We start from the raw sequence: 144,179 nt of genomic DNA, 5'->3' as shown, positions 1-144,179 counted from the left end.
AAGAGACGCCTTAAGAAACCAACCCAGATGGCACCTTGATTGTAGGCTTGCCTCCATCACTGAAAGAAAATAAACTTGTATTGTTTAAGACACTCCATCTGTGGTATTGTGTTAGGGTGGCCTGTGAAAACTCACATATCTTCCCAATATTTTTTCATTCCCCATTCTTTCTTTCATGTCCTTTATGGAATCTAATTACATGCATCTTAGACCTCCTAATATAATCTCACAGATCACTGAGAATGTACTGCCTTATTTTCAAATTATTTTCTCTCTGTTCTTTATTAAAACTGTATGTTTTCTATTTATCTACCCTCAAGCTTAATAACCACTTATTTTGCCACATATGAAAATTTTTTTTAATATTACATATAATCCTGGGGCACCTGGGAGGCTCAGTCAGTTAAGTGCCTGACTCTTGGGTTTCAGCTCAGGTCATGATCTCAGAGTCCTGGGATTGAGTTCCACATCGGGCTCCTGAAGCAGTAGGAAGTCTGCTTGAGATTCTCTCTCTCCTCCTTCTCCCTCTGCCCCTCCCTGTCTCTCTCTCTCACATAAATAAATAAAACTTAAAAATATATATATATCACATATAGTCTTGCTCAGTTAAAGAATTTCCACTGACTGGTTTCTGGAGGTTCCATTTCTCTGCTGAGCTCCCCTGTCTATTCATTCTAACCATTTTTCACTTGAAGTTCCCCAAGTTATCTATATATCTATATCTATATATTTTATTTAAAATCCTTATATTCTAATTTCAACATTCAGAGCATTTTATGGTTGGTTTCTGTTGTTCACCTTTCTCTTGACTGTGGTTCACAATTTCATTGCATGGCTCTACCAGTTTCTTTTTATTGCATGGTGGATAGTGTGGATGATACATTGTGGAGTTTGGATTCTGTTCTCTTTTTCTGAAGATTACTGATTTTTTTCTAGTAAGCAGTTATATCACCTTAACTCAAACTCAGAATTATGGCTTCCCTCAAGTGGGCGTCAGCTGAAAATTCTCATTTATCTCATTCTTCATTTTGCTTTTCATGGAGAACTCTGAAATCTCCACTGCACATATACAGTTCAGTAATCAGAAAGGGATTTAGGTGCAGTTTATATAAGATTTGGGGTTCTTCTCTCGGTCATTCCTCCTTCCTGTGTTCTCCCTCCTTACTCTTCTCCACCAGTGAAATTCCAGTTTGTGTATTACCTTGGGAGTGCCGTCATGTGAAAAAGTAGTGTAGTTTCCCTCTTCATGGGTCAGCTCCACCCTATTTCTGTCTACTTTGGCCGCTTTCTAGTTCTTCAAATATTTTATTGGGCATCTATAATATTTATGTGCATGCAAGTTAGTCATATATAAGCCACTCTGCTGTTACAGGAATAAATGTTTGTGAGAAAGTTTTAAGAATGGCTACATAACTAGATATTGAGCATATTTGATTTTCATTTTCATTTGTATTCATCTTTTATAAATTACATTTTGTAAGTACTTGTTTATTTCATACACTTTGTGAAATCTATTGGCAGACATCCCGAACTTTTTATTATATTACTGAGCCATCTACCACAAAGAGTCTGGTGCCTGCTCTGACTTTGGATTCTGAGTTGTAAATTATGTAATATTACTTTATGGTATCATCAATTTAACTCAGATATCTTTCTTTTATCTGAAAGCATCTGAACTAAAGAGTATACATTAAATAAATGTGGAGTATACATTAAATAAATGTGGATATGAATTAAGTTGCTAAGATCCAGAATTTTTACATTAAATATTTACTTTGTTTATATGTTGCCATCAAATAAAATCTTTCAGGTGAAAATGGCAATTTCCCTATTTCAAGTATTTCCATAACTGTCACCAGACTATCATGGTGAAGGAGAGATATGGAAAATGTGACTATTTCATTAAAAATCTTAAAATAATTTTTTTTTAATCAGTGCCTTGTAGATGCAAGTAAAACAATGTTTTCAAGTTAACACCAAATAATGGGGTGCCTATTGTGAGGATACAGTAGACATAAGGAAGTATGACACTCAGGTATGCAACCAGATCTGGGCAATAATGAGAACCATAGCAGTTCCCAGCATTGCAAAGGCTGGAACTGGATTCTCAGTAGCTCTAAATGATTCGGTAGTAACTAGATTTTAATGCATTTTTATAAACTTCCAAACATCTGCTTTTCATTCTTTTCCCCAAACCAATCTATTTCCTCATAGCTTTTGCTTCTTCATTATTTGGATTTCCTTATGATTTCTCCTGCTTCTCTCTGACTTACAGATGGTGCTTATCTCTGTTTCTTTTAAGCTTCAGAATTCTTTGCCTATGCATAAAGTTCCTCTGTGTTAACAGATATTTTTAATTACAATTAATCACAATTCAAAGCAAATTGCCATTAACATAAAATGTAATTTATTGGTATACAGAACTGATAAATAAAGGTTTCACATTGGATTCAGCAATGATTAATGCAGGGGTTCAAATAATATTGCTATGTCCCTTTTTCTGTCTTTTTTCATCTTTATGTCTCTGTCTCAGACCATATCGACACCACTAGTCCTAGAATTATATCATCTTAGGAATATGGTTGGAAATGAATGTATATTCTAATGGCTCTAAAATAATATCCACGAGGAGTACTCTGATTGACTCTGATTAACACAACTGATATTATGTACTCATCTCTGAACCAATCTTTGTCTCATACCTGTGGCAGTGGAGACAAGAACTGTATCACCACCCACGAAACATACCCAATAGGTTTCTAATAGGTAAGGAAATTCTATTCCTAGAAGAAATAGGGAAGAATTATCGGGCATGAACACAAAAAAAGCCAGGCCACCGAATAGTTGTTATTTCAGATTTCTGACAACAACTGTGGTGCTATTCAGGGCAATTTCCTCTGGGCACTCTCATAGTCTGGCATGGATACAGTTCTCTGGGATGCAGCTTTGGGTCCTAGTCCAATCATAGGTGCTTGTAGAGTGGTATCACACTGTACAACATTAGGTTTACAGAACAATCCTATAATCAAAGCTTTGACTGGTTTTCCCTGAGAGGTATTTGTGAGTTTGGCAGATAGAAAGTGCCATATTTAATAATAGTTTAATAACTATTATTTCAAATGAAGAAACTAAGTTGGCTATATTACTTTTATAAACACCCAAAAGCATTATTCTCTTATTTTCTGTCTAATGTATAACAAATCTATCCCTTCGCTCTTATTACAATGACAAATATTATAAAACTTGGCATATTTGTAAGGATACTGGAATTTGCTGTATTTGATTTTCTTATTTAGGTGAGCTAAAGAGACAAGAAGAGCATTCTAACTAAAATTATCTCTTACGAAACTATTTGAAACCCTGGATTGACCTTGATTAATTTCATAAAATTAAGGAATCCCAGAGGTTATAGATCTTTATTGAAATCAAAGGTAATGTTTATGCAAAATGACCATTTGGACATAGGGGTAGAATAAATTTCATTCAGAATAATGTCTGTAGTATTATTTGTACTAAATCCCAGTATGTGTTTTAATTCTGAATGTCCTTATAACTTAGTATTTTAACATTCAAAGTAAAATGTATCTAGAAATACTGTATATAAAAATTGATAAGGAGAAAAATGCCAGATAATATAATTATCTGGTTTTAATAGAAAATAAGATATTAACTGGGCACAATTATACTTCATGTCTTTTAGTGCTTTCAGTAAAGCAATGGAGGCATACATGATTTGAATACCAAACCATATAAAATATACTATTCATTCAAAAAACTAAACACAAAACAGAATGAATGTCCCTTTCCTTTCTATCTGTCACGCTAGGAAAAGGCTTAACTTTGAAATGTAAATTCTACATTCAGCATTCAATATTTCTAACGTTTTCATAATAAAATGAAAAGGAAATTCTCTTTCCTCAACTAAAAATTCCTCTGCATTCCTCACAATAAGAGATACGGTTGGACTCATCTACTTAGTTATCATAAACACTTGTGTAAACACAATTTTTCCAGAAAGTTCAAAAAAAGTTCTGTCTACCTTCCAAGCCAACATCACATGTTTGAAATACCTCACAGCCTTTACCTCCATTGAGAAACAGCAGTGGAAGAATCAAACTGTCCCTACAAACTTTTGCCATGGTGTTTTTCACTTTGCCGTATTCAGTAGGAGTCTTTTAAAACAAATTCATCATTTGGTTTCTTAGGTTTAATATTTGCAGAGTACTCATCGAGGCTTCCACAAATGAGGCATTAAAAGTGATTCCAGGATAGACCGCGGTCTTTGGACTCTACAGGTAGGCCAGTGGCCATGGCGGGCTTGGAGTTCTCCAATGTAACCTTTGTAGTAAATTGGTTTTCAGCTAAACCATGATCTGCTTCATGCCATTTTACGAGCTTTTCCTCTAATTTTACAAGTTCAGCAATAGGAGAACTTGCAAGCCATTGCAATATGAGAACATTTGAGTCACGAATGCCAACGCATACATTCGTATTTATATTCATGTTCATATTCGCGAATATATGTATGCAAATATACATATTTGAGAATTTGGAATATAAATCGTAATTCAAAATTTTGTCAACTTAATTAAAATTAATAAAAATAAACCATCGCATGTCTATGTAATTGCGTAGTGTACCCTGCATTCAGCTTTTCTTTATATCATGCAGTTTGTCCTCACATTCTTTTTCCACTTTTTGATCGTCCTTTATCTCCAGCTACTCACATTTGCCTTCTGATCTCCTGTGTCACTGAAACTGTTTTTTTTTTGGGGGGGGGGGTTGTTTCATTTTGGTTTTGCCATTGTCACCAGGGACATCCTTGTTACTAAATTCAGCCATTAACCTAATCCCCATGGCAGTGTCCATTCCCTGTCAAATATCCATCCTTTCCTTCTGTGTTAATAGAACAGCAATTGTCTTTGGTGTAGCAATCTCCACCCCCCTCTCTTAGACACACACACACACACGTGCACACACACATATATGCTTTTTCCAGGTTTGCTTACAGCAGTGGCTTACCCATTTGACAAGTCTGCCTCATGAGCTGCCTACAATAAAGACTAGGAGATTTGGAGCATGTTCAGATTTCCTGATCTAAGCACCGTAGGCAGTGTTTGGTTGCTTCCATCTTCCTCTTTACGCTTGTATTCATGGACAAAAAGTTCAAGGTGGACAGCCATTTTGTGACTGGAGCTTGAAGGGAAGGAAATGTCTTACATTGAGTATAACATAATCCTTAATTAATACAAACTCATTGCCACATTTTTCATTCACAAACCCTTTTTATGGCATCAATAACTGTGGTGGCTTTGTGACACATTAATACTCACATTTTTCTTATTACTCTTGGTCCCTTCTTGTTATGTAGTTTCTACTTTGTTCTGCTTTGTGTTGGCTTTCACTGTCTTCACATAGATACTAAGTTTATTTTATTTTTATATATTTTCTGAGCTCTGCCCAATTGTCTCAGCTTTTCTGTTGTCTTGTTATTCTTTTTCTTTGAGCGTTTGTAACTCTGCTTAGCTGGGTGAATTAGGGTGAGCTACTTAAACTTTCTATGTTTCAGTATTTTTTCATTTTTATTTTATTTAAGATTTTATTTATTTATTTGACAGAGATCACAAGTAGGCAGAGAGGCAGAGAGAGAGGGGGAAGCAGGCTCCCTGTGGAGCAGAGAACCAGACGCAGGTTCTATCCCAGGACCCTGAGATCATGACCTGAGCCAAAGGCAGAGGCTTTAACTCACTGAGCCACCCAAGGCGCCCTGAGTACTTTTTTTTTCATTTTTAAAATAGGAATAAGAAAAGTACACTTTGTAAGGTTGCCATGAGAATTGAATGAGATAATAATGTAGGCCAAACACTTAAAACTATTGTTGGCACAAAATCAACATTCAGTGAACATTGGTTATTAGTATTTTATTAAGCTGATTATGTCATTGTTTTTAAAACATATTTTATTTTATTCTATTTTATTTTATTTTTAGAAAGAGAACACATGCATGAGACTGCGCAGGGCAGAGGGAGAGGGAGAATCTTAAGCTGACTCCTTGCCCAGCGCAGAACCCGACATGGAGCTCAATCTTAGGACTCTGAAATCATGACCTCAGCTGAAACCAAGAGTTTGTCACTTTAACAGTTGAGTCACCCAGCTGACCCTAAAACATTTTAATAGACATATAACCATATACAGAAAAGTATTCAACCCAATGACAAAAGATATGAACAAAATACATTGACAGAAGTTTTCTCAAAATATCCTCATCTAGTTTTTTTCAATGTCTATGGGATTGTAATTTTTTTCTTTTTCACTTTTTATATTACACCTTTTTTCCCTTAGATTAGATTCATGACAGATTTATCAACTTTATGAGCTTTTTCAAATACCAAATTTTGGCTTTCTCAGTCATTTCTATTATTTTTGTTTTCTAGTTTATTAGGTTAAATTCACTTTTTCATTATCTTCTTCCGTCTTTCCTTTAAGTTTCTTATTATCTAAATTCTTTAAATGAATATTTAAATCATTGAAATTTTATCATTCCTTCAGGCTTCATATTGTCCATTTTAGGCTAAAAAAATTTCCTTCTATGACAAACTATAGTTGCATCCCACAGGTTGTGATGTGTGGGATTCTTGTTGTCATTGAGTTCAAAATATTTCTTAATTTTCACTGTGATTTCTTTTTTTGATCTGTAGGATTACTTAGAGATGTATTTCTTAATGTGCAATTGCTTTAGTGATTGTTTTGTTATTAATTTGTAGCTTCTTCCTTTGGTCAGAGATTTATCCCGCTAACTTTAGTCCTTGGATATATGTTGAGTCATGCCTCCTAGGTCAGCATAGCATCAATTTTGTAAACATCCTGTAAGAAACGAAAAGTAGACTGTGTCCTGTTGTTCCAGGGAGCCAAGATGCACCTTTGCTAAGTTGTGTTTGTTGCACACTCTGCAATTAGCCTCAATTCTTTGCCTTCCCTCTCATCCATGCTTTTGCCACTCACAGGAGTCTGAAACAGAGCTGCCTCGTGCAAACGGAGATCCAGGAACATAAATAACTGATATTTTAAGCTGCCAAATTCTGGAATGATTTGATTTTGTGGGTTTCTTAACTGAAAACCATAAACCTTTTTCAAAGAAATGTAATCCAAATGACAAATTTTACTAAAGAAATGAATTTGTTTTTAATAATAGTAGTAATAATAATAATAATAATAATAATAATAATAAACCTTCTCAAAGAGCAAAGACTCTTTGCAGATAATTTATACTGAATGATTGATTTCATTACCAGTGTGCAAAGGACATAAATTTTATTTTAATTAAGACTGAAAGATCAATGTAGATATTGATGGTGAGTGGGGGAATGTTTTATACCCCAAACTCCTGTATTCCATCTCTGTATGCCATTCTACTATTATTTGTGAAAATCTTAACTGCACAGTTGTGTTAATTTTTGTAACTTCAGTGATGTGTTAGAGGACCGTGAGTCTGAGTTTGAAGTATTCGTTGTAACTAAAAGCCAGAATAGTACTTGACCATGACGATTAAATACATAAAATGATGGGTGATTCTCCAACATGTCCAATATCTTATTTTTTAATTCTGAAGTGGCATCTGAGCCTTTAGACTCCCCTGCAATATGGACGGCACCTGAACAGATCACTGCAAAGGCCAGAAGTGTCTAAAGAGCTACATCTTTTGGCTATGATTGATCTCTTTTAAATCATTTCTTGATTTTTATAATGCACAGCATGTTTATTTGCATGCACAACAACACAGATTCTGGTATCATGTATAAAGGAAAGCAAGCTTCAGGCAATTGAAGAAGATCAAGACTTTGAAGTATCTGATTCTGGAACCTTCCACAGTGGGAAGACTCACCATGCTGTCTTCAGAAGTTAAGTCTCTTAACCTGATGCCTCCCAGGATTTTCAGTAGGACTTCCTGCTGGACGAGCTCTTCTGTTTCCTCTCTGGTGGGCAATTCAGTATTCCAGATAGTCTGTGTTCAGCATCTGTTTATGCAGGAGGTCCCAGGAAATCTAAGAGACCAGTTGCACTGTTCTCAGAAGCCAAGACCTTGGGCCCCACAGAACAGCACTTAAGATTTTCCAGCTGCAGAATGGATTACAAGGCTCGAGCTCCAGTTCCTTCCTTCTCTGCTCAGCCTCTCACTAACAGTCAGTACACACGAGAATATCTCTTTGCATGTTCCCTTTTCACCTCAGGCTGCCCTGTAAATAGTGTTTGCCCTGTGTATAGTATCTATGGAATATTTATCATAACTAAATACTTCTCACCATCCACCATCCATTTAGTATTTGACACTTCTCAGAATAAATTGTAGCTGTCATTATACTTCTTCCTAGATACTTCATTATCTAGAGTTCAGTGTTTGTTTTGTTATTTTATTTTTATATAAAATTTACATGCAATAATATATATAAAAATCCTTGAAGAGAGTGCAGGTAGGGGTGCCTGTGTGGCTCAGTCCATTAAGCATCTGCCTTCAGCTCAGGCCATGATCTCAGGGTCACGGATCGAGACCCGTGTCAGGCTTCCTGCTTAGTGGGGAGTCCATTCTCCCCTGTCTCTCTTTCTCCCTCTCTCAATTCAAAAATAAATAAATATTTTTAAAAAGAGAAAGAGAAACCACAGGTAAGAAGCTCTCTAACATAGCTGTAGCAATATTTTTCTAGATATGTCTCCCGAGGAAAGGAAATAAAAGCAAAAATAAACTATTGGGACTACAGCAAAATAAAGCTTCTGCATAGCAAAGGAAACAATCAACAAAACTAAAAGACAATCTACTGAATATATATATGTAGAGATAGATAGATAGATACACACATACAGATCTACTGAATAATATGTACACATATGTATTATATATATGCACATTCCATTGTGTGTGTATATATATACATAATGGAATATCATTCAGCCACAAAAAGAATGAAATCTTACCATTTACGATGACATGGATAGAACTAGAGTGTATAATGCTGGGCAAAATAAGTCAGTCAGAGAAAGACAAATATCATATGATCTCGCTCCTCTGTGGCATTTAAGAAACAAAACAAATGAGCGAAGGAAATAAAAAGAGAGAGAGAGAGAGAAACAAATCAAGAAGCAGACTCTTAGCTATAGAGAACAAACTGATGGTTATGGGGGAGGGGGCAGATAGAGTCATAGGAGAAATGGGGATGGAATTTAAAGAGTACACTTATAATGAAAGAAAATAAAATAAAATGACAAATCAAATATGTAAATGTTTAGTATACATTTGCTGGGTTTTAACAAAAAGAGCTATATCAAATTCTTACCAGGATATAGAACATCGGTATCAGACCAGAAAGTCAACTCTTGACCTCCCCTCCTGCAAATATCAACAGTTCTAATTTTTTCTTTAATAGGTTCACCTGCTCTCCTAGATCTTGATACAAAAGGAATCAGTATGTAACCTTGTATAAAGCTCCTTTCACTCAGAACATTTTTGAAATCCATCCCCATTGTGGGTCTATCAGTAGACCATTACTTATAATTACTGTATATTATTCTTTTCCTTTTGTATCTATTTTGGTAACTTTTGCCTTTTTTGTTGTTGTTGTTTAGTTTACTAACATTTAATGAAATTATTGATATTCACAGTTTAAGGTCTATCATTTTACTATTTGTTTTCTGTTTAAACTCCCCCTCTCTCTAAAAAAAAAAAAAATCTTGGGACGCCTGGGTGGCTCAGTCAGGATCCCTGCTCAGTGGAGACTCTACTTCTCTCTCTCCCTCTGCCTGCCACTCTGCCTACTTGTGCACTCTCTCTCTGTCAAATAAATAAATAAAGTGTTTAAAAAGTTAAAAAATGAAAATAAATTTTAAAAATCTTTAAAACCTCGATTTTGACCTCCATGAAACTAATTTTTCCTGAAAGCGTGATGCACTTCCAAGTGGTTGTATGAGATACAGATTATTACATAGTTTTAAAATTTATTTTTAATGTAATACACATGACAACAACAAAAAATTCATGATTTTTATGAAATTTCTGTGACATTCTGGAATTCCACAGAAATCATGAGATAATATGGGTCTAAATGTTTAAAGGAATTAAGTTGTATTTATTTAATAACAATATTAAGTAATTAAGTGAGTTTATAAGAATATGACAAAGCTCATTAAAGTGGCCCAGTAATAATGGAAGTTTGGAGAATCCTGTATTGATTCATATATCTAAACAAGACAATAATTACCAGGCCATGCTGTTATACCCAAGTTTTTATGCTGAAAGACCACCAAGAAGCCAACACCAATGCAATCACATGAGGGTTTATTTAACAAGCTTAAGTTTGGGCCCAAGTATACCAGACACAGCAGAGTAGGGACTTGGACCCCGAGCTTAGTTAAGGCAGGGGTATTTATGGGTTCCTGTTACTAAAGCAGGGTGGGGGTCTTTCGAACTAAAGTAAAGTAGGGGAAAGTTCAGCCCTTGGGCACAGGGGTCTGAGATGGCTGCCGGAGCTAAGATGGCTGTACTTACACTAAGACTAAACCTGAGGTGGAATGGCCTCAATTTTTCTCAGCCTCCACACATGCCATCCTGGGACTAAAAATCAGTTGAGTTTTTTCTTAATCATTCAAATTGCAATGACTTCAATCTCCTTCCCATTCAGGCAGCTTTCTCCCATGGCTTCTCTCTCCAAAGATCCCTGATGAGTCCCTCTCTGGCTATTGTTTACCCACTGCCCTCAGCCAGGAGAATGGGAACACACAGGGCCTCCTGAGGCAGCTCCACACTGTTGACGTAAAAATGATATGCAGGGAAAAGCTGGCAGGTGTTATGCTTGCCTTAATTGGGTTTTGTTTCTTTTTCTAGGAGTGGTAGGTTTAAAAAAGGTAGGTATAGCTGTGTTGGATTGTGAATATGTGCTTCATTTTTTTGTGTGTGCTTTCCCTTCTGGCATGGATTCTGTCTCCTGATGAGACCTGCTCTTACAGACCTCTGCTCAGGACATGCATCTGACACTTCTCACAGACTTTATTTCACACCTTCTTCCTTTCCCTACGGGGAATATATTATTTATCTAAATAGTCCGTCACATTTCAGGGTAATGACTGGGATTACCTAAAAGGCTTAGCAAAGAATTCTGCCTTAAGGTGATCAGGAAGAAGACTGGTTAGAAATAAAATTATACTTAGTTTTTAATTTTTTTACTTCTTGATTGTATGTTGTACAATTTTTTATTGTATGTTGAGCTCCCTTAGGAAATCTATGAGGAAGAGGAATTGTGATCAAGGCAGAATGTCAGCATTTCTTGGATAACGAGCTAAATAATCTGGAGAGCAGCATTAATTCTAATAAAACTCACAGTGAATTATGAAATAATTATAGTAGCTACCAATGTAAACAAAAATTACCATTTACTGAATGCTTCCTGTACATTGGAAATTGTGCTATATACTTTTATAGCCAATACATTATTTAAATATACAATCCTTATGTCAACCCTATAATGGTATTGTTTTTTTTGTTTGTTTGTTTTACAGAACAATAATCTGAGGCAAAGAAAGATTAAATGAGTTTTTCAAGGGTACATAACCAGTAAATGTTGAATTTAGGGGCCATCCAAACCCAAAACCAAGATTCTTCTTGCTATGTTAGGAATGGAATGTTTTGAGACCTTTAAATATATATCAGTTCTTATAAGGAGTGTGATAGGTAATTTTATATGTCAAGCTGATTAGCCTATGGTACCCAGTTGTTTGGTCAAACACTAATCTAGATGCTGCTGTAAAGGTATTTTGTAGATGTGATTAACATTGACAGTCAGTTGACTTTAAGTAAAAAAGATTACCCTTGATGATAGGAATAGAGCTCTTTAGAGGGAAAATTTTCCAAGTGAAGAAGTAATTTAGACTTGAGACTGTAAAACAGAAATTTCCTATGAGTTTAATTTACCATCCTGCCTTGTGCATTTCAGACTCACGCTTACAACATTAACTACTGCCTGCATTTTCAGCTTGATGTCTGGCCCTAAGAAGAAGTTTGGACTTACCAGCACCCACAATTGTGTGAGCTAATTCCTTAAAATCAATCAATCAGTCAATCTATCTATCTATCTATCTGTCTATATATATTTGGTTCTGTTTCTCTGGAGAACACTAACTAATACTGAGAGTACTGACACCCACCCCATTTTACATCATGTGCATAGCTAACACTTCAGGTAAAGTGTTGATCAAAAATTTGCTCAAAATAGACTGCTAGAAGAGAACCTATACATGACATCTTCTTATGTTACATGCTGACTCACACTGAGCATGGTAAACCATGCATACTTTCAGAAATCTTAGCTCTGCTGTGAAACTCACACGCCTTTAAGATTTCAGGAAACTTCAAGGATATCACCTTAGATTTCAAAGGATAAATAAACCTCCCCTGGCCCATTCCCACCGCCCCAAGGCTCCACACACATGCTCCCAAATTCTTTTTGAGTGAGGCAGATTTGGTTGCCCTCAATGAAACCTCAGCTGAATATACCATGAAAGATATTTAAGTATTGTGTTGCAAGAATTTTATTTTCCTGCATTCCTGTAAGTTTCCTACCATTCTAGAGATTCTGAGGTTCTATGAGGAATCTTTGCAAGGTCTTGTTGGAGTTGAAGAGAATCGTTCTTTTTTTTCCTGCTCAAATTCTAAACTAATTAGTGTTGACAATAAAATATAAGACATCCAGTTAATTCAAATTTTAGGCAAACAATGAGTAATTTTTTAGTATAAATGCATCCCAAATATTACATGAGACATACTTATACTTAAAAAAATATGTCATTCATATGAAATTGAAATTTCACTGTGTTGTTATATTTTTTAAAGATTTTGTTTATTTATTTGAGAGAGAGAGAGCACAAGTGGGAGTGGAGAGGGACAGGGGTAGATGGAGAAGCAGACTCCTGCTGAGCAGGGAGCTAGACTTGGGCTCCATTCCATCATGACTTGAGCTGAAAGCAGATGCTTAACCAACTGAGTCACCCAGGTACCCCGTGTGGCTATATTTTTATTTCTTATATCTGAAAACACTTATTAGTGTTTTCACTATTTACTAATTCACTATTTACTAATTTTCTAATTACTTATAAGTAATTGGGAGACATAATTACAGAGTAAATCAAGCAAAAGAGTAAATCAAACAAAAAATATCACATTTGCTATTGATATAGTAATCAACAATATTGATAGAATAATTCATAATTGCTAGAGTTTTTAGTGTAATTTTGATAAGAATACTATAATTAAAGCTAATTTAAAGAACTATGGGGTTTCCAGGTAGCACATTCAGAAGATATTTTACCCAGAGATGGTGGAGGTTGATGAGAGATAACACTTTTTAACTTAAGAAATAATAATTCTGAAAAATGAAGGTTGTATTAAAAATAAGGAAAAAGGTACAAACTTCAAATTATAAAATAAATAATTCACAGGAATGCAATGTACAGCATAGGGAATATAGCTAGTAATTTTGACCTTCATAGGGTGACAGATGATAGCTAGGTTTATAAAGGGTAATCACTTTGTAATGTATGTAATTGTAGAATCACTATCCTGTATACCTGAAACTAATATAATATTGTATGTCAACTACACTTCAACAAAAAAAACCCCCACAAACTTAGAAACCTTGCATATCTGAAAAAAAAAGAAAGAAAATATTGCATGATCTGTAATTTGAACACTCGTAGTTAAACATTGTTAATATCTGGGTATATTTCCCTCCAGTTTTGTCTGCGTGTGTGTGTTTGTGTGTGTGTGTAGATATTCACAAGCAGGGTGAAGAATGGGTGTCATATTCTCTCTGCTGCCTTCTATCTATTGATGTGTATTCCCTTGTGCCTATTGAGTGCCTGGCATCTCAGGACTGAATAAAGACTTCCTGAATGAAGGAAGAACAGGTTCTTATGCAATGTTGAATAAGAGAAAAGTCAGGGAAACTCACCAGCAGTTACCCACTGAGCAGCTAGAAGAGTGTGAGCTGCGTGGGCAGTAGGGGGTACCTGCTTCAGAGCTGACACAGATATACTGAAAAAGCACCAGTACCAACTACTGCTTCCACCATTGGACACTTTGGTCACATGACGAAACAATCACCCACGTGCTCTTCCTGTGCTTTCCTTGGACTTAACGTATTTTAGACAAATTGGACCCAATGACACTGAATGGCCACACAATATAAATTCTGAAACTGTATTTTCTTTACTCATGCATTGATTGGAGTCCACCTTTGTTCCAGAGATGGAGCTTCCCAGTGGACATCCAAAGATGGGAAAATAAAACGTGATTTTTGCCCTTCTGGAATTTAGCTTTGTGGAAATTAAATTTGATAACAAATAAACATGAAGTATTCTTAGAAAAAATGTGGGAAAATAAAGCAAGAAGCTCTTGGGCTGAGGAGTGGGAGTGGCCAATAGTAAGAATTCTAATTTGGAGGAATCAAGAAGGACTCTCTGAGACATAGATTATTCGTGCTGGTGTTTTGAGAGGGGGAGGAATGAATATATGAGACAAAAGGAAACAACAGAGGAAAAGGACTTGAAATGGAAAGAACTTGGTACAGTAAAGGCAGTGAGAGACTAATGTGGCTGAATCTTTGGTGAGCAAGGAGCATGGCAAGATAAGGGGAGGTTGGAAAGGCACTAAGCCACAACAGAAAACAGATTTCAGCTACATTTATGACTTTTTATTTAATTCAAGCATAAGAAAGGATCATTGCTTTGTTGTAGCTATCAATGATGTTCTCAGAAGGAGCCCCCCACCATTGGCCATGTTTTATTTGTCCTTCTCTTTGAACAGGATAAGCAAAGATACAGACAGTATTCAATAAAATAAAATAGAAGAAACAAATTCTAAGAGACTGCAAAGCCACATGCTACATTTAACCTAATTTTATTCATGCTTGCCTTGGGATGGGGAACAGATCATTCATTCAGTAAAAATATTACAGTAAAAACAAAATATGTCTTATCATGTACAACTTTTATTTTCATGCAATTATGTAAATTTTCATGCACTGTGTAAATTTCAAGGCAAGATTTTTGTTTTCTGTAAAACAGATCATTGTTCTATGAGAAAATTTTTTTACTTGTCTTAGTGCATTTCTTTTGTCGCCACCTGCAAAACATAAAATGATGCGTTTAGATAATTTTGAAGAAATTCAGACCCTTTCCTTAACAGAAGGATTAATTCTATAGCCCTTTTTAAAAAAAATTTTATTTATTTTTTTAAATTTCTTTTCAGTGTTCCAGAATTCATTGTTTATGCACCACACCCAGTGCTGATGCAATACATGCCCTCCATAATACCCAGCACAAGGCTCACCCAACCTCCCACCTCTGGCCCCTCCAAAAACCTCAGATTGTTTTTCAGAGTCGAGCCTCTCATGGTTCATCTTCCCCTCCAATTTCCCCCAACTCCTTTCTCCTCTCCATCTCCCCACATCCTCCGTGTTATTTCCACAAATAAGCGAAACCATATAATAATTGACTCTCTCTGCTTGACTTATTTCACTCAGCATAATCTCTTCCAGTCCCATCCATGTTGCTACAAAAGTTGGGTATTCATCCTTTCTGATGGAGTCATAATACTCCATAGTGTATATGGACCACATCTTCCTTATCCATTCGTCCCTTGAAGGGCATCTTGGTTCTTTCCACAGTTTGGCAACTGTGGCCATTGCTGCTATGAACATTGGGGTACAGAAAGACTTTCTTTTCATGACATCTGTATCTTTGGGATCTACAGCCCTTTAAATGGAAAAGTTCCATTGTTGTCATTAAGAGGTTGTTTATATTTTTCTAGCAAGAGAAGCATTTCTCATACCTTGAGGCATTTCCTTAGTATTTTAAATAATAATAAAAAGACTAGGAAGTGCAAATCAAAACTACTATGTCGTATCACACCTGTTGAATGACTAAAATCAACAACACAAGAAACAGCTGATGTTGGGAGGATGTGGAGAAAAAGAAACTGTTGCACTGTTTGTGGGAAGGCAACTGGTGCAGTCACTGTGGAAAAGTGTGGAGCTTCCTCCAAAAGTTAAAAGTAGAACTACCCTATGATCTAGCAATCTCACTACTGGGTATTTATCCCCAATATACAAAACCACTAATTCAAAGGGATACGTGCACCCCCCGTGTTTATAGCAGCATTATCTACAATAGCCAAATTATGGAAACAGCCATAGTGTCCATCAACGATGAACGGATAAAGAAGATGTGTAATACACACACACACACACACAATGGAATATTATACAGCCATAAAAGGAATGAAATCTTGCCATTTGCAATGACATGGATGGAGCTTGAGAAGATAATGCTAAGTGAAAAAGTCTGTCAGAGAAAGACAAATACCATATAATCTCACTCCTATGTAGAATTTAAGAAAAAAAAAATGAGAGAGGGCAAATCAAGAAACAGGTTCTTAACTCTAGAGAACAAACTGATGGTTACCAGAAGGAAGAGAGGTGGGGGATGGGTGAAATAGGTGCTTGGGATTAAGGAGGGACTTGTGATGAGCACAGGGTGTTGTATGGAAGTGTTGAATCACTATATTATACTCCTGAAACAGATATTACACTGTATGTTAACTACCTGGAATTAAATAAAGACTTTAAAAAATAGTATTAATAAAGTTTAAGTAGAATTAAATTTTTAGGTTTGGGATCCATATTACCCAATATGCCATATAGTTATTTTTTTATAAAAGTTTCACCAATTATTAATAAACTTATTAAAATTCCATTTTAACTCTTTCTTAGGTATATAGTTTTCCTTTTATCATCTATCATTTTATTAATGGCTCTGGCAATGATATATTAAAAATCTGAAGTCTAAAATGTGATTATAACTGGGGGAACTGATGAGGAGAAAAAAACAGTAGCAATTTATAAAAGCTGTATTGAATGTTATCTCAAACTGCAAAGATCAGAGTCAAATGAATGTTTGAGGCATGGAAAGAGTGAAAATTGGATGATGTTCTGGGATGAGGATCAAGTTTGGAGCAAAAAGGCAATTCACCCACACCAGCTGTAAAGGCCAAGATGAAAAATGCATCCTCTTGTAAACAAGCACATGAATTAACTTATTCAACTGGGGACGAGTGCTTTAACCAAATTAGACAACATCAAGTAACCTCAGCCAAGAGAAGACTAGATGTGAACTGTAACAGAGCCAACAAACATCAGAGTTGGAAAACGAGGGAGCAAAGTGTTAAGACTGCTGGCATCTATATCCATGTGTAGACACAGTTAGAAGTGAGGCAATATTCTGTAGTAAGAACACCATAAATGTACTGTGTGTTACACTTCTCAGCTCTGATAAAAGCCTCTTTGATTTCAAATGTTTTTCTTTAGAAGAAAATATTTGCTGAAGGAGACAAAATTTCTCAAATATATAGAATATATATATATATATAGTATATACATACATAAAATATATAAACACATACTTCTATGCATACACACACACACACACATATAAATAATATAATGTACATAGTGTGTGGGTTATCCCTACAGATTGATGCAAGGACCCATCCATAACTAAAGGTAGTAGCAGTACGAGCAGTTGAGGTCAAAGTTTTAAGATTTACCTCATTTTAAAATATGGTCCATCCTTAATCCAGTATGATACCATATTTTTCATTTAGGTTCTCACTACATTAGGAGAATTCCATTAAAGTGCATGCCTCAAGTACAGTGCCTGAGATAGACAGGCACACTTCGTTTTATCGCTCTTTGCTTTGTTGAGCTTCACTGCCTTTTTTTCCCCCCTCAAATTAAACGTCTGTGGCTACCCTGCCCTGAATGACTCTATTGGCATCATTATTTCCAGCCACATATTTTCTCACTTACTGTCTCTGCATCACACTTTTGGTAATTCTCATAATATCTCAAACTTCTTCCTTGTTGTATTTGCTGTGGTGATCTGTGATCAGCAATGACTAGTCACTGAAACCTCAGATAATGGCTAACAGTTTTTAGTAATAAAGTATTTTTTTGATTAAGGCATGCCATTGTTTTTTAAACATAATGCTATTGCACACTTGGTAGACTGTAGTATAGTGGAAAACATAACTTTCACATGCACTGGGGAACATAGTTCTTTTCCTTGCTTTATTGCAGAGGTCTGAAACCAACCTTGCAATATTATGAGGTATGTCTGCAGTAGGTACTCCAAAAATAAGTGAAATTAGTGAGAAAATTAATATATTAATTTTTTTGTGTATGTGAAATGAAAAGGCTGCATTTTTTTAAAGACTGAATTTTTGAAGAATACTTTTAGACTAGACATAGGAAAATTGAGCAGATAGAGCAGAGATTGTCAGATTATCAACCTTGTACTCCTTTATTATAATACCTTGCATTAATATGGGACCTTTATTATAATTAATGAACCAGTATCTATACACTTGTTATTAACTAAAGTCCATAGCTGACAGTAAGGTTTGCTATTGGTGCTGTACAGTTCTATGGAATTGACAGATGTGTAATGTTACTTATCAATCATTACAGCATACAGAATAGTTTCCCTGCCCCCAAAATCTCCTGTGTTTCACTTACTAACCCCTGCACATACCCTCTAAGCATGCGACCCACCACTGATCTTTTTACTGTTTTTGTAGTTTTGCTACAAAACTACTCTATTTTTGTAGAATGTCATATGGTTGGAGTCATACCATATGTCAATTTTAAAGATTGGCTTTTTTAATTTAGCATGTTCAATTTTAATCTAAGTTTTTTTTAATGACTTGATAATTCATTTTTTTAAAAATACATATTTGATTAATATTCCCTGCATGGGTGTACCACAGTTTACCCACTCATCTTCGAAGGATATTTTGAATGCTTCCAGTTTGGGGAGAGTATGAATATATAAATATATGAATATGAATATGCAATAAACATAGTGCTCCCAGCTCCTTCCTCCCATCCCTTCCAGCATGCTGTCATTCATTTTCCTTTTCCTTTTTTTTTTTTTTTTAAGATTTTTATTTATTTATTTGACAGACAGAGATCACAAGTAGGCAGAGAGGCAGGCAGAGAGAGAGGAAGGGAAGCAGGTTCCCTGCCAAGCAGAGAGCCCAATCTGGGGCTCGATCCCAGGATCCTGAGATCATGACCTGAGCTGAAGGCAGAGGCTTAACCCACTGAACCACCCAGGCGCCTCTCATTTTACTTTTCTATACACTACGTTACCCATTGTCCATGCACATTGTCTGCTTTTTCCAATAGAGTCCTTAACATACTAACTATATTTATTTTAGATTCTCCATCTAATCATTTCAAAATCTGTGTCATATCTGGTTCATGTTCTGATACTTGCTTTGTCTCTTCAGACTATATTTTTCTTGATTTTTAGCATACCTTGTAATTTTTCATTGAAAGCTGGGCATGATGTAAGGGGTAATAGGCACTGAGGTTTAGGCTTGTAATGTGAGGTTTTCTGTTAATCTGGTCAAGAGTTGGGTTGTACTCAATGTTGGCCATAGCAATAGGTGCTGGAAGCTATAATTTTCTCTAGTTTCCTTGTTGAATGTTTCCCCCAGCCCCTATAGCCCTTGGGTTTTCCCTAAGAACTCGTTCTTATGTAGAATCAGTCTCTTGAATCTTTCTCAGTTTTAACCTGTTTTTATGTTGAAGCTCTGTTGATGTGCAGATAAGTTATTGGGGAGGGTAAACATTGTGTGTTTATTTTTGTAGTTAAATCTCAGATTTTTAGTAGACCTTAATCCCTGGGAAATATGCCTTTAGTGCTTTTTGTCTCTCTCTATGTGGGACAAAAAGGCTAGCAGGAGCTGGAGTTGGCTGATTGCCCTTCTGTCAGGTCAGAGAGGCCTCTGGAAAAGTAGCTTCCCATGGAGAACAGGGCTTTGTTAATATTCCTTTGGGCATATTTCAAAATACTTACTAAAAACAATAGAAGAGTGGTCAGTTTAAGGACATACACAGGAAAGGGAAAAATAAGAGCATTGACTAGAGTGAAAAGAGCTGGTGATAGAAAAAAACAAAATGAGGTTCAGTATGATATAATTGTTATTTTAGAAAAATGAGTACAATGAATTAAATAGAAATCAAAATGCAAGGGTAGGCTAGAAGAGATTGGTGCTGAAATTAAGAATAGTAACTAATCTGCTCGTGAAAATGCATTCTTCTCTTGGAAGACTGATACAGAACCATAAATGCCAAGCCATAATTGGTGATGTTACCGAGACTCAAGGTGAGGAAAACATCTTATAAGCCTCCAGAGGAGAAAAGAAAATGACCTAAACAGTGGAAAATAATTAGGCTGGCTTCAGACTTTTCCACTGGAACCTTAGAGCCAGAAGACAATGAAGCAATGTCTCAATGTCCTAAGAAAAATGTGACCTAAGAATATCCTACCAAACAATTTGTCCTCAGAGTAAAAAGTTCACAGACATTTTCAAACATGCAAGGCCTCAGGGAATTTGGCACATATGAAATGTTTTGGGGGGAAAAAATCTGGAAACAGATTAGCTAAAAGAAATGTTATCTGTAGATACACAGAGATAATAGCATTTTGGGTGGTGAGCATTTGGATAGTTATTTTCCCTTTTTCTCAAAACGTAATTAGTCCTTGAATTTTTATAATGATGAAAATGTATAGTTTATGCCAAAATGATGTTTTTTAAAAAAGATTCAACATAAAAAAGACAAATAAAATGTAATAATTCAGTTCAAATTATAATTAAAAAGCATTAACAGTGTCTATGAATGTTTTTATAATTATTATTGATTAAGCATGAGTAATGTGAAAACGATACAGAAAACATAGTATTCCATAAACTATACATGAAGCAGAGATTTAATGTTTGTCAATAACTTGTTGATACCTTATGTTGATTCTTTGGGAAGACAGATAAAAATAGTAAATTTGGGGAAACCCCTTATCTCATACAAAAATGATTTCAGGAGGTCCCACACTAACGTTCAAAGACTTTCACAACTCATGATTCATTTGCTCTTCTTTCACTGGTTCCTGCAGGAAACCACTACTTTCTCAGTTCACTGAAGGCTCAGGGGTAAAACATTTGGCCAAAGATCTAAGTTGGTTCATTAATTTATTCGACAAATATTTATTGACCACTTTCTATGTGTTTATGGACTAGAAATGCAGTCACAAACAAAACAGATATATCATGTTGTTGTGACCATCACATTCTGGCAAAGAAAATAAAGAAGATAACACTCTTTATGGGAATGTCAAATAGTTATAAGGGTTATAAGGAAGCTGGTTCTCTTTTACATGGAGTGGCCAGCAGGGACTGAAGAAGTGACATTTGAGCAGAGGCTCAAATGAGGTGAGGACTCAGCGGAACAGACGCTAAATTCTCTCAATTCCGTTTTTTAAAGTGATTGATTAATTGGGGCTCTTGGGTGGCTCAGATGGTTGGGTGTCTCCCTTTGGCTCAGGACATGATCTCTAGATCCTGGGATCTAGCCCTGCATCGGGCTCCTAGCTTGGCGGGGAGTCTGCTTCTCCCTCTCCCTCTCTCTCTCCCTCTGCTTCTGCTCTGTCTCTCTCTTTCTCAAATGAATAAATAATATCTTCTTTAAAAATTGATTAATTAATAATTATTATTAATTTTGGGCATGCAATTTAGGCTACTAAAACAGAGACCTACCCTCTTTTCCCCTGGATTTTAACCCAGAGGATGTAAGATATGGAACAGACATAATCAATGCCTTTGTTTGGACTTACTTGAGAATGATGTCAACAAATAGAAGAAGAGAGAAATTTGTACTTTTCAGGTAGTTGGATCAGTGAATTCCATGTTTCCTAAATGAGTGTGATTTGGGGTTTTCTATACTTATTTTTGGAGGGAATCCTAACTGGTATGGAAACTCTCAGATTCTCATCAAAAGTCTGTACCTTATATTTTTGTATGTGACACAAGAAAGTCTTAGAAGAAAGCAAATGCAAAACTTGCTCCATGAAGCCCATGGGCAGTGGCTTAGAAAGTGTTAAGAGACAGCTTGACGGTTAGCCAAACAGAAAGATGCAATTCAAAAAAAAAAAAAAGAAAGAAAGAAAGAAAGAAAGAGGAAAGCTAAAAACCATTTATCATAAATGCAAGTAATTCTATATATTTTAGAATAGGCCAAGCAAATTATAGTAGTTTATTTTTTAAAAGATTTTATTTATTTGTTTGTTTGTTTGTTTATTTATTTGAGAGAGAGATTGAGCACAAACATGAGTGGAATTAGGGGCAGAGTGAGATGCAGAGTCCCTGCTGAGCAGGGAGCCTCATGTAGGACTCTATTCCAGGGCCCTGGGATCATGATCTGAGCCGAAGGCAGACCCTTAACAGACCCTTAACATGACCTGAGCCACTCAGGCACCCCCACAGTAGTTTATTAAGTAATTATTTGTTGCTTTGAATTGCTATGCATTTGATTCATACAGGCAATCATTAACTGATTGATTCATTCAAATAATACTCAGCATGAATTGTGGGGCCAAGAACTATTTTAGAGACTAAGGATATCATTGTGAATATGACTGGTAAATTTTATGCATTACGGTGCTTATATTAACCTGGGGGAAGATGTATCTATGTATCTATCTATCTATCTATTAACCTGGGAGAAGATCTATCTATCTATCTACCTATCTATCTATATTTTATATATAATACATATATATAACAGAAAAATATAATAACAAGTTGTGGCAAGTGCTATGAAAAAAACCCACAATTGTAGCATAGACATTAGAGGTAGCATCTCATTAGAATGTGATGGAAAGGAAGGTGGTCCACTCTGATGGGGAGGGGCTGAAGCAGGAAAGCTCCTTTCAAGTGTTATTTATGCAAAAACATGAACAGTTTAAAAAACTATCTAGCTATTCTAACATAAGGGGTGACATTAAGTGCAACCCTTTGAGGAAGCCATCATCAGGCCTGATTTAAGAACAGAAAGGCCATTCATAGGGCTGTAGAAAGTGACAGAGGGAGTGGTGCTTGATCCAAGCTTGGAGAAGTAGGTAGGCTGTAGTTGATAGGGAGCTCTGGGGGACATGGGATAAGAGTTTTAATTTTATTCAAAGAGAAATAGGAAGCTACTGAATCTTTCAATGAAAAAAAAACATGGAGTTTCACATATTTCTATTTTAGATGGCCTCTGACAGGGGTTTGGAGAGCGAAGGATAGAAGAACAAAAAAGGAAGCAGGGAAACTTGGTAACAGGCTTTTGTGATGGTCCAGATGAGAGAAGATGGTGGAACGAAATACACAGGAAGTAGAACCATCTTCTTCTGATAGCTTAGATGGGGGAAAGTAGGGAAATAGAAGAAATCTACAATAACTTCAAGGCTCTGGACTGGAGTCAACTGAGGAAGACATGATATCATTTAATTAAACACAAAGAGCAAAAGAACGAAGTCAAGAGTGGGTCCAGAGCCGTTATCTCAGGCACACCACGATGGCCGGACGACTGATCCAAATGCAGATGTCAAGTTCAAAGTAGTCAATGGCATACAAGGATGGGCAGCTCAGAGAGACCAGTGAGGACCGGGGATGGGACGCTGGAGGATTCAAGCAGAAGGTGGTGGTTCCGTGTTGCGGTGAAGAACTTGGACTTGGCTGCCGGATGGCTTCAGCTTTGATTTTGGTTTCGCCTCTCACTGGTTGAAGTCATTTAACCTCCTCGAACCTCAGCAAGTGAGCATGATCAACAATGCCAGGTGCAGAATGAACCTTGAACATGTCAGTTAGTATTGACGTTATTCTTGTTCTGTTGTAATTATAGCATGAAAATAGTGGAGGGTCCTCAAGGGAAAAGGATAAATTGAGAAAAGATGAATCATTGAACTAAAACCAGAGGCTCTCCAAAATCTAAAGGCCGGGTAAAGAAAGAGGTGGCTGACGAAGAAAGAGACCAGGCATAGCCAGTGGGGTGAGAGGAAAACCACAGTAAAACCAAAGTTGGCAGCTAGGACAGCAGTTAAAACAAAGCCAGAAAATTACCCATATAGAGCCCAAACTGCAGGGGAATGGAGAGTGAATGAGAACAGAGCAAGGGGAAACAGCCAATAAACACCATTTGTTTGAGAATTTTTTTTTTTTTCTGTAAAAGGGGTCATAAAAATAGGACAGTGGTAAGATGAAAATGTATTTTATAAAACTGAAGCATAATTTCAGATATAGAATGAATTAAGTCTGCAGATAAAATTTAAGACTGAGGTGTTTTAAAATAATTTGACTCTGCATGTCTTTAGACTTAACACATGTTCTCAAAGACATAGCTGTAGCCACCATTTTTTTTTGCATTTATATATTTTTTATTATGTTCAGTTAGCCGACATAGAGTACATCACCAGTTTTTGATGTAGTACTCAATGATACATTAGTTGCATATAATACCCAATGCTCATCACAACACGTGCCCTCCTTAATACCCATTTCTTGGTTACCTCATTCCCCCACCCCTTTCCGTTCTGTAGCTGCCATTTTTTTTTTTTTTACCTTCATTCAGTTCACTAGTGTTAGAGGGAATTCCTGACTGAGTTTTGGCCAGAGCATATGTGATATGTGTCCGTATGTAAAAATGACCTACTGAAAGGGAGATGCTGGGAGGCAGGAAATATTTAGAGAAACACGGATCTCTGTCACAGAAGGAGAAAACACAGAGGATGTGTATAAGTGCAGTGAACTGGAGGGCAAATGTTTAAAAAGAGTATTTTTCTGATGACTTCTACCATCATTCTAATGACTTCCAGTGAATAGAAAAGGACCATGGGAGGTTTTAGAGGAGAAAAAAATGTTATAAAATAGACCTATGAGAATAGTAGATCTGTTGGCCAGGGTTGAAGACCGGTTTAAAGAATTTAAAGTGACACCAATCATTGTTGTGTGTGATTTTAACTGGTAAAATACAGCGGCTCAGAGGCAAGAGAGAAGAAAGTTGGGAGTAGTAGTCAATTAAAGTTGAGGTTTTTCCAGGTAAGCCCAATGGAAGAGAAAGAAAAAAAAAGAGAAGAAAGCAGAGAGTGCTTAAAAAGGTATAAATATGATAATGGTGCTTCCTATCTAAAGATAAAGAGAGATATAAAAATAAGAGATGTGGTGAATTGTGGAAAAGTGGTGGCGGCTATGGCAAGAGGGTCTCATGAGGCAAAAAGAAAATGATAATAGTGCCCCATTAGGTGATGATGGAGCTAGAAGGCATGAGAGTGATGGTGAGTGGCTGGGTAGGAACGCGGTAGCTTGACTGTACCTGTGAAGCTGAAGGAGCCACCACAATAGATGGGTCATGTACACGGAGGCTGGCATCCCTGGAAACAAGGACAGGGTCGGAATAGAGGGTATGAGTGAGCCACGAGCTAAAGTTAGCAACAAGAGGATTGGCTGGGAGATCAAAGATTTGATGACCGGGAGAGATGACAGGTAGTTCAGCCGAATGCCATGCGTTTCGGAATGGGCAAAAATTCTGAAGGAGTAAAGAGGACGAATCATTTGGAAGAGAAAGTGTAAAACAAGAAAAATTGCTCCGTCTTTGAGTTATGTGAGTGAAGAAGGAAAAAGAAAAAAAAAAATCAAACCCACCACAGCAGCAGAAAACTTTGTCAGGAGACAGCCATATTCTTTTAAGATCGAAGGAGCAAAGGGACGTTTTCCAAAAAGAGACTGAGGGCAACAGAGAATTTGCAGATTGCAGATCAGCCTTGAAAGATTCTGGAGGGGGTGATAGGATCAGATTAGGGTAAACAGGTAGAAGAGTGTATATGGGTTTATGGTCCAAAACTCCAGGACTCCTCCTGATGAATACAAAGTCCGTAAGGCAACATGGGGATTCTTTATAGGAAGGCAACTAATCATTTCAGGGGACAGTTTTATTCTTTATAATTGGTGGGGTGGGATATCTACACCCTCCTTTCGCTCTTACCAATGTGGCCTTTTGGGGCAGAGGACAAGGACGGACTGCCGTATGTGATCATCAGAGGGCTGCTCTCTGTTCTCTACAGAACAAAGATCATCACCGAGAGAAGGCCATCTTGTTGAAAATTCATTCCATTTAAGCAAGCAGGATGATGTTTAATTAATTTTGCTAAGCATTGTAGCCATAAGGATTTGTAAACCATTTGGGGGCTTAAAGAGATAAAGCCAGAAAGCCTCAGCTACTACTAGATAATGCAACTAGTCTTAATAACTGATCCCCTGAGGGTTTCGGATAACCAAGCTCAGGCTCTATTAAGAAAATTATCAAGAAACTAAAAGATATTTACCAAGGATAAGAGAGGCTGGACCCGGTAATTAATCCTTTTCCCTACTATATAGAGATTAGGGCCTCATGAGATTGTTACAAATTTGAGCTCCCACAGTTCAACCTGGATTTTGAAAATATTGGAGAAAGTCCAGATAAGACCAAGAGATATGACTTAAAAATTCTCCATATTTTATAAGGAGCAGTGAAAGGTTCATCTATTTGGAAAAAGAAAAGACTCAGGAATGATCATTTCTGCTTTCAATTCTGTATTAGGACAAAGAATTTAGTTATTAAATTGTCATGAAACAACTGCATTAGTAGACAACGTTCTGAAGCCTAAGAACAATGTCATGTAAACCAACAGGTCACTAAAGGAGAGTGTGAAAACGTTATTTCTGCAAATAGAATCTTACAGGTTCAGCCAGAGCCTTCGAGAATAGAAGGGACTACATAGATGCCACCTTTGTCACCTGACAATGTGTGCAGAGTATTAGATTAAATCATGGAGGAAGAAGAAGAAATATTAGGTATTTTCATGGATATCCTATCCATCTCTATTTATCCTAAAGCATTTAAAAGACCCTAACACCTAGTGACAGGCAAACAGCCTCAGAATCTAAAAAACTGAGATGCCACTGCATTTCTACCGTCACCAGCATCCCTAAGATGACCTCACTAACATCTGGGAACTTGACCCAATTTGGTTTTCTCTTTGTGTCACATGGGACACTGGATAACTTAATGTTTTTGTGTTGCCCATCTGTGAATGGGGAACTTCTCTGATGGAGAATGTGTTGAGAGACATATATAAACTCCTCTAACACACTGTGGGGGCCGTTGCTGTGACAGCGCCAGTGTGGGAACTCGGATTCAGTCCTCTTTCCAGAAGTGCTTCTGAAAGTAGCATCCATATCACGTGGCACAGCAAGGAGGCAGGGAGGGCGTCCCTACCCCCCAGGGTGGCTTCTCTGCTGTTGGAGAGGGCTTGATAGAGTCTGTACTTCCCCCAGAATCACTACTTCCATTACAAATAAAACTGGTCCCAAGAAAAATAATGCACGTCGAGCTCAGATCACGTAGAAGTGCAGAAGCAAGTGTGGGTGCCGAGGCTAAGGGCTGAGGGAGCCCTGAGTCCATAAGCAAAGGAGTTTGGGGTGGGGAGGGAGGACAGCAGGGAAGGCAGAAGGAGGCGTCAGCGTCCTCAAGACAGGCTTCCTCCTCGATCAGTGTGCCCTAATGCACTTCAAAATCTAATATGGCTATTCACTTCTGGTCACGGAAAAAGGAATCCTGATGCACAGGTTAGAACCAGACTCCTGGGTTTATGGAAAGCACACCAGAAGCCAGAATACATGACACAAGTTTCATCTTCCTCTAGAACTTTTGCAGTGTGAATGGAGGCAAAGAATACGAGTTTAATACAAACATATTTTCTCTCCAAACCTGTAACAAAGCTGAGTTTCACAAACTATATCAGATACTAGGAGCCTACAACAAATCTTGTATGCTGGGGGAAAGTGTTTTTATGTAATTTGATTTGTTTGGCTCTGATAGATAAAAGAGAGAAAAAAAAAAAGAGCCTTTTTTTTCCCCCAAAATGCTCAAATCATATTTATGCATTGTTTCAGGATTTTTTTTTAGTGGGCATGCAGAGGCTTTATTGTTTCATTGCTCTCAGAGCATTCCAAACAATCAAAATAATTTGGATTTTTTTAAACTTACCCAACATTAAACAGGTAAGACTTTTGCAACATTTACTGAATTTCAGTTAACATTAGTGAAAAGGGAAGAAAGCCATTTAAGACATGTAAGGAAAATTATTTCTTATTAGAACAATTCTAAAATATTCACCTATAGTATTACCGTATACATTAACTTTTTTTTTAACTGGTGAACTTGTTAGAGATGAAATATAGTAAAAGCTACTTTTTCCATTTAAAATGTTTAGGGGGACACATTGACAATGATAACTCCCTTAACATAATTTCAAGAACTCTGTATGCTTTGTCATTTGGATTCTACTGATTATTTCGAGGGACTCTAAAGTAATTTGGGGTTTCTAAAGACTGAGAAGCATTTCTCAAGGTTAGCTTTCCCAAACAGAAAATTGAGTGTTATAAATTCCACCTCCCACAGACCAGAATTCACAACCATTGGTCAAGGGCAAATACTACCAGCTCTGCATCTCCAGTCACTCCGTGCCATTTCACCAAGTAGGAGCCAAAGGTAAGTTTTTATACTTGCTTTCTTCTTGGGTCAGAGACTTTTTTTCTACTATAATAACCTTTTAAAAAATAATTCAGTTTGCTTTAATATCTCATGGTGAACATTGATGCAATGGATTGGGTTTAAGTTTACTCTTTTATATTTATGTGATTCTTGGAAAATCCAAAATTTTGAATTAGCTCAGGAATTAATACCTGACAGTAAAATAGTTGATCTTAATAGGAGAGATGCCAATAAAATTACAGTAGTTTCCAATATATTCCTTAAAGCAAGTGCCCTGACTTAGATCATGTTTCTTGCCAGGATAACCAGGCACTATTGATCAGTATTGATTGACATATTAGGCAAAAGAAGAAAAAGGGGAGATTTCAGGTGTTTAAATATATACTGATGAGCATATGGGAATTGGGCATTTGGAGTGTCTTTTTAAGGTCTATATTTTAAGGTTTTATATAAGCATAATTTGCAAAATCTCATGACCTGTTGTGAAGTGCACAACAAATTCAACAGTCTCAACAAAGACTCTATGTTAAATACTAGTATAGTTACTTGACAGAAGAAACATCCTTTTAAAACTGAACATAAAGAGGTGTTCTTCGTAGTTCCAGGCTTTGCACAGACTTTCTTACTGCTGATAGCTCTAGGTGTTCTGCACCATGCAAGTAAACTCGAAGAACGTAGACACTTCTAATCAAATACAGAGTATGAAGTGAGAAAAATAACCAGCCAGTGCCTAATTGCTCTGAACAATTACAGTGGCCAGAAATGGAGAAGGAAAATATTCTTTCAAGGTTAGTACTGGTCCCTCTGAATGCCTCCCACTTGAAAAGGGAAGAATCGTTCCTGAAAGATTTGTAAATCACACCATTTGATTAAATAGGACTTTGTTGGTGACTGCGTCCAACAGTTCCAAATCCCCAATCCTGCAAAGATCCTTGCAAAGGCAGGTAAAATAGAGGCTTCGTTTATCCAGTGTGAATAAAAAAAAAAAAAATGGTTCGAAGAAAGCATAGGAGGGAATAAAAAGGAGCTCCTTGTCCTGCTTCTCATTCTCCGAGGGATTTCATATCCCTCTGCCTAAACCTGCTTCATAAAGACTTTCTTTCAAGTAACTGAAGGTCGGTTTGTCTGTCAGTGCTTTCAAGTTTAAAAGTAATATTTATCATGAATTCCCTTTTACGTGTGTGCATAGGTACAAACAGCAGAGGTTCTGTTCTTGAAGTAGACTTAAGAAGTGTATCCAAAATACAAAACCTTTAAAATTAGATATATTTGATAAAAAGTTTTACAAAGACTTTGCTTCCTCAATAAATAACCCCCAAGTAACATTTTTGATAGACCCAACTTAGATGTTTAAAATTAAATAGGAGAGTTTTTTTTCTAAAATAAAATGTATTCAAAGGAGTATATACAGAACAAAAATAATTAAAATTATAAATGTTAAACATCTATTATATGTACATATACACATGTATAACATATCCTACATGTTATAAATATTATTAAAATAATAATATTTTGATTGAATCCTCCCCAAAAGCAGGATGTGATCATGGAAAATATGAATCATGCTTAACAAAGAATTACAAAACAAGAAACTTTTTAATCTTATGTGTGTGGAAATCTTCCTCTAAGGAAATCTTGCCAAATGATATCTTTTAGACATGGATTCTTATTGATTCTGAGTTTAAAGCTTAGATGGCTACTAAGAATTGAAAGAAAACACTAAGGACTAAAGGAAAAATAGTTTTCTTTTCTGCTCCATTTAGTTAAGAATAACTTTTGAAAAGTATTGCATGAAATGTTAATGTGTACATATATTAAGTTATATATATATATATATATATATATATATATATATATGATACCCAGAGGCAACAAGGAAGTAAAAGGGGGGGAACTCTTTCATTATTTTGTCTGGAAAAATCCATAAGCTTGAATGTGCAAGAAACAGTTACGAGTCCTAGTTAGGTCACTAGCCAACCCTGTTTTGGTTTCCTCTTCTGTAAAATGGAGTAACAGTTATAATTCTCCTCCTCTTCCTTCTCCTCCTCCTCCTCCTTCCTACTCCCAGAGTTGATTAAAGAAACTTAATGCTTAGTAAAAGGTAAAACTCTGATGCAGAAGCTTTTCTGAATACCTGCATGGCAATATTTCCACATCCCATTTTCTCTGTGTTTCTCTATGAAGTAAACTCAATTTCACTGTAATAATGTGGATGGGTTTGTAATTAATTTGAACATCAGTATCAATAGTCTTCAGAATCCATACAATTTCCTGTGTTATGTTTACAAATGATCCGTGTCAGGAGAGCTACCGGCTTGAGTCCCACGGCATTGACTTTGATTTATCATGCCTCTTTAGTGATAAGTATTCATATGTTATCATCAATTAAATATTTATACCTTTTGGCCTTTTTTGATTAGGAAAGCTTGAAAAATGAAAATGTTGGCAAGACTCATTCTGGGACTTGTCATCTTTGATGCCGCTGGGACCGCTCCAACTCTGGAACCCATCAACTATGACTCAGAAACATATGACACTGTCTTGGAGGACCTGGATAATTTATACAACTATGAAAACATACCTATTGGTCAAGCTGAGGTAACGAATTCCTCTCATTCTTGAGACTTCTAGAAGCACGAGTATGGGGAATTACTGAGATGCGTTCCTTTCAAAGAGATTCTTGGTTATGTATCGGTAGATATGTTCTATCTTAATAATTTCATATTAGGGGCACTTGGGTGGCTCAGTGGGTTAGGCCTCTGCCTTCAGCTCAGGTCATGATCCCAGAGTCCTGGGATCGAGCCCCGCATCAGGCTCTCTGCTCAGCGGGAAGCCTGCTTCCCCCCTCTCTCTCTGCCTGCCTCTCTGCCTACTTGTGATTTCTCTCTCTCTGTCAAATAAAATCTTAAAAAAATAAAATAAAATAATTTCATATGAACCCTTCCTTTGAAATGTGTTCAGTCTGCTGGAGGTTAACATGGGGACACACTTTTTCTTTCTCACAGTTCACTTCATTTCCTTTATATCTTCTCACAAAATTAAAGCAACGACAATGAAAGAGTGTCTATCATGTTAGGACAAGAGAAAATAGAAGGAAAAAGGAGTCAGTAAGGAAGAGTGGAAATAATACACATGCGATGATGAGGAAGTTGGGAAAGTTTGGGGCAAAGGAAAAAGATGTAAGGTTAAAATAAGTGGGAAGAAAATTAAAAGAATGCAAAGAATGGACAATGATTTGGACCACTGTATTCCAAGAGTGACTGTGCTTTCCGAAATGACTGATTATCTCTCAGCAGTAATGTAGGCATTGGCAAGGTTACAGCCCTTTACATAAATCTGATATGACATGTTTCTAATTAAATGTTAGACTTTTTACATAACTAAAGGATACAGACTAATTTTTCTGAATCAGAAAACAAACAGACCTTGAAATGTTGGAGTGTAATTAATGTACAACACTGACAAAAACTAATTAAGAAGAAATCAACCAAAAGGGAAATTACATCAGCTATACAGGATCATAACATATTTTGGCCAGTCACTCAAGAAGTAAATCTTCTTAGAATAATTACTTTTGATAACTAGGAAAAGAAAATATTTAGACAAAAGCATGTATTTAATGGTACTGAGCTATATCTTTCTTAAGAGATAAATGCTTTCATTATTCTTTATGTTGCCTGATGAAATTCCAGAATCCAATTTGTACAATACAATAGTTTTCACATCTTCTCCACAACTCCCTTTCCCTTTCTATCCCCTCCTTCTCTTTCTCCCTCTTTCTCTTTCCCTCGTTTCAGTCAAGTTTTAGGTTGTCAGAAGACCATTTTTCTTCTTCAAAATTTTGACTTTATTTTCCAAGTCCGTATTCACTGTTTGATTCAGTTTGCTCTATGTCTTCGGTTATGTTAAAAGCATTTTCTGGGGAGTTTATGGTCATTAACACCAGTCTTGCTGTACGTGGTCTCTGCATCTCCAATCTAATCATCAGTGGAGAGTATAAGGAGAAGCTTTTTCAGTGTTTAACTCATCTGCCATAAATATTCATAAAAAAAAGAAAGACTGCATATGTATGTGCCATTATCTACTGAACTAAATATTGTAATTTAAATTTACTTGTCATGCTTCCAAAAGATATTTTATGGGATCAAGACCTTTGATGAGTACGGAAAGTAAATCCTCTGTTTTTAGCAGGCCTGGGGAGAAGACTCTAGGGAGAGCTCAAGGCTGCCCTAGACAATATCTTGAAGGAGAGGAGCTTTATATGCAGACTTCTTTAAAGCCATCCCTTGCTGTCAGAACCCCTTTTTACTGCATATTCTCATAAGATTCTGAAGTTCCTTCTGACATCAAAAAATTTAAGCTAAAAATTTTAATCTATATAAAGATGATTTGGTATATAACCCTTCCTCGGTATTTGCTTATTCTGAAAGAGCAGCCCTTTTTGTAAGGTACCAAATATGTGGCATTGCATCCCCTTACCTCATTCAAACATCCTTAATTTTCATATTAGCCTAGGCAAACTCAGCATCCTTAACAACTGAGGGCTCCAGAGAGCTACTAAATAATCTCTTGTTGCTGATGGAAATAGGTAAGCCATCCCTGATTTAATCATCTGTTGTGAGGAGTCATCATCAGAAAACCAGTTTATAGACACATGATATACATGTGTACTTATACATATACCTGTTCTATAATGAAAACATAATACACGTGAAAGCAAACTACGCATATTTTTTAACTTTACCCAGTTGATCCAGTACCAAAAGTCAATCAGCCAACCCACTCATCCACTGCCTATGAAACAAACAAACAAACAAAAAAATACAGAAACAAACAAAAACAAGATAATACATAAAAAGAGATGAAGAACAAAATTCAGAACATCAGCTCAGATCTTAACAAATCATTCATGTAAACTGCTTTACAAAAAAAAGAATATGCAATTCTTTATAGAAAGATGTGAAATAAAGCCAATAGACCTAGTCAGGTGAGTGGATTCTAGAATACAGTAACTGTACTCATGATAGGAGTTTCTTCAATTTAGTTTTGGATGTTCAGATTCTGGCAACTCCCCACAACCTTATTTGTCTCCTCTTTATAAACTAAGACCAATTGTTCTATATGCTCTTGTTCCTATGTGATATTCTTTGTATGAGTGCTGGTAACACAACCATCTAGGGTTCAGCTGATGAAAAAATTCATGGTAAACAAAGCACATGGAGAGTGGTGGGATCAGGTTCTTTAGTTTTTGTCCTTAATGCCAAGTATGGGTCTGCCTATCTTAGCCTAGAATTTATTTATCATCTATAGAAAAGGTAACCTTGTATTTTAAAATTGCAAATTTATAGAATAACTGAATATTGCTTCTGAAATATATGCCAGTTTCTTTCTTCCAAATTGTAAGACTTGGCATCATAAGTCAATATAGTAGACCCTCTAGAATTTAAATGATTAATCCTTAAACTCTCTGTGTGTGTGTGTGTGTGTGTGTGTGTGTGTGTTTGTGTGTGTGTGTGTGTATGACTATGAGGCAAGTAGAATTCTAAGATCTACCCTAAATGACCCATCCGCTGGTCTTTTCATGGCCTCTGTAATTCTTAACATCATCGATATATTGGGATATCACTTCTATAATTAGGTTATTTTATATGGCACAACTGAAATTTTAAAAGGGAAATTATCTTGGTTGTCTTGACCTACACTACTACTCCCTTTAAAACAGTATCTTGAGGTCGGGGCCAAATTATGAAGCATGAGAGAAATTCAAGGCAAGGGAAACGATATGTTGTTGGCTTTGAGGGTTTTGGAGGAGAGGGCAGTGGGAGGTTGGGTGAGCCTGGTGGTGGGTATTATGGAGGGCACGTATTGCATGGAGCACTGGGTGTGGTGCATAAACAATGAATTCTGGGACACTGAAAAGAAATTTACAAAATAAATAAAAATAAAAATAAATTAAAACATTAAAATAAAAATAAAAATGGATGGGTCCACATAACAAAGAATGCAGAAAGTCTCTAAATTTTGAGAGAAGCTGATAGCCAGTGAGTATATGGAAACCACAGCACTGTAGATACCAAGAACTCAAAGCTCCATATGAGATCACAGCCCTGGCCATTAACCTTAATTTTGGCCTTGTGAGACTCTGAGCAGAGAACTCAGTCAGGCCATCCCTGGACCCACAGACACTGTTAATTAAAAATGAAGTCTAGTTTTAAGCTGCTAAATGTATGACAATTTGTCATGCTGCTATAGATAAGTAGGGCGCCTGGGTGGCTCAGTGGGTTAAGCCTCTGCCTTCGGTTCAGGTCCTGCATGATCCTAGGGTCCTGGGATAGAGCCCCGCATCAGGCTCTCTGCTCAGCAGGGAACCTGATTCCCTTCCTCTCTCTCTGACTGCATCTCGGCCTACTTGTGATCTCTGTCTGTCAAATAAATAAATAAAATCTTTAAAAAAAAAGAAAAGAAAACTAATACAATATGCAATAATATAATTTTTTTCCTGAAAACCAAATTTGACTTATGCTGCTGCAAGGTTTGCATTTATGAATCCAGTGATTTAGCTAGCAGCGAGCCCAGTCACCCTCCCCCGGAGTCAGTATCTCAATAGAGCTTTGTTGATTTCTACTGGTGATAGAATATTCATATCCTCCCTGGTGATAAGAAAGCATCGTGGAAGAATTTCTGGTTTTGAAGATCTTAGGCAGTAACAGTACTCCAGACTGCTGACTTAGGTGATTTCTGATCATTTAGAATACCCAAGATTGGCTGGATTCTAGGTTAGGAGCAGATTGTAGGCCTGGCAAATCCGTCATGTTGCTTTATGCTACCCAGCAGATAATGAATGCATTTGCTAGTACAACATAACATTTTTGCAGTTTTTTTTACTTAGCTTTTATTTTACTTTAATGGTATTAGTAAGAACTGGATATAAGCCTTAAGACCAAAATACGAACTTTTTGCTTTCTGATGAATATTAGTTATGCTTGGTTGAGCACTTACTACATGCTGAGTACTATTTTAGGTCTATCATGTGCAGTATCTCATTTTTGTCAACAAAACTTGGAAGTGCTATTGTTATTTTCATTGAACAGATGAGAATATTGAGAAAAAGAGCAGGTAACTTGCCTAAGATTATAGTTATTAATGACATATAATTGCATTATCTTCTCATATCAAAAAATAATTCCTAGCAGGTTAATAAAAAACTACATTATCCTCCCTCTTTTTTCTACTATTTTCCAAATTGTCCTTTTAACCTGATATTTGTTTTAGTTGAACTGAATGCTTGTGCTCCCACATTGCTAAAAGAGAGAGAAAGCATTGTTCTATGGGTGAATAATGTAAACTAGAAGTCCCCTGAATAGACAGTTTCCTTATGTAATTATTATGAGAGAATGGCTTATGCCTAACTATTTCAAAGAATAACTGTAGATACTCATCCTCCAACATATTATATCTATGTTGTGGGCGCCAGCTCTCTATCTACCCTATCTAATCTCTATGTAGATGTGGATATAAAAATATTTGGTGGCTTGGAATTCAGGGAAACATTTAACTATTTGCCTTATAGATTTCATCTGAACACAGTTCAAAATTTGGTATTCTCTGATTGACTTAAATTGAGACTGTAAATTTTGAGGAAGTTGTTTATTCTGGGGGCTCTACATCTTATAAATAATTATGCTTGCCATTTTGCTCAGAAATCTGGGCAAACTTTTTGCCTTTCTCTTCCCTCATTTTATTTATTTATTTATTTATTCATTCATTTATTTATTTATTTAGACTAAATATTTATTTATTTATTTATTTTTGACTAAAGCAGGCATTTGGTGCTTCCATTTCCATCATAGAGTCTTGCAGTTACTGATTTTTTCATTTCTCTTAGGTCTAAGATAAACACTGGCCCTGCCCACGAGTTGTTTCTTTTGCCCAGAAAGGTACTCAGTAGCTATATTAATATTTATGGAGGATAGGAACTACCATTCCTGCAGTAAGTTCTCTTTGGCTCCATCTAATCAGATGATCCTTTTTTTTTAAAAGATATTTATTTATTTATTTGAAAGAGCTCACAAGCAGGCAGTGGGGGAGAGAGAGAGAAGCAGGCTCCCTACTGAGCAGAGAGCCCGATGTGGGACTCAAACTCAGGACCCTGAGATCATGACCTGAGCTGAAGACAGAGGCTTAACTCACTGAGCCACCCAGGTGCCCCCAGACTGATCCTGTCTTATACTACCTTACTTTAGCTTTATATAATTACTTTCACTTAATCTTCAATAGATGCCAGGAATGTTATATATAAACAGAGCCCTGTGGAGACTTCATTTTGTTTAATGTGGGACAGTACAAAGGGTATTTACAATGATGGCATACAATGCTCTTCAGGAGGAGGTACAGTAGAAATTTCTCTCAGGCCTCAGTGTCCAAGTGGATTGTAAATTTTGAGGAAGTTGTTTATTCTGGGGGCTCTACATCTTATAAATAATTATGCTTGCCATTTTGCTCAGAAATCTGGGCGAACTTTTTGCCTTTCTCTTCCCTCATTTTATTTATTTATTTATTCATTCATTCATTTATTTATTTATTTAGATTTATTTATTTGAGAGAGAGAGAAAGAATGAGTGGGAGAAGGGGTGGAGGGAGAGAATCTTCAAGCAGACTCCCCACTGAGCCAGGAGCCGGAGGCAGGCTTCTATCTCAGGACCCATGAGATCATGACCTGAGCTGAAACCAAGAGTTGGTTGCTTACCCGACTGAGCCACCCAGGCACCACTCCTCTTTTTTATATTACTTTCTTCACTTTTACTTTCTAATCATCCTAATGCCCTCGTAGAAATTGAAGCATTACCACAATGCTTTTAGAACTGCTGTATACTTTCATAAATAAATAACAATAACAAGTAACAAATGGATATCAGTAGTAATTGACCAATAGAAAGTTTCTTTAATAAGAGATGGTTTCCTTGCTCTTACTCTCCATTGATCTTAAAATTAGCTCTTTTTTTTTTTTTTGCTCTTTCATTAAGAGAACAAGTAGCTAAGTTGTTTTAAATCATCTTTATGAGGAATAACTCTATTGAAACAAATTCATTAAGCTTCAAAAATAGCTTTCAGAGATGAAGAACAGGTAAGATTCATCAAAGGAATGAAAATTAAATTTAGTGAGGTTGTAGAAATGGACAAAAACTCAAGGGAGTTCATCCAGTAACAGTTGAACAATGGTTTCTTTTCAGTTTCCGTCGTGGTAATATGGTGCCATGTAAATAGTTTTAGAATAAATGTTGATGTCCTGTAACACTAGAAAGTGCTTAAGGAGAATCAAGTTAATTTGGGGCCACTTATAGAATGAATATCCACTGTACATAATGATATATAAGAAGTATTTTTAATTAGGTTATCTAAGTATGATAAATTGTCATAGCACTTTGGTCATGCTGACATGTAGCTAATTTAAAAAACCATCTCTGTATTTTCTGAACAAAAAGTCAGATTAGTAATAGTTCTACTATATATTTCTTCTGGTGATGAAGGCATGGGATACTTTTATCCTTATTCGAAGTGATGTCTCGCTTTCACCAGTTTATACATTTTAAAGTTTCAAACTTATGGTTTGCATATAAAACACTTTTTATTGGAAGAAGTAACTTAAACTCGACCTGAGTTGAATGTTCTTTTCAGAACTTGGCAACAAATAAAAACTTATCTTCCTCTTCACTCTCCCTCTTCACCAAAGACACTCTGGAGGAAGGGAGGGAAGAATTTTACTATGAGCTTTTAATATAGTTGTCTGATTGATTTACCATATGCTTCTTTTAAAAACAGTGTTAAACTGTTTGAATCTTATTTTAAAACTATTGGAAATTTCTGAAAAATGTAGCAACAAACATAGACACTCATATAGGCGCCTCAGGAAACAAAAGAACATTGGTGGTCTTTATCAGTGACTTGTTTGTATTTGTATTATACTTTATTTATGAGAACACAAACATAAGTTAATTCTCATAACTTCCCCTTGAAATGATAAATTAACCTATTATTATTATTATTATTAAGATCAACTAAGGATCAGAATTTTGCCCAAGGTTATTCAGCTGGTAAGTTTCAGAGTAAAATTTAAACCAGATTGTTTTAATGCCAAACCAGAGAGACTTTGGCATTAAAATATTCCATTATTTTCCTTCTCTTTAATCTTCACTTCTTTTAGCTGTGCCCAATATTGAGCTTTCTTTCCTCTGAAATTAAGAAATTTGATTGTTAGGAATCAGAAATGCAAGAATTTTCAAGTGATGATAATTAACACAGTATCTAAGCAACTGTCTTGGCTGTCAAAGTATTTAAGGGAGCGAGAGGTAAGACAATCCTTCCGAACTGAAAGCTACCTTGTGAGAAGTATGGGGATTGGACAATCTTTGCCGAACACATTTCTTCCTTACCCATTTTCAAGATAAAATAGAAAATAAGAAACAGCTTTCATTGCCAGTCTTCGTGGTCACATTCTTTGAGATAATTATATGGATCGCTTAAATCAATTCGAGCACTAGGCTCATGTTTAGAGCGAAATTCCATTGCACTTAAGATATTCACATCCCAGGCTATGAAACCCTTAAGAATATATCTTTAGTAACCAGGCTGAATATTTCTCAGAGCCTTTTAACACCTTCAGAAGCCAAATGTTGACATGATGGTAACGACAAGGAATAGCTTCAAGATTTATTATCAACGGTGTGGGACAATTTTGGAAAAAGAGAAATTTAAAATTCCATTCTGTTTAACAAACACCTTAGTCTGGGTTACAGTGAAAATCCAAATAACATTCTGGATTTCCATTTTTTTTTTTTAAGAAGACACACCTATAATTTAAATATTATCTGCTGAAGGTGTGGGGTTCCTGGTTAGGAAGTGACTGACACAGTGAGCATCCAATCCAAGTGAATATATCGGTGAGGACCTGTTTCCCACCCTGACTTTGCCAGGGCATTTAAACTATGAAACCACCCACTACAAAGCATAAGGAAGGAAACCACCGACTTCGGGTGTTTCTCATGTATACACCTGTTTCACCCTTAAGAGGCAGTTTGAGTGACTGGGTTCTGGAGTCAGACTCCCTGTGTGTGAGTCCCAGGCCTGAACGCCAACTGTACAGCCTTGGAAAATCATACAACCCTTCTGAGCTTCAGACTCCTGTTTATACGCTACTTTATGAGTATGAGGTAAGATACACTTGTTAACTGCTTAACTTAGAGCTTGGTCCATGGTAAGTGTTTCATAAATGTGAGTAGCTCTATCATCAAATGACTCCTTCAGTCAATATCGACAAAAGCTGATCCACCATATAGTGGTCAGGGAACCCTTCATGGAAGGGACAGGATTTCAGCTGGAACTAAGGCTCACTGCACCAGGCATGAGTTCACTTCAGATCTGCCTCCCAGTCTTTTGCTGAGAGCCAAGAATTGGGCCAAGTAGATCACACCAGCTCTTCTCTCTCCTTAGTACCTCCCAGTCTACTCATCTTATAAATATGTGTCTTCAACACAATAGAGGAAGTGAAAATAGATATCATACACACACACACACACACACATATATACACACACACATATACATACATACAGATCTGTAGTTATCTAGCAAGACATAAGGCTTCTATGAATTCTGTCACAAAATAGACATGCTGAGAAATTATTTCTCCAAATCTGTTCTCAGTTTCAGCCCTGACAGCAAATCTGAGACATGATACTTTACTTGTGTGTTTTTCTACCACACCAGCAGTATTTAAGGCTGTTTACATGAACAAAAGTTACAATGTGTACAGCAATAGATATATACATATATATATATATATATATATGCACACACACACACAGTAAATATAAATGTAGATATAGATAAAATGTAATCTGTATGCATCAGTATCACCTCATAAAATAATTTCCATAACTCTATAATACAGTGTATATTGTGTTATGTTCTCCACAATACCACATCCTGTATTATATATTGTTAATTATGTATTATTTTACATTATGGCATAAAAATATAAATAAAGAAGGTGAAGCAAATACAGAAAACAAGAGTTGTGAACATAATATGAAATCAGGAGACAGGTATGTATATAAAAATGTATATTATTTTGTCTTATAACACATATAGATACATATAATACTGAATTTTTTCTGGGCAGTAGGTGTTAGATTTCAAGGGACCCCATAAAAACTCCTCCTAATGCACTGCCTAACTTCAGATCCAGTTGAGTAACAGAAACGAGACTCAGACAAATAGAGTTCAAAATATCTCCTTTACTACTGATAAAGGCTAGGTTGAAATTTACAATTCAGGTATGAAGCGATTATGAGCATCCTAATGTAAAATTCCAGAAGTAAATATGCCATCAGTCTGAGGCAATGGAGGTTAACCACAGTTCTCAGATGAGTGTCTGATCCAGTAAATCTTAGTGCATGGAGGGATAAAATCAGATTTCTTGACAGGCAGGAAATCCCCCCCCTCCAAAAAAGGAGGTTGAACCATTCAAGCCTAGTATCTTCTCCTACCCACCAATTAGCCCAGTCGTTCTTCCTCAGGAAGAGTGAGTAAAGGGATCAACAGAGAACGCACCCCCCTCTAAGATGGCGACTTTTAATCTGTTAAGCTTAACTATGAAGTTCAATATAGCTCTTCCCTTTAACAGAAAACATCCCAGTTTTAGGACAATCATGCTCCCACCTTTATGAGACATACCCCCATGCCAACCAGCACTCTTAGGCGTCCTCTGACAGAATGTAGATTTTGCTCTTAGAAGCTCTAAATGGATCTGAGGTCATCAATAAATTTATCTCAAAGGCCTTCCTATACCTGAGATTGACATTTTACCCTCAGTTCTGCATTCTACCTCAAATTATATCAAGCCACATTAATAATAGAGTTTAGGAAAGACTCTGAAAGGAAAATAAATGCTAAGTAAATATACTAAAAAAAAACACATAAAGATAACCTAAACATAAAGATAAAAACATAGAGATACATACATAAAAACATAGAGAAACATAAAGATAACACAAAGATAACATAAAGATAACACATAAATTCCCCTACTTCTATGAGGTTTTTGAGGAGAAATAAAAGACTACAGATTAACCTCTCCTGCATGTTAAAATCTGAACTTGTTTAAATCCAAAGAGATTATAGCACAAAATCAGAATTGCTTGACTTTGATTTAAAAACACAAAGAATAGACAGTCCAAAACCTCCTTTTCCTAATTCCTCTTGCTTTCTCTTCGTCTTGCCTGGGAAAGACTGGACTCTCTCAGTTACGATGACATGAGTGGATTCTTTGAGATACACGTGTAGTTCCCTTCAGTGGTTTGAGCAGCACTGAACTAGGAAACATCCCCTAGTATAAGGACTCTTAGAGTAGCATATGGGATAGTCCTGTTTTCAGAATGTTTTTAAAACATATGATGGCGGCCAGCCTGGTCACCAGGTCAATCAGAAGTTTCCTCCTTTTTTTGCATACTCAACACAAAGCCTTTGAATGCCTGTTTTCCTGGAAACCCTGGGTTTTTGGCACCTGATGCTCCCTGTGTATTCTCTGAGGTGACAGATGATCTTGTAAGCAAGAATTTTCAGCCCATGGGGTTCTTCAGCCTGAAAGCTATGCCAGTGGCTTCTCCTTGGTTTCCTGCTCTGGAATCCAAGAAATCTACCTCCCAGGGACCTTTCCCTTCCTCCCCATTTTTTTTCCCCCAGCAAGAGCATCAACTTCAGCAGATTCTTAAACCGAGGCTGTCATGAATGTTTGTGAAGCTTTGGCCCCTGGGAGCCTAATGTAAAACAATCCTACCACATTGTCATCAAGACTTTACTAACCTTTCAAAGTTCCAGGGCTTAATTAGCATTTCTGTCTTCTACATCCTACTCAAGGGAGTACATTTCCTCTCTAGTGTGGTGGTTCTCAGCTTTGCCCGCATATCTGAATCATCTCTAGAGTTTTTAGAAATCCTAATGCCTTGGCCACACCTCAAACTATTGAGATCAGAATTTCTCGGGATGGGCCCAGATCAGGGTTTGACATCCCTCAGCTCTTCTTTTAGTTGTTATTTTTTTTCTGAATTATTTTAATCTGCATTTAATTTGGTCAACATACTTAGTGCCCAAGACTGTGTGCTAGATGTATGCCTTCTCATTTCTTTCTGGTGTAGACTTTTTTTTCTAACATAGTCCTATAGATTTTGTCTTGTGGCATCTAACACAGGAATAGATTAAAAAAAAAAAAAATTAAGGCCATCAGGGTGGTTCAGTTGGTTAAGTGGCTGACTGCTGATTTCTGCTCAGTTACAACCTCATCAATGATGAGATCAAGCCTGAGCTGTCTCCTTGCTCAGCAAGGAGTCTGCTTGAGATTCTCCCTCTCTGAGGCTTTCCCCACTCACACTCATTCTCTCTCAGATAAATAAATCAATCTTTTAAAAAATTAGTAAACTAAGTACACCTGAGTGGCTCAGTCTGTTAAGCATCCAACTCTTAATTTCAGCTCGGTTCATGATCTCAGGGTCCTGGGACTGAACCTCTGCACTTGGCACAAATCCGCTTGGGATTCTTATTCTCCCTCTCTCCCTGCCCCTCCCCACTCTCTAAAATAAATAAATAAACAAAATCTTTTAAAAAAATAATTAAAGGCTAGTAAATTATAAATCTTCCAGAAGTAACATTGTTCAAAAATCTTTTAGAACTCTTTGTAGTTTTGAGTTGGGTAATCCTATCCTGGACATGTTCTCCCATCACACTAATAATATCTAACTCAAGATTGAAATTGACCTGTTATTTTCCTGCCTAACTCTCCTTTAATAAGCCTTTCACTGGATCTTCCAGTGACAAGTTCTGGTTAATCTTGTCTTGAGTCTGTCAGGAATAGACAGACTTAACCTGCGTTTGTTAATGTCCACACACACAGGCATGGAAATAGTGCAAGGGTTATTGCTTGGTAATGTCACCCATCAAGTTTTCCAATCACTGGCTTTTGATGTCAATGCAGCCAATATGAGATGCGTCTAGATGAGCGCTAAAGGATAATCACCGTGACATCATGCCAGTCTCTCTGCTCACATTCAATGTGGGCTTTAATGAAGTATAGGTATGGTTGAAAATATGTATTATGACTCCATTTCTTAACATATATGAGAAGGACAAAGAAAATATATATGAAAAATATTGAGGCTGGATCAAATTTTCTCATGCATGTGTTCTCTTTGGAGTTACAATATCAAAACTCTGATTAAATCAAAGACATAAATATGAAAGAAATCAAATCCAGCACAATTAAGATAAAAATCCTTCCACTGAAACTATATTGACTCTCTAACATATATAAAGACATAAAGGAAGTTGAAGGGAATTGGTACATTTTGGTATTGAGAGAAAAAAAGTAGATCATAAAATCAAATGTTTCAAGGCCAGTTAACTACCATTCAGCAGCCTTCTACTGGCAAGATGATTCAGCCTTAGTAATAGCAAAAACTTATGGTCGTCAACAAATTTAAAGATGCTGATCCCTTTAGAAACAGCTCTTCCTTTGCCTCATGCTATTAAAGAAGTGACTTACCTCAGTCCTTTGCTCTGGGTCTTCGGTTATTAATACTCTTTTGGTCATAATTAGCTTCCCAAGTGAGACTACAGAGGCTGCAGATAAAATATTGGTGACCGTAGAAGGATTCAGGTTAGATTTTGGGTTTACTGCAGTTTTGGGGTAATTCTGCCCCTAAAAGATCAAGTCAGGTTTCTAAATTTGTAAAGTTTTGTAAGGCTTTACCACTGAAATTGGACAGTAGAAACAAATTAACATGCTAATTATCTCTTTCACAGGCATTTGACTTTAGCTGGTCCTCCCTGGGACATCCTCTAAAAAATGCATGTTTCCCTATTTTAAATGTCGTTATTACCATCTGATATATATACATCCTCCTCATCATCATCATCACCATGAGTGATAGCAATTTTATGCATAAAAGTTTTAGATACTAAAAGACATGGCTTGTTATGCTTCATGGACCAATAAAGTATGTATTAGGAACAGTTTATTTTGTGTTGGAATAGGAAAGATTGAAACAAAAAATATACCAAATTACTCCATCATTAAAAAAAAAAAATTAGAGGCTATAAGGTTCCAAATCTCTTGGTTTTCAGTCCAACTTCTTGTTTCAATTACTGCGATTGACTCTCCCCCTACCCCTATCCTCATGAGATTACTGATTTCAGCCTACACTAAATTATCTTTCTGGCATCCTTACTTGGGGAACAAGGGCAGTAAGGGGAAAAGGAATGTGAACTGGCTTTGCTATTAGATAAGGTTTCTAAAGCCTTTGCCAAAGTTCTCTACCAATATTATTTGGAGACATTCAATTAGAACTAGATGATACATTTTGCGAGAACTAAGATATTGAAAATCTATTAAGTTTCTGGAGCCTAACAGGATGATGGTGAATGGAGACCTCAATAAACTGGGATAAAACAGACTGAAGTCGAATTTTTCCTGGCAACTGAAACTGGAATATTGCCGCTTTCTGACAAAAAGGAAAGGAAATGAGAAAATAAACATGTGAACAACAAAATACTGTGGTCCCAGAAGGGACACGGACTAGAGAAGGTAGGATTAAGTGAAATCTTCAAATCATCAGCTTTTTTCTTTTGCATTAAAATTTTTCATTTTATTGCTTTATTTCATTTCATTACATTAAATATAAAGAAGCATTACCAATTAGATTTATAAATTTATGATGAATCACCATCTATTAGGATAAATTTTTTAAAACATAAAAGAATTCACGTTTTTATAAATACCTCCTAGCAATATCAAATATTATGATTTTATGATTTTTGAAGTAAATAGAAATCCATTAACTAATTCTCATATTTGACATTTGCTTTTTATACATATTTATTAACTGATTTAATCTAGTTAATAAAATACTGAGCTTTAAAAATAAGTAAATTGGGGGTGCCTGGGTGGTTTAGTGGGTTGGGTCTCTGCCTTTGGCTCAGGTCATGATCTCAGGGTCCTGGGATTGAGCCCTGCATGGGACTCTCTGCTCAGTAGGGAGCCTGATTTCCCCCTCTCTCTCCGCCTGCCTCTCTGCCTACTTGTGATCCCTCTCTTTCTGTCAAATAAATAAATAAAATCTTTAAAAAAAAAAAGCAAATCGAAATAATGGTAAGTTCACTCAAATGTGGGGTTATACTCTTTCAGTAAGTACTCCACCAAATAAGCAAGATCAAAGAAGAGTTGTTTGTAAAAAAAAAAAAAAAAAAGGAAATCAGAAAACAGAGTGACAAAAACAAGGCATTTATTTATTTTTTTCTAGTGTCAATAATACATGCTAGGTAAATCAACCTAGTATTAAAGTATTAAAAGTTGTTCCATCAGTGTGACTAAGGAATGGATAAGAAAACAAAAATTGAAAAGATGTATATTAGAGCAAGTTACATTAGCGGCTGTAACAAACAATTTCAAAATCCCCATGGCTTTACACAATAAAAATTCGTATCTTGCTGACGTGACTGTCCAATAGAGTTCAGGTAGTTATTCAGGGATTTAAACTTCTTTCATGCTAGAACTTCACCATCTTCACCTTGAGACTTCAAGGTCACACTGGTATCTTCTGTTGACAGACTGAGAAAGTATCCTTTCTCCTCACTTATTTGGACCAGATGTGCTGTGTTACTTCCTTTCCCATTCCGTTGGCTAAAACTGGCCACATGACCTAAGCCGGCGTCAAAGAAAGTGGAAAATGTACTTGAGCTGAATGCCCAGGAGGAAAATGAAACTGTGGTGAATACTTGGGAGTTGTCTTAGCCATCATGTTTAACCAGACTAAAGTTTCATTCTGACATAATATTTATTTCCCAAAAGTGAGAATTATAATAAATGCTACTCGAATGTTATAATCCACCTACATCGATGTTATATGTTATTTTTCATACCTGTCGAAGACTGAATGACTGTCAAGTGCTCCCACAGGACAACATGGCCTTGGTATGGTCTTCAGCCTTCAGGATCGGCGACTGGCTAACATAATCAGTGATGATCAAATCGGACTGCAGGCTGATGAATGATGCCAAGCAAAAATTATATGAGGCTTAAAATCTGTACAAAAAAGTCCATTTACGAATTTATAATGTGAAGGCATTTCCCCGTGATGATAAGGCTCAATTCCATGATCGGAACCCCTCTATTTCAGAGTGCAAGTACCTAAGAAGCTAGATAATTCAGCAGAAATTGATTTGACTGGATACAGAATCACAATTCAGTAAACTAAGCAGTCTTGTGGCAGCCCTAATTAGATTCAAATCCTGGACTTAGTATTTAGAAATCATGTAACCTCTGACAATTTACTTGATCTTCCCATCCCTGGTCTCAGTTTACAAATCTATTAAATGCGCACAATTATTGCACTTTCTACAAAGAGTGATTCTGATAATTACATGCAAATCACTGGAAAGAACATAACAGATGCTCACATAGTGAATAGTCAATCCATGCTAGTTATTTTCATCTAGGCCCTGAGGAGATCCAGTAAAACTTCTTTTGATACCAGAGATGATTTCTTTAGTGACTTTTGTGTATATTCAACAAATTTCATATTTCTATCTCCAAACAATGCTGATCATAAAAATAAACCATTCTATCCTGAACTTTTTTTTTTAGGCTGCCACCCTCTTCATTTTACTTTTTTATTTCTTTAGCCGTACTATTATCACAAGTAAGTCAAGAGTCAGGAAGCTGCTCCCAAAAGCTTGGGAGGAATGGGTGTGTGTGTGTGTGCATTTTTAAGGTCAGTTTTATATCACGAGAACAAGCTAAATTCACTTCAGTTTCTTGGGACGGAGACCTCGCTGTGACTCTATCCCAGACCCTATTAGTATTTATACTAAAATCTGCTTTATTTTTTATATGCTAATAGGAACAATTATATCTTCATCCCTAAGTGAATATCAAGGAGTCAACAAGGATCTCAATGTATACATGTTTCACTTTCTTTTTCTTCATGGATTTACTGTATTGTCAATAAAGCTGTTAAAAAGTAAAACAAGATTGGGGAAAAAAGATGAGGTATGGGATGAATTCTAAGCAGAACAACTTGTACATGGAAATGTCTTATAGAACAAGGAGCATAACAAATTCAAGATGGCCAGTACAGCAGAAGAGCAAACTGACATGGAATGGAAAAAAGGGGACACTAGTCAGGTCAAGCCATGCAAGACCTTGTAAGTCAAAGAGTTTTGAATGTATTTTAGTAATCATAGCAAACATAAAATTAAAAATTAGCAAAAATAAAAAGAGCAAATAATAGTAAATTTCCATGGTACTTACTATATAAACATTTTCGTCCTAACACAGCTATACTATCTACTATGCGTACCAGAATTCTATAGATAGAGTAACTGAGGCTCATAAGATAAAGTAACTCACCCAAAGTCTCAGAGGTAAGCTAGAGTCAAGCTCACCTCCTCAGCATCCTTCCACTTAACCAGTAAGTTTCTGTGCTCCTGCATGGCACTATTCTTGTGACTATTAAGAGTAAACATTCATTTAAGGATTTTTTTTTTTAAGATTTTATTTCTTTTGACAGACAGAGATCACAGGTAGGCAGAGAGGCAGGCAGAGAGAGAGGAAAGGAAGCATACTCCCTGCTGAGCAGAGAGCCCGACGCGGGGCTCGATCCCAGGACCCCGGGATCATGACCTGAGCCAAAGGCAGAGGCTTTAACCCACTGAGCCACCCAGGTGCCCCTCATTTAAGGATTTTAAGCAGAGTTTGGCATGGTCAGCTTTGTCTTTTTAAGAGCTTATTCTCATTACAGAGTGAATATATAGCGGAGGAGGCGACAACTTCCTGTAAGTCAACTATTGTTGTATTCCCAGGATAGTGACTTACATTATGGTAACGGTGGTGGACACAGAGAGAGAGAGAAAAAAAAAAGTATTGATAGATGTTTGAAAATAATACTGACAGGTAAAGTGGACATAATGATCCTAATTGAAGTGTAATGCTTGGCACATTCTTTCTGGTCGATTAGATCATTATAAAGACTGGCAAACCTTCCATTTACATCATTTAACAATTTCATTTACAACATTTACAATTTCACTCTTTCATTCAGTGATCTTTGCATTCATTCACGAAGGTAGTTATCAAATCGGAGTATCCTGAACTCTTTTGTAACTTTCTTTCTATCATGCCTATGTGACATTTTCATAAAGTTCCTCATTGGAAATTCAGCTGCCGATTAAGTGCTGAGATCAAAAGGTATCAAAATATTAGGAAAAAACACACACAGTATGTTTTATTAGTCGGAACACATTCTTCGCCACAGCGAATGGCTTGTGACCATCCTCAACAGGTATAAGGAACATGTTCAATAAGAACTCAGGACTGACAGGGTTCCCTGGCAAGGGAAGGCAGTCAGGAAGAAGTATGACTGTTGTTTCCAAACGCACTGTTTTTTTTCATAGTTTTACTCTGAAATTAAGACAAACATATTAAGAAGACCCCATGGGAGCAATATAGTCCTACAGGTCATTTAGATGTGCTTTTTGCTAAGAGACAAATGGATTTGATTAAAATTATTTATAACCAAATGTTACCACTTAAAATGGTGCTGAGTAGAAAGGCTTTTGTAGAAAGGCTTTTCTGTGGATGACTCCTCTGATGATTGGAGAACGAAAGTCTCAAATCCTTTGCGGTATTCTTAAGGATATAAATATTGCTGGTAAATCTCGGGACACATCATCTGCTACGAGGAAGGAAACGGAGTCATTTTTCTACTTAGAGTCCTGACGTCTCCAGGGAGCAGAGACTTAATCTAACACACCTGGCCATGTCAACTCCCTTTTCCCTGAGATTGTGTCGGGGTGCTGGATTACTTACATGGAGTCAAGGCTGTGTGGGTGCAGAGGCCAACGCAGCCCTGGGGACCCTTCCTGGCACTGTTACGCTCTAACCTGACATCTGCTGAAACTTCCCTCTACCCAGGTCACTGTCGGTTGGCTAAGCAACTGTCATCTCTGGTACAGACATCCTCTTTCATAAGCATGGAAAGTATGCCTACATACAGTCCACCATGACATAAACTATCTCTGGCTCTAAAGCCCAGTGAAAAGGGGGTAGAAATTGACAACTTACTACAAACCAGTCCACGCAGAGATGGTGCACTGCTGGTCCCACACCGGGAAGACTATGCAAGCACAGGGATGGCTAAGTCCAGGGCCGTAGGCAGGAGTGATCCTCTGTATTTACTGTGTTCGTAAAATTCAGGTAAATATAATTAAGAGGTTAAAACAGTTTAGTAGGGAACAGTTCAGAGTAAAACGAGGAAAAATAATGGAGGAAAGTACAGAAAGGAAGAATATTTATGTCGGAGCCTCGATTATATTTGCATTTGAGGGTTGCCTGTGGTAGCTTGAGGAAAAGGGGCAGGGATGTTGTCTGGCCATTTGTGTTTATTCCCAAATTTAGGTTTCAGTAGCGTAAGCATAAAAGTCAGCCACATGGACAGCCAGGTGCTCATGCTTCCCTGGCTTCCTTTCTCTGCATGCATTGCCTCACAACTTTGTATCACAGTATGGAAATTGTTAAAAGAAGAAGAAAAAAAATGACAGAAGCCTAAACCATGTCTATTCAGTAGTGAGAATAAACGTGTCTGCAACGCAAAAGCTTCCCAGGAACAGCATTTTGAGTGTATAGTTCTGGGATTTTGCTGAGCTGCAAAAGCGCTCCTTTCCCTAGGTCTTCAAAATTGTTCAACATTCACATTTTATTAGCAAGGAAGCATGAACAAAACAGGTTCCGATAGACACAAAAGCTGTTTTTGCCTCATTATACTGGATGACAAGTGAGAGCTTACAGCTTCACGTCAGATGAGTGGAAAAACAATTATCTGTAGAAAGTATGTGCAAACATTTTTCCTGCAAAGCTAAAGATTCAAGGCAACGTGTCTGGAATGTGTTTCTCCCGTTAGGCTCCCTCCCTTCCATGAAACATCTGTCTCAATTTCCGCTCTTCCTGGAGCCTCCTTTTGGTCTCTGCAGGTCTATTCCTTCTAAATCTGCTTCATTCTGATCCTGCAGATGGAAACCGTATGTCTCCTTGTTTAAGGAAGTATGCCCAATCTTCTCAAATGGAGATTCCTGGCCAAGTTTTACAAAATCTTTGTGTATGGCTTCCTAATGCACCAAAGACAGTATGAGTTGTTTTTGTTTGATTCATGCTTTAAGTACATTTAAAGTGAACATGAACACATTCGTGATTCTTATCAATAAAATCTCTAAAATTAAATGTAGAGCTGTGAAATAGATATATTCTGCACAAGCAATTTTAAAATTATATTTAAGAAGTACTTGTTGATCACCTATCATGCTATAGGTTTGAGTTACAAAGATAAAACATGTAACTTAGAGTGTACCAACTAGTGGGCTTGAATAGGCAGAAAACTGATGGCGTCATTTCAATACAGTGTAGGAAAGGCAGAAGTGGGGAGACCCTACAAAAACACAGAAAGAGACACAATTCAAAAGTGTGAACTGACAAAATAGTTTAGTGTTCCTTTAAAGGGATGATTTTCATTTGTGAAGCAATGTATTCAAATTTATGAAAAAAACACTAAATAATAAACGTTTCCTTAAAATATTGTGATTATCTAAAATATCTATCTAGAATACTCAGAAAATATCTGCCCTAGTTCTGTATTTATTTTACACATAAAAGAAATACCGTGCCTGTCATTTTGACATTAAAGTTAGAAGGTAATTTGTGTGTGTGTGTGTGTGTGTGTGTGTTTGTTTTTGCTTGTTTAATACATGCAAATAAAGAAGGGTAGAAAGAATCAAGCAACCCTATCAGGGCTGAAAAAGGAGAATCTGGGATTTCTGGGGCTTCTATGAAGTATGTGCCCAACAGTGGGCGCTGCCTATTGCCAACTATCTTGAACATATTTCCTGCTTAAAGTGACAAAGTTGTCAGGGAGGTAGACATTTACTAAGTAATACAGAGGAACAGACATTGAGGCATGAGAAGAGATTTGAGAGTAAGGAGTTATTCTAAATGCAAACGGTGCTGCTAAGAGCAGTTACTCATCACCCAAAATATGCAAGAAGAGAAAACCAAGTATTATCTAAGAAATATTTGAGCATCTTTTTTTTTTTTTCCATTTTAGTAAGTTCCCTCTATTGTCAAAGCTCTCGAAAAGGTCAATGTAACAAGCTCAGGTATTGTCGGTAATACCTGTTACTCACATCATAATCAAATCTATAGTTTTCATAACTCCATATATATTTTTATTTTGGTAGAAATGATACTTTACAGTAAAACAATTGGAGAAGTGTAAACTGTAAAACAAACAGACAAACAAACAAGCCCAGAATATTTGAATCTAGGAAAACAAGGATTAAAACGACTGGAGCATACACCTTAATTTCTTAATGGTTATTATCTTCAAAGGGAATGGAATCTGGACTTCAGGGTGAAGGGGAGTTTGGGATTTTATTCTGCACACTTCTGGATTAATTTGAATCTTCCCCAGCAATAATGCATTCTTGCAATGCTATGTATTTAGAAAACAATAAATGAGGCTTTTAAAAAATGAATAAACATGTGAAAACGTTTGAAAGAGCAGGATGACCAAAAAAACCCCACCAAAAACCAAAAACCAAAAAACCATGGGCTTTGGAAATTATTACTAAGATTTGAAAAGCAAAATTAATTAAAACCAACAGTAACTAGAGCCACATGTGCTCAGCCAGGCGAGACAGCCCTGCAGAGTCGAATTTCAGAACACCAGCGACCTCTTGTGGCAAAAATGGATATGTGTAAAATTTGTGTCGTGCCCCATAGTGTGGGTGATTAAGAAGGTTGCCTGATGAAATTCTGTTTCTTTTTCAGTTTGAAACAGCCACAGTGATGCCTTCTGGGAACAGAGAGCTCCTCACCCCACCCCCACTGCCGGATGAGGCTGAAGAGGAGGAAGAAGAGGAGTCCACCCCCAGACTGATCGATGGCTCCTCTCCACAGGAGCCTGAATTCACCGGGGTCCTGGGCCCACACACCAATGAAGGTCAGGTCCATCATGGGTGATCTGAATTAAGTCCACTTGGTCACACCTCAAAGCTGCCAACTCCAATGCCACAGGCAACCGACATGACCCACAGGGAAAGTTTTGCCATAGGCTGGGTTTGAAGCAGGAGATACACATATATTTTATATTCAAATATTAAACATTTAAGAATTCAGCTTTGGCATGATGGAAATTATCAAATAACCAAAGATTTGGGACAAAACTATTGATTTAGCATCATTACTCTAAATCGTTGTGGTAGAATGCCTTTCTAGAACAAAGAATCCACTACATGTTAGAGCAAGATGAGAATCCAGGTCTGACAGAACAGGCCACAGCAGTTTAGGGGGATAAGGTGGTGGTGGCTGATGGTGATGACGGCAATAGTAATAATATTTTACACTGACTGGGCGCAGGCGATCTGTGGGTCACAATGCTTGCCTCACATTCTCTCATTTGACTACTACAACCTCCGTGTAAAGGTCATAGGTCTTCCTTATTGAGGAAACGAGCTCCAAAAAATGGTAGGAACTTGTCAAGAGATCTCATAGCTGTTATTGCACACCCTGGATTTTTTTTTTTTTAAGATTTTATTTATTTATTTGACAGACAGAGATCACAAGTAGGCAGAGAGGCAGGCAGAGAAAGAGGAGGAAGCAGACTCCTTGCTGAGGAGAAAACCCGATGTGGGGCTTGATCCCAGGACCCTAAAGGCTGAAGGCAGAGGCTTTAACCCACTGAGCCACCCAGACGCCCCTCATGCGAGCCTGTTCTGATTCTTGTCTGTGTACTTATTGGAACATGGGCTTCTTCTCATTCAGTCCTTGGGAGAAGCCGAGAGGAAAGCATTCCGTAACACTGGACTGTATCTTGTACCGCCTGAAGGTGATCTAAACCAGAGCCTTCTAGTTAATGAGGAAGCGTTCCTGTTGCTAAATACAATTCTATGATCTGTCTATATTTCTTGTTAGAATGTGTCCATGTCATCCAAGGGGGCACTCAGACGGACTCACGCCAGAAGGCTTTCCCACATGGAGAACGGCAGAACGAGGGGGTGTAGAAAAATGAGTAGAATTCCCATTGCAAAAGTTTATGAGTATAGAGTTGGAGCGTCTCTGTACCTCTAAGTTCTGGAGACATAACACTTCTCTTAAAACGACTACTGTTATCATGGATATTTTTGTGTAGTACAGGGACACAGACTTTCAAACAAATGTAGAAGCAATAATGTGTTCCAAGTCATACAACAAAACTCTGTACAGAGCATACTGAGAGAACAAGAGAGGGAAGTCATTCAAATGCCAGCTTTGGGACTTCCTGGATATGCAGTCTGGATCAAGCCATTCAATACTGTTTGTCTTGGTTTACTTATTTAAAATATGGGATGATAAATAATAGATCTTACTTCATAGAATTGTTGTAAGAATTAAATGAATGAATCTTGTGCCTGACCCATCGTGAACATAATAAATGTTAGTTATTCTCCTAACTCTGTTATTGAGAGAAGAGTTTATTTTTCTACTCTCAACAAATGTTTCAGTGTACAATACAGTTTTGTTAACTCCAGACATTATGTTGGACAGCAGATCTCCAGAACCTAATCGTTTTGCATAACTGAAACTTTACAGTTGTTGACCAACAACACCTTGTCACTCCCCACCCAGCCCCTGGTAACCCCCATCTACTCTCTGCATCTACCAGTCTTTAACTGTTCACCAATAAGTAATGTAAAAGTTGGCTTTTGTAAAAGGCTGTGGATATGCCAACCACTAAAGTGTTTTATGTATATGAACTCTTTGAAGAGTCGGAATGATACTACGTATTAGGTATTGTTGTTTCCACTTTACAATAGAAAACTAAAACCCTAACATAGTATAAAAGTTGTCGAAGATCATTGAGGTGGTACACAGTGGTGTTGAAATGTGAAGAGAGACCACTAAACTAAGCCAGTATCTCTGAAGAATACATCATATTCTTTCCACATAATTACTATTCTAGGAAGTAGTAGAACACTCTCCAAATAAACCCCAGGAGATGCACACACAATAGAAGGAGTACCCAGAAGAAAATTTCCAGTAGGGAAAGTAAATATATCTAGAACATGATTTACTTTTAAGCAATTTCAGATCCTTCAAAAGTTGACTATCTGGCATCATTACCCATATACTCAGGTCTGTCAGCCAAGCCAAGCACAACAGAAAAACATAATGCCTAATCTTTTCAAAAACTTTTGTCAAAATTATGGCTCAAGAATGTCAGCTTTGAAACTATATAAAACATCTATGACTTGGGGGGGGGGGAGTTATCTCCAAAGTAGAGCGAGGGTGAGTAATGAAGTTAAAACTTTAATTAACATTTTAATTTCCACAGGCTAAGCATCACCAGAAATTCTAAACTTTAAAATTAAATTTAAATCTTTTTTTAAAAGATTTTATTTATTTATTTGACAGATCGAGATCATAAGTAGGCAGAGAGATAGGCAGACAGAGAGAGAGGAGGAAGCAGGCTCCCTCTGAACAGAGAGCCCAATGCGGGGCTCAATCCCAGGACCCTGAGATCATCACCCGAGGGGAAGGCAGAGGCTTTAGCCCACTGAGCCACCCAGGTGTCCCAAATTTAAATCTTTTTAATAAAGATTTTCTTTATTCACTTGAGAGAGAGAGAGTGAGCACCAAGAGAGAGCAAGAGAGCATGAGTAGGGGGAGAGGGATAAGCAGATTCCTCACTGAGCAGGGAGCCAGATGTGGGGCTCTCAATCCCAGGACCCTGAGATCAGGACCTGAGCCAAAGGCAGATGCTTAACCTACTAAGCCAACCAGGTGCCCTTAAATTTAAGTCTTATATACTCAACAAAGTTAAATAGCTTGGAAAGAAATATTAAATCATTAGTAATCAAAATATCATTTTTTATGACTAATATAGATTTCTAAAAACAATATTCTGAAGCCATATAAAGTAGACTTGGGTTATGAGTGGAAGAAAAGAGAATTAAATTATAACTGGTGTGAATATATACACATATATATGTATATAGCATATACATATATAGTATGAATTATCCTAAGAAATTATTGCTAAAGCAAAGCCATGAATACATAGAAGACTCAAATGCCTTACTTTTTAAAATTTTATAAGTGGCAACTATTAATTTATAATCATTTGAAAAATCGGCAAGTGTTAAATACTTTATAGCTTCCCCTTAAATTGTTTTTCTCAGATTTCCAGTCTTAAAATAGTTTTCATTCCTGAAGCTATTATTATAATTAACTTTCCTACTTAATGACAGCAAAAAGACCTTCATAAGCACATTACTGGTTCTTGATCACAAACCACAAGTGGATCCTGTTCACTCAATTTACACACTGCCAATATATCTGCTTATGCCTATCACCATCCCCCTCTCTTCCTTCACAAACATCTCAACAGCATTGTCTACGTTTGCCGTAACTATCTCTGCAACCCCTCCTCCCCTCTTCAACTGGCAGTTAATCTGGCTTCCAGCCCCCTCACTCCGCAGCTCTTACAGAAGTTGCCTATAGCCACCCCAATGACTAATCCAAGAGATGAGTCATTCCAATCTCTTAATTTACCTGACAGTCCTTAACTTACCGGACATCTCAGCAGCCGTTAGAAGGTTTTCTATTCCCTTTTCCTTCTCCCTCTCCATCTGGCCTCCAATACATCTTCCCATTCTCTTTTCTTCCTTTCCTTCTGGTCATTGCTTTTCTATCTTCCTTGGAAGCTCACTGTCCTCTGCAGGACCGCTAAACAGAGAGTGAAGGGGAGTGTATGTGCGTGCATGTGAGCGCGGTAGAGACCGACCGAGATGTTAAGATATAACCCAGCCTTACAAATATCTTTGATCTCTTGCCTTTTCGCTATGTCATCATGACCGCAGCCAAGCAGCCGTCATCTTTGATCCAGGTAACAACTCATCTCCACTCTGTCCACTCTGTCCACTGGCCCTCCCTCGGTCCTCTACCACACCTTCAAGAGAGTGATTTCCTAATACGCAAATCTGATCACAAAATACCCTGCCCATCCTGAGGATAAGATGCGACCTCTGTAATAACAGCCGATAAGGCCTCTGGATGGTGTGTCCCATACATTTCAATGTTCTCTGTGCTATAGCTGCATGGACCATCTTTTAGTCCTTCCAAAGGGAAGGGCCTTGGCCCATGCTGTTTCCACTACCTGTTCACTCTTCACTCCCAATGCGAGGTACATGGTCAGCTGCTGTTCCTGCAGATCCCAACTCAGTTATCACCGCCTCAGAGAACCATGACTGACAGACTGAGTCAAATTCCCCTATTTTATGCTCATTATTTCATGACATTTTGCAGATTTATCATTTTATTGTGTGACTCACATTTATCTTTCATAGAAGGTCATAAAATAGAATTGCGTCTCCCTAGAAAGGATTCAATACTTACATATTGAGTGAATTCATATAAAGGATTATTACCCTTTTTCTTGAAGCAGATTGTTTCAGTGGGGTGTTTAAATATTGAACCAAAGACCTAATAAAAATATTATGTGCGATGTTTTAACTTTACAAAAACCAGTCTTAATATTTATATTTGAAAAGAGAATTTCTAATGAGTATAAAAGCAACAACCACACTATAGCCACTGGGTCATTTAAAATAAAATTTAAAACCATACAAAGAATGTACTAGTTATTATGGCTGCTTTAATTGGTACATTTGATTTAATCTCCATTTATAGAAAACTATATAAGAAAATATGAAATATACCAGGATGGTCTGTATGAGACTGTAAACTTATTTAACAAACATCTAACCACATTATCTCTTAGCAGCTGTTTTTGTTGCTTACATGTAATTATTTGCCTCTACCTTTTAGACTTTCCAACCTGCCTTCTGTGTACGTGTATAAGTACCACTGTATACTGTGATGACCGTGAACTTGATGCTATCCCTCCGCTGCCCAGGAACACTGCTTATTTCTATTCCCGCTTCAACAGAATTAAAAAGATCAACAAAAATGATTTTGCAAGCCTAAGTATGGACGACAGCACTAATTTCCTTGTCTTCTTTACAGACTTTCCTAAAGTTATTGCACTACAAAATGAAACTTGAATATGAAAATATGGCTCTTAAATCAACTATCTTTTCCTTATTTAAATATTTGAAGGTTTGCTTTAATTATGTGGGGGGAAAAATGAGGAAGAATGAAAGGTCATTAAGAAACTATATATTTTCAAATAAAATTTTCAAGAAATAGAATCATAAATATGTATATTTTATAGACTAGATCTCATTATCATGTCATGACATTGAGTAAAATGTTGTGGCCATATAATTACTAGGATTTGGGTTGTTTGAATAACTTCCATTAAGGCACAACTGCTTTATGATCGATGCCTACAAGCCTACATTCTGACTTTATAATTGTTGCCAACTTTGAAGAATTTTGGAACTTGTCTTTATAAACTGTTTCAATCGTTTGAAAATCTCTTTTGAACGCCTTTGTTTTTTAATGCTAATGTATCTATAACGATGAGAAAATATAGCAATCTGTCATTACTGAGGGAAACCTTTTAAATAGTAAAATCTAGACAAAGCTTATGAAGACTTCAGGGAAAAGACCAGATAAATATGTGTCAATACCGTTGTTAAAATTACGCTTTCTTACAAGTACATAAATATGTAGAGTACCGGGAGGAAAGAATTACATTTTCATATAAAGTAGTTAGAAACAATTATTTCATTAGTTGTCTATTGCTAGTTCACTTCATATTTCTATTTGCTGTCATGTGGGAAAATTTATCGTCGTACTTTTACGTGAACCAAACATATTTAAGAGTGTTTAACCACCTCCCTCATTTTTCCTTCTAGATGATTTAAGAAGGATCGATTTGACATCAAATCTAATATCTGAAATTGATGAGGATGCATTCAGAAAGCTACCTCGCCTCCGGGAGCTTGTCCTGCGTGACAATAAAATAAGGCAGCTCCACGAACTGCCAAACACTTTGACATTTATCGATATCAGCAGCAATAGGCTGGGAAGGAAAGGAATAAAGCAAGAAGCATTTAAAGTGAGTTTTAAGTCTGGATATGGAAGTTTCTCATCCTTCTAGCCCATTTGCCATCCAATGACTAGCATTCTTATTGCCGTAAGCAGATTCAATTTGATGAGATTTTTACCTCCTACAATAAACTACACCATACTATTTACCAAGCTTTTGGGAAATACTGTGTTTTGCTAAGTTCTGAGGCTGGTGGAACAAGAGGAACGGAGAGCAGAGCTTGCATGAACTCTGGAGCCCCTGGAAACGGTGTCAGCCAGGCCATGTGTACTTTCTAAGAACTCCACTCAAGACCAATATTTTGTGTGGCTTAAAGGACGACTACCTGTGCAGGGTGTGGGTGATGCCTTGAGGTAGAAGTCCATTACATGACCTTGCAAAAAGGATGGATTTGGTTAATTTTAGAAATTTTGTTTTCTAAGTGAAGAAAGCAAGTTTGGGGCCAGAGGGTCTTGCTTAGAGTAGTAACAGCACAGGGCCCGAGAACACTCACCAGCCAGCTCTCTTATCCACTCTTACTGTATTCAAGCTGCTCTTCTAAACTCCAATAAACAAATTTAAAATCCTGTTTGAAGGGACACGGGGAGAGTGCAGGGGGCGATGTGGACCCATTATTGCAGAGCAGGGACCGAAGTCCTGGTTCTCCACCAGCTCTCCTGTAATTCTGGTTGGCAAGGGAGCTAGGACACCTCACTGTAGCCGGCCAAGGGTCAAAGTTCAGTCTCCCCATTCAGCTTTTGTGGCATGGGTGGTGGTGAGTCATGGTTTGTTCTGTGGTGTTTGTCTAGAGTGGACCTATTATTGTCTAAATTTTGTTTGTTTGTTTGTTTGTTTGTTTGTTTTTTTCTTGCTAGGCTGTCCTTTTCCTAGTACTTGTACTAGAGAGAACAGGATTTTGTTGGAGAGAAACTCTCTTTTATCTGTCCCTGTAACACAAAGGCCATTCTTCCTCTGCCTCACCCAGATCCTCAAAACCCCTCAGCAAAATGTCTCCCATGGGAAGACACTGCCTTGCTTAAACAGAGAAAGTGAGAGTAGGCAAAGCAAGGTTCTTTGAAGATCTTGAGAAGCTCTTTATATTTTCATCCAGAAATATTCACTTACAGTTAATGTTTCCAAAACTCATTTGACTTATGTCTAGTCACCTGGGGAACTGATCTGCTTCGTCTTTGCAAAACAAGACCTTGACCGGCATGTGTTATTTTACAAATAGTTGCATGAACAGGGAATGGAAAACACAACTGCAGTACCGCTAATTTCCACTAAGTCCTTACATTTGGAACGTTTACAGGATATGTCTGATCTCCATCACCTCTACCTCACTGATAACAATTTGGACCACATCCCTCTGCCGCTCCCGGAAAACCTACGGGCCCTTCACCTCCAGGTAGGTTTCCACCAGTAACGAATGCCCAACAGCTCCATGTAAAACAAAAATAAAGATGAAAAAGTCAGGACACAGAAAGTCTTTATAATGGTCTGTTGACACACTGTCACCATTTTTCTCCTTTTTCTCCTCTCTCTCTCTCAATTGGAGCGCAAGGTCTTTGTACATTCATGCCTCTGTCTATACTGATTTTTTGATAATGACTTCAGTCTTTAAAGATGTTCAGTCTTTGTCAAATCATAATGCATCTTTCTGGCACCCAAAATTACTTTCGGAAAAAAAAAATACCAACAACACTGAAAGTTTCATTTCTTGAAGAAATGTGTAAGATTTGGAAGTGGAAGAGAAAATGGGAGAAAGAGAAATCTAATTTATTTTCTAGCTTTCAGGAGAGAAAAATGTGTCAACTTTAGCTTTTACTTTTAAGTTTCATGTATTGAATTAAACTCAATCCTAGGGCATTCCTATCTGCTGAGAGATGACAGACTTCCATCTCTCTGGGTTAGGAAAATGTGTTTCCAATGTGTTTTTGTAATTCTGAATTAAATTTTATTACTGTTGTCTGTGATAATATTGACCCTACAAAGTAAATGTGTCTCTGATGTTGTATTCAAACACAATGGGCTTGTGTATATAATACAATATTTAACTAGAAGTAATTGGCTTCATATTCCCTATTTTAAGGCTTAAAACGGCATTAAGTGTACCTTTAAGCATCTCTCTTGTCATGATCACTTCATCAATATCCAGTATTAGCTGTTTTTAACTTATGTTGTCCTCCATATTTATTTTTAATGTTTATATAAAAATCCCCAATTTTGATTCATTTCAAAAAGTTTGTCAAAATACAGTACAGTAATTAGGAATGAATGCTCTGGCAAAAGCAGATTCCCTAGACTTAAATTCTACTTCTCATCCTCTCTAAAGATTAGACAAAATATCTGAGCCTCCTTGTACCACAGTTTTAGTTGACAAAGTGAATGGTACAGTGATGGGAACATGGTAAGGACTTACATGTAAGGCATAGTTATTATTAATGGTGCATCAGAAGGAGTAGTACAGCACATAGGCACTAAAAACCTTTTATTCCTTATAGACACTTTGTAATGAGAAGACGGTTAAGCCATCAGAAAGAGTCAATGATTATAAACATATATTTACCTAACAATATATAATTATACACTCATTAACCATTATTGCATTATTATATTAATGATTATAAACAATATGCCTCAAAATGTGTGAAGCATAAACTGTCAGAATTGAAAGGAGAGATAAACCATTTAACAATAAGTTGGGGCTTCCAATACTCCACTTTCAATAATGGATAGAACAACCAGTCATAAGATCAACTAGGAAATAGTTCAAGAACACCTTAAAAACACACAAAAAAATCAACTAGACTTAACAGTCATCTATAGAACATTCCTCCCAATAATAGCAAAACATATATGGTTCTCAAGTGAACATTTCCCAGGAAAGGTCATATACTAGGCCACAAAACTAGCCACAACAAATTGAAAAGAACTGAAATCAGGCAAAGTACTTTTCTGATTACAATGGAACTAAAATAGAAATTAGCCACAAAGAAAATTTGGAAAAGTCACAAATATGAAGATATTAAACAACACTTTCCCTAATAAGCAATGAGTCAAAAAAAGAAATCTAATAAATGATTTAGGCAATGTCGTAGGTAATAAAATTAATATACAAATATTGTGTATGTATACACTACAAATGAAAAATCTGAAAATATATTAATCACAAAATAATAAATCACCTAGGAATAATTTTAACAAAAAACATACAAGACTTGTAGACTGAATGTTACAATATTGTTGCAAGCTTCCTGCACAGCAAAGGAAACAATCAACAGAGAGAAGAGATAACCTATAAGTGGGAGATATACAAACCATACATTTGGTAAGGGGTTAATAGCAGAAATATATACAGAACTCAAATAACTCAACGAAAAAATCAATTAAAATATTGGCAAAGGACCTATGTAGACATTTCTTAAAAGAAAGCATAGAAGTAGCCAACCAGTATATGAAAAGATGTTCAGTGTCACTAAGCATAAGGGAAATGCAAATCAAAACCAAAATGAGATGTCATCTCACTACATAGCTATTATCAAAAAGACCAAAGATAACAAGGTTGACTAGGTTGTAGAACCCGTTGTAGCATTGGAGGGAATGTAAGGGGTATAGTCATTAAAGGAAATGGTATGGAGTGTCTTCAAAAAGGTCAACAGAACCACCAGATGATCCAGCCATCCTACTTCTGAATATAAACCCAAGTGAAATGAATAACACTTATCAATGTTAGTATCTCAAAGAGACATCTGCACTCTCATGTTCACTGCAGCATTATTCACAGTTGCCAAGATATGGAAGCAAACCATGGGTCTATCAATGGGTGACTGGATAAAGAAATTGTGGTATATGTATACAATGGGATATTTTTCATTCTTTAAAAAAGAAAAACAATCTTAAAAGAAGAAGAAGTTCTGCTATTTGCAACAAGATGGGTGAGAACATTATGCTAAGTGAAATAAGCCAGACACAGATGGACACGTATTGTAAGATCTCACTTATATGTGGAATCTAAAAAAGTCAAACTCAAAGAAGCAGAGAGTAGAATGGCAGTTGCCAGGACGTGGGGACTGGGGGATATCGGAACACGTTAGTCAAAGAATATAAAGTTTTAGTTATTTAAGGTGAATAAGTTCTGGAGATGTAATACAGCACGGTGACTATAGTTAAGAATACCTATTGTGGTCTTGAAATTTGTTGGGAGTAGATCTTAAGTGTTCCTTTTATTTTCAATTTTGATCTTAAGTGTTCTTACCAGAAACACATGCAAAAGGAAACCATGGGAGGTGATGGAAGTGTTAATTAGCTTGATTGTGGTAATCATTTCACAATGTATACATATATCAAAACATTATTCTGTACTCCTTAAATGTATATAATTTTATCTGGGGAGAAAGGGATCTAAATAAAGGAAAGATAGTCCATATTAATGGTTTGGAAGGTTTAAATGGGCCCCAAATTGATCTACAGATTTTTTTATATAGAAAGTCACAAGAAATCCACTAAATCATTTGAACTAATAAATGAGTTCAGCAATGTGGCAGGTTATAAAATTGATACCAAATGTCAGTTGTATTAAATACACTAGCCATGAACTAAACCACAATGAGATACCACCTTACACCCGCTTGGTCGGCTAAAATAAAAAAGAGGGATAATTACAAATGTTGGTTAGGATTCAGAGAAAATTGAAACACATACATTGTCGTAAGAATCTAAAATGGTGCGGCTACTTTGGAGAAGTTTGACACTTCCTTGAAGTGTTAAACATAGAGTTAGTATAAACCCACAGTTCAACTCCCAGGAGAACTGAAAACGTGTGAACACAAAACTTGTTTGCAAATGTTCATAGAAGCATTATTCATAAACGCCAAAAGCAGAAAAAAAATCCAAATTTCTATTGACAGATGAATGGATAAAAATGTGGCATATCCACACAATGGAATATTATCAGGCAATAAAATACAAAGTACTGATACATGATACAAAATATATAAACCTTGAAAATGCAGTTCTAAGTGAAAAGACCCAGTCACAGAAGATGAACTATGATTCCATTTATAGAAAATATCTAAAATGGGAAAATCCATAAAAACAGAAAATAGATTTGAAGTCACCGTGGGCTAAAGATAGGGGAAAATGGGCAGAGGGGATAACTGCTAATATGTAGAGGGTTTAACATGTTCTTAAATTAAATTATGGCTAAAATATTAATTAAAAATTTAAAAAATAATTAAATTATGATGATGGCTGTACAACTAACTCTCTGACTATCTTAAAAACCACTGAACTGTATACTTAAAATGAAGGAATTTTATGGTGTGTGAAATATACCCAACAAAGTTATTTTTAAATATGTCTTTCTGGGCCCTGCTTATCTTCTTGAAAGTTGCTCACTTTCTCCCTCACTCTGCTTCAGCCATGTTGACTCTCTTCCCATTCTTGAACATTCCAAGGTAATTACTCAAATTGAACCGTGGTCTTCTCTCTCCCTGCAATGCTCTTATCTTGGCTCTTTCCATGCCAGTGTGTTAGTCCATTCTCTGCTCCACTGCTATCTCTTTAAGATAACTTTCCTCAGTTAGCATTCTTCCTTCACAAGACCCATCAGTTTTAGAAATAGCTTTTTCTTTACCTCTGTTTTCTCACTTCCTAACTTAACATTCCTACTACTCAAGTGCAAGTGATTTAATCGTCAGTGATTTAATCCCCACAGCCTAGAAAGTGCTCAAGGCATAATGATCGCATAACATGCATTTTTGGATAAGAGAAGGAACAAAAGAATTAAAATGGGGTGAAGCCAAATGCACTGTTATTAATCATTAATAAGCATATGTCATATTTTGTGTTATCATTTATTGCCATCTCTTTTAGAATAACAACATCTTGGAGATGCATGAAGACACCTTCTGCAATGTTAAAAATTTAACTTATATTCGTAAGGCGCTGGAGGATATTCGATTAGATGGAAACCCTATCAATCTCAGCAAAACTCCTCAAGCCTACCTGTGCCTACCTCGTCTGCCTATTGGAAGTCTTGTCTAATTTCAGATCATGGTTAGCATTATGACACTCACTATAATGGAACAATTCTTACTGCTCTATTCAAAAACAGAAACTCAGCATGATACTTGCAAATTGTGTTCTAAAACATGGTGTATGACTGAAAGTTTTAAGGTATCATGACATTTAGCATGTTAAGCAAACACCAGGTGAGTCAGGAATAAAACCAAATGATGTACAGTAAGAGCAAAACTAAATGACAACATTAGTTTTGATTTCATAGATACTCTTGTATATCCCATATAACTTGCAGGTTTTAAGGATTTATTTCCCATATAATTTCAAGTTAAGTCTATAATAAAGAAAAAAAAACCAAAATGAACACTTTAGGTGCATTGCCAAGATTTAGATGTTTTTTAAACTTTTCTATTCCTTTGCTTTTTTAACTAAAGCATGTTTCTGTTTCCAAATTTATTCATGAGAATGAAGGAGACAATAAAATAATTCAAAATTTACAATGGCCTTGTGGGAAAATACCCATTATAATCACAACATGCAAATAATCATAATCGACAATATCACATACCTTCAGTTTTTGAAAAAATATTTAATTATGAACTTCAAAAAAATCATTTTTTTCACCTTAATGAGATCTGAGAACTCATTTTAGACCCTTGCTTAAATGGCAGTTTATTGCTATATCTCATAAGATGATGGTGCTGTAGAGGACCCTAGGCTTGTCTTATCACTCTAACACAACTGGATAACAATCAAATCATCCTATTGGTATATTTCTGTGCCTGTGAACAAAATAAAATTTAGAAAATGGAAAAGAGATGATGATATGATCACCACACTAGAGAAGAAGCGAAGGAAAGTTGTTCTTTCTGAAATGTATGATCATAACACAGGGACATGGTTAAAAAACAAAAAATGACAGAGGAATATACAATGAAAGGTGATTTTCTTTCCTTCCGCAAACCTCAAGTTCTACTCCCAAGAAATAACTAGGCGATGGTTTCTTGCGTGCTTTTGTAAAAGTTTTCATGACAAACAAAAACCTGTACTTGTTTCATGAAAAACAAAAACTTTTTAAGATTTATTTATTTGAGAGAGAGAGAGAGGGAATGGGAAGCTTTCTGTTGAAGGGAAGTGCAAGGGGAGGGTACTGTGTAAGGGAGAAAAAAGGGGAAAGAATCTGGAGCAGACTCTGTACTGAGTAAGGAGCCCAACCCATGGGGCTCAGCAGGGCTCAACGCGGGGCTCAATGCCCCTTGAGATCAGGACCCTGAGATCATGATCTGAGTTAAAAATCCAAGTGTTTGTCACTCATCTGACTGAGCCACCCAAGTGCCCTGAACAATTTCCCTTTTTTATACAAAAATACATGTGCAGGTCTACACACACACATCACCATTATGTACGCATCTAACATGTAAACATGGATTTTTAAATACCAGAGGTAATCACTATTCTAAATTTTGCTTCTTTCACTTAAAAATATTTCTTGACAATTTTCCATATCAGCACGTATAGCACTACTGATTCTGAAAAGCACATATCAGTCCACTACGTTAATGAGTTCATTCTCGGCCTTTTGGCTAAGATCAAGTGTAGTATCTGTTCTTATCAGTTCATCTCACTTTTTGAAAGGCTGGAAGACTTAATACCTTGTAGTTAGCTTTTATGACCAACAGATGGCGCTTACTTTTTTGGTTTGAAATGACTGCTTGGATCTCTTCAGGGTTGCAAAAGGCAAGTTTTTGAGAGTGTATAAAATGCATTCCATTTATTTTCTCTCATAGCCCGTAGAACTTAAGAGGTGACAAAGATGGATATAAAAAAATATTTGTTGAGTTTTACTTATCGGACTAAATTTCTCAGGCATATCCAAATTCTCTCTAAAAAATTTTAATTTATAAGTTTAATTAGCAGAGGCTTGCTTTCCAAAAGCCAATTGAAAAATGCTAAAATCTAATAAATATACCCAATTACACTGCACCAGAATAAAGGATAGTAAATATTGGCAATCTGGAATAATTTAAATATGCCATTCTTGATAAATATAAAAATGAAGTACCTATCTTCTTATAGTTTGTTTTGTATATGGGGGGGCGGGGTGGGGGGGCTCTCACTGACTGGATTTTGAATGAGTTACTACTGCCATCAAGTGTTAGCATTCATCCTTTTCAATTCACACAAATGCACAAAAAATAACACCAAGATAGCAGTGTGTTTTCAACTTAACAGTGTAACATCCTGCATAACATAAAGCATAGCGTAACTTATGCTTTCATACAGCATTTAATGGAATTTCAGAATGCTGCATGCTATTCAAGTCTCCCAAATAAAGTCATACTAGTTGATATGAAGGACGTATTTTACTCAATTTACTTGGTCTGTGTGGTGAATCCTCTAGGGTAATCCCCTAGTGAACCTTACATTTCTTGCTTTTCATGTCTTTGTGTAACCTTCTCCCCTTGAATGCTGGTAAGACCTTGGGTCTTGCTTCTAACCAACAGAATATGACAAAGATGGCAGATGTCATTAATGTCAATATCAAGCTCATACTATGATACACATGCATATGTGTGTGTGTGTGTGTGTGTGTGTGTGTGTTGTGTGTGTGTGTGTTTTCGTTGTGCTAGGAAGCACTAGGGAGATCTGCTTTGCTGACGTGAAGGAATGAGCAGCCCTACTGAGAAAGCCCATGGCAAGGAAGTGAGAATAATCTCTAGGAATGGCTGTCAACCTCCAGGACCTGTGGGTGGCCTCCAACCTGAAGGCATCCTCTAGCCGACAGACAGCTAAAAGGGAGGGCCCTCACTTACACAGCCACATGGAAATAAATTCTGCCATACATTTTCCCAAATGGAGCACCCCACATGAGAACCCAAGCCAGCCAGGTGCCTTGACTGTAGTCTGGTGAGATCCTGAGCAGAGGACCCAACTAAACTCCCAACTAAGCTATTCCTGGGCCCCCAACACCTGAAAATTCAAGATAACAAATGTGTGTTATTTTAAGTAAGTTTGTGAGAATTTGTTTGTTACACAGCAGTAGAAAACTAATACTACATATTAAAACACTTTATTTTATAGTATTTAAGGAATATGGGCTAATTAAAAGAGGTCTTTTAAAATTCCTTAATTGCATTTCTTAAAGTTACGTTTAACATGCTCTGGTGGTAATTTTCTTGGGTGATTTGCCAATACATGAACAATTTGAATTACAATGCCAGTCTACTGAAAAAAACTACAAATCATAAACCATAATTTTCTGTTTCTCTTAAGAAGAGTAAGGAAGGAGCAAGAACAATACCATGCTAATGTTCTTTAATAAGAAGAATTAATATGAAATGCATGTCACCATGGAAGAAACTATACAGGAACAATGCTTTTATTTTCTGTGAGTTAATCTCTTTTTTTTTTTTTAAATATTTTATTTATTTTACTGGGATGCCTGGGTGGCTCAGTTGGTTGAGCGGCTGCCTTCAGCTCAGGTCATGATCCCAGCATCCTGGGATCGAGTCCCACATCGGGCTCCTTGCTTGGCACGGAGCCTGCTTCTCCCTCTGCCTCTGCCTGCCACTCTGTCTGCCTGTGCTTGCTCTCACTTCTCTCTCTATGACAAATAAGCAAAATAAAATAAAAATCTTTAAAAAAAATAGAATTTATTTATTTTATTTGACAGAGAGAGATGACAAGCAGGCAGAGAGGCAGGCAGAGACAGAGTGGGAAACAGGCTCCCTGCTGAGCAGAGAGCCCGATGTGGGACTCGATCCCAGGACACTGAGATCATGACCTGAGCCGAAGGCAGCGGCTTAATCCACTGAGCCACCCAGGAGCCCCAGTTAATCTTTTTTAAACAAAGAAGAAATTGATGAGAAATCCACTACAGCAACATGGTCAATTTCTAAAGTTCCCAATTAAAACCCAATAGGTATAACCACATAGGTCCCCAGAAAAATAAATCTGGAATATCAGCATTCCAATTTGAATTAAGCAGAGTAAGGGCAGAGTAATAGCCTGATGCATGGTTCTATATCCAGAAAGGGACACTGGGGGTTAGAAGTGTCAGCATTCTGCACTTGAAGTCAAGCAGGCCATTCTCCAGCAAACCACAGAGCAAACCAAATTGGATGAAGCCTGTGGAGTCTACAGGTCCCACGGCAGCGGTTGGAGTCCTGATCCAAGATCCCCCACCCTGTTCTCCATTTTCAACCAGGAAGGCCTAAATGACCTTTGCAGGCTTCCGGGGTTTTCCCACATTTACTTCTCCATCATTTACTGGAGGCTTGCATGGACTCGGATGCCCACTGGGCAATGTTCCATTTTCCATCATTCCACTCACCACAGGAAAGCAATAAAAAAATACACTCTGAGGTGGTTTTCTCTAGGATCGATCATGGTAGCTAGTCCTTGATGTTTCTAATAAATGGGACAAGAAAAGGGCACAAGGGCAGGGGTGCCGATTTGGGCATTCATGCACAGGGTTGGTTATCTTTACATACACTGTATCAACTTCTTTTAAAGTCCTATTTAAGTATGACAATGATGATAGCTAACAGCTACTGCACGCTCCTGGGGTACTTGCATTGGCTGCGTTAAGGAAATACCTTAACCTTTAGCACAGCTCCGTGGAATAGGCATTATAACTCTACACTCCATATGGGTTAGGAGCCTGAGGTTCACAGAGGTTCGTCATTGCTGAATCGAAGTTGAAGCACATTTTCTTGAATAGATTTCACTTTTTAAGCCATTTTAAGTTCATATTAAAAATGTAGTAGGTTTCCCATATACTTTCCCATATAAAGAGATTTCCTATATACTCCCTCTCCTCCCTCATGCAGAGCTTCCCCCATGCCCAACATCCCTCATCAGAAGGGTAGGTGCCTTTCAGCTGAGGAACCTGCACTGACACATGATCTTCACCCAAAGTCTATAGATCACATTAGGGTTCAGTCTTGATATTGTACATTCTATGGATTTGGATGAATGCCTAAGGACCATGACCTATATCCACCGTTACTGTATCCCTCAGAGTAGGTTCGTGCTAATTTAAATCAAAGCCCATATTCCCAACCATAATGTTATAAAGACTCCCAATGTATGTGTTGTCTGGTAGACAAAGGGACTTACCAAAAGACGTATATTTCTATTCTATTCTATTCTATTACTATAAGACGTATATTCTATTCTGGCATATTTCTATTCTCAAGAGTAAACCCACTATATATATCCTGGTACTATTGATTTCATTAGTGGACAACCACATGCTGTATGACAATTAGCAAAGCATTTCCCCGAAGGATTTCGTGTACTCCTCGAAAGAGTCCTACTTAAGGTGGATGGGCAGTAAAGTGCAGCCATGTGGTTAAGACTTTGGTTTGGGGGCCAACCCGGCTTAGATTTAAATACTAGCCCCAAAGCTCCTCATGCCCACAAGCTTGAGTAACTTAACCTCTCAATTTCCTGATCTGTGAGGCGCCGTAACAATACCCACTACACAGAGCCTACGGGTGTGAGGACTACATGTGGTGAGCTCATGCTTGCTGCAAGCACACGCAATAAATGGTGGTGGTCGTGTTTCACGTGTGATGCACTAGAACCCCCTAGAAGTCAGAAGAGTGTGCACAGGCCCTAAGGTAAGCAGTGGGGTCCCGTTTTCTAACTCTATGCACTTTCCCTCTATCCTCTCGACTTCCAAAGGTGTAAGACATGAGTTTTCCGAGATACAAGATTTCCCCCTTCCAAGGGGTTCAGCTCAAGGTCCATCTTTATCCCCGCACCTCCGGGTGGTACAAAAGTTTCAAATTAACTGCCTCAAATGTTGTCTGAGTTGGGAAGCACAACCCCCCTAGGGTCCTCTTTCCCGCTTTCAAAACCTGCGTCACAAGCCCCCTGCGAACATTCACGGGGCACCTCGTTCCACCCGGAACCCGCTCCTCGCACAGCGAGAACGACCTCGACCCCAATTGGCTATCGCCCTGGGCAACCGAGGACGCGGTGGGCACGCGGGGGCCTCCGGCCGGTATTTAAAGGCCGGAGCCACCCACGCCGGCTCAGTCCCGCCAGGACAGCGACGGTGTAGCGCCTGGGTTGGGAGGGAGCAGCAAGGTAACGCGCAGCCCCTGCCTCCCCGGTTCCCAGCCCGCGCCTCCGCCGAGGCGGGTGTGTGTGGGACCCGGGAGCGGGTCTCACCGTGCGTCGCCCACCAACACCTTCCTCTCCCACCATCCTTACCCAGCCCCAGTCCCGCCCAACCCACCTGGGCGAGACAACTTGGGTGCGAAAGACAAGAGATTACGAAGGAAGAGCGATCCAGCAAGCAGAGAAGAGGGAGAAGGGGGTCCTCTTGGAGAGAAAGTTGCCCTCCCAATAGCAGGCACGTGGTGCTGCCCAGACGGACGAGGCTCTGCAGACCTTCAGATCAGGCCAACCGACGACAGCTTCTAGGACGCTTCTGTTTAGCCCTCCGGGGGAGTTCCTTGGACGATGACCCAGACCCTGGACAACAGGGAGGACCCTCTCAACCTGGGCGGCGGCTGGGCGTCCTCCGTCCCCTTGGGTACCTGGTCTACCTGCCACCGAAGGCGCAGAGGCGCTCCCATAAACCAGCGGCGCCACCGCTATGGTCCCAAGTCGGAGTATGAGCCCCCCAGGAAACAGCCGAAGCAACAGCACGGTCCGGGCCCTTGGTTCCAACCACCCCGACGGCCCTACTGGGCCGTGTACTCCAACTGGGGGCGCTGGGGAGAGCCCTGGCGCCCACCTCCGGCCGGATTCTGGAAGCCTCCCGGCCAAGTGCAAGTGATCCGGGTGTTTGGTGTGCACCCGCTCTGCCTCTGCTGCTGCTCCTGCTGTCGCGGGCCGTGGAACCCCGGCTGGGCGAGGCCCCCAGGCAGGAAGAAGCGCTGGGGCCGCAGGGGCCGCGGCCTGCGCCGCCACCCTCGCCGCTCCTTCCCGAGGAGCCCGCCCGTGGATCTGAGCACCCTGCTGAGGCCGGTCAACCTGTATGGGTGGCGGGCCCCGGGCATGCGGGCGCCGCGCAACACCACCCAGTTCATCATGAACCAGATCTACGAGGACATGCGGCAGCAGGAGAAGCTGGAGCGCCAGCAGGAGGCGCTGCGGGCGCAGCAGGCGCAGGCGCGCGACGCGGCCTCGCCCGGGGGCTCCTCCGGGAACGACGCGCCCCCCAGCGGCGGCGAGGAAGAGACGCAGCCGCGGGAGACCTTGTACCCCTTCGCGCAGAATCCCTCTCTGGGCTTCAGTCCCGACCCCGACGAGGAGCACGGGTTTCCCGCCGCACAGTCTGGGGAGGAGGAGGACGACGACGACGAGAGGAGGGAGGAGGAGGAGTGCGACGAGGAGGAGTGTGACGAGGAGGAGTGTGACGGGAGGGAGGAGGAGAGCGAGGAGGAGGAGGAAGAAGAGAGCGAGGAGGAGGAGGAGGAGGAGGAGGAAGAGGAGAGCGAGGAGGAGGAGGAGGAGGAGGCAGAGGCCAGAGATGAAGAGGAGGTCGAAGACGCTGACTGCGCGGAGGAGGGGGAGGAGGACGAGGAGGAGGAAGAGGAAGAGGACGATATAGAAGAGGAAGAGGAGGGGATGGAGGAAGAGGAGCCGAGAGAGGAAGAGAATCCTTTACCTCTAGAAATGCCTTTATCGTTCCTAGTGGGGGCTGAGGAAGAGAGAGAGAACTTTATCAACTGTCCCTATTTAAGCCCCAAGCAGATGATTCCCAAAGTGCCCCAGGAAGCGCTCCTCATGGTCGACGACATTAACTGTTAGACCTCAGGAAAGGGATTGAGAATGGGATGGAACTGATTTAAGGCTAAAATGGACTAGCAACCTATTAAAAACTAATTAAAAAGTGAGTTCCACTAATAAACATACCTATGTAAACCCCTTCTTTGGCCATTATAAAATGTTGAAAAATTGGTGTGTTTCTTTATGACTACGGGTGGGGGAGGGGGAGCTTTCAAATGCAATTTAATTGGACATGATTAAAGGCCAAATATTTTATTACTGCAGTTTGAATAGTTTCATTTGGTGTTTTCCCCCTCTAGACACCTGACTTTTTTTTTTTTTTTAATTCTGGCAATGCTGATTTTTTTTTTTTTAACAAATTTATTCAACTGTCTACTTAATGAGCTTGGAATCCACAGATAGGTTGGCTGTTTACATGCTGAAGAAGCACATGCCATGGCTACTGAATTTCAGTGCTCTTCACATAACAGTGAAACCACTAAGTATTTTTCCTTGTAGATTCTCCACCTTCAGAGTTCATTTTTGCGGGTTGTATTTTGATAACCCCATTTGCAGTCTCTTGTGGCATCGCTCACTTATATTCCTTGTTCCACAGTGCTATGGATCTTCCTCAGAAGAGCATGAAGTTGCTTCTGTGGAACTGGTTATCTGCCATGGCCTCAACAATCCATAAATCCATGCATGGAGAGGATTCCCCATGGTCAGAAGTCAACTTGTACATCTAGTTAAAATCCAAGGTAACTGCAAACAATGGAACATAGCTTAGATTTCAAAGCCTTGTTCCTGGATATATTCCTTGTCATAAGTTCACAGGAACCATAAAAATAGTTTTTGCACAATGGATTTTTTTTTAAGGATTACTGGCCTTTGGGGGTGGAATATCTTATTTCTTTCCCAGTTTGTCTTCCTTCATAAAGGAGAGTAAAACAAAGATGTGTAAGTGCAAGCCTGTGTGAGCTTGTTTCTAATGTCTAAACAATTATCTATGAACACATTATTCGAAGTAATAGCTTTTATTCGGACATTTTTAGGAAGTAATACTACATTTCCTCCTGGGCCTTTAATTCTCATAACTTAATAAAAAGTTCCATCCATAGCATATTTCCAGAATATCCCTAGATGAAGAATTTGAACCTGATTTCTCAGAAATTACCTTTTTTGACCAACTGTACTTCTAAGTATAATTTGAGCCACATTTTAGTATTTATTTGGTGGAGACCATATGGTGGTATCTTACCTGGATGTTGCTTTTTACTCATATAGCCCAGGGTACTGCAGCATTGAGGGGAATAAGCTTAAGCTCTTGGAAAATTAAAAAAAATAAAATAAAAATTAAAGTGTTAAAGTACTCTGTTTTTCACTTCTTATTATTTAAACACCAGAAATCTCTTCAGCAATACTTCCGTGGTCAACAGGATGGACAGAAGCAACAACTAACACATTGTAAGAATTTTAAAATGGTGCTGTACACTCCAAACTACAGCCGTGGATAACCAAATATTTAATAATACTCTAAAAGATCATGACTTTCTACGAGAGGCAATTTCAGTTAGGTTTCCATAGTACTCTCACTATTCTAGTGTATGTATATAGGGGAGAGCCAAGAGGCCCGCTCCTGGGACTGGTCCACAAATCCCAGCAAATCATAGCTCATAAATACTTCATCCAAGACATTCAAATATTCATCATAAGTGTGTTCTCATTAAGGATTTAGGCTTTCATTTAGGATTTAATTTCTTCGTAATCACATCACACAATTCTTTTATTACGAAAGATTCTACTTTTGCCTTCAAAAAATTTAACACATTAATTGCCTCCACAGGCACAAGGCATTCTTCACTAGCCCTTGTAAAGGATATAAACATGAGCAGTGCCTCAGCAATTTCCTCTACTTCCCAAACCCCATTCTTCAACAAATAGTTACTGCACTACTAGGGGCCAAGCAATGTGAATTGTGATAAGGATACAGGGGTGAAAAAACAAAATTCCTACTCTCACGTTGCTTATAGTTTAGTAGAAAAGACACGTTAAATGAGGTAGACAAATTAGTCAGTGCAAGCAATGCCAAGGAAATGCATCACTATGAAAGCATAAATCACAAAGAAACCCAAGAGTAAAGCTGGGGATATTAACTGTGGGCAGAGGGAACGTGCACGAATCTGAAGGCGGAGAGCTAGGAAGAGCTTGGTGTCTTTAAGGAACTGAGGAGGGAACTACCAGTGTCCCAGAGGAACAGCCGATGAAAGTGACGCAGGTAGGCCAAAGTTCTATTATCTGTTCATTTCTGTGCTACCTCTATCTTCTGAAAGACACCGGCAAAACTTAATGAAGGAAGAAAATGATTAGTCCCTGATAATTCTGTCTGAACTCTTTGTTTTATTAGCCAGATATTGTGATGGTCCCTTCTATATGAAATAAATAATGTTGGGGTTGGGGGGAGGCTAGTCATCCGGGTACACCCATCAGTAACACTTTCAGACACCTCCCCACCCACGACCATCTAATGACAGAGTCCTAGGGATTGTTGCTTAGCACGCTTGGTGCATTCCCATGGAGAATCTCTGCACAGGACATTCAGGGGTATCGGTATGAACTCAGAATAAACCCAGTCTTTAGTTTGAGCTATAAGTGTACACTTAAAGAAAACACGGTTTTTCAAAGTAAGCTCATTATTCTTTAAATTTTTAAAAAAGATTTTAGTTATTTAAGAGAGACAGAGATAGTGAAAGAGAGCATGGATGGGGAGGGGAAGGAGAAACAGACTCCCACCAAGCAGAAAGCCCGATGCAGGGCTCGATCCCAGGATCCTGAGATCATGACCTAAGCTGAAGGCAGAGGCTTAACCCACTGAGCCACCCAGGCGCCCCATAAGCCTATTATTAAAGTCAGTTCAAGCTTGAGTGAACACAGTGTGATAAAGAGGAGCCGTGCAGCCATTTCTGTCAAGAACGGAGGTATTCTTTGTCAATGAGGAGAAAATTAACATTATAAATCACAAATATGTTTGGAAAGCCCAGGCTTGATAAGAAGTTTTGCTGTCTATCCTCAAGTGTTTTTAAATATAGAGACTTTGGTCATTTTCCTTTCCTAGTGACTGACAGCATTTCTTGATTTATCTTTAGTCTCCACAGTAACTCAAAAGGATTTTTTTTTTCTGTGAAAATATTAGTCTTCTAAGGATAGTTTACCATTTGACATTTAGAGATCAACTCTGAATTCTGAGTATGGTTTCATAAAACTTTTAACATCTGCATATGAAAAAAAGGAATTCCCACATATTTAGTTTCATTAAAATAGACACAAGAGGTGAAATAACCAGTTTCCTGCTCTGCCACACCAAACTCGGAGGGTCTCGGAGGAAAATGGTACAGCTATCTCACAGGTGGTCTCAGGGCCTGGGATTACATAAGTAAAATTTACCTGGGAGTAAATAAGACTCAGGGCCTGGGAGTAAATAAGAATAAATAAGTAAATAAGTTTTGATTTTAGCAGCATAATAAAATTATATATGCAGCTTTGTTGTTTGTATGAGATAGGTTTTTATTAATGTAATAACCATAGAAAATTACCCTTAATGCTTCCAAATTCCTTCGGCCTTGGTTATCTGTGTATTTAAAGCAAAATAAGGATGTGGCCACATCTTACCTGTTTCAGTACTATCATTTTGTGTCTATTTGCTTTTTATTTATTTTTGCATCTATTTACTTTTAATCAGTTAATGGAACATAGCCAAACATCAAGATCAGCTGACAGAAGAGAAGAATTTGGGCATCTTTGTGTGGTCATAGCTGCAAAAGCGACTCACGGCAGTCATCACTTGTCTTGGGTCTCTTTCCTCAAAAATACTTGTCATACTCCATTACCACTCAGACCTACCTTGAAGACCAAATAACCCAATATTTAAGAAGTGCAGTATAGAGACTGGGGGCTTGGTGGGTTAAGTAATTGCCTTCGGCTCAGGTCATGATCCCAGTGTTCTGGGATGGAGTCCCACATCAGTCTCCTTTTTCAGCGGGGAGTCTACTTCTCCTACTGCTTTCTGCTCCCTCTGCTTGTGCTCTCTCCTTCTCTCTCTGACAAAATCTTAAAAATAAATAAATAAATAAGTGAAGTATAGACTGTCTATCACTGTTAATCATTATATGCTAAAGCTCACCCTATAATCAAAATCATGTCCATTTCTGAACATTAGATCAGCTCAGGTTCATTAATGAGGCTCAGGAAACGTCATCTCATGGCAATTCTGTTGGACTAAGATATCTAGATATTCTAGTTGTGAGCACTAAACTAAGCATGAACCAGCTTGCCCGAGACATTCGGTTTGGGCTCCTGCTAAAGCAGTGTGCAGATGTAGTGGTCTGGTGCCTGGATATTGAAAGTGTAGTCCACGGACCATAGGGTATTGGAATCACCTGAGATCTTGTTAGAGCTAACCTCCACCAACCAGCCTCCACCCACACCTACTGAGTTGAAATCTACTCCATAGCAAGACCTTTAAGTGCTATGCATGCTCATGAGGGACCTAGAAGTTCTGCAGTGGAGGGCTCTGTGCCATCACAGAGCCCTCGTGGGAAGCCAATGATCAAGATCACAGTCTGGAGCTCCGAAACGTCTATCATTTCCTACTTGTGTGGCCTTAGGCATGTTCCTGAAATTCTGGCTTCTTGTTTTCTTCCCCCTCATGAGATTAAATGAGATTTTGAAGACGACGTGGGTCAATACTCAAACACTCAGGACCGCGATACTACTGGTTATCAGAATAAACATTCAGGTTCAGAGACCACTGACATATTATGGGTTGTCTAGAAGTCACTTGTTAAGTAATCGGAGCAACTATAAATGTAAACCCTCACAAGATAAATACCAAAGTCACACATTAACTGTCTCATTTCCCCCGTGGATAACTAACCAGATATATTTCTTTGAGCTGCACTTACCATTGGGCGGGGCTATGAAAATCAGTTAAATCTCCGCAGCTAGAACTTCTGTTCTTTATCATCGCCCCCTCATGCCAGCTCAGTGATGTCTCTTTCTTTCTTATGGCTGACATTAATACTTTAATAGCTAGTCCCAAGAATTATCCACTCAAGTCAGGCTCATTCTTTTTCATACAGCCAATGTGTCTTTTCAACATGGGTTTTGATGTAATGCTTAAAGAAGAAGGTTCTATCTTACGCTAAGCCTAAAGACACTGAAGATTCCAATAAATATTAAATACCTGCGTGGAATACATCAACTATTCAGAACAGAAATCTTAATACTTCAAAAACCATGTAAGCATATGCAAGATTCTTAACATGCATTATCGCATTTAAGCATATAGCCACACTGGGGACTAATGCTTAATTTTCCTAATACAGACGAAGGACCTGAAATTCAAAGAAGTAGTTGTTTCAGGACCAAGTCCTCCGTTCTGAGTTTAAAGTTATGGGCCCATTGTATTACTGGAACATCTCTTCCCCTTGTCTTATTTAAGACGGTCTGTGTGGGAAAAAATTTCCTTTTATAAGCTTGACCTGAATTCGAAGGATAGGAGAAAGAATTAGAGTCTCTTCAGTGCAGGGTTGATAATAATGGTACCTACCTAAGGAAGAGATACCGATACCGATACTCTGTCTCAATTATAATTCGTAGTGGTACTTTAATAGTTTATGTAAGTCATATGATGACAATCTTAGAAACTGTTAATAATTTTATATATGTGTCAATATACACATATTTGATGAGAAACAAAACACCTGATTGGGATAATTTATAGTTTTAGATGTTGTGCTGCTTCTCACCTATAATTAAATTACAATCAAGTTTTTATGTTAGGAAAATATTCACAAGAATGGTGGGTAATTTTGTAGGGCTGTAAGATCCCTGGGTATCATTCGTCGTGCTACGACATTATTGAAGGTTCTGTCTTTAGCTATTAGTATTAGCATCTTCTGTTGTTTTCCTGTGGCATTTGAACTTTTTATAATGCTTGATACTTCTGTTATCATGAAATATTTGGGGATTCCTATGAATAGATTTAGATTTTTTAGCACGTTACTTTTAGTTCTAGTAATTCAAGGCTTTTTACTGGGGTTAATTTACCAGTTCTCACCAAAACCACTATTAGACTTTATAGAATACTTACCATTAAAAACACTACCAAAAGTGAAATTATAATGCTACTAAATATAATTGTATTTTTTTGCTATTGTAACTTTCTTTCGATTGGAACATTCCCTGAGAGATAATAAAAAACGGCAAGCTGAGGTCAGGACTGAGTGGATCTACATTCTCTCACCCCCATGGACTTTCCAAAGTCAATGCTCATCTTTTATTTATTCCTTAAAATTAAAAAATATATATATATCAGGGCCCCCTGGGTGGCTCAGCAGTTTAGGTGACCAACTCTTCATTTGGGCTCAGATCATGATCTCAGGGTCATGAAATCAAGCCCCACATCGGGCTCCACTCTCCCTGGGGAGTTTGCTTGAAATTCCCTCTCCCGGGGTGCCTGGGTGGCTCAGTGGGTTAAAGCCTCTGCCTTCGGCTCAGGTCATGATCCCAGGGTCCTGGGATCGAGCCCCGCATGGGGCTCTCTGCTCAGCAGGGAGCCTGCTTCCTCCTCTCTCTCTGCCTGCCTCTCTGCCTACTTGTGATCTCTGTCTGTCAAATAAATAAATAAAATCTTAAAAAAAAAAATTCCTTCTCCCACTGCCCCTCCCCTTGCTTGTGCTCTCTTTCTCTCTAAAATAACTAAAAATAAATCTTTTTTAAAAAATAAAAATGGATCAAGAAGATGTGGTATATATACACAATGGAATACTATGCAGCCATCAAAAGAAATGAAATCTTGCCATTTGCAACAACATGGATGGAACTAGAGCGTATCATGCTTAGCGAAATAAGTCAAGCAGAGAAAGACAACTATCATATGATCTCCCTGATATGAGGAAGTGGTGATGCAACATGGAGGCTTAAGTGGGTAGAAGAATAAATGAAACAAGATGGGATTGGGAGGGAGACAAACCATAAGTGACTCTTAATCTCACAAAACAAACTGAGGGTTGCCGGGGGGAGGGGGTTTGGGAGAAGGGGGTGGGATTATGGACATTGGGGAGGGTATGTGATTTGGTGAGTGCTGTGAAGTGTGTAAACCTGGTGATTCACAGACCTGTACCCCTGGGGATAAAAATATATGTTTATAAAAATAAAAAAATTTAAAAAAAAAAAAAAAAAAAAAAAATAAAGCATGCTTTCTTTTCTTTGGTGAATTCCACACTATTCCCTGCAATAAACTCATCACCTCAAAGTATATAGCAGGACAAATATTTAAATACAAAAACAAAGTTAAACTTTCTTTTATTTACTCTCAGTTTTGCCCTCTTTCAGAACATATGTTCTTCCTACTATTAATATGTTGCCGCCACCTAGCGGCAAGGGAAATACTTTAAGATGTGAACTAATGATCAGGGTGTTTCTGTTGTGTTTACAGATGCATTTTGAGGGGACACGTATATATTAATACATAGAGAAGAGATGTTGGCATGAAGCACCATATAAAAATATTTGTATAACTTAATTGAATATGTCACCAAGCATCTCGGTGTTTAATGATAGTAAAATGGGTCTTTTTGACTCCTGAAATCTGTAAAAGAAGGAAAACAGACCCAGAAGACTTTTGGATTTCCATGGATTATTATCTGATAGTGATAAAAAAATTTTATCTAAATGTATTATTACAATCTATTTTGAATTCCTTTTGACGCTTTTTTAAAGATTATTTATTTGACAGAGAGAGAGCACAAGCAGGCAAGTGGCAGGCAGAGAGAGAGGGAGAGGCAGGCTCCCCAGTGAGCAGGGAGCCCGATGTGGGGCTTGATCCCAGGACCCTGGGATCATAGCCTGAGCTGAAGGCAGACACTTAACTGACTGAGCCATCCAGGCGCCCTCCTTTTGGCATTTATAACACTATTTTATACAGTAATTTGTTTTTATTTTAATATCAATAGCAGAAAAGACAAATTTGGAATTGAACTTTATTTTTTTCTTTTTTATTTTAGGTTATTTTATTTTATTTTATTTTATTTATTTGACAGAGAGAGAGCACAAGCAGGTGGAGTAGCAGGCAGAGGAAGAGGGGGAAGCCGACTCCCTGCTGAGCCAGGAGCCTGACACAAGGCTCTATCCCAGGATCCTGGGATCATGACCTGAGCTGAAGGCAGTTGCTTAACCAACTGAGCCACGCAGGTGCCCCTGGAATTTATCTTTATGCTTAAATTATAAATCCAAATTGCTGAAGTAAACAATCTTAATACCTTAATCCCGAGAAATAAAAATCAGCGTATGTGTCCATTGGCCTAGTTTTATATTTGTATATATAAGAAGTTTAACGTTTTAAGTTCTATTAGCTGACATACAGTGTTATTTTGGCCTAGTTATAAGTGAAAGACTTGTGATAGTTACCTCCTGGGACTTGAGCATCACTTAATTTATTAATGATCACAGACAATAATTAGAGTACAACTTATGAGGGAAAGAGACAAACCTGCTTTTTTTTCCAGCATCCAGAGTACAATTAATATTTTTATTATTGTCCCATTTCCAGCTCTTTTCAGCTGCTTCACCACTTGTACTGGGAGCATAGCTCAGTGTTAAGGATTGGCTCTGCCTTAGTCTGAGAAGTCGTTTCCGCAATAGCAACTTCCTTAGTAATGCATTCATTATGTAATGCCCAGAGCACCTCCACGAAGGGCAGGTACTCCTGCTTTCTACTTCCTTCATACTCTCTTCATTGATAATTCTATTACCATCTTAAAGTTATAGTTGGTTTTCTATAGTTCTCTTCTGCCTAGGGAATCCCCCTCCCCACCAGGGCAAAGAACTGATTTTCTATTTTCAGTGCAGACTCTTGCATATAGGAAGCCCTCCAGGCATGTTTTTAATACTATGAAAAAAATAAAATGAATCTATGAAATGGTCTCTGGTGATTAGGTAGTTCTCCACAGGGAAGCATAGCGACTTATTCATGATGTGTGTAATAAAACCATTTTCAGCCGGAAGCCTGGAGATCATCTCTTGTACCCAGAACTCTGCGTCATCCGATGGGCAGGTCCTTATGGACAGACAGATCTGTATAGGAACTGAACACAAAGTCCTTTAATGTAACAAGGAAGCTCATGGCTCTAGCTTGTCAGGCCACAGAATCATGAATGGGAACCACCTTGATAATATTCACAGCAACAATTCTCTTAAAGTGCACCTGCAACTACATTTGAAGCGTCTCATAATTCTGCAGTTTCAAGTACCTGGTTTGGAAATTTCAACACTTCATTTAGGGCAGCCTGGGTGGCTCAAAACAGTTATACATCTGCTCAGGTCAGGATCCTGGGGTCCTGAGATCAAGCCCCACATCAGGCTTCCTGCTTGACGGGAAGCCTGCTTCTCCCTTTCTTCCCCCTTCATGTTTCCTTGCTATCTCGGTCTGTTTCTCTCAAATAAATATTTTAAAAAATAAAACAAACACTAGGGGTGCCTGAATGGCTCAGTGGGTTAAAGCCTCTGCCTTCCGCTTAGGTCATGATCCAAGGGTCCTGGGATGGAGCCCTGCATCGGGCTCTCTTCTCAGCAGGAAGCCTGCTTCCTTTCCTCTCTCTGCTGCCTCTCTGCCCAATTATGATCTTGGTCTATCAAATAAATAAACAAAATCTTTATAAAAAAATACTAATTCTATGTCACGTTTAAAGTAGCGCTGGCCTAGTCCTTATCTGGTGTCAGGACCACAGACCCAATTAGTTTAGCACAGCGAGGAAGCTGAAGCTGACGGGCTCCTGAGCGGGGAACCATCGTAGTCCAGGGTGCAAAGCTAACAGACGACTGAAGTTGGAAGCCCCCGCACTGTTTTTCTTGTGTCACTGCTCTGCTCCATGAAATGAGGAAGGGGGAGGGGGTTGAGTATGATGAAATTTCAATTTCAGTTCCGATGATTCAAGGACATCCCTTGGAATAAACATCCAAAGTCAAACTCCGGCAGCCACACTGCAATATTGTAATCCTGCCCTGAAAAAATGCTGAGTCTCTGTAATTGATGTCCAGAGGTTCTGTGATAAATTATTTATGGGATGAGACGTTTTTAAAGAGAGGCAAGCAGCAGAGTGCCAAACCGTGCTGGAATATTCACATCATTAGAACAGTTTCCTGGCCCCTTTTTCCTTTCTTTTAAGGTGAAAGTGGAAAGCACATTCTGACGGCAGAATTCTTAATTCTCTAAATGAGGAATCAGCTGTCACTAATGGAAGTGGGTGGGAATGGAAAGTTGTCAGCGGTTGGCGGGGCAAGAATGCAGGGCTGTCACTGGTAGGGGGGAAATATAAAATACGGTATAAAAAATAAAAGCCGTAGCCAATATCGGGAGGTCAGTTGAAAGCTTTGCATATAATGAAGAGTCCAAGTGTAAAAGCTGAGAAATGTTCACCATAAGGAGAGTATCAGGAATTAGAGGAGGCGGGAATTTAAATGGGAAATGTGGGTGAAACGTCACAGAAAATAAGGACTTAGCTAGGAATAATACTATGTGAAGTGTCACAGCTCCTCTGCTACTCATTACCATCAGACCCGGCCCTAAGTAAGGCAACAGACAAGGAATTTCAATTTGACTGTGCTTCAGAATTCTTTTTCCAAAATAGTTTCTATCAGTCAATGTCATATTTATGTTTTCTCTAACTTAAACACCCTTCCTTAAACCTCACCACTCCTTCAGTTTGAGACGATTTTTTTTTCTTTATAAATCAACTTTTACATTCTGCACTTATCAGGAGAGAGTTGACAATGAATAATATGGAATGAATATATTAGCATGGATTAGTTTGTCCCGCTTAGCAAAGCTGTTGACTTAGAAGAAAAGAGACGGCCTGTGCAAACAGAAGAGAGGTAAGATTTGAGGGGGATTATACGTGGTGGTGCATTGCTGATGGGGGCTGGAGGGAGAAAGCTGATTGGTCTAGATTACATACACCAGGCAGATTCACAAGGATTTTACTGAAATCCTTGAGGTCAAGTGTATTTTAGAATGCAGCTTTTTCATCATTTAGGTTCATTATTCTTAGCCATTTTTATATGAAAACTATAGGACACTAAAGTTTAGAACACAGCTACTTTGCAAGCAGAAGAGAATCAGAATCACTAAATTGAACATATATTACATATCTTACACGTGGTAATGAACATTAGGTAATGAACAGATGTCCAGTTTACTTATCCAGGTAGATTAACTTATTATTCCTATTAATGCACCTAAGAATTTTTTTTTTTTTAAGTAGGCTCCACGCCCAGCGTGGAGCTCAGTGTGAGGTTTGAACCCATAACTCTTGAGATCAAGCCTTGAGCTGCGACCAAGAGTCAAGCCTTGAGCTGCGACCAAGAGTCAGATGTTTACCTGACTGAGCCACCCGAGCTCCCCAAGAATTTTTTTCTATTCCAATTCCAAATATGCTACTTACTCCGAAGACTATATTTATATGCACATATACAAATATATATACTTATATATATAAATACATATATACACATTTATAATTTCATATGACACTTTCCTTTTGGTGTGCCATTACTGATTGATTACCTATAAAAATGCTTTATAGCAGGCTATAGAGGCTAGTGATCATCTAAAAAAGGATAAGAATAATTTATGTCTGCCTTTGCCTTACAAATATTAATCATACCTTTACAGTAGGTGGACTTAATCAAGGAGTATTTGCATGTAGGAGAGAGTGATACATTCACTTAACGTATACTTAAAACAAAGGGTAGGTCCATTTTGGGAAGCCATTCATTCATTCATTCACCCATTGTGTTTTGTGCACTTTCTAAAATATTAGGGACTACTCTAGAGCTATAGGTAAAGCTAAGGGTTGTATCCAAAATATTTAACCACCTGTAGGTACTATGGGTATTAATCAGAACAGACACTAAACAAATGTCACTCTAGAAATGACGGCAGGTAAAAAATATAGTCTCTGCCTGCAAGGGGCTTACCATTTCTTGAGGAAGACTGATGATTTAATAGGCAGTCACCAAACAGTATGAAAATAGATCTAATGAGGGTAAGCACAGGACAATAAAACTTCTTCAAATAACCCACGAGTTGTCTTTTATCTATTTAGACTCTTACCTATGCCGTAAGTCTAGACACATTGAAAATTGATAACCTGGAAGAATCCAATCAACCAAAAGTTATCTTTGGAACATTATTTAATGTAAAATCATTTTTAGGGACTTTTTTAAGAGTTAACTTTTGAGGTTGGCAGCTTTTCCTTAAAAAAAAAAAAAAACACAGGATATATATTTCTCATAGCTGCTAAATTATCCATTTAAACCTAACTTAAAGATCTGTTGCTTTCGGGGCGCCTGGGTGGCTCAGTGGGTTAAAACCTCTGCCTTCGGCTCAGGTCATAATCCTAGGGGCCTGGAATGGGGGCCTGGGATCGAGCCCCTCGTCGGGCTCTCTGCTCAGCAGGGAGCCTGCTTACTCCTCTCTCTCTCTCTCTCTCTCTCTCTCTGCCTGCCTCTCTGCCTACTTGTGATCTCTGTCTGTCAAATAAATAAATAAAATCTTAAAAAAAAAATCTGTTGCTTTCTTTCAAGTTTGCATATTTGTTACATAGCACAGTAAGATTACTGCTTGGATCGTATTTCATGTTAAATATGCTTTTGGAAATTTCTGTGATTGAAAACCATCGAGAAACTGAAGCAAAGAAAATTAGCCCATTTCTATCCAAATCAACTACACTATCTCCTACCCTACTTGCTGTGATTGAGAACCTAGTCAAAAATGCTCAGAAACAAAGGGCTTTAAGGAACCTTGTTTTTTGTTAATTTCTAAGACTTAAGTGAGAGGGAATTCCTTAGTATGTGGGGCTTTCAAACATTTTTGGGGTACTAATGAAATGACTGATTATTTTAAATCGACAAATTTTCCACAAAGGTCAAATATCAGGATCTCTATTTTCTAAAAGTATTTCCAGATATGGAGGAAAAAAATTAGAAGTCAAGCCCTAATGCATAAAAAAAGAGGTATATGCAGCTTTAATGGTACTTAGGAACAAAATTAAATAAATCATGCAAAAACATACATACTAGGAACACTTTATCTGTGTTTCTTAGGCGGCGCATCTCATTCACTGAAATACATGTTTTTCCTCTTATATATGTCATTAAGTATTATGCGGCTTGTGTGGTGCATTGCAGATGTTGCTTTGACTCATAATTTCCCCTAGGTGGCGATCTTTCCAAAGAAGCGATGCCAGAACCACCACCTGAGAGATGAACTAGTGTCAGCGCCCAATGTTTACCCCTTACTATTTTAATCTTCCCAGGAGGGGAAAAAAAAAAATGCAGTTTGGGACACATTATGATTTTAAATTCTGTCTCCAAAATCTAACAAAATTGAAGATATGGACATTATCTACTTTAAAATTTTAAATAAGTGTTTGAGAAAAGAGGTTTCACAAACATTTGTTTGAATTAAGCTAAGATGTTGATTTATTAAGAGGTGACTGGAACATTTTACTGAAGTGTTAATTTCTGGACCATCTTTAAGTCCTTTTCTAAAACCCTGACATTATTATTGAATGTGATGGTTCATGGATCTCTTTAGATTGTTAATGGGTTTTTTCTACACTGCCCACAATTGCTCTTTTGTGGCTATTTCACTGATAAATAAGGAAAAGTGGGTAAGTGGGGCTATGCCCACTTACATTTTAGACCCTTCCATAATATATGGAAAAGAAAAAGAGACAATAATTCAGAAAAAGAGACTTCCTTGACGTAGATAAATGGTATAGAGTAAAAAGTATCCTAAATTCAGAAATTCAAAAGTATCCTAAATTCTTTTTCTTTTTCTTCCCGCCTTTTTAATCTAATATATACCTTCTAAGACTTTCATCCATCCACACGTAACATGTGTTTCTATGGACTTTGCTTTCCACTGGTTTGGAACCTCCCCTTTTACTTTAGCTTTGTTTGTACTTAAAATCTTCAGAGCTCCACCCTAAGACTTGAACCTTCCAGAGATGTGGGGCTGACAACAATGAAGCAGGACTCTGGTGTCTCTCTCCTAAATGCTGTCACAGAGTAATATGGAGGAAACAATAATCCACCTTAAAAAAAAAATAGACTTAAAGTACCAATTAATATTCATATAGCTGCTTGCAAGGGAATTTAATATTTTAAAAAAATATATTTTGACACTTTTAACAAACTCAGGGAGTTTGAAAGCAAGAATGATCACCATCCCCATTTTACAGGTAAAGCTGGAAGAAATTAGGGTCTATGATCGGGGTAAAAATTGGCAACTGAAAAAGCCAGGTCTCCAAACGTTTCATTTTTCCTTTGTAAACTCAATAGGTTTGGGCTCCATCCACCTCTGTGCAGTGAGACTCAAATCCTGCCCCTCCTGCTTTCCCTTGGCCTCCACCTGTCCCCACGGTGTACCGCTGTATTCAGCAAGAGGAGCTCTTTCAAATTTGAAGTGGTTTGTGTCGCCGTGTCGCCGGTAGCCGCTGGGAAAGGATTTATTGAACCAACTTGTGAAACCCTCCTAACGTTCTGATTGGCGTCCTGAGCAGAGGCCATAAGCAATAAAGGTAAGCGCTCGAGTTCAGTGCACTCTCACTCGAACTTCTGTCAGCATTCCATCTGGATCTTTGACGGGGTAATTTCCATCTCCCTCACAATCTTCTCCTTGGCCACCGCTCCAAATGCAAAGCCCATCATCCCCGGCTGTCAATTCGTCCATCCTCACTGTCCTTCCTGCTCTCGCCTAGAGTCCCCCCGATGTCCCCTCTTTGTAGTCCTCTCTCATTGCCCTTCGTCTGCGGTCTTCCTTTGTTAGCTCTGGAAACCTCCAGTCAGGGCCAGCTACATAAAGTGTAGGGTCCAGGGCAAAATATAAACATAGGGCCCCTTGTGAGAGAAAGCAAAGGAAAAAGCTTTTTCCTTTCTTCTGTGGTCTCCTTTCAAACCCGTCATGGTGGTTTTTAAAAAAAAATTATTGGATATCATGCTCTCCTGGGTGAGGTACCAGAACCGACCCTCCCCAAAGACCGGGCCCTGCCCTATCACTTTCAATGTGGGCCTTGCATTCCAGACCCCCTAGTCATCCCAAGACCCTTACCTAGTAATGGGGGCAGCAGCCATCCCTGAGCAGTGGGGTAGCAGGGTGGGGGGGTCAGGTGGCTGAGGCCTTGTCCAGGGAGGCAGGGAGACAGTGGGGAGGCAGGCCAGTAGGTGAGCTGAGGTTCTAAGTTCGCACACATTCTCCATCATCCCATCAGCTTCCGTTGAGAAAGCAAATTTCAAAGACTGGTAAGGATTTCAAAGCAATGTCCACAGAGTATGAGCCCTGATAGCAGAGTCCCCTCCTGAACGCAAGGCTCTGTTTGAGGGCACTGAGAGCACATTCTGGAAGCCTGCCTGCCCCATCAGGGTAAACAGCTTTCCCAGCATCTCAACCTTTTTGCAGAGGGAGCCTTCTGTGTTTCTGAAATCTGGGGCTCCTCCAAGGCACTTGCCTTCCCTCGAAGCTGCCTGAGCATACACAGCTTATTCTCTCATGTTTCTGGGGACCAGAGTCAGGGTGGGGGGCATAATTCCTGCTCTACAGTGCTGCCCACTTATAAACCTTGACTCTTTAGCCTAGCGTGAGCAGGGTGCCTCTCATGACCACAACCAAAGAACTTCTACCCTTCTCCTACTCTCTGTCTACCAGAAACCTGAGCTCGATTCAGCTTCAGTGATCACTTTATTGCCTCCAGAGCCCAGTCTTCCACTCACCTAGAAACCCTGCCATCCCCTAGTTCTGTTGGAAACCCACACCACAATAGCCATTTTACAGGCCCTTGGCCTCAACGCCGCTGGCCTTCACATGTACCTTGTCGATTTTGCCGTCTTATCTCGGTCTTGCCACCATCGGGAGCCGTAAGACCAATGAAATTGTAAATTCTAACTCCCCATTCTTTGGCAACTTTCTTCTCTTATTTTGTTCTCTAACCCCTTGCTCTCAGAGAGAGAAGCACAACTTTTTAGGGAAGAGGAACAGATTCTTTGGATGGAGTAGAAATGAGGCTTTGATTTTTGGGCTGGAGGGTTTTAAATTGTCCCATCTCAAACGGTCTCATGTTTCACGTTTCACAACTTTTGAAGCTGATGTCATGTGCTTTTCATAGTGTTATCACATTTCCAACTGTTTTATACACATACACACGGACACCAAGATACACACACGCACAATTTCCATTCTAGAAATGTGAGGAAAGAAAACACGCTTTTTTCTCTCCTCTCCATCCTGCCAGCTCTCCATGGAGGTTCACTATACATTTTTCTTTCATTTCACGGAGACGCTCAGACCCTCCAACACTCATTTTTCTTTCACTTTGCCAAATCCTTTCTGGCTTCATTTTAATCAGTGATATGTCTAAATTTCATGATCTATTCCTTGACCTGCTTTCTTAAAAATGTCCCCAAATCCTTTGTTTTTCCACTGAATCAGCCCAGAAAACCAGGAACTCAGGGTCACTAGCAACGATTAAAAATAGCACTAAGTATTGCAAGCTTCCTATGTATCATCTGGGTTTTATCTAATTGAATCTTTACAATGATCTTACGAGGTGAATATAATTATCTCCAATTTACAAAACAAAGAAGGAAACCGAGGATCGGGGAGGCTCCATACGTTGTTGTTCATGTTATTTCTGAAGTTAGAATGTATAGTTCCCAAACTTTAGTGTGTGAAAATATCCAGAGATCTGAGATTTCTGGGTAAGATTTCTGGGTCCCCTCCTAGAGATTCCAATTTGGGAGATTTTGCAAGTGGTATAAGAACACACATATTTGGGGGGAGGGGGTTGGGAGAAGGGAGATGGGATTATGGACATTGGGGAGGGTATGTGCTTTGGTGAGTGCTGTGAAGTGTGTAAACCTGGCGATTCACAGACCTGTACCCCTGGGGATAAAAATATATGTTTATAAAAAAAAAAAGAATGCACATATTTAACAAGCTTCCCAGATGACTCTGCAAGTCTCAGCGGAGGCTCGCATGATTGTCCTTTCGGCAGGTTTTTATTTGAACCTCCCGTGGAAGAGGAGAGACCATCTGGAGGGGGAAGGCAGCTTGGGAAGCCCCTGCTCTTCCTTTTGGGTCCTGACAGCTCTGTTATTGTTGCTCTCTTGCAAGCAAAGCGAGATTAGAAAGATCTGTGTCTGAAACCAAATTGGCTTTTAAACATAAATCATATAAGGAGTCATATCAAATATCAGTTTTCTCAGTCAATTATAGGAAAGATAGTCTTATTTAAGTTATTGATTCAACTTGAAAGTACAGCATTAGTTGTTAGCAAGTCTCATGGTTTTTTTTTTGTATTGATTCTTTTTTTTTTTTAACTGATTGTGACCATTGTGACTTTTAAGAGAATTCTTCAACAGTATCTATCAACTGCTAAAATATTTCTACTTCTGACCGTGAGAAAGTAAAGCACAGGGAAACATGTACTGACTTCTTTGTGTAATTATTCACATAGAGATTATGAGGGAGAGAAACAACATTATAAATCTTGTTACCATGAAATGTTATAAAAAAATCTTACAATTAAACATGTGATTTTTAAATACATGAATAGCAGAAACAGCCAGCATTTTGTTCATTTTTTCTTTGTTTCATAACCTGTGATTTTTCTGACTAGTTAATAATCTCTATATTATAAACAGTATTGCCTTTGAAAGTCTGAAATTTACACACGATGTTTCGCCTTCCCATAATTCCGACACTTGCACGTAAACCTGATTTAACTGTATTCATAGTATTCAGCGTATCTGAAGAACCTCTGAAATGTTATATTCCATTTTTTTTTCCCTTCTGTCAGTGGCTGCTTTATTAGATAAAGACAGCTGGGATGGCATATGTTTCTTTAAAAGAAACCTTTAAAATTTAAAAGTTGAAGAACACACTTTTTCAATCCACCAAAAAAGTAGGGTGAGTTTTGCTTCTTCTGAGATTTATGAGGCGTCTTAAGAAATGTTGACTCCAACATGTCAGAAGCCTTCCTCTATGCTTGAAGGTACACTGTTATAGGAATTAAGCCCAGAGATGTTTTCATTAATTTTTGGTGCAGTTTCATATAAATCATTTAAATTAATGGCAGTGGACATCTTCATTTGTCAATCAAAGTTGATAATGTTTGCCTTGTTACCTTTAGGGTATATAAATTGGAGATAATGAAAGTAAAAGAATATTGATAAAGGGAGGCAAGCGAGGGGAGAAAGTGTTTATTGGTCATTCATTTTGTGTCAGGCACGAGGCCAAGCACATCATATATATATATATATATATATTTTTTTTTTTTTTCATTTAAACATCACAGTCTCTTGCATAGAGCAGACATGTTATTCCATATTTTAAGGACAGGATAGGAAGGATGTAAGAATTTAAGTAATTTGCTTAAGGCCAAAGAGTAAGTCATGGAGCCTTGAGGAGCAATTTGCCTTGGTTCCATCTTCCACGAGTATCAAGAACAAAACCTCTTCTCACCACCCCCCCATTACTACCCTGGCATGAACTACCGCCCGCCTGTGCTTGCCTAGACCACTGCAGAAGCTTCCCTCTTATTCTATTTTTGCCTTTGTCTCCCTACAATCTGTTCCTAACACATAAGAGGGAGCCTTTTAAAATTTGTCAGATCATTCACACCTCTGTTCAGAACCCTCAAATAACTTCCTAACTCATTCAGAATAAATGCTAAAGTCCTTAATGAGTCATAAACCCCTATGCATTATCTGGGATCCTATCTCCCATTACTTCTTCGGCTGTGATGTCTTACTCTGTTCTTACCTGCCGTGAACCAGCCACACCGGAACATGCGCTTCCCCTTACCTCACTCTGTTCCTCAAACACTGCAGTCAGTGCTCCTTCTTGGGCTTTGACATGGGACTATTCTCTCCCACAAAAAATTCGCTATCCCAAGCTGGCCACTTGTGTCTCCTCCTCATCTTCTCCAAACATTTGCTCAAATGTCACCTTCTTAATGAAGAGTTACCTCAGCTGCCTCATGCCCAGCTCCCACCCCGGAGCTTCCTCTCCCTGCCGTTATTTTCTCCTTGCAACATACCACCATCTGCCATGGGGAAGGCGGGGTGGTGAGGGTTGGGGAGGAAACTACTTTGACAGCTTCTCCCATTCCTCCACTGATAAACCCCGTGCAGGTAGGTACTCTTCAGTGTTTTCCCTGTTGTATCCTATCCCTCAATGTCCTGAAGTTGAGTTCCTTTCTTGTAATGGCTCTTGGATGAAGGAGAGCTGCCTCACCAAAGTCAACACCTTCCTGGGGAAGCCTCCACCCAGGGACTAGTGAACGAGCGTGTGAAGAACCAGATCCCTGGCCACGGTCCGGGGCAGTGAGGAAGGAACGGGTAGCTCAGGAGTTCTCAGGAGACAGGCTGAGGCCTTCTGCAGAACTGCGTATTTACAATTCTTCCTCTCTCTCTCTGCCCATGCTGCTGCTTTCACTTTTTTCAGAAGGTTTTCCTGAGAGCACACCCCCAATACCCTCCTGCAAGCAAATCTCCATCTCGGACTTTGTTTCCTTGAGAACACGATCTATGACCCACACCAACAAAAATCACACTGTACAATTCGGTGCTTCAGTAAACACATTTCATTAAATAGGTGAATGAATGAAGGAAGGAATGAAGGAAGGAAGGAACTAAGATAATGGTTAAGAGTCAGTATTCTATATTCTGGAGTCAGAAAGATCTGCATTGAAATCCCCACTCTGCCTCTTAGTTCCTGTGACTTAGAATTATTTACCTAACAATTAATGCTCCTCATCGATAAAAGAGATGATAATAGTACCTTTCTCAGAAACTTTTTTTGTCAGGATTAGGTGAGAGAAAGTATATAAGGCTCCCATCCTGGTACGTGGAACATTTGAATTCTCAATAGATGCTTTAAAAATAATTATTACTGTTACTATTTCTACAGGAAATGGAGTCAACTTCTTATGTTAAGAGTTGTTTCTTTTTACAGCTTGATTCAAATCTATCACCAGGTGAGAATAAGAAAGACATAAACAAAGACACTTTTCTCCGTCATCCCGAGGGAAATTTATATGAAAGTGAAGGTGAGAAATATGAAAATAGTCATGTGGACACAGGTTAAAAAGATTAAACAAAACTGTAGTCACAGTTTCTCGATCAGAAAAATAATGGAATTTACCAGTACATATTATAATTCTGTTAGAGTGGTGAAAAGGGCAATTAGTCTGGCCTCTGTTTCCAGACTGGACTTAGTTAAGCCAGTCAAAGCCGTCTGTCATCTAAATGATTCTAACAGACGTGTATGAAGGACAATTTTAAGCTCTCTCGCTCACGTATGTTCCAAGTGTTCAATCCCTTGGTACCATCAGATTCTCCTTCAAATAACTTTTAATCTGTTTTAAAATTGTAATCTATTGCATCTGGTTTTGGCCACTACACAAATACAGGACCCCTGATATCAGTCTTTTGAGTCTCAAATACAGTATTTTAATTAGTCTATGAATTATTCCCTGAGCCCAGCCAAATACTGGGCTGGGCTTCGTGACAAGTTCTAATTCATGTTCCTCCTTGCTGTTCTCTGACCTCTTTGGAGGCCCAGAGTCCCTTTCATCTTTTCTAATTGTCTTATTTTCATTTTTGTAGATCTTCTTTGAATGAGCTCCAATTTCCCTACAACTCTCATAAATACTTCAGGAAAGGCTTGATTATTGCCAAATATGGGAGAAAGATTACTACTCTTGATAAGCTTGTCATACTCCTATTAATATACCCCAGCATAATGTTAGCTTTTTAAATAATTGCTTTAGGCTGCTGAATCATCCGATTCGTTGTTGTATGATGAGTTTTAAGCTATTTTCCCCTCTGTACTTGAGTACACAAAGTCTTTCTTCAAGCAATTGAATTTGTTTTTTTCTCACTTATTATCTTTCACTTAACCTTTTGAATGCAATCCTAGTTTCTTAAAGTTGTTTTTTCTACACATTGAAGTTAAATTCTTATTTTTTTTTTCAAAAATTGGTTCTTCCTCTTCCTTGTTTACGTCAATTCAACTCAATATTTGGCACCTATTATGTGACAGGGATTGTGCTAGATAGATATTATGGCCATAAAATGGTTAAACATGGGCCTTATTAAGAAGTTCTCAGTATAGAGATGACAGAAGATTCCAGGTGCGAAATGGGGAAATGCATGCATTCAGAGGGAGGTCATGCGGTGGCTTCCTGGTGGAAGTAACACTGACTGAAACTGTAATGATTAAATGGGTATTAAGTAACGAAGAAGATAGGAGCCCAGCATCCAAGGTGAAGTTTAGAGATTTAAAATAGTAAATGTATGTGGTGATTATAAATAGCTTCTCATCACCAGTACAAAATACAAGCTGAGGAATGGTGAGAAATTTAATAAACATCATTTCAACCTAAGGAACAAATAAAACATTATACAATCTTTGTCTGTCTAGTGGTTAATCACCCTAAACATTGGTCCTCATTATTTGCAGAGGGCATGTTTATGAATTTGCCTACATGCTAAAACTTACCTGTAAGCCCAAAATCAATATTCAAGTGCTTTTGTGCATATTCACAAACACGTGCAGCGTAGTAAAAAAGTTAATTCGACCAACCTGCGCATTCCTAGCTGAGGTCAAACCAGATGACTCCTTTGCTTTCTTATCTCGGCTCTCATGCTCTAAGCAAGTATCTTTTTTGAGGCCTACTTAGTGCTACGTACTTTTGTATTTTGTGTTTTGGTGATTTTGCTGTTTAAAAACGGGTCCTGATTTTTTTCTTTTTTTAAATATCCCAAAGTGTTTGTTTTGCTCTTTATTTATTTATTTTTAAAATTAACACATAATGTATTATTTATTTCAGGGGTACAGGTCTGTGAATCATCAGTCTTTCACAATTCACAGCACTACCATAGCACATACTCTCCCCAACATCCATCACCCAGCCACTTTATCCCTCCCCACTGACTCTCAGCAACCCTCAGTTGGTTCCTGAAATTAAGAGTCTCTTATGGTCCTGATATTTACAGCAGCTTTATCAACAGTAGCCAAACTACGGAAAGAGCCCAAAAGTCCATCAACTGATGAGTGGATAAAGAAGATGTGGTATAGTAACACAATGAAATATTACTCAGCCATCAAAAAGAATGAAATCCTGCCATTAGCAAGGACATGAATGAAGCTAAAGTGTATGAGGCTAAGAGAAATAATCAGAGGAAGACAAATACCATATGATTTCACTCATACGTGGAATTTAAGATACAAAACAGATGAAGGAAAAAGAAAAGAGAAAGGTAGAAACAAACCATAAGAGACTCTTAGAGATGGAAAACAAACTGAGGGGTGCTGGAGGGAGGTGGATGGGGGGGGATGGGTATAGAGGAGGGCATTTGTTGTGATGATCACTAGGTATTGTATGTAAGTGATGAATCACTAAACTCTACACCTAAAACCAATTTTACCGTATATGTTAACTAACTAGAATTAAAATACCAACTTGAAAAGAAAATGAAATAAATAAATAAAATGGACCCAAGGGGTAGTCTGTATGTTAACACGTGCCTACCACATGTAATTCTCCCAGAGTGGGCACTGACTGCACTGGTAGACATTCAGTGAGTCTTTATTGATGACGCACATCATGGCGGTGCTGCTGATGAACAGAAGCGTGAGAAAATGTTGCACATTCACCACACCCTGGAGTGGCTGCCCCCAGGCTAGGAAAAGTACATGCTATGAGGGCATGTTCTACACAGTGAAATTAATCTGATGCTTAGCCACCAACTTCTTCACCCATGGCTCTGTACTAGGATCAGTTATGGACAACACAGCCTCTGTCCACAGGAAGTTTACAATCCAGCGAATTTTTGAGGGTACAACAATTATATATAGTAAACAGCTGTAATTTATATATTTTTAAAAGATTTTATCTATTTATTTGACAGACAGACATCACAAGTAGGCAGAGAAGCAGGCAGAGAGAGGAGGGGAAGCAGGCTCCCCACTGAGCAGAGAGCTCAATGAGGGGCTCGATCCCAGGACCCTGAGACCATGACCTGAGCCGAAGGCAGAGGCTTTAACCCACTGAGCCACCCAGGTGCCCCAGCTATAATGTATATTAAAGGGACATCTGGGTGGTTCAATCGGTTAAGCGCCTGCCTTCAGCTCAAGTCATGATCCTAGGATCATGAGTCCTGGGATCGAGTCCCACATCCTACTCCTTGCTCAGCGGGGAGCCTGCTTCTTCCTCTGCCTGCAGCTTCCCCTGGTTGTGCTCTCTCTCTCTCCCTGACAAATAAAGAAAATCTTTAAAAAATGTGTACTGAAGAGACATAAAGAGAAGGGATTAAAGTGTTAACAGAGTTTTGATGGTGATCGACAGCATACCTGGTAGTGGGGAAAAGAATATCTAAGAAAAGCTTTGAGGTAACCTTGGAAAGAACATGTCCAAAGTCAGGAGAGGCATTCAAGGAAGAAAACATTCAGCTGACTTTGGAGTACAGACTCTGTGAAGGTAGCAAGCAGGCATTGTGACTAGAAAAGCAAGGCTGCACTCAAAGGCAGTCGAGGGTTTGAGCCGAGGAATTATAGGAGGAGCACTCCACTTGAGGAAGTTTTATCTTCTGGCATTGAGCTGGAGGAGACACAGGAACAGTTCAATGATTCTGGATGCAGTTCCTGAGAGAGATTTTGAGGCCCACGGGAAGGTGGCGGCGGGAGAAGTGGAAAGGGGGCCGACATGGCAAGTTTTGCAGAGCTTGCGTACATAGGAAGCGGAGTCCTACAGACTGAGTTGTACTGGCCAAACGCATGAGTCATTCACGGTCATAGGAAATCAGGAGAAGCAACCCACTGAATTGAATTTTATAAAGTTGAGTTTAAAAGGATCAACAGATAACTCAGTGCAAATACACAAGGGGGTAGTAGACACACTGGTATGGGTCATGAGAGTAATGGCAATAGGATTATTTGAAAGGCATCGGCTTAAAAAAAATCCTAAATCCTATAAAGTGAAAATCCTTTCACGATAAAAGGAAAACAATAAAAAATATAGGTTATAAATACAGAGATGTATACATAAAAATATATAGCATATAAACATGTGTTTACATATGCTGTTTCACTGAAGTCTCACTGTCGTTCTGCGGGTTGGTTTGTTTTTGGGTGAAAAAAGGGGAAAAACTCTTTTATTTAAAAATCAGGAAGGAGGGGCACCTGGACAGCTCAGCCGTGAAGTGTCTGCTTCAGCTCATTCGTGATCCCAGGGTCCTGGGATGGAGCCCTACATCAGGCTCCCTGCGCAGGGAGAGAGCCTGCTTCTCCCTCTCCCTCGGCCTGCTGTTTCCCCTGTTGCTCTCTCTCTCTCTGTGTCATAGAAATTAAAATGAAACAAAACAAAAATTTAAATAAAATCAGGGAGAGAAAACTATGAAAAAATACCTCCCCACACCAAAAAAAAAAGAAGTCAAGGAAGAAAATGACTCTGCAGTGTTGTGGAAAGGACTCTTAGATTTCAAAGTCTCTTTCCTTGCTTTGCCTAAATCCAGATGCCTATTATTTATTTCTGATCTAGATTGTTAGACTAGGATTCTCCCCAATTTTCCGGCCTTTCTTCATGTTCCTTTCTTCTGCTGAAGCGATCATGACCATGTTAGTTATAATGTTTTGTTCCTCTGCTTAAACACCTCCAGAGGCCCCTCCTTCCTTATCCCCACACTAAAGCCCCCTGAATCCTCATTCCTACCACCTTTGGCTCCAAGCTCAGTCTGGGGCTCTTGGCATTTTTCAGACCCACCACTGTGCGTTTAGATCCGTGAAACTTTTCTGGCATTGTTATGTCTGCCAACAAGCCTCCCAAAGGTTCCTAGCAAAATTTTCTTCAGCCTACAATTCCAGATCAGACGCTTCTCTGATTTCCAATATTCCAAGAAAATGTTCAGTCCCATGTTGCCCCAGCAGCCAGCCCAGAGTGATGTTGGATTAATAATTTCAGCTAACTCTTTGTGCTCCTGGGAGCCTGCCAAGACTGATTCCTTTGAAGGTATTACTTAAAATTAAGCAACCAAACATGGACTAATTCTAGGTAGGTTCGTTGGTTTGCTTTGAGTGAAAATATGAGGACGCTTATAAATTTGAAGCCCTATCTTTGTTAATATCAAAGTAAATTTAATGGAAACCTGCCTTGAGTGTATATAAAATCTAGTGAATCGTAACTAGCATTTTTTGCATTTTGTTCCCCCTAGATCAGCACAGACATGAAGTAGGTCATGAGGAATAGCAGCTTCAACAAATATTTGCTGCAGACAAGGGTCTGCTTTAATATATGTCTATTGTGACAAAGATGACAAAGAATGGCCTTTCAGTCTGCCCTTCCTTATTACATATACACCACCAGATGATAAACAGTGTCCATAAGGTATATTTGAATTTCAATGACAGCTACATGGATATGAATTTATAAAAATAATAACAGCGTTTAGTTTGATTCCTTTTGGGGCACGACTCAATATGCACTTTCAGAAGCACAAATTGAACTTTCAGTTATTACTCAGTGGGTGTGATCTTAAAGCCAGTTGGCTATCTTTCAACTGAATTCTCTAAACCGATAAAAGGGTTTACTTATGAAGACACAGCACAGGCAAGGAAACTTTGAGAGCTTCAAGCCTTTAAAATTACATTTCACTGTTATCCTTTTATTTATTTATTTTTAAGATTTTACTTACTTATTTGAGGAAGAGAGAGAGAGAACATGGTCGGGGAGGGGCAGAGGGAGAGGGGCTCCCCACTTAGCAGGGAGCCAGATATGGGTTCCCTATCCTAGGACCCTGAGATCATGACCTGAGCCAAAAGGCTTGACTGTCTGAGCCACCCAGGCACCCCTTACTTTTGTCCTTTTAAAAATTTCTGTGAGATCCAGCATCTACCATCCCATAGCAGAGTCAACACAACTCTCCAGGCTTTTCCACCAAGCAATAGTTTTATGCTCTCGGCAAATTATAATGCAAATATGCATTAAAAATTGTTGAGTTACTGAGGACAATTTATATTTTGTACTTTCTAAGAATTTTTCCAAGATAGTTTTGTTCTTGTTACAGAACTAGGCAAAATTAAATAATTTGATGGCTTGAGGAAATAAACTTTCCAAAAAGCAAGGTAATTAAAATATTGCTGAGTCTTGAAGAAATCTTGGTAGATGCATTATTTCTGCATTAGAAGAATTCACAACTTCTGACCTTAATGGAAATTCTGCTTCGTCTTTCCTTCAGACCCACCCATCCTCTGCCTGTCGGAAAGTGTTTCCAGTCAACTCCATCACAACAGTTGCTTTTGTTTCATACTGTTTGTCCACCTCAATTCCTTTGTCACTTCCGTTATGTAGATAAGCGACTCCAATCGTACTTTTGCTACTTAACGAACCCATTCCGCATGGACTCATCCCCACCTTATTCCTTTTCTCCCCAGTGCATGATGGGTAAGTAAATAAATAAATAAATTGATAAGTAAGGAAATAAATCTTTCTCCTCAAACGGTTTGGAACCCTTTATCCCCTTTACCTGTCTTGCAGAAGATAAATACTTTTGAGTCTGCCATGCCTTTATTTTTTTCCTAATGCCAAACTGGAAGGTATGGCACAGTCAACTCTCTCTTTACTTCAGACTGCTACTTTTAAGGACATTTTAAAGTATCATGTTAAACAGTATATACTTATCAGAAAAAATCCATCTCATTTTTCTGTATCACTCTTTTTTAGAATCACTCTTGGTGCTGTCCCTTCACTTCTGTGTTTCTCCTTCAGCTTGTTCATGGCATTACTCTTATCTGCCCAAGCACCCGAATTCCTTAAGACGACTTACCCCATGCAGAATTATTGTCTCCTGGCTCATCATGCTAGAAGTAACCATTAGAAGGTGCCATATCTCCTCTGAGATCTCTAACTCGGAACCTTCTCTTTTCAGCCGTACGTTACTTCCATAGGTTACTTTCAGTTTAATACTCCCACTCACCTGCTCTGCGGCCTAATAAGCAAAAATATAATTAAAGCATTTAGAATTCTATAATAACAGTGGTTTCAACAGCAGTAACCTTTTTCCTCTCTTACTAAGCTTTTGGCTCAATTACTTCAGTACTAACACAATCAAGGCCCTCATCTTCCTGAAACTTGTCAATTCCCGATCAGGATTCCTTCCTAGGAGCCACTGCCTAAGTTCCCCTAACAAGCCCACAGAGTAATCCTTAGGAAAAATACAGAACCATGGGGAACTAAACAATTACAGAGTCTTGCTTTCCATTTTTGGCTGGCCTTTGCCACTGTCTGGTGTTCTGATTATTCATGTGTAATTAATTCCCCAGTGCATTTTCCATACTTCCTAGTCTATGTCTGCTGAAGGTTTACGGGAAGTCCTCAATCCCATGATTCCTTCAATCCACATAACGGGCATTTAGATTTATTTTATAGAGATGAGTCTATTTTCGTAAGCAATCAACACTAAGCCCTGAGACGCTAACACTGTATGAAACTGGAGGAAGCTGGGGCTGAAAAACAATCCACACCAGAAGATTCTAATACATGCAAGAGTTGGACAAAAAAGTTACAACCAGTGCAGTCCATGCTCTTCTCAAAGAGCTCGAAAATTTTCCGGTCTAAGAGTAAGGGAATAGAAGTATTCTAGGTCATCAGTACAAGGAAGGAGATTCAGTAAGGTCAAATAGATCCACCTTGAGGGACCTGGCAAGAATCTGAAAGCCTTAAAAAAGGGATCTGAAATAAAATCTTGGGAATAGAAAAACGAGGCTGCAGAACTCAGCTCCAAAGAAAGTGAATGTGTTACTAAGCATAGCCCGAGACATAGGGCTCTGAAGCTAGAATGATCTTGATGCCAAATAATGTCTTCTGAGGTCAGGAGTCTAGATCTAAACCACTCCCAGGACACAGAGGGTGAACTAGGTCCACAATAAGATAGAAATAATCCTGTGGTGGGAGCCAATAGGAATGGTAATAAGATTGAAGAAGTGAAGAAAATCAAGTCAGTAGCATTTTGGCATGGATTCTTTTATTCCTTTCCACCCATATCTTTGCATCAACATGTATTTGTATCTTTTTAAAAATGTTCTTCAGATTCACAAGAGAAAATTCTTCCAAATAAAACTGTTTGGTTTGGTTGGTTGGTTTTTCAGACAAGGCATTTGATCTTGAAGAGTTCATAGAGGATTTCCTGAAATATTTTAATTTTCTCTGTTTAAGAGCTGTGTCTTATACCCGTGTGGACTCATTATGATTTCAGTTATCCATGCATAGAGTATTTTAAGGGTCATGTGACCAAGAAGAAGACATGGTATTATGATATAGTCATTTTACGGATGTAGGATGAAAGATGGTCTCAATTTAGATTCATGGAATAGCCCTTATCCTGAGAGAACTCGTGAGTTCCTCTTTGTGTTTGACTTCTAATACTTGATATTCACTTAAATTAGACTATCAAAATTCCTCTGCATAACTAAAGAGGCTTATTGGAAGGTCACGGATAGCCAAAAAAAAAAAAAAAAATCAAAATTATAGGATGTCTCTGTGTCTCTAGCAACTAAGGCTGCAAAAAAACAGTCAACTAATCTTTTATTTGTAAAACCCACAAGATTTTATTAAGAAAAATAAAGGTAACATCCACCTGGATTATAAACCACACCTTTCTACTTTCTTCAGTGCTGTTTCTAGCAGTCTCATATGGGTTCCTGACTTTCTGCCTTCAATTTCCTCTAGTCTTTGCCTTTCTAAAAAAAAAATTAAATTAAAGTCTGTTTGTTGTTTCTTTGTTTACTTGACTGTGCTTCCATTTTAACTTTCTCCTTCCTCTTTCCTGGCAACTTTTAGGTCAAGTAAGTATTTGTCATTTGTAGACAATCTTGAAGAAATCACACTAAGTCATTTCAACCTCTATCTTTAATATAAAAGAGGTGGGCTAATAAAACTTAAAGGTCTTTAATTTTAAAAGTATGTTTTTAAAGACTTGCAATTCTAGAAATTTTTATAACTGAAAATCTACATAAGAGATAAGTTGGTTAAACTTCTGATTTTATAAAAGAGAAATTAATTATTGTTAGGATATAGTATGTGATTGAACAATATTTTATCTCATTAATTTATATTTCTCAATTCATAACATCAATATGTAATACATGAGAAAATAAATAGGATCAGTAGCCACTATTTTTAAGAAAATGAAGCATAATTCTGTAAATATATATAGTGTCTTACCGTTCTATCAATATTATACTTTTTTTAAGGTATTTGGCATTTAATACACCTAGTAATTGTTGCACTAAAACTTCAGTTTGAGAAATGTGGGCATGTACTGTACACATCAATTATGATAGCAGCAAACATAAGGTATTTTGATGTACTTACTTCTTAACTGGGTAGAACAGAGAATCAAAGAAAGTAAAAAATATCCAACATGTACACAACACTTACTACGTGTTCAGTCAGTGTCTCTCTCTCTCTCTCTCTATATATATATATATACATATATGAATGACTATATATATGAATATATATATATATTTTTAAATATATCAACTTATTTAGTCTTCACAACAACTCTGGGAGATCCCTATTTTAGAGACAACAGGGGTTCAAGGAAATAAAGTATCTTACTGAGATGTGTGGGAAATTTCAAATTCAAATACAGGCGGTGTGGGCCACCTTTTTCTTCTAAGGGTGCTTTCTTCTATCTCATGTCAGGATCCTCTTCTCTGTCAATCTCCCAGCTTTGTTTGTCTCTTTTTCGCTTGATGAGTGTGATGTCTCTCTTGTTTCAGCAAGATGGCCATCTATGATTCTGATGGGAAGATACCAACTTTCCCTTATTTCCAGATAGAAAGTTCCAGTAGTCAGGCTAGCTTGATCTCCGAGGCCAAGAAAATGTGAATATGAATGGCTAGGTTTCAGTCACATGACAAGCCTTTACCAGGCAGTGATCTGTCCCACTAATGCCACTTCAAGATAGGTATTAATTTTTAAAATAGCAGTCTTGGTATCAAGGTAGATCAAGGTAGATCCTAGAGTGGGCTAATGAGAATTGAGAACTCTGAGAAATGACCTTACTCCATTCTCTTGTTTCTGTTTTGTTTTATTTGTTTGTTTCTGGGGAGTGTCTCTCAAACCCAAATTTTGAGAGCCAAAGAGAGACCCAAACAGGTTCCTTGAGTTCTCAGTTAATTCAGTTGACAACAGCTCTTTGATCTGGCCCCAGGAGTTCTTACAGCCCCAAATCTTTCATGACCTTAAAGAATAAGGTTAGTATACTGTACATGCCTCTAAATATATTGAGAAAGAGGGGAAGGAAAGAGTTTTGGTATGCCTTATAAGTGTTTTTCACCTTCTGATGTTTCCAGGATAAAAACTCAGTGAAGAGTTATATTTTCCCCAATTTCCTTAGACATCAGATTAATGTTTCCTTGAGTGGAAAATGATAAAAAGACAGATTTTTATCACAGGATGCTTAGGTCTTACACATTTTATTATTTATATATTATACAGTTTACTGAATTCTGTTTGCTTAAGAATTCTGTGCTTATGAAATGAGATAATTATGTAAAGAACTTAGAACACAAGAAAAACATCATTATAGGTCCTTTTCTTTCCTGTAAGATTAGAAATGGATAGCAAAAAGATCAGTCATCAGCATTCCTTTCCAATTTCTAATTTGATGTATGTCATCTCCACATACTTGTTTCCCAAGTTTTCAAAAACAGTAAGTCCAACATGATGGCAAGGTCAGTGGTTTACAAAATATGGTTTCTCAGATTAGCATCATTACCCTTACCTGGGCACTTAGAAATGCAAATTCTGGGGCCTGACCCCCAGACCAACTAACTGAATCAGAAACTCTGGGGAAGTGGGACCCCAGTAACTTTTAACAGACCCTCCAGGTGATACCCATATATATTGACCTTAAAAAACACTACAGAGAGACTTTTTCTCTCCCTTTTGCAGGGCCTCCTTACCTGGCCTTAGTGATAAAGGATGGCATTCTTTACTAATTAGTATCAAACAGAAATACACCAGAGAGTTAACAATCAATCCCATACGATTCTCTTCCCAAACACAGAAAGGATCATCAGCTCTTCAACGTAACTGAGGAACTATTTCTTGGCTTAGATATTTTGGCTTGCCAACGACACTCTGATTTGACATCCGTGATATCAGTACTATGTTCCCTGCATCTTGCTTGTGGTATAAGGTGCTTATCCCTTTAAGAACTGCTATGGTCTACTTCAGTGGCTGATTTGTAAATTTAAGGGTATTCTTTTCACAGTTTGATTTCTTATTGGGTGGCGCTCCTAGAGTTTGTCCTTGCACTACCCATGTAAAATATGAACACTAAGATAGCAGAATAAGTTATTAAGGGACATTTTTGGTGACTACTCTGGGCAGTTTTCAAGAATGCCCTGTGAAGGTGCTATTCATTGTTTTCTGACAATATGTCTCTACTGTATTATTCTTAAATATTTGATTGACTTGTAGGCTGGAAATCTTTTAGTAGATGATATGAGATGCCATGTTTTTGTACCAACCAGTTGGATAATCACTCATAAAAACTAGCGTATACCTTTCTATTGATACAGGGTACTCAGCTTAGACTCAATATACCACAAAGCCCCATGGTAGACCTGCAAGCTTTGTTGATTCAGGTAGGGATAGTTTTGTTATAATCGTTGAAGTTATGCATCATTATGCATTTACTCTCTACTTTTTAGAGTGAATCCATACTTACTCATGTAAGTAGCTTAGTAGCCTGACAATTTGCAGATAAGTAGTTCAACAATGTATAGTTTTCTGCTGTAAAGAACAAACATCAGCCTCATACTTACATTAGGTCTATATGACAAGGTCTACCTACATCCAGTTATTTGGATTGCAAATAATACTCAGCTGAGTCTCTCCAAGAAAACTTTGAAGTAGAACATAGGACTTCATTTTCCAATGTCTTATCTAGATGTCACAGTGTTTTTATTGTCTCATTCAAAAACATGTGCCAAAGTTCCTTTCAGTTGTGAACTTGGGGTCTAGAAACCCCTGTTGATGTACTGTTTATGAAACCAGCTTTTGAGCACTGAATTGTTTTCTGGGTAATGATTGCAGAGCTGAAGGAATGCTGTAAGGAAGCAATCCCATGGGAAAACTTGGAGGTGGGATGGGTTTGGCAGTATACCAGACACACACTTGGGTGCAGGCGCTTTGAAGTCTCACAATGCTAACAGTGGGTGAGTGCTGTTTATGGCGTTCCTATCAAGTGAACACCATGTAGGCAGTATTCTCATAAGGACTTCACTCCCACACAGCTCCTGTCATTCAGACGATGCTTCTTCATTCCTTGGAAACTTCTGGGCCTCAGCTATACTCATCTGTGTTCTCTAAGCTTGGGCTCCCAGCATTCAGGCTTTCCTGAAAGCTCTTCCTTTCTTCCCAGACAGTTTTGGCATCTTATACAAACTCCTTTTTTTATCCCTTCATACAAAATCTCTCTTCTGTTCTTTTGCCTCTTTTTGGACAATAAAGTGGATCCAGTTTATCTGTTCAAACTTGAACCACAACTATTATTAACAACTATTAACAACAAAACTGCCTCCTCCACTCCACTAGAGGGCAGTGAAAGCTTAGTCTTCCTAAAGACCATTGTTCGGTATCCTGTGGAGAGTCCTGGGGCTGTCTGGTGACTTTAATCAGATGTCTTGAGTTTTAAAATAGGTGAGGAAGAGGGTATTCAAGAGTAGGAATCAGATGCAGTATAAACTTCCATTTTATTTGAAGAAACACTTTGTTCCTGAAATCTAGCCAATGGACTTTTTTACCTGCAACCAGTGTGAACAAAGGAAGCTATGGATGGCCTGGGTATGCTATCAAAGGATTCTGAGTGCACCAAATGAAAACTTCAACCTGGTGCTACTTAGATTTGGCTGGCACCCTCTCTAACCACAGTCTCCTCTAAAAGAAACTCTGTCACCACACCAGGTGGTGTGGTCCCTTGACTCCAGGGACCACAGTCCCTTAACTCCAGGCTGACCAGGCAATGGTGATCTCCGTGGCCTGACTTGAGGAGATGACCAGGCTTGTCTGATTCCTGCTTCTGTAAACTTAAATTTGGAATAAGAAATACATGAATTGTTTTCCAGTTACTCATCAGAGTTTAAGGTGAAATTTATGATACAAAGAAAAGGCCTAGGGAAGCCATGATTGGCCAACAGACGTTCCCAGGAAGTGTAAGATGGGGGGCAGCTGATGTGGTGTTGAGAAGCAAATGCAACCTGGGGAGGGAGGAGAAAACAGGAGACTTAAGTGATGGGAGCTTCTCATGGGTTTCCACTTACCAGGTATGTGTATCTTTACATAATAAGACATGTACTCTCAACCAAATTTGATTTTAAGGACTCAGCATCTTTTTGATATATTTTAAATAGTCATTTGATCCTTTTTGGGTTATTCTATGCCAGGTTCCTCTTGTTCCTCATAGTTTTCTCAATCTTATCCTGCCAAAGCCCTTCCCTCAATAATTAGAGCTAAAATTTTGAAGTATCCTTTCTTACTGCTTCCAACAGTATTACTCTGATGGTGGATGGGTTTGCCAAATGGTCTTTCTGTAGAAGTCTGAAAGACACTTTTTTTTTTTTTTTTAATCAGGGAGATAGAGAATTTGGTTGATTTATTCTAAGATGATCCCCTTAACTGATGATTCCCCTACTGGGAATCTCTTAGCTCCTTTTTCTCTTGTTTCTGGCTCCTAGACTAGTCTTTCTCTCCTTTCTAATTTTGAAATTGTTTTAATTGAAATATATTTGGCATAAAACATTGTGCAAATGTAAGGTATACAACATGTCTATCTGATGCCTTTATATTTTATAATAGGTCTGCCATTGTAGTGACAATTTATACTTCTATTGTATCACATAATTATAATGTGTTTTTAGTGATTGGAATAATTAAGATCTAGCAGTCTTCTCTTTAAGGCTGGCTTCCGCTGAGAAGTCCATCAGCATTCTGATGTCTTCTCAGGTCTATCCTGAACTGGTCCAAGTGTTTTGGGCTCTTGTTTCACCTAACTTATTTCCAGAGGAAAAGAGATTAACTTACTTGTTCCTAAAGGTTCAAGATTAACACTGTATACATACTTCTTTTAACTTTGAATATACTAGCAAAGTTCAGGATGGATTCATCCCCTGGACATTCCCCTGTGCCCTTCAAAACACTTTGACCTCCAATAAGGAGAAACCATAGTCTGTACCCAGATGTATGTCATAGCTTCTCTATATCCTTTATCCTAGGAGACTGGCCTACAAAAGTCAATCTTCCTCAATGAATAGAGATCTTAAAGTAAAATATCATTGCAAGTCACCACACAATTAGATTCTTCTTGGCCCTGATCGTATTGTATCCATCGTATCTGCGTTTTAGGATTCCTTTCGTTGAACACTGAGATAGAGCCATATGTTGTGTATTTGGCCCCTTTTATTTGGATGCCTTATAGTATCAGTGGTATAAGATGAAAAATAGGTCTCTAATTGCTAGAGTGTGCCAGGGTAAAAAAAAAATGAGGAAGCTCATATTGAGATACAGAATAGTTTACATGATGAGCAGAGCTTCTAGTCAAGGGTCAATTGAGAAGGGACCAGTAATTTGAAATAAATTAATTTGAATTTAGAGAAGCAAATGATCTTTGGACCATCTGCAAATTTATAGTATGGGATTTCCTTCTTTAGTAACAGATTATTCTAAAAAGAATGTTACCTGTCCTATTTTAATAGCTCTTTAACCGATTTTTTGCATTCACTTTCTTGCCACATGATCCACTTACCACCGTGATGTGCTGTTTTTTTTACCAAAATACAAAGCTGATTGAGTCAGTTCTGTTTTCAGAAACTTGTGGGGGCTTTCCATTATTAAGCAAGACTATCACACACATCCAAGGCCATTTAACAGTCTAGATTGGTCTACCCTCTAGATGGTGTCCACCCACTCTTTTAAAAATGCAAACCCCACCTTACACTAACGACCTAAGTTAACCCTTTGGTGACTGCCAGCACCTGCTGAGTGGTGAAGCTGAGCCCAATATGCGTAACTGTTCCCAACCTAAACTGCCGGAGGGTCACCTAACAAAGAAGCTTTTCATGGTGATCCTTTATCTGGAATATTCTTCTTTTTCTCGTTGGATAATTTCTTTTCATTCCTCAATACCTAGTTGAGGATGACTCCACACTATGTTTTCTTTATTACTTATTTCTTTATTACTTTATACACATGTGGCAAAATTACTTATTATTACTTTATTACTTCTTTCTTTATTACTTTATACACATGTGGCAAAATGATGTGTATCTTCCTCCCCAAAACAGAAATTTTGAAATTTCTTTTTTTTTTTTTTAATTTTGAAATTTCTTATCTTTGTGTCACCAGCAGAGCTTTGTGTCCAGCGTATTATATGCTTCACTGCAGGACTTGTGCTGGAGACAGAGAGAAAAGAGAGTGTTTAGCTGTCAGCCCTTTTGGGATTAACTCTGCTGCAGAAAGCCACCTTGGCCAAAGTCATGCCCCTTTCAGCGTTCCTCATTCAATGAATATTTAATAATGGACATAGAAGTCTGGCTATTTTCTTCAATTTGGGACAACTCGAAAGGCCAGTCTGGCTTTAGAGGTTCCTATAGAATTGCCTAGGCTTGTTGCTGGATGCACAATGCTCCTTGAGTCTTCTTTCAACCTTATCCTTCTTCCTTGCCCTCCCTTTCTCAGGTGTTGATATCAAGGCACTGCTTAATGATCTACATGAAACCTTTCATCTCAGACTCTACTTACTGAGGCACTCAACCTGTAACTGGGATCAAGAGTGATCCAAGGAAGCAGGAGATACCTAGGAGTTTTGCACCCTAACACTGGTATTTGTTGGGCACAGATAGCCTCTGGCCCAAAGTGATAGTCTAACATCTTTTAAAATTTCCACTGGTGTGAATTAGAGTGGTATACTAGTATAGTAGTAGAAGGGAATAAGTGTATTAGCTGGTGCATTTTGTCAATAGTTTGAGAAAACAGTTAATTATAAGGTCTGTGAAACTGAGTGACTCTTTCTAAGTTAAATTGACTCTCTAGAAAATGATAACAAGCTGAGAGTGATTAATCACCAACTGAAAGCTAATATGAAAGTCAGAGGGCCATCTTGGTGGCATACATAAAAGCTCTCATTTCCTGTAGAAGAAAGACAGAGAACACTGAAAGCCAGACTAGAGACTTAATCATTAGAATAACTGAGCTAAAAGAAAGTTTCAACTCTGAGACAGGGCAAGTCTGCCATGAAGTTCAGGGCCCTTATTAGGAAATAATGGTACCATAACACTGGGAGAGGGACATCTGCCTTGATGCTCTGATGAAATATTGAATCCCTACATTCACCTAGTATCTTGGAGCCAATATAAGTGACACACCACTCCCTAACAAAAGCTAGATCTCCCCACTTTCTTGAAGACAATGTAGAGTTTCTTCTACAATAGACATTTTCCTTTTCTTCTCGCTGTACCCCCACATTCCCTTTAGCTACTAAGTCTGTTACTAGTGTTAAGTAACAGAATAGCCCAGAATGGGACCTTTTCTTGAGCCCAAGAAAAGCTTCCTAAAGAAGCTTCAAGACCTAGAAGCTAGAGAGTATGTGTGGGAAGTGGGTTTGGGGGCTGTTTGATCACAGGAGCTAGAAGATGAAAACTGGTAAGAGAGAGTTTATGATTTGGGAACAATGCCCAAGATATTGTATTTATACTATGAAGAAAACCCCAGAGAGATGGTGCAAATTTCTTATTATGATGGCTCCTGGACACATGACCAAAGTGTTATACTAAGTGAAGTTGAGTGCTAGACTTGCTATAGCAGATGGTATAAGAAGGATTTAAAAGGGAAGTGGGCACAATGAGAGGAAGGGACAAGGAGAGGAAGAATGAGGCACAAACAAGTCAGCTATAAGAGAAAGGGAGCAGGGGTTGACAGTAGAAAAGACTGTCGCCCCAACAACCAAAAAAGAAACTGGAGTAGATTACACATTGACCATGAGTCTTGTAGATACGTAAGAAGAAAGGCAAAATATGTCTGGTCACTTAATACATGACCCATAGTGAGCAAGTCCCAATGAAAGGATTGTCTGACTAACTGCTGATGCTCTCCTGGCAAGGGGAGAAAATGGAAAAATAAAGCAGGTGGTGTTCTGCCCTGAGCCAGCCGGGTATCCCTAGCTGCTTGGCTTCAAGGACATATACCATCTTCTCCCTCAGAAGCCTGTTGCCAGTTCATGTTTTTATTAAAGCTATATCTAAGCATGCTTGGTAAGTAGTATGATTTCTCATAGGTTATATTTTAAGCAGTATGTTGTTCTGAGGGACCATTACAGGTATGGAAGGATGGAAATACAATGCACGGCTTCAAGACCCTACAGATGATTACCAATGCCCAGAGGATAGACATTTTACCATGCTCATATACAATAATCTAGTAACAAAGGAATCAGAATGACACAGAAGTTTAGTGGTCATTCTCTCCTGACTGTAAGAAAACCAGATACACAGCCAGGCTCACTTTCAGAAATGGGAATGATAAAATGCCAAACAAAGAAACCAGGTGGTAGCACCGGAAGCCCCAGGAGATACAATTATTATAATGAGTGACAAGATGAGAGAGTCAGAGACAGGGCCTGACCTATAGAGAGTTGTGGAAAAGGTCAATAGAATATGAAGTTCCTAAGAGAGAAACAGCTGGTACTACTACTCAATTCATGCATAATCAGGAGGTGAAGGGTTGCTGTTCCAGTGGCAGTAATAACCTCTTGCTGTATTGTGTTTTTATTGCTGATGTAAAGAATTAACACAAACTTAGGAGTTTAAAACAACACAAATTTTTTATTTCATAGTTCTGTAGGTCTGAACTCTGGGTACAGTGAAGCTCCGCTAGGTCTTTTGCGTAGAGTCTCAAAAGACTCAAATCAAGAGGTTGACAGGATTTCCCTTTCTAGAGGCTCCAGGGAGGAATCTGTTTCCAGATTCATTCAGATTTTTGGCCAAATCCAGTCCTTCATGGTTATGGGGATGAGGTTGTCATTGGTTTGCTGGCGGTCAGCTGGATTTCACTCTTAGCTCCTAAAGGCCATTCTCTTGTTCCTTCACGTGAGGTCCTGCACCTCAGTGATAGGAGGAGTTCACTGAATCCTTATTCCATTTGGAATCTCTTACACTCCCCTTTGTCTGCATCTTTCCTTCCTTCTTCATGCCCATTTCTGTGACTCTGTCTGAGAATGTTCTCTGCTTGTGTGATTACACTGAGACTGCCCAGATAATCCAAGATAACCTCATGATTTCAAAGGCCAGCTCCATAACTCAATTACATTGGTAATGTTTCTTTTCCATTGAATATAACATGTTCACAAGTTCCAGGAGTGGAACCTGGTGGGTTCATTCTATTTTTCACACTTGCCCAATTTCTGTATCTAAAACAATTTTCAGAACCAACCCTATTGATTGAAGAAGAGGTGGTTCTCAGGAGGAAACATCTTGCAGTACCTTCATAAATGAACACAGTAAAGATTTTCCCATCTGGCCCCAAAGGTAACTATGGCTATTTACTCCAATAAATATGGCTATTTACTCCAGTAAACTGTGTACTGGGGAAAGGGCAATGTGCATACACTTGGAGGACTATTGAACATGGCAATCATGGTCCCCCTAGTTGAGTGTGGGCATATATGGTCAGGGCATAAATGGAGTTCTGGCCAAGATCCAGCCCACGGTGGGTCCACTGAGTCCATAGACACATAAGTGGTTATTTTCTCACTCTCCGAATGTGTAATTGGGATAGATGTACTTGGTAATTAGGATGATTCTCACAGCAAGTCCTAGGCCTTTGGGGTAGGAACTATCATAGTGGGAAAGGCCAAGGAGAACCCTCTGAAATTTCCCCTCTCCAAGACTGTAAATTTAAAAAAAAAATAATAATGTATCTTTAGGCACATGGTCGCCTCAGAGCCTCAGCCAAAAGCTAGTAAATTGTTTGATAAGTAACTAGCACAAGTTTCCACGTATCATTAAATCAGAGCTGGGTGATACACTTTAGGTTAAAAAGTAGGAGTGAGCCTCTTAGAGCGCTGGAAAATCCTGCGGAAGGCACTGCTGAAGCTCCAGCTTCCCTGTGTATGGAGCCCATGGGATGCCCTAATAATCATCATGTACCCAAACTCTCAGTGTCTACCTCCCAGACAAACCAACCTGTTACATATGTTCTAGCTACTCAACCAACATTGTTGACATGCACATAGCTAAAGTTCCTTCGTAATATGATGCCAGCATGCTCTGTACTGAGCATTGTGCTCTACTCCTCAATATGCATTTCTCCCAGATCAGGTTAAGCAATCAGGGCTGGTCCCCTGGGCTAACCAGGGGCCAGTGCTTTCACTGCCTTCACAATGTATTCTGAATCCAATCCCTTCTGATCTTCACCACTATCTTCCTTCTCTAAGCCACAGTTCTTTTATCTGTAATTCTGCCCTAGCCTCTTATCTCTACTTCTGCATTTGCCCCTATAATTGATTATCTGCAAGCAGAGTGATCTTTTTTCAAAATGTATATCAGATCCCACCACTCTTCTCTTCAAAACCATTCTGTGCCTCCCTTAGAACAAAACCCAGCATCCTTACCAGAGCTTGTAAGACATTTCATGACCTGCTTTACTCGCTAACTTTCTAATTCAGTTCCTTACATACTTTTTTTCTTATTCTTCTAGCCACTTTGCCTTCCACAGAGTTTCTTGAACATGCCAAGCTCATTCCTGGCTCAGAGCTTTGGATTTGTTGTTCTCTCTGTACAGAAACAGATTTTCTCAGATATTCACATGGTTCCCTCCCTCAGTTCAGTCAGGTGTCTGCCTAAAAGTCGTGTCCTCAGAGATTCCCTCTTTGCCCACCCAACCTGAAATTCCTCCTTTAAAATGTACCCGTTCTTCCTTCTCTCTGACTCTACTGTGTTTTTGTTCATAGAAGTTGCCATAATCTGATGTTATATGTTTTGATAATTTGTGTACTTTTGGTTTCCCCAACTGGAATATAAACTCTGTGAAGAGAAGGACTTCATTTAGTTTAATGCTATAGTATTTAAAAACACCTAGAACAGTGGTTGATAACGTTAGATGGGTTCCCTGAGTATTTGATAAGGAAATAAGCTATTCAGCAAGTGGTTCAAATTTGGTCAATGACATGTGAGGGGAAATATATTATGTGTCTTCTGAGGAAGTTTCATCATTCCTATGATCGACCCATAGGAAGAGACAAGATTCTTTTCTTCCTCTGGATGTGGTTGAAAACATGAGGCTGAGACTTGCCTCAGCTAACTTTGAATCAGCCCGAGGAAGGAACCTATGTAAAGACTGAAGGATGTGAATAAGTAAAAAGAAGTTGGGTCCTTAGTGATCTCAGTGAATTGCTGACTAAGCTCTATTAAAGCCATCCATCCCTTCTAGGGGTGTGTAACTGTGTAATTGCTTATGCCATTATTCTTAAGAATATTATTTCGTTCATGATTTCATTCCTCACAACCAAGAGCAATCTGGCTGGTCCATGTACGTCTTCTAGCCCTTCCTACAACAGGGTTCCGTATACCTGACTCTTCAGATACGTTAGATTCCAACTGTCCAGCTACCTGTTCATCTTTGCTTTTGCTCAACTATTTCTCCAATCCTAGCTTCTACACATGTAAAATTCTACTTAGCTTTAACACTTCCTGTTACGTAGTCCAGTTCGGAAGTTTCCTTTCCTTTCACGCTTTCTCTCACTGCTACATTATAATCACTGCAATAACCTTATAACTCATTACTTATTTTCTTCCTGGATCTCGTTAATTCAAGTTTCATACTACAGTTATTTCTCTCCAATCTTACCTTCATTCATTCAGTTAGCCATTTATTCATTCACCAATTTTTATTGAGCTTTATGGCCAGACGTCAGTCATATATCAGTAAATAAAACATACAAAAATCTCTGCTCTAATAGAGACTACATTTTTGTTGGTGAGGATAAGAATATACATTCTATAAATATATTAATTAAATAGTACATCATGGAATACATAGTTTGAGGAAAAAATAACACAATAGCAGGGTGGACCAGGGTATACGGGGGGGGGGGGTAGCAATTTTTAAAAGGGGTAGTTCAAAAAAATAAAATAAAATAAAAAGGGGTAGTTCGTAGAAGTGGTTTAAGGAGGAGGTTCAGCTCTTTTGCAAGGTGACACAGGAGCAAAGACTTGAATGAGTTGAAGCAGTGAGCCATCTACCTAGGAGACAAGTACCCTCATGAATTTGAGGAATAGCAGAAACCTTTATGCCCAGAGCAAAATGAGTACAGTAGTAAAATAAAGAACACTTCTTCAGCTCTTCACCTTGTCCTGAGAACCCAGCACAGTCACTCAACTATGGAACTTTCAGTAAGTGATTGCTGAAAGGGCATTTTGTATCAACTATCTGTTTTTATTGATTGAATTAAAGATCATTTGCACCAAAAATTAAAGCAGCCCTCATTTAACATTTTAATAGCATGCAGTATGGGTCATATTTTTTTTTATATATATACCATTTAGGGAACTTTGCTGAGATAATTACAGGCCCAGTGTTTAGACTTGCATACTTTAATCTTAACTTATCCCACCTCAGCATTAGCCCCAGATGTCAGATACATCATCTTGAAGCTAGCAGATATCACAATCCTACTTAGAGGAAACATAAGCCAAGTTGCCAGATGAATGACCCAGAGATCCTCCCTTTGCTGATGCATTGACTTTTGCTCTTGCTCTGGACTGACATACTGCTGTTCATATTAAAGATTTTGTCCTGGCCACTCCAGGTCCATGGTAACATTAGTCATCAAGTGTGCATTTTGGTGTAAGTTCAACTCAGCTTCCACTGAGTCACCATAGCATGGTCACTGCTGTCGCCCACTCTGTTTCAATAACATCACTCTAGGCATCTGGCCAAGAACTAGATTATCCTTTATCATTGCCTCAGAGAGCCCTTTATCATTCCCATTTCCTATTGTGAGGAGTGCAACAGAGCCACCTGCCAAGATATATCTCCAGGACTATTCCACTCCACCCAAGACAATCCAGGCCTAGGTGATTAAGACTGCCTCATAAGTCTGGGCATCTGCACTTAAGCCTCATTTCCTGTAGGTCAGGGTTACCTCAATCCATCAAGGATAGTTTAATCATATTTTGGCCCAAAGTGTTTGGATCCCCTTTCATATTTTTCTATGAATATGTATATACCTTATGAAGTATCCATTACACTTCCTTTAATTTTTTTTTTTTCAGGAAAAATGGCTGCCTGATTGCTTTATATCCTCATAATTAGAGAAATCATTCAAGAAATTCTCAAAACCAAAGATTTGTTTCAAGGTGCTTTGCTCTCACCAAGCTGAACAGAGAAGTTAGACATCTTTAAGTGGCAGCTACTCTAATTAAATCACACTCATTAAAATGGTTTATTTTATATATTGGCCATTTCTATATGTATTCTAATTAAAACTTTTTAAAAACTAATTCATGGGAAATATATTTTGATTGCTATAATTGGTAAGCTTATCAAGAAGAAAACAGAAAAATGTATGTTTGAAAGAAGTTGTATGAAATGATTAAATTTGTAAGAAGTGGTATGCATTATTATGAAGGAACTAAATAATAATCACTTTTAAAATCGTTATTTCTATAAAGTTAAGCTCAGATGTTCCACTTCTGATTGTCAGGTTCCAGGGACAGGAATATCCAATAAAACTTCATGTTAATGTCACTCTGTCTGGATAGGCATACTGGCTTTACCATCAGGTACAGTATGCTGGTTTTAGGAGTGTTTATTACAGTAGGACATAACTTCTATAGCTTGTTTTAACTTTTTAGCAAAACTCTTAAATATAGATGACTGATAAATCTAAATATAGACCTAGATGGCATGCAGAGATATATACATATATGTATTTGGGCTTTCTATCAACATTTCTGAATACTCAACCATAGGCTAGATGTTCTAAGGTACAGGGGGTGTATTTGTGAACAAGACAAAGCGCATTCCCACAGAGCTTCTATTCCACTCATAGAGAAAGACAACAAATATATAAACAAATAATGTAAAAATGATGAATGGGAAGGATGTTACTTAGTTAATATGGTCAGAGAAGTTCTGTAAGGAGGTTACACTTGAATTCAGACCTAAATGTTGAAAAGGATTCAGTCATGTGGATGATTCCCAGAAAGAATGATTTCAAAATGGCAAAAGTAAATGATACAGAATGCAGTTATAGGTGTCATTGCACTGACGAAGCTTCGACTGGTTTCAAATTCTTCCAGCAAGGATGCAGTCATATTTAACCTTAGCTCCGTCTTTCAAGAAAAATGTATCCTCAGGCTACGATTACAAAATCCTCCATAAAACCTATCACTGTCACTTTCCACCACGGTTTTGTAGCAGATACTATTTTGAATGTCTGGTTGATCCAATTGCTACCCTCTATGGCCTCCGCAGAGGTGGTCATTTGACACAGCTCTGACCAATAGCATATAAAAAAACAAAAACAAAAACAAAACTGAAATGGGACTTCCTAGAAGCTTTTTGTTTTTCTGAGCAAATGGCTTTTGCTCAGTTGCAGTGATATCTATGAGGTGAGGCACATGAGAAAAAGCCAAGTGAATCATGGAGATTCCGGATGTTACTGAGCTGCGGAACAATCACCGTTAGTGATCAATGTCTAGATTTCATATTATGTGTAAATAAATCTTCATTCAAACTATTATTATTTGCATGTTCTCTTACTTTGAGCTGAGGCATTCCTAACTGATACGAGCATGTATTGTGCTCTGACCTTAATCATATTCTTGATGTCTTCTATTCATTCTTCCTTGCTATGCCCTCACTTCAATGAAAAAAAATTTCTTTTTCAGTGAAGGGAAACTAAAATCTTGGAGAAAAAAATTAACTTTATGTTTTTTATGCATACTCAGGTTTGATGCTTAAGACTATTTTGTTATCGATGTTTTAAAATTTTTACTTATTGAAACACTTCCTTCATATTGATTTCTACAAAGAAAAAAATAAGAATCACCTATTTTAAATATTTTTCATAAATGAAACATTAATTAACTCTTAGAACTGAAACATATAAATTATCATCTTCCAAAATTTTATGGATTATAAAATCAGAGTTAGGAAATCCCTTCTCTAGAGTTCATGAAGTAATGCCTTAGATGGGGTTTCTCATGTCTCTTGAGATCATTCTGTTTTCACACAAATTATTCAAGAAAGATGACTGAGTCTTGAAAGGGAAGAAGGAAGTGAGTCATTCTTTCTATACCTGCAGAGAATAAATAAGTCACTGAATTTAGCGTCCTGATTTGTTTTCCCAAAGCATTGGGAATTATTTTCTATACATACATTAGAAAATAAAGCCAAATAGCCAATTATATTAATATTCACTTTACCTGTTAAATTATTATTATTTTTTGTTAAGATTTTACTTATTTATTTGACACACAGAGAGAGATCACAAGTAGGCAGAGAGGCAGGCAGAGAGAGAGGGGAAGCAGGCTCCCTGCTGAGCAGAAAGCCTGATGCAATGCTAGATCCCAGGACCCTGGGATCATGACCGGAGCCAAAGGCAGAGGCTTTAATCCACTGAGCCACCCAGGTGCCCCAACCTGTTAAGTTATTTTTTAAAGATTTGAAAAATTTCCCAGTTTTATCAAATTTAATTATTTTATATGTCTTCTATTTAGAAATTATTGTTAATAAAGGTTACTGAAACAAAATGTTTTAAGCATATTTCCATATGCTAAGTTTGTTAGATAAAGTAAGAGGAGACCCAGTGGTGAAAGAATAATGCATTGGTGAGTCAGAAATACGAAGGTCAGGCTCTTTTTTTTTTTTAAAGCAACCTCAGACAAATGGACCACCTGTACTTCTACACACCAAACTTGTGTTACACATGATCATTTGATTTGTCTTCTGCCACCTATACTCAACGACATTAATTTTGAGCCTAGAGGAACTCAATCTCTCTTTAGAAGAAAATTAGAGATATATATTTATATGACATAGTCACTTCTTTTAGGCATTTTATAATCTGAGTGATTATAGAGTTGAGTGGATAAATAAAATATATGTAAAGCAGTCTATGTTTTATTTTATGAGTGGTACTTACTAAAATAACTATAGGAAATCATAAAGATCTTTTGCAGGTAGGTGATCAGGAAAAATTTCACAAAAGAAGTATGCTTTGAGCTTTGGCCTTGATGTGTTTGAAAGCATTGGGAGCATGGATTCTAGAGTAAGACTTTTTCTGTTCAAATCAGCTCATCTGGAATATGTGCCTACTTATTTGCAGACATAACGAAACCTATTTTAGAGAGCTGATGAAAGTTTGAAGAATTTTGTATATGGAAAAGCTTAGAACATTTCCCCTTTGCTGTATGTGCTTAAAAATGTTAACCAGCATTTAACAGGAGGAGAGGAATGAGGTATGGTGAGCACCCTGAACAGAGTAGGTATCATTAGGAATACTCTGTTGACCTACTGTGGTAGTTTCCTAAGGCTGCTGTGACTCATTAGACAAACTGGGTGACCTACAATGAGAGACACTTACTTTTTTATAGTCCTGGAGGCCATAAGTCTGATATCAAGGTGTCAGTAGGGTAACACTCCATGCAAAAGCTTTAGGGGAAAATCCTTTCTTCCTTCTTCCAGGTTCTGGTGGCTCCTGATGTTTCCTGGTTTGGATAATTCCAACCTCTGCCTCCATCTTCGCAAGGCTTTCTTCCATGTTTTTTCCCTGTCTCTTTTCTTATAGGGGACACTTGTTACTGGATTTAGGGCTACTCTAATGCAGGATGACCTCATCCTGAGATCCTTATTTACATCTGCAAAGACCATTTTTCCAAATAAGGTGACTTTCACAGATTCCGAGTAGACATAGCTTTTAAAGGGTTGCCATTCAGCCAAATACACCCATTTATAGAAATTTAAAAGTGTATACAGGGGAGCTTTAGAATAGAGCTGGAAAAGTAAGAAGTGGCTTCTAGTAACTGGACACAAGGTTAATAATTTTATAGACTTTGGAAATCTATTGAAAACTTGAGGTATAAGATGAGGGCTGCAATTTGGAAAGATTAAGCTGGTGGCAGGGTGCAGAATTTGCTGAATAGGTAAGAAAGGAAGATATATGTAAGGAAGCTCACAAGGAGTTAAGACTTGGTCCAGGGTCATGACTCTGGAAACTAGAAAAAATATTTTGAGGCAAAAATTTAAGGACTTCAGTGAAAAATTGGTTTGGAGTGGTTAATATTGGAAAACGTAAGGCATCCTCTCAGATTTAAGAGTTGGTTACTCAGAAAATACTCATAACAATTTCAAAAGGAAAATTAAGCCCACAGAGGGAACTATGGTGAGAAGTGATTCACATTTTTGTGGGGCATATTGAATTTGTGTTTGGGATTCAGGACTATAACCCAGAAAAGAATGACTTGAGGTAGAGATTTAAGAATCATTTTATAATTATGATTCATGAAACAATGAGATTAGATAATGTTCCTCAGAAAGTTTATAGCCAAAGGCTTTGAGAAACTTTGTTCAGAGGTAGTCCTTAAAATGCCATATATGGTAATGTTATTTGGGAACCTGGCTAACAAAAGAGAGAAATTGTAATTTAAGTCTTATCCAACCATTCTGCCAAAACTCATCCATATAAGATAAGACAAATATAACAACTTGCCTCCCTATTCCATCTTTATTAAACAAATGGCCTAACTTCAATCAGCTATAATGACTCCAGTGACTATGGTATCTGGTCATCTCAGCAAAAGCTCAGCAAAAGCATTCTGTCAACATTTTGGGTCATTTCAATCCATCATCTTGATAAACTTCAAGCCCGGCCAAAAAATTTTTTTTTTTCTGTTCTCTTCACCAACACACTTGCTTTCTCTTTCTTGCAGATCGAAAATATTGATTTGCCATACTAATATGACAGCTGATACAAACTTTAGAACATCTTTCAGTATTAATAGTACCAGGATATGCTTTGCCAATAGAGTAATATTTCTTTTATTAAAGAAAATCTACTCTTGTATTTACTACATTGTTGTCTAAGAGCTGTATCAGAGATTTTTTAAAAAGTTATAATCTATAGAAAGGAAAACCGTCAGCAAATAATAAATAACAAATAATATATAGTACATTACTAACTAAAACAATGTCATTGGGTTGACAGAATAGGGGACAGGAAAGTCGAAGGAAGTTTAGCAAAAAGAGGTAGAGATGAAAGAAAATCTTCAGGATGGACATTTAGCAGGCACATAGTCAGAAAGGACTGTCTCTATATTAGCGTTTCTCAAAGTGTGATTTTGGGGGGGACCACTAGGGTTTGATAAAAAAAATAGATATCTGGACCCTAATTCTGAAAATTGTTATTCTTTTTCTGAGAGATTCCTGTATGTTCTGCCTCTGTGAAAACATTACTCTAAAAGCCCCTTAGGAGAATCCAGTGAAGAACCTTTGGCTAACCAATAGCCAGGAGTGGCCTGAAACAAGGCAGTGAGAGCTGGGCTGCCTCTCCTGCTCTCAGGTCATTCTCCACTGAGGGAGTGGCTTGCCCTGATGGGAAGCAGAATCTCCTTTCAGGCTGCAGTCACCCTAAAAAAAGGTTAAATGAGCTTTACCTCCAAAGCCAACCAACTGATCCTAATACGGCTCTCCAATTGCCCCACAGCTCATCTGAAGTCTGAAATTCCTTTGGTAAATGAAATTCTTTAACCCCACAAAGAGGGAACTATTTAAAATGAATATGTCTTCTCTGTGGATGACCAACTGCTATCAAAGCATGAGTTAGATTGTGTATTGTGTGAAATGAAGAAAAATAAGCTTACATTTTGATAGAGAGACCTGAAAGACAACAGATGACTAACTTAGTAAATAGGGGGAAAAATGGGCATTGGGAAGAGACATGGGTTCCATTTTGGAATTTTATGCTGTAGAAAGGATGTTGATTCTTCTGTACTCTCTGGTTCCCATCCTATGAAGTGGAGATTTTTTTTCACCCTTATCAGGGGTACCGCAAGGATTAAATGTGATAGTGTTGTCCTGGCATAGTCTTGGTGTTCAATGAAAAAATAACATTTTTTTTTCTTTCCTGGACTTCAGAAATATTCTATCCTTAAAAGGGGACAAATTATTTAGAAAGTAGAGAAGAATACCATGTAATCACATTTAAAAGTCTTCACATTTTGCTCAAGATATTCCATGCAAATGCAACATGGAAAATGGCAGGTGGAGAGGAGCTGACTGAAACTTTAAATATAACCTACTCCCATACATGAGCGTCGTGACCTGGTTCTTGTGTGTCACCCAGCAGGAGATATGGGATAACCAATTTTAGAATGAAGGTCCTGACTCAAGCATCAAGCATTTTACTTTTTTTTAAATTTATTTTTAAGTCAGCGTGAGGTTTGAACCATGACCCTGAGGCCAAGAATCACATGCTCTACTGACTGAGCCAACCAGGTTCCCCCTAACATAAGCATTTTAAAGGCCAGTCTCACCATTTTTTTTTTTTTTTAACTCCTGTCCCACTAACTTTTTGATCCTTGGACTTCTAAATCACGCTCTTCATCTAGGATATTAGACCAGGTGACTCTTTCTTACCCAAATGCATTGAATTCCTTGTGCCCTTCCCTCAGTTTTACAACCACTCTCTCCATTCTCATGGTTAGAGGGGGTTTATTGATTTCAAATGAAATGCTTTACAAACCAAAGGTCCTACAATTCTGTGAAAAATGGAATCTTGGCAACAAATGAGTTGGGTTTTTTTCCCTTAGATTTTTAAAGCCTGAACTATTTGTCTCACATGCTTTACGGTTTACTTTTAATAAGGCTGGTTTTATGGGAAGAAAGTTTTGATCCAGAGGTATCTCTATAAACTGGTCGAGATGCCCAGTTTTTGCCTTTGCCCCCAGCCAAGTGCAGTATTTGAAATAAAATGTTTCAACCACTGGAGGTCATTAAATCCCATAAAAGTTTTAAAAGCATTTAGTTGTTTGTGAATATAATACATCAAAATGTCCAAAATATATTTAAGGATGTTTTCTTGAGTTGTTCTTGTATGTAGTTGGCCATAATTTAAAATTAATGTAATGGTCAACCACTGGGCAACCTAACTATAAAGGAGAAGGCATAGTGTTATGAGAGTTTACAATAGGGAACACTGATCTACTTCTGGGAGTTTTACAAGTCCTCTCAAGAAAGTGTTGATTGAATGGAAATCTGAAATATGAGTCAACTTCTATATAGGGTTGGGAGTTTCCGTAGAGAATAAGCCACATGGACATAGTCCTGAGGTGGGAAGGAACATGTTACATGCTAATTGGTCTGAAAGAAGTTGGACAGAGGAATAATAACAGTGCTGACCAGGAAAAGATAGGCAAGAAGAATCAGCATATGCATCTTTGTAAGGCACAAGATACATTTTGGTCTTTCTCTTAACATTTTGGTCACTGAAAATTTTCAAGCAGGAAATAGATGTGATCATATTTGTATTTTAAAAATGCTACTCTACGGTACTGAAAGAAGATTGATTGGAAGGGCAAAAGTAGACAGAGGGAGACTAAGTAATGAGTCTTTGCAGGATCCAGGAGCTAGCATGAAGGGTAGAGGTGAGGGGAGTCCTGAGTGAAATTATCGGGTAGTGATAACATTCATACTTTGAATGCTGAGAAATGAGTGACTTTTAGATATACTTTTAGATATACTTATACTTTTAGATATAATTTGAATTCAAAATTGATTGAAGGAATGAGAGATGGATATTTCAATGATAACACTCAAGTTTTGGCTTCTAGCTTGCTCTTCTGATGGATGGATGGATAAGGGTTTTGACTCTTGTACACACATAAGGATATATAGCTCAATTATACATAGGTAGATAGGTTTTGCATTTGGGTAGTACTAATCCAAACTTGCTAGCAGAAGGGAACATAGTATAAGCTTGTATAGGTGAACTTTGTAGCTTAGGATCGGGAATCTTCTCGTCTGGTCACGAGGAGCTGACATTCCATTCAGCAAGTGCAAGAGGATATAAAAATCATAGTATAGTTAAATAATATGTTTCTGCCTTTTGTGGTTCTTACCTATCACAACATTTATGACCAGCGTTCCTTTTACCCATCAGTCTTAACCAAATATATTCAAAGTTCAAACCAACACTTGTGTCAGTGAGGCAGGATAAGAAAATAATTAGCATATGGATTTTAGGACACTTATTATTGATGTACAAATCCCCATTTTTACATTAGGCCTTTGACAATTTATAAACTTCTTTGTATGGCTGTTTTCCATTAAAAAATGTAAAAAAATACTATAATGAAACTTTCTTCATGGAGTTGTTGAGAGAAATAAATGAGGTCATATGTGTAAAGTGCTTAAGAAAATGCCTTACATTAGACCTACAACTGGTCGCTAGTCTACTACTCAGTGTTGTGACCATATTAACAGCCTTGTACATGACACTAAGATCTAGACGATAGGTATTGTTTTAGAATATATCCAGCTACACTAAGCAGAGCTGAAGGAGGACAAATTTTCAGAGTGGAAGTTGTGATATCCATTTTTGGCGTATTTATTTTTAGCTGACTGTGAGGCATCCAAGAGAATATTGTGAGATGTCTGTGAGATATATAGTCTGGCATTTGGAAGAGATCTGGGATAGTGATAGAAATTAATGATAACAATACAAAGGGAAAAGGAAACCACCGATGTGGATGAACTCACTCCTGGAGGAAGTATGCAGTGATGTTGCACTTTGTGTTTCCTAGGAAACAGGCTCTATAGTGAGAATTAACAGGCAGTTTATTAGAGAGAACTCTTAAGATCAAAAAAGTATTAAAGAAAAAGAGTCCAGAATGAACAGTGTGAGAAGTTGGACTCTGATGAAATATAAAAGGTCTCAGGTCACATCATGGGGATGTAAAAACCAGAACAGAATTTCAGAATTATCCAAAAGTTAGGAAGGTTTCAGGCCTTCGTAGTCCTGTGTTGACCAGGACACATCAGGGCTCTCCATGCATCCCTCACAGCTCGGAGAATGGGTGCTATCATGCTGGATTTGGGAAGCAAGTGACAGCATCCACCACAAGCGAAAGAAAAAAGGTGTGAAGACCCTGATGATCTCCCACTTTTAAAAAATCCAGGAAGTGAAGACAACCAGGAAAGTAGAATTAGAATGGAGGGTAGGTCAGACAAGTAATCTGTCATTAGTAAATATATTTCAGTGAACAGTGAAGAAAACAATTTCTATCCTAAAAAAATTCACACACTAGGGCAATATTCCCCCCAAATGTGGTTAGAATTAGAGAGGAATTAGGATCAATACTGCACTTCAGTCCTCTTCATAAAGATCTTTTGGGCAGACCTGATAATCTACTTTTCTTTTTCTCCCTCAAAATCAACCTTGCTTTTTAACAGAAAAATTGGGAAAATCATATAGAAAAATCCCTTTATACCCCTCATATATTTTCCCCTATTATTAACCTCTTATATTAATATAATATGTTCGTTACAACAGACAAAACAATGCTGATACATTATATTAACTTTAAAGTGCATACTTTATTAGATACCTTTAATTTTTCCCTCAAGTCTTTTATCTGTTCCAGAATCCTGCACTAAACATAATTGTTACATCTCCTCATCTTCTTCTTGGCTATGAATGTTCCTCAGATTTTCTCTTTCAGTGACTTTTACAATTTTGAGGAACACTGGTAAAGTACTATAAACTATATACAATATAAAGTACTATATACAGTGCACTGACAATTGCACACTTGAAATTTATCTGATGTTGTTCTCATAAGTAGACTGAGGTTACGGGTTTAGGAAATGGCAATGAAAAAGAGTGATTTCAATTTACATCACATATTAAGGATATATACTGTCAATATGACTTATGACTGTTGATGTTGACCTTGATCACCTGGCTGAGGTAGTTTTATCAGGTTTCTTCACCACAAAATTACTTTTTCCCCTTTTTCCATACTGTACTTATTGGAAAGAAGTTACTATGCTCACACCAATTTAAACACATATCTCCATTAGGCCAGAGTATCTACATAAGTTATTTGGAATTCTTAGGCATGAAAGATTTGTCTGTTTTCTCCTGTTTTAATACTTTATTCAGTAATTTGTTTATATCAGTATAAATTCATGGGTATTTATTTTATACTTTGGGTTATAATCTAATACTTCTCTATTATGTTTTTTCAAAGTGTCTCAGTGTGGTCCCTGAGAGTTCTTTCAGTTGTCTTCTAAACCTTTGATATTTTCATCAATCTAGGTTTTATTGTTTGTTCTTTTTCAGCACTTTCTTACTTTCTGGCACTATGAGAAGCTCTGGGCTCACCTTTTGTGCCCCAGGTGAAGAAGCAGCCAGTTCTCTGAGGATCCATGTTTCCTTTTATTGGAGAATAGCAGCAGACACCAAGATCTCTGTGCTAGGTGTGCTCATTGCTTCTGGGGCATCACTTCTTTTAGGTACACTCTACTGACAGAACAAGAAAATATATGTTTATATGAACCTGTGTGTATGCACATATTTATGAATAATTTTGTATGCAGCCATATGTATTTAACACTATTAAGCCAATTATGAGTTCTTACTGTTCTTTTTCATTCTATTCCATCACTACATGAATCATTCTAGTCTCTTCACCTTGCTTACCTGTAAATTTCCACTCCAATAGGGAGAAACCTGGCTCCTACTATCCACTATCCATTTATTTAATTGTTCAACTCAAATAAACATATGTAGCAGTATCAGAATTGTTAAAGTGTACCCCCCCACGCACATTTTCTGAACAAACTTCTCAGATGCTTCTTGTACATATCAAGCTTTTAGCCACATTGAATAAATAATTTCTGAATCTAATTATATACACTTCCTTCTTCCTTCATAAGATTAAAAATTGTCTTCTTAAAAGGATCATAATTTTGCATTTTTTGTATTTTAAATATTTAATACTAAGCATTAAAATTAAATGTAGTCTACATTAACTTTAACTTTGAAACCAATCAGTAATAAAAGGGGGTAAATAGCCATAGCAACAATCACAATAATAATTATTTTCTGCATTTCATCTCTTTTTGTTAATAACAAGTAATAGATTTCTCATTTTGAACATAATTAGGTGATATTATCCACCTCTGCAGACTCTCCTTATTAATAGAAGTAAATGTAATTCATTAGGAAATATAAAAGTGAGCATTTCACTGTCTCACAGAAGAAATACTTGAGTCAATCCTTAGGATTTAGCTAGCCGTGACCTACGTAAACTAGCTTAAGGGAAACAAAAGGCTGAGGTGGTTTAGATTAGGGCTGTCCCATGGGAACCCAAGGGAGGAAGCAGGCAAGTTCTGACATGAGGGACTTCAATGCCATGTTGACTTTTGTTCTCACATCTCTATTCTTCCTTGTGTACATTCTTTATTTTTTCTCTCTGGCCTCTCTTGTTCATATGTTGCATAAAAGGTGGTTATTCTATGCTTCCTGTACTTGTGCTTTAGTGGTTCAGTCATCCAAAACAAGTCTTTTCCTTGTGCGCATTCTCAGTCAAGAATCGAGTGGTGTCTGATTGAATCCCCCGAGGCTATAAGCAAAAGGGGTGTACTGGGCAACATGGCTGCCAAGGCTGATCCTTGTGAAGGAACCAAGGTAAAGAAATGGTGGCTGTGACTGGGCACTATCTCCAAAGGCGTCCGCTACAAAGCTTAATAAGACATTGTACATGTAATTGTGTTCATCAGTAAAGTAACACTTCTACCTGAATTAAAATGATCAGCTGATTTCTATTTTCTGAAGGTTAGTAGCTCTAATTGCCTGAACCATTTCTTTGGTATATTATTTTGTCCAGTATCTTTTTACTTAATTTCTATAATACTAAATTCATTTATTCTTGATTAGTCATATCCAAAGTTACCTTCTCCACAGTCACTGAATTGCTATTCCCAAACATCTATCTGGGAGTGAGAACTGTTGCTCTCAGAGCTCCCATAAACTAAAAAATTGCCCAGTATGATTCCTCATTATGTGCCTTATCCCAAAGGATAAACTCCCCAGCCTTCCCATGCTTCTCAAAGCTCACATTCTCTACTCCCAGAACATTTACTGATCATAAAATTGCCATTATTCTAATACTTTGGAGATTCAGAGAACCCAGCTAAACTCAACAAGTATCTACAAAGAATAAAATAAAGGTTAACACAGACACAGCACAGTACCTATGCAAATAGGCTTTAGAATTACTTTTCTCACTAGAGGCAATGTTTTGTAATTGAATCCCTCAAGTGAGAGAAGAATTAACCTGAGTGGTTTACAAGTTAAAGTACACTTTTTAAGAGTTACTGAAATGTGAGAAACACATATACTTTTCCACAAAATGATTTAAAAAAAGAAAAAAAAACTATCAAAAGAGTGGAAACTTACCTTCCTATCTCCCACTTGACTTAAAAAAGAATGGAGTGCTGTAGAAGTTATATAATGTGTTCTTATATGCCTAAAAAAAAGAGAGAGAGAGTTCTCTTCACTTTTCACCACCTTTTCTTTCTTTAATTTCTAGAGTTTACCCAGTTCCCAGTCAAGTAAGACAGCATACTTACTAACAGACAACAGAGCTTCATTGTTAAACCACAAAGGCCCAGTTTCTTGAAGGCAGATACACAGTGCACAGTAATACATTCTTAAAGAAAATGTTGGCTCTAAAAGGTTTTATTGTTGAGCCTTCAGGTTGCTAACATTATTTTGGGCCCTTGGATACCACTAAGGCTTGTCCATTTAATATTAATTCATTTATTAATTAGATTATTTTTATTTTTTTAAAGTTTTACTTATTTATTTGACAGATAGAGATCACAAGAAGGCAGAGAGGCAGGCAGACGGAGAGGAAGGGAAGCAGGCTCCCTGCTGAGCAGAGAGCACCAGGAGGGGCCTGATCCCAGGACCCTGAGATCATGACCTGAGCTGACGGCAGAGGCTTTAACCCATGGAGCCACCCAAGTGCCCCATTAATTTGACTATTTTTAAGGACAGCGCTCTCTAAGGATGATACTCTCTTGAAAACTAACAGTAGGCCAATACAGAAATATATATTCACTAAAGCTGGAACAACTTAAAACCAACTAGACACTTCCTGAGGAGGGAAGGAGAGGGAAAGATAAAGGGGTGGGGGTGCGTATTAGACAATTTCCTTTCTGAAATAACAGGAGTTAAAAAATCTGTATAGGGGCACATGGAATATATTACTTACATCCATTTTTAAGCCTGAGTACAATGAATCATATGAGTGGACAGCTTTGCTGGCAGCAAATACAGAGACCTCAAGACAACAAGTGTAATCTAAATATAAGGTACTAGGGGAACATAGTAATAATTAAATATAGGCACTAGCCTTAAAAATAGTACAATGATACCAAAAGTAACGTCGATTTCTTTAATTAATGCTAGCTAAATTGAGCAAATTTTACTTTTTTTTTTTTTTTTTGGCAGTTTTCCCCCGGCTTTATTGAGATATAACTGACATAAAACATTGTTCAAGTTTAAGGTGTACATTGATGACTTAATACATGTATTATTACAAAATGATTACCACAATAAGGTTAGTGAACCCACCCATCACCTCACATAATTACTTCTATGTATGTATGTATGAATGTACATATTTTTGTGGTGACAACTTTTAAGACTTCTTCTTTTTCTTTAATTTAATTTAATTTTTTTTTAGTGTTCCAAGATCCATTGCTTATGCACCACACCCAGTGCTCCATGCAATACATGCCCTCCATACATATTTTTTTAAATGTAGGGACCAAACTATAATGTATTCTTTGTACTGGCAACCATGACAAGAGAATTCAAGACTAGCTTATTAAGAAAAATATATAAAGATTAAAATGTATTTCTAACTGTATTTATAGGGTTTCTGAGCATTAACGAAAGGGAAGGTGATGAAAAGTGGGGGAATCTCTATTTTTGGTGTATATGAATTCATTATGTAATTCCTGCAGCATTGAAATTTTAAAATTTGCATATAGTGTCACTTGCCAGAAGCAGATATTTTATGCATAACTACAGATGGAAGCTGTTAGCTGGAGTTTTGTCCTTAGTTTATCATCATTAGATATTAATTAGAATGGATCAGTACCTACCTGCAGGCTTTTACAAGAAGAAGAAAGGGCAAAGTTAATCTGCTCACAGATCACAGTTCAACCGGGTATGAGGAGAACATCACAAGTCATGGGACATATTTGGCATATACTCTTTAAAATTAAATTGGCTACACTTGACTAATTGCAGAATGTTTAAAAAGAAAATCTGATACTATGAGAAGCATAAGTCAGGAATATGGAAGAGATGAGAGTTCACCATCCTCCTGTACCAGTTCTGGAGTAATCCCAGTGAAAACCTACCAAAATGGAGGCAAGAGAGAACACTTGGCCCAGCATTTCAAAAATAAGCTCCTTCTCTCTGAATTTTAGCAATCTTGGAAATGCTTGTAACAATGAAATTCACAATTATCCTTTAGTAAGTACTGTTCACATTATAGTATATATTAGGTATGTTCATTTTATTAGCTAAGATGGAGAACATAATTTCTATGTCTCAGTTTTTATCTTCAGAGTGTTTAATGTTCCATTTATTACCTTACATGTAAACCACCGCAGTGCAACGAGAAGGCGATTTAAGGACCAAAAGATGTTTAAAAAGAAAGAAAGTTGGGACACAAGTAGGGAAGGAGGATACACGGCTGTTGTCTGGCTTCTGGTGTTATAGACCATCTTACAGAGATTTGTTTCAGGAAGTCTGGATTCTGACCCCGTAGTTTCTTCACTCGGCAACATTCAGATGCTAAATTCTGTACTTCACGTGGTTCTTAGGAAGATCAAATGAGACCATAAACTCTAAAGCGCCACTCATTCTACACATTAAAAATCGTTTCTCGAGCCTTATGTGAGAGTGGGAGAAGGGAGGGAAGAGAAAGATAAATTCAGAATGAGGAGATGTGTTCCGAATTAATTGGTAGGGAAAGGAGAAGAAGTGACATAAAGAGGAGAGAATCCTCACACAGCCTTCGTCATCAAATTGCCATTTTCTGCAACTGCTTTCTTTGTTCTTCTTCTGGCAGAGGTTGGCATTGGTAGTCCAAACTCCATTTATTCATTTCCTTGAGAGTGGGCGTGGGCAAATGCAGATCTTAAAGAGAGAAGGGGCAGAGAAGCGTTATTGACATATGTAGGCAGTCCTTCTGGTAAATGGAAAGTTTTGACAATTCTCTATACCTCTCAAGTATCAGTTCCTTGGTAGAGCAATAGCTCCCTTTTGCACATTAACATTGATAGTTATGCAGTTGCTTCCCAAGCTTGATTTTTTTGAACATTGGCTTTATTAAATGAACCAACAAGTATCAAGTGTGTTCTTTTTTTTTTTTTAAGGTTTTATTTATTTGACAGAGATCATAAGTAGTTAAAAAGGCAGGCAGAGAGGGAGAGGGAAGCAGGCTCCCTGCTGAGCTGAGAGCCCGATGTGGGACTCGATCCCAGGACCCTGAGATCATGACCTGAGCCGAAGGCAGCGGCTTAACCCACTGAGCCACCCAGGCGCCCCATCAAGTGTATTCTTAATATTACTAATCAGTAAGTGAGAGAGAGAGAGACTAAAGAAATTTAGCATTGTCTTTTCCTGAAGAATTTGCGATTTTTTAGGAACTAGGACATACCAGTGGTAAAGTGAAAGTCACATAAAGCTATATACATTATTTTCCAAGCTCCATATTATAGGGTAACAGCTAGGAAGCACCACTGGAAATCAGAAAGGAAAGGGTAAAGTAAGGCGAAGTGCAAAGTGCTCTGTAGTACCTTACAACTGTTAAAGCAGGGGAGGAACTTAGAAATTATCTATGTAAATCCTTGTTAAGGTACAAAGAGAGTCCAAACTTACAGTGTCACTTAGTTAGGCATGAAGCCAGGGCCGGAATCCCAAATTTCAGCACCCTAGGCACTTTGTATCAAGCAAAAGTTTACCTTGACAGTGAAGGCTGGGCATGCTTCAGATGAGAAGAGGAAAGAGTATTTTTGGTAAGCAGTTGAATAAACTATGAAATGAACAGTTTTAGGATCTGACTATATTGTATTATGTCAAGGATGCTATCATGCCGTAGTTTTAATGATTTTGAGAATTTATAATATATACAAATAACTTTAACAACAAATAAATACCTGCTGGATTAAAAACATGTAGATAATTTACCCGTGCAAAGAAATCTACTTTATATTTTTGTCTTTTACAGATCTAGAAGAGTAGATGACAGAAACATTAGTAGGCTGTCAATCAATATTTTTGACCGAGAAACGATGATTATGAATTACAGCTGTCCTTGCCCCCCACCCCCAAACCTTAACCATGGTTTCACTTTCTGCTGTTGAATTACCTGGGTCAGTGAGGTCCTGAAGCAGATGATCCCCTGCCTTAGAAGATCAGAAGGTCAATACTAGCCTAATGCTCGGTTGACAGCAGTTACATCATTCACCTCCACCTAATCTCCTCACACAGGTGTTTCATCATCTCATCCTCACAAGAAAGGTGAGTGCAGTACAATTAGATATTTTTAGAGAAAGACCACATCCACGTAACTGTTATTCCAGTATATTGTTATAACTGTTCCATTTTAGTATTTGTGTATTATGCATTATTATTGTTAATCTCTGTACCTAGTTGATAAATAAAACTTTATCATAAGGATGCATGTCTAGGACAAAACATAATGTATCTAGGGTTCGGTGCTCTCCACAGTTTCAGGCATCCAGTGGGAGGCTTGGATGCAGGAAGTCTACCGAATATGCTCAGAGAGTGACTTTCCAGTCCTCAGACCACCACAAATTCATTGTGCAACCTTGATACTGTCACCTGAAAAGGAGAAGTAGATAATCTCCAATTTCCTTCCTAAAGCATAATTCCAAATTTATAAAGGAAAATCTGTTTGAATGATGGAGAAACATCATTTGTGAGTTAGTGTTTGAAGAAAGAGCAGTGTAATAAAGTCTTAAATGCTTTACCTCTACTTGTGAACTGGTTTTTGTCTTTGATTTCTAGTTCTTACCATGATTTTGATCCTGTTTTCATTCATTTTTTTGTTGATTCAGAAAACTGTTATCTCGCACATATGCTGGATCAAACACGGTGCTAGGTGCTGGAAAAAAGGAGATGAGAGGCAGCCTTTCCCTAAATAAAGAGATAATTGAGGTACGAAAAATAAGGCATCTTTCAGGATCTATTATACCCAAGGTACTAAAGTAGTTTAAATATTATTTAATTCAATTGTAGTATAGAGTAAAACAGAAAATTAGAAGAATGAATAACATATAATACAAGTAGAAAATGACTTGATTTTTTTAAAAAAAGCATCTTTGAAATGGTTGACTTTTTCCTCCTATCTTATGTTGAATTTAAACTTAACGAAATTTACGAATGCAATTTAAACTTAAAAAAAAATTCCCTGAAAATGGTTTACATACTGAAACATTTGCATTTAAGTAAATTATCTAAAAATAAATAAGTGCATTTTACTTATTCCCCCAATTGTTTTTTGAAAGACTTCTGCTTGGGGCACCGAGAAAGCTTTTACAGTGCAGTGGATAAATGTAAACTATTCATTTATATATTTAAAAAACACAAAGGAAAACAGAATTACTGCAAGTTTAATTAGCACACAAGCTGTTTAGCCTTTGGTTCTTGGTTCTGACTGGCAAACTCTTAGTCATCCTTAAAGACTTATCTCAAATGCCCCACCTATTCAATTGTCAACACATTTTATTATGAGTCATATTGCTCTGTTAGATTTGAAAAAAAAAAAAAACAAGATGAAAGAATGAGGTCCTTGACCTCAAGATGGTACCGATCTATTAAAAAAATATATCAAAAAATACTTAAAATATGATGCAAATTTGCCTAGTCTATGTACCCAGAAGAGAAAAGCCATTTTTCATCATCTAACTACAAGATTGAATATAAGGAAATAGAAGCTTAAAATTTTATTGGGAGGACACTCCCCTTCAAAGGACTTCTGCAGATGCCTTGGTTAGCGAAAGGCTTGCAGCTGCCAGCTCCTTTCCAGTTCTGTTTCATTTGTGAGCCTCCCACCCCACCCCCATCGGTGGTCACGCCAAGCCTGGAGCCGCCACAGCTGATGCCTGGGCCAAGAGTGGTTATAAAGCTGAGCCATTGAAACTGAATGCAAAGCAACTTTATTTATTCTTTTTAAGATTTTATTTATTTATTTGAGTGAAAGAGAGAGAGAAAGCAGGAGTGGAAGGAGGGGCAGAGGGAGAGGGAGAGGCAGACTCCCTGCTGAGCAGGTACCCTGATGTAGGACTAGACCCGGGACTCCAGGATCATGACCTGAGCCGAAGGCAGATGTTTAACCAACTGAGCCACCCAGGTGCCCCATAAAACAATATTAATGATCAGTAATCCCGCCAGATCACCCTGTTGGATTGGCTAAAACGGTTTCAGGTCTGCCTGGAACTTTGACTTCCTTTCTTCTCCCTATAGGGCTCCTTCTCTTTTCCTCAAACATGGACCCTTGGTATATATCTTGCATGTTAAATATGGTCTCAGAGTCTCATTCTGGAAACCCCCTACCTGGATAAAAACACTGGGGGAATCTGAAGTCAGAAAAGTTTCCATGGAAGATCTCAGTGGATAACACCAAAGCCTGCTTTTCTGTCTTCATCTTCCCATTGAAAGGGTTCTGACAAAAGTTATTAATGACTTCCTTGTTGCTAAAACCAGTGAGCGTCTTTCTTTTATATAATCTACAGGAATTGACTCCCTTTTCTCAAGCCCCTTTATCCCTTGTCTGGTTGGTATATACAAACTCCATCTCAAATCCCAACTACACCACTGATTTCATTGTGAGACTTGGGACACGATAGTCGGTCTCCCTGTACCTTAGTCTCTCTGGTTGGTAAAATGCTGATAACCATTGTGCCTATTTCACAAGGCTGCTGTGATGATTAAATGTTTAGAATAGTGCCTGCCACATAATTACTCTATCTGTGCCTTCCGTAGGTCTCCTTTTATACTATTTTATCTGTGTCTTCTTCTACCTCCCTGATAGTTTCTTCTGAGCTATTTTTGTTTGCTCATGGGCAGAATACAAATGTAGCAAAATTTATGTGTATAGATGGTATGGTCTGTGCTTGTCTTGTTCAGACATAGTCTTTCATGGTATCTGTGCAAAAAGAAAAATCATTATTTATTAACGGATTAGAAGAATGTAAATTATGATTTTAAAAAGAGGTAATAGGGATGCCTGGGTGGTTCAGTCAGTTAAGCCTCTGCTTTTGGCTCAAGTCATGATTCCAGGGTCCTGGGATCAAGTCCCACATTGGGCTCCCTGCTCAGTAGGAAGCCTACTTCTCCTTCTGCCTGCCATTTCCCCTGCTTGTGCTTTCTCTGATAAATAAATAAATAAAATCTTTTAAAATTTTTTAAAATAAAAATAAAAAGGTAATAAATAGCTTAGAAAAGAATATTTTCACTGAAATTCAATTAAAAAAAAAAAAAGATTGCTAAACTCTTAAAAATAAGTCACTTGCAAAGTTCCATCATGTGACACAGCGAGTCTCTGAACACTTGAGTAAGCCATCAATCAACAGTATTACTAAAGATAATGTATTTGAATATAACTTTATTTCTAGAAAATCATTGTCAGGTTAATCTTTGTGTCCTGATTTCAATGAAAAGCAGGGCTGTGAGGATCTACTTCATCTGTCTTTGACCTTTACACTGTGGAATCATACCATAGAATTTCTTTCTTTGTCCCAAATTTAATAGTTCTAAAGTCAAGGTTTTCCTTCTATACATCTGTAACACTTCAAGGGTAAAATAGTATCATGTTGGAAATCATTTTATAATTCTAATTGCATATATTATTACTCAGTTTAGACTGGAGTGTTCCATCTTAATTTCTGAATTTCAGATGACAGCCATGATAATAAAGACCCAGGGAAGGAGAACTGTGGGCCGTCCCAAGGTCACAGGATTTTAAGTTTCTGTTTAGTTGGTTCCCTATGTTTAATGAAATCAGCTCTCGACAGTGCGCATTTTGCAGTGCCTCTGATCTAAGAAGGAGAGGAATTTAGACCTATTCAGAAGTCGATTTGATTCTGTGCACCAAAACGCAGTGTGATATTGATAAAGGGATGCAGTAACAGGGAGAGATAACAGTATTTCATCTTTTGTATCGATTTGGGGAATATTGTCCTAAAGCCCGAAGTTTCCTTCATCCTAAAAAGTGGTAATTATAATTCATTGCTCATATATACACTTCCCACTTAAACTTACTAATGATATAGTACATCATATTCCAAGTTGAATTCCATAGTTTTCTTATTTGAGGGCATAAGGCTGCAAGTAATTTTCGAGTGTACAATCAATCACTTTACCTGTATCTTTCACAATAGTCTTTTGAGAATAAACCGTAGATCATGAGCAACCCAAAAATTGCTGAGGCTGTGACCAACAATGCAAAGTGAAATGGGGAGTGGGGAAAATATGCGGTGAATTCAATCCCCCTAAATATACAGACAATAATCAACCTGTCCTCTTACCTTATGACCCTCCACCACCTGCCTCCCAGCCTTGCACCAAATTATCTCATCGCCACACTCATTCTTCTTGTGTAATAATAATGCATTGCCATCTACCAAGCTTTTTACCATAATAAACACTACTGTGCAGGGCGCCTGGGTGGCTCAGTGGGTTAAGCCGCTGCCTTCGGCTCAGGTCATGATCTCAGGGTCCTGGGATCGAGTCCCGCATCGGGCTCTCTGCTCGGCAGGGAGCCTGCTTCCTCCTCTCTCTCTCTGCCTGCCTCTCTGCCTACTTGTAATCTCTCTCTGTCAAATAAATAAATAAAACCTTTAAAAAAAAAATAAAAAAAATAAACACTACTGTGCAAAAACACTTGGCATGTTTTGTTATCCTTTGAATAACTGTAATATTTTACAGTTACGAAAACTCCCAGAGATTTGGAGAATCTGAATTAAGGGCACAGAAAAACTAAATGGCAGCGAAAGGATTCAGCTGCCTGGGTGTCAGTTTCATCTTTCATGGGGCTGACCATCAAACTATAAGGCATCCCTGAAGACTCAGAACTCAAAGGACCAAACAAGTTAGATCATATATCTAACTTCAAACTTCACAGCCTGAAAGATGCATGGTTTTCTTCTATCCAAGGCACTTGGATGCATCATCAGTATGAGCATGGTTAATTGTAGTCCAAATTGTATCCATGTCATTGGTGATTTTGCTAAATATTTTTAAGCTCTACAATAATTTCTCATTGAACAATTATAGTACATTGGATAGCAAGAAAAATCTTTGGCTTACCTTTGGGATATAGTGCATTTTTTCCTTCAGTCTTCTATCTTTGAATTTCATCACATCTCCAAAATATAAAATAAACTTTATACTGGGAAAAGAAACCACATGTGTCTCAGGTGTGTTCGATTCACATGCGTGTGTGAGTGTGCATATGCATATGTATACATACACACAAATATATTGCATGCATAAAATGTACATATACATTTATGAACCTATCTGTTGCATATGTGCACATGTATCATATTTCTTTAAGAAATAGTTCAACTAAAAAAGCATTAAATATTACAAAAGAAAAGAATTCTTATTACATAAGAAAAAATTAGAAAGTCAATACTCTTTTTTTAAAAAAAATATTTTATTTATTTATTTGACAGAGAGATAGATCACAAGTAGGTAAAGAGGCAGGCAGAGAGAGAGAGAGGGAAGCAGGCTCCCTGCTGAGCAGAGAGCCCAATTTGGGGCTCGATCCCAGGACCCGGGATCACAACCTGAGCTGAAGGCAGAGGCTTAACCCACTGAGCCACCCAGGTGCCCCAGAAAGTCAATACTCTTTACATTAAAATAAGTATTAAAATAGTGGAAAATAAATTCTAAAAGATGAAATTAAAAGATGTCATCATTAATTTAAAGTAAACATAATTTGTCTCTATCTGCAGATATCAAATGATACTTCTTTGAATTTATAATGAAACAGAATAATTATCAAATCTCTTGGAAGTGAGGGAGTTGGGGGATGGCTTAGCCTGGTGATGGGTATTAAGGAGGGCACGGGTTGCATGGAGCACTGGGTGTTATATGCAAACAATGAATCTTGGAACACTACATCAAAAACTAAAGATGTATTGTATGGTGACATAATAAAAACAAAAAAGATGACAAACAAACAAAAAAACCCTCTTGTAAGGGCACACAATAAGGAAATTTTGGTTGCAAAAGAATCCTCTGATTTTATATTTGGCTTTTAGAATCTCATGGTATTTTAACCCTGATGGTCAGTCTGGATATTCTCCTTAAAAAAAAGGAAAGGAAAAAAAGTAAAAATCTTAGCACCTCAAAATAAATTACTGAAAAGTGATTTGTATTTTCTTTGTTCGCTTTAAAGACTATTGTGCTGCGAAGCTGTTTTCATGTAAACAGGAGAAAGAGACTCCTTCCTCTCGCCTACCCTCTTCATTCCTTTCAATACTACTAATGTATACGTTGTGAACCAACAGTGTACACAGAACTGCTATGGTTGGGGCAGCAGGGCATTGTGGCGTGAAGAAGGACACGTGTTTTCGAACTTCCTTCCGACCTTGACAACACTCCTTCCTGAGCTCTGGGGTCATCTTCTAAGTTGGAAGCTGAATTGATTAAATACTGCTTTCGGTTATTCCAAGATCACAGATTATTTCTGCCATAGCAAAGTTGTTGGTTTGGTTTGCTTTGGCCTTTAAGAGAAATGGGGGCAAAGCTTCTAAATGCCAATGATTCATTTTGGGACATTTGGGCATTAACTTAAAAAAAAAAAAATGAGCTCTTCAAGAGGCTCCTTATGGCAAGGGCACTGTGGCATCATTCCCCTTGAGGACCACTTCTGGTTATGGCCAAGAATCAAATAGTGTCCCACAGATTGGAATACAATGTATTCTTGATAAGACATTTAATGTTGAGAGGGCTTTTTTTAGGAACGTTTCTCTCCAGAAAAAAACCAGGAAGCTTCCCTAGGAAGAAGGCAGGGCGGGAGGTGATGGCTCTTGCCTTCCAGTCTGAAACCTCAGAGTCATTTCTGCACGTCGTGGGAATATTAAGACAATTGGCAGTCCTTTGGAAGAAAATGTCAGGGCTCCAGTAAGAGGAGGCTTGCTGAAAAAAATTAAGGTGCAATAAAGAGATACGTGGTGGCTCTTGCAGAACTTTGTACTATGACTCATCTGCAACCTTTTGCAAAATTTAATGTGGCAAAAGTACTGCGTTATTATGATGTACCATGTGGTATCCCGATTTGTCATCTTCACTTGACATATCTTTTATTGAGGGGTACAAGAAGAAACCCCACATTGGCTGAGGAAAAATTTTCTACTTACATCCCACACGGAGATTTAAAAATATATTCCTAGAATTTGGCATTTACAGGAACATGTTTCACTTCAGTAGTTCTGAAAGGAGATAGCTTTTTTACCCTTGGAGTGTTAAAATCGCTAACCCTAAGGCATCACCACTAGAGGGCCATTGGAACTCACCTTAATTTGGAAAATGGGGTGGGAGCTGGGGGAGCAGTGAACAAGCATTTGAATTTACTTTGCATCTTCATCTTTCCATAGTGAGGATGGGTTTATTATTTAAAATTATATCTTGACTTCTTTGCGTTGTCATTTTATTTATTGTTTTGGAATTCCATAAAACATCATGTTCATTTTTTCCCCCCCAAGCACTGAGTCAGGTCTAAATTAGAATCTTTTTGACCAGAAATAAAATGATTACATTGGAAGACTATTCCATCCAAAGACCCATAATTTTCCCATAGAGCTATTTAAATTATTTTACAGCATAGTTGTTATAATGACATTTGATGTGTGAAGCTGAACAGGAAAACTAGAAAAACCTGCTTGATGTCACAGTGCTTAGAGAAAGGCATCACATTCTTTTACATGTAAGGGATGTGGTAATTTTCATGGCATATCCCTGTAATTGAAATACGGTGAAGTTCTCTTGGCACGAAAATGATTTAAACTTTATACAGACAAATATAAACAGATCTCCAACAAAATGTCTGCTTAAAGTGATTAGCAGTGTCCTCAAACATGTATTACTATACTGTTCTAATTCTAATACAGCTCACTTTGAAAAATATAAGCATGGCATTTCTGCTTTTGTGGACTAGTAGTTATTAATAATACTATGTAGAGATGAGATGAATGATAAATAATTCTCTAATGTTAACTTTGCAATTAAACTCAGTATTTTATTATTGGGAAATATTATTCCTTTTTCTTGAGCATAACTAATATGTCAGACATGACTCTGACATAAGAGACCCAGATTACTGTCTGGGTTGCATCAAATTCCACTTGGTTTAATTTTTACCTAAACACCTGGGTCAAAAAACAAACAAACAAACAAAACACACACCTGGGTCAAGTAAAGTAATAGTAGCTTGAATTGTGAACACGGTTAAGGTGAATAAATGAAGTAAGTAAAGAAATATCAACAGCTGTATATTTTTTCCTTGCAGTTTTCTTCTTTGATTTCTGCAAGAATTAATTATATATGATCCCATCACCCTTAATGCTTGTTTCAGGGTGACTGGCACATTGCAGAAGGTTATTCGTGTATCTGCTAGTTTCTCCTATGGTCCCATGAGCTTCTAAAGGGGGAAGACAATAAGTTATTAATTTCTGAATCTCTGTACCCACCCAGGGTATGGCATCTAACTGGGTAAAATTAATTAGACTTCTTGCAATGATGGCGAACTTGAGACTAATGCTATAGACTGTTTGTCCTCCCAGTGTTCTGAAAGAATGCCCATTTCCAAGTCGCCTAGAAATATCCCCTCTCAGAGGGAGAGCAGATCGTTTACCCATCACGTGCTGGTGCACCAGCCCCCAGGAATGGCAGGGCAGGTCTGTTTCCAGCTGCGAGACAGACGGGTCTCTCTTGCGGCCTTTCTCCACCCTGATTACTAAAGAAAACTTACATTTTACTCAGGAGTGCCCACTTGTGTAGAGGTGTTTATTATGCTTAGCACACGGTTTATAACCTAAGCCTCCAAATATTGCTAATTTGTAGTGAACTTACGATGTATAATGTGTTCTTGGGTCCCACAAAACATGTTCCAATTTTTCTTCACGATGTAATAATAGGATGTTAACAGGAGCTAACACTTACTGAAGAGCTACTATGTGTCAGGAGCTCTTGGAAGCCCTCGACGCATGTTTTACTCATTTAATATCTTGCTAAAACAGGGGAAAGTGGCCATTCTTTAACTTTAAATTTGAGGTGTTTGTATGTCTTTGTCTAGAGTTGGGACAGATTGAATACAAAGCTGCTGTCACAATTAGACTTCCTACTGACAGCCATCTCTGTTTTCCATTAATAGAACTCTTCTTGTTCAGTGATGACTTCCAACATTCGCTGCCTCTACTACTGTGTGAGAACTTGCATTGAGCCAGAAACTCCAATAGGGGTTTTATGTAAAGTATCTTAGTTCATTTTTACCATAACCACATGTGGTTGCTAGCATTTTCTCCATTTAATTCTCTGGGAAAGTAAAGCAGAATAAGATGACATAATGTAGTTACTGAAAATAATCATATTGGGATTAAAACTCAAGAGCAATGATACAGAAGACTGTTGTGTTCCTAACCTCTGCCCTCTACTGGTTGCACTAATTGCAACTTCTCATTTTTTATCTGCTTCATTCAGTGACTTCTGGACCAGCTTTATACACTAACTTTTCACTTAGATTCTACCCAGTTATTGCTTTGTTACTCTGTTTTATGGCAATGTATAAGAATTCTTTCTTCCTCCCAAATAAAATTATCAGGTTCCCCCCCACTCTGCCTTGGTTGCATCATTCACTGTGTAGAGTTCAGTGTATTCTCTCTTCTTAAGGCTATGGGAATGAAATGAAAAAAATAAGTAAATAAAACTTGAGAAGCTAAGGTAATAATGTCAAATAATTATGACCATTTGATATCAGGTTAAAATGATAAGATTTACAATATCTTTAAGTCTTGTTCACAGAGAGGCCACAGTCTCCTATCATGTTGGTTGTGGTATTTTTAATGTAGGGTTGTTGTTGCAATACAACTAAAAAAATCAATCCTGTTAATGGTCTACAAATTAAGATAGATTTTCTACGATGGTGGTTTTTAATCGAGAAGGTTTCTTTAGCAGAATTGAGACCTGTACAAACTAAGTTGATTTCCAAGTTGATTTTTAGTTCTTGGGAAACCATGAGCTCTTTCTGAGTCACTCTGATAAAAAAGCAAATAGCCTTCATAAGCCATTGTATACAATCTGAATTAGAATACCCACTTAAATTTAGCATATAAAGGGGCGTCTGTGTGGCTCCGTGGGTTACAGCCTCTGCTTTCAGCTCAGGTCATGGTCCCAGGGTCCTGGGATTGAGCCCCACATCAGGCTCTCTGCTCAGCAGGAAGCCTGCTTCCTCCTCTCTCTCTCTGCCTGCCTCTCTGCCTACTTGTGATCTCTATCAAATAAATAAATAAAATCTTTATTAAAAAATTAGCACATAAAAAGAATTAAATGTTGAACATATAATTAGGTCATATATATTTGTTATGGTCCTAATTATTATGCACGAGAGTTTGAATATTGGCCTTTCACGTGTTATGTAAAATCAGAGTGCTTGCTGTGTGTTGTTCAATGCTGGTTATCTTGGAAGGTTGCAAGATTATTTTGTGAAATGTGATTTGGGCAATCAGGCAACGTATTTGGGGGCCACACGTGCAGCCAGGAAAAAGTAAGAACCGAGAAGCATTAGGGTTAAGAGTGAGAATTCTGATCTCAAAACTCTGGGTGCTTCAAATCCCAGCTCTGTCACTTAAGACTCCTCTCACAATGAACAAATTACTTAAACTCGGTCTGCCTCCATTGCCTTAAATTTAAAAATGAAAATAATAATTATACCTATCATAGTTACTTTATTAAACTTTTTTATACTTTGAGATCATTGTGGATTCAGATGTAGTTAGTTGCAAGAAATAATACACAGAGATCTCATATACTCTAAGCTCAGTTTTCTCCAAAGGTAACATCTTATAAAATATAGTACAGAAGTCCCCCCTTGCCCACAGTTGCACTTCCCATGGTGTCAGCTATCCATGGCAACCTCAGTCTGGCAGCGGATGGCCCTCCTTCTGACATAGCCTTAGAAGGTCCGTAGTAGTCTAATGCCGCGTCACAATGCCTGTGTCATTCACCTCTCACTTCATCTTGTCCCCTGGGCCCTTTATCATTTCACATCATCACAAGAGGAAGAGTTTGTACAGTACACTAAGATATTTTGAGAAAGAGCATATTTACCTAATTCGTATTACAGTGTATCATCATCTTTCGATTTCATTATTAGTTCTTGTTGCTCCTTACTTACTATGCCTAACTCATAAATTAAACTTTATCATATCATAGGTAGGTAGTTATAGGAAAAAACATAGTACATACAGAGTTCAGTTCTACCTGTGGTTCCAGCCATCCCCTATGGCTAGGGGGAACTATTCTCATAACCGGGATATAGATACAGCAAAGATGCAGAATATTCTCGTCGGGATGCCTTGTGTTACTTGTATATCCACACTCATTTTCCTCCCACTTACGCACCTCTCTTGATCCCTGCCAATAACTAGACTGTTTTTCATTTCTATAATTTTCTCATGTCAAAAATGGTATGTAAATAAAATCCTGCAGCATGTAACCTTTTGGGATAATTTTTTTTTTTCCATTTAGCAGAATTCCCTGGAGATCTGGGTAGTTGATAGTACTTGCTATTTTTCATTATTTAGTAGCCTTCTGTGGTACAGATAACACTACAGGTTAACTATTACACCCACTGAAAATGCGCTGTTCATAATCCATTTTGAGATTCATGTGTTTTTCCATCTCTGTTGAGATCTCCTTTGTGATCCATGGATTAATTAGAAACGTGTTGCTTACTTTCAAAAAATTTAGAGGCTTCCCTATCTTCTTGCTGTTATTAATTTCTTTGGTTCACTGTATTTGGAAGATGTCTTTGATAAGATTTCAACTCTTCATGTTTGTTGAGGACTGTTCCGTGGCTCGGTATATAGTGCATTACGCAGGCATTTGAAAAGACAAGCTCCCTACCTCCCTATCCTGTGTATGTGTAAGTCCAACTCTGGATATAACAAATATAAACATTAATATATCCTGTCAAAATTTCTCAGCTTATTTTATTCTAATTTCAGTAGTTGGGTGGTAGGAAAAGAATTAACTAAAACTCCTGGAAAATGAATGAATAAATAAATAAAATAAACACACACCACAGGTATAAATCTATCTACCTATGCATATGTATATATGGCATATGTTATCAGCTAAGAAATTCAAGTCACAAACTCACTTCCTTCAACAGCTATTTATAAAATGTCTGTCCACTAGCTGGGTGAATGAAGCTGGCATTAATCAAAGAGTCCCAGTAGTGAATGTAAAAAGCTGAGGTATCGCCTCAGATGGATGGGAACTCAGTTCCAAGAAAACCTGTAACAAAGAAATCTCCCCCAGTTGAAGCAATATCTGAAGAATATGAAAGAGACACATTCTGGTGTAACTAAGTTTACAAGGAGGCATTTGCTTAATTTGGAGCTGATTCTCAAAGTGGACACAGTATGTTATCCTACAGGACAATAAGGTGACTTTGATGGGAGACGCAGAGACCACTTTGATAATAAAGCTTCACAAACCTTTCTGGGGTTTGTTTCCGCCGCTGCTGGCCTGATTCCTTCACACAAATCTCCAGTAAGCACACACTTCCTGTTCCTCCAGTGTGGCCAAGTGTTTGCTCACATCCTGATGGAGAGCGTTTTCTCCAGAGCCCTCTTCAGAACGCTTACTATCTCCTTAGTATTTCCTCTGTATTCTCCTGTCATCAATTCCCTTCTTCTCCAGAAACTGAAAAAGGTTGAGTGTTTCTAAATATTATGAAGTTCATGTGATTTGTTTCCTGGGTGTGTGTGTATGTGTACTGATGGAGGGATGTTTATCACAGACGACAAAACAACCCCACCGTGTATGGTAGGTTTCTTGGAAGGGGGATAGGAAATACGATGAGAAGGTATCATCAGAAGAGAAGAAAAAAAGGAGGACAAATATAGATCATTAAATTCAACCTCTGCTGTTCTCATATTTCTCTTTTCACAATCTGTTCTCACAATCTTTTCTCACCAAGGATGCATTAGATATATTCATAAGTCTTCCTCAAGCAGCGTTTTCTTGAAATGTTCTTCCTTTCAAAAATCCGAATGATTTATCTTGGTTTAAGACCTTTGATGTCAAACCGCAGAATGTTTCCTTGAAAGGTAAAAGGAGTTTTCTTTTCAGCTTCCATCTTTGCTTGTTTGCAACATTGCAAGACATTTACTTGGATTTGAAACTTTACAGGCTTAGTCTTATGAGAGATGTTATTTTTTTATTTGTTCCACATTCTATCTCTACCTCT

General features: G+C 38.0%; 2 protein-coding genes, 1 long non-coding RNA gene and 1 pseudogene across 5 annotated transcripts; 3 read left to right on the top strand and 1 right to left on the bottom strand.

Moving 5' to 3' along the window:
* Positions 1-28,428: 28,428 nt before the first annotated feature.
* Positions 28,429-66,995, top strand: EPYC (epiphycan). The gene is made up of 7 exons (XM_004748558.1): positions 28,429-28,502; positions 30,929-31,106; positions 52,432-52,603; positions 57,469-57,627; positions 58,464-58,666; positions 59,949-60,044; positions 64,514-66,995. Exons 2-7 carry the CDS (start codon positions 30,942-30,944, stop codon positions 64,682-64,684), a joined length of 966 nt encoding a protein of 321 aa, XP_004748615.1. The 5' UTR covers positions 28,429-28,502; positions 30,929-30,941; the 3' UTR covers positions 64,685-66,995.
* On the bottom strand, positions 45,840-127,155 carry LOC101685476. Of its 3 annotated transcripts, none has more exons than XR_001178797.2 (4): positions 127,043-127,155; positions 124,964-125,104; positions 46,476-46,596; positions 45,840-46,255 (listed from the first exon to the last, which is right to left on the bottom strand). It is a non-coding gene; the product is annotated as an uncharacterized LOC101685476 (long non-coding RNA). The 3 variants fall into 3 exon arrangements; XR_006607539.1 differs by having other exon boundaries at positions 124,964-125,101; XR_006607538.1 differs by lacking the exons at positions 45,840-46,255; positions 46,476-46,596 and adding an exon at positions 113,451-113,816.
* On the top strand, positions 66,224-66,451 carry LOC123392863 (annotated as a pseudogene).
* Positions 70,614-73,707, top strand: CCER1 (coiled-coil glutamate rich protein 1). The gene is made up of 2 exons (XM_004748559.3): positions 70,614-72,515; positions 73,008-73,707. Exon 1 carries the CDS (start codon positions 71,138-71,140, stop codon positions 72,431-72,433), a length of 1,296 nt encoding a protein of 431 aa, XP_004748616.1. The 5' UTR covers positions 70,614-71,137; the 3' UTR covers positions 72,434-72,515; positions 73,008-73,707.
* Positions 127,156-144,179: the final 17,024 nt, after the last annotated feature.

This window comes from Mustela putorius, unplaced genomic scaffold (genome assembly GCF_011764305.1).
Source record: "Mustela putorius furo isolate JIRA1106 unplaced genomic scaffold, ASM1176430v1.1 tig00000640_pilon_pilon_pilon, whole genome shotgun sequence".
Taxonomy (NCBI): Eukaryota; Metazoa; Chordata; class Mammalia; order Carnivora; family Mustelidae; genus Mustela; species Mustela putorius.
The sequence above is the reverse complement of the archived record's forward strand: the minus strand, read 5'-3'. Positions and strand labels throughout refer to the sequence as shown.

Coding starts and splice junctions, on each gene's coding strand:
- EPYC (XM_004748558.1), top strand. CDS start 30,942: ATGAAAATGTTGGCAAGACTCATTCTGGGACTTGTCATCTTTGATGCC. Junction 31,107..52,431: donor TACCTATTGGTCAAGCTGAG/GTAACGAATTCC, acceptor TTTCTTTTTCAG/TTTGAAACAGCCACAGTGAT. Junction 60,045..64,513: donor TACGGGCCCTTCACCTCCAG/GTAGGTTTCCAC, acceptor CATCTCTTTTAG/AATAACAACATCTTGGAGAT.
- CCER1 (XM_004748559.3), top strand. CDS start 71,138: ATGACCCAGACCCTGGACAACAGGGAGGACCCTCTCAACCTGGGCGGC.